Source organism: Zeus faber (assembly GCF_960531495.2).
Source record: "Zeus faber genome assembly, chromosome: 11".
Taxonomy (NCBI): domain Eukaryota; kingdom Metazoa; phylum Chordata; class Actinopteri; order Zeiformes; family Zeidae; genus Zeus; species Zeus faber.
In genome coordinates this window covers 19,315,282-19,430,678 of record NC_137205.1, presented here as the reverse complement: position 1 = coordinate 19,430,678, position 115,397 = coordinate 19,315,282, and the positions used below count along the sequence as shown (strand labels likewise).

General features: G+C 42.7%; 8 protein-coding genes across 13 annotated transcripts in view; 3 read left to right on the top strand and 5 right to left on the bottom strand.

Moving 5' to 3' along the window:
- Positions 1-4,089: 4,089 nt before the first annotated feature.
- On the bottom strand, positions 4,090-14,637 carry gtf2f1 (general transcription factor IIF, polypeptide 1). Of its 4 annotated transcripts, none has more exons than XM_080009763.1 (14): positions 14,572-14,637; positions 13,805-13,884; positions 13,650-13,696; positions 13,048-13,120; positions 12,216-12,409; positions 11,670-11,840; positions 10,202-10,407; positions 9,237-9,399; positions 8,892-8,947; positions 8,483-8,614; positions 7,906-7,979; positions 7,657-7,798; positions 6,753-6,891; positions 4,090-4,640 (listed from the first exon to the last, which is right to left on the bottom strand). In XM_080009763.1, exons 2-14 carry the CDS (start codon positions 13,814-13,816, stop codon positions 4,436-4,438), a joined length of 1,614 nt encoding a protein of 537 aa, XP_079865889.1. In that variant the 5' UTR covers positions 13,817-13,884; positions 14,572-14,637; the 3' UTR covers positions 4,090-4,435. The 4 variants fall into 4 exon arrangements, with proteins under 4 accessions (XP_079865889.1, XP_079865892.1, XP_079865891.1 ...); XM_080009766.1 differs by having other exon boundaries at positions 7,909-7,979; XM_080009765.1 differs by having other exon boundaries at positions 14,503-14,595.
- A 5,950-nt stretch (positions 14,638-20,587) lies between these two features.
- Positions 20,588-22,927, top strand: soul5 (heme-binding protein soul5). The gene is made up of 7 exons (XM_080009291.1): positions 20,588-20,628; positions 20,835-20,894; positions 21,127-21,211; positions 21,304-21,424; positions 21,584-21,720; positions 21,838-22,001; positions 22,688-22,927. Coding segments are annotated over exons 1-7 (651 nt in total). The 5' UTR covers positions 20,588-20,626; the 3' UTR covers positions 22,770-22,927.
- Positions 22,928-26,691: 3,764 nt separating this feature from the next.
- nr5a5 (nuclear receptor subfamily 5, group A, member 5) lies at positions 26,692-30,549 on the top strand (the record flags this gene model as incomplete). The annotated part of the gene is made up of 7 exons (XM_080010043.1): positions 26,692-26,839; positions 27,502-27,611; positions 27,737-27,878; positions 28,654-29,408; positions 29,531-29,650; positions 29,796-29,943; positions 30,302-30,549. 7 exons carry the CDS (start codon positions 26,692-26,694, stop codon positions 30,547-30,549), a joined length of 1,671 nt encoding a protein of 556 aa, XP_079866169.1.
- Positions 30,550-33,270: 2,721 nt separating this feature from the next.
- Positions 33,271-55,059, bottom strand: camsap3 (calmodulin regulated spectrin-associated protein family, member 3; the record flags this gene model as incomplete). Its single annotated transcript, XM_080009800.1, has 18 exons — positions 33,271-33,570; positions 33,690-33,808; positions 33,896-34,014; positions 34,284-34,377; positions 34,480-34,772; positions 35,084-35,208; positions 35,310-37,416; positions 37,961-38,033; positions 38,298-38,368; positions 38,505-38,547; positions 38,661-38,745; positions 38,882-39,021; positions 39,281-39,419; positions 40,321-40,353; positions 40,709-40,795; positions 41,276-41,416; positions 48,647-48,909; positions 54,927-55,059. The coding sequence occupies 18 exons, from the start codon at positions 55,057-55,059 to the stop codon at positions 33,271-33,273; spliced, it is 4,365 nt and encodes a 1,454-aa protein (XP_079865926.1).
- Positions 55,060-56,790: 1,731 nt separating this feature from the next.
- Positions 56,791-68,353, bottom strand: xab2 (XPA binding protein 2). The gene is made up of 19 exons (XM_080009818.1): positions 68,236-68,353; positions 67,772-67,920; positions 63,022-63,145; positions 62,696-62,893; positions 62,436-62,570; positions 62,142-62,306; positions 61,815-61,959; positions 61,578-61,729; positions 61,212-61,331; positions 60,957-61,088; positions 60,524-60,655; positions 60,038-60,151; positions 59,564-59,726; positions 59,144-59,334; positions 58,694-58,816; positions 58,411-58,582; positions 57,851-57,962; positions 57,250-57,356; positions 56,791-57,155 (listed from the first exon to the last, which is right to left on the bottom strand). The coding sequence occupies exons 1-19, from the start codon at positions 68,269-68,271 to the stop codon at positions 57,094-57,096; spliced, it is 2,532 nt and encodes an 843-aa protein (XP_079865944.1). The 5' UTR covers positions 68,272-68,353; the 3' UTR covers positions 56,791-57,093.
- Positions 68,354-80,893: 12,540 nt separating this feature from the next.
- Positions 80,894-91,345, top strand: LOC307236872 (myosin heavy chain, fast skeletal muscle-like). Of its 2 annotated transcripts, XM_080009438.1 has the most exons (40): positions 80,894-80,937; positions 81,053-81,273; positions 81,374-81,517; positions 81,622-81,778; positions 81,933-81,960; positions 82,057-82,165; positions 82,254-82,346; positions 82,456-82,519; positions 82,740-82,838; positions 82,950-83,053; positions 83,150-83,288; positions 83,378-83,496; positions 83,606-83,755; positions 83,830-84,000; positions 84,077-84,383; positions 84,539-84,621; positions 84,736-84,823; positions 84,920-85,037; positions 85,141-85,264; positions 85,345-85,481; positions 85,577-85,832; positions 85,988-86,230; positions 86,379-86,555; positions 86,652-86,797; positions 86,986-87,076; positions 87,183-87,572; positions 87,698-87,824; positions 87,940-88,058; positions 88,229-88,425; positions 88,509-88,692; positions 88,789-88,954; positions 89,043-89,167; positions 89,386-89,694; positions 89,779-89,982; positions 90,065-90,190; positions 90,306-90,476; positions 90,575-90,679; positions 90,763-90,858; positions 90,968-91,099; positions 91,195-91,345. In XM_080009438.1, exons 2-40 carry the CDS (start codon positions 81,070-81,072, stop codon positions 91,213-91,215), a joined length of 5,823 nt encoding a protein of 1,940 aa, XP_079865564.1. In that variant the 5' UTR covers positions 80,894-80,937; positions 81,053-81,069; the 3' UTR covers positions 91,216-91,345. The 2 variants fall into 2 exon arrangements, with proteins under 2 accessions (XP_079865564.1, XP_079865563.1); XM_080009437.1 differs by having other exon boundaries at positions 82,950-83,288.
- Positions 91,346-101,820: 10,475 nt separating this feature from the next.
- Positions 101,821-112,255, bottom strand: stxbp2 (syntaxin binding protein 2). 2 transcript variants are annotated; one of them, XM_080009931.1, is made up of 19 exons: positions 112,217-112,255; positions 110,567-110,616; positions 110,399-110,480; positions 109,916-109,992; positions 109,731-109,806; positions 109,502-109,605; positions 109,258-109,406; positions 109,080-109,164; positions 108,591-108,721; positions 107,603-107,710; positions 107,343-107,400; positions 107,158-107,223; positions 106,754-106,834; positions 104,803-104,944; positions 104,611-104,717; positions 104,414-104,512; positions 104,240-104,325; positions 102,726-102,895; positions 101,821-102,573 (listed from the first exon to the last, which is right to left on the bottom strand). In XM_080009931.1, the coding sequence occupies exons 1-19, from the start codon at positions 112,251-112,253 to the stop codon at positions 102,494-102,496; spliced, it is 1,788 nt and encodes a 595-aa protein (XP_079866057.1). In that variant the 5' UTR covers positions 112,254-112,255; the 3' UTR covers positions 101,821-102,493. The 2 variants fall into 2 exon arrangements, with proteins under 2 accessions (XP_079866057.1, XP_079866058.1); XM_080009932.1 differs by having other exon boundaries at positions 102,726-102,892.
- A 1,038-nt stretch (positions 112,256-113,293) lies between these two features.
- pet100 (PET100 cytochrome c oxidase chaperone) overlaps positions 113,294-115,397 on the bottom strand; it is a 2,776-nt gene continuing 672 nt past the window's right edge. The window contains exons 2-4 of the mRNA XM_080010247.1: positions 114,573-114,659; positions 114,077-114,109; positions 113,294-113,728 (exon numbers count right to left, since the gene is read on the bottom strand). Coding sequence (XP_079866373.1) covers positions 113,639-113,728; positions 114,077-114,109; positions 114,573-114,659 — 210 coding nt within the window. The 3' untranslated portion in view covers positions 113,294-113,638. The remainder of the gene's footprint in view (positions 113,729-114,076; positions 114,110-114,572; positions 114,660-115,397) is intronic.

The window sequence follows — 115,397 nt, the reverse complement described above, 5'->3', positions numbered from 1 at the left end:
TATATATATATACACTCCCCGGTATCCTTGTGGACCGGGGAGCTGATTTCGATTTGGCGCCAAGCTAAAGTCCATGTACCAAAGTTTTGATGGCGTTTTTTTATTGCCAGGCACTGGTGCAATAAAAGGCTGTTGCCGGACCCCGATCACATCTTGCGTTCTGCTTTCAGAACAAACAGAGGGTTACATAACCAAGTCCCTTTCGTTCTTGCAGACTTTCAAAAAATGAAAAACGTTGTGTTTTCCTACAAACGACAGAGTGATTGGTGGTACATTAGTGCATATGACCATCAAATGTAATGCAGAGCCGCCATTGCTATCCCTGTCTAGTTTGTGCTGAAAATTTGATAGGCTGCTGGTGACCACTTACTTTATTTGGACCAGACAACTACAGATAATAACTGAATTATTGAACAAATGGCCAAAACAACACAAGAACCAAATATAGAAAAACAAAACGTGTTCGTTTGACATGTAATTGTTTTTTTGGTACACAAACAAGGCCATCTTCAGAAAGGTGAATAAACATCTTATTGCCCGGCATCATCTGGTAGAGCTGCTGTTGCTGCTTCATCCGGGTTAATGTTGGTAATATATAGTCTTAGGGGCGAATTCACAAAAGCACTGCGGGTCTTTTTTGGCCGCTAAACCTGCACAAACAACACAAAAAGCAACCGTCTAATTCACAAAGTACCATTCATTTGGAATTTGGCTGACTGTCTAATGACTGATACAGATGTATTTTCACGGTGGTGCGTGTGGGTACGCAGCTGTTCTCACCGGAGTAGATACAGTGAATGGCATCACAGCGTCTGCGTTTTCATCCAGAACGTGATTACGCGTTGTGGACGGTGGTGTGTTCTCCTCTCTGCTCGGACCATTATTAAACTGCTCGTATTTTGGGAGTTTGTGTCTTAAATTCCCTTTTTTGAATAACTTGCTGCGAGTTGGTTCCAGATGTTCCGTGTCGCGCAATGATGACGCAGTGAAACAATGATGCAGTGACGATTCTCTGTTGCCAGTCGGTACTCTGCAGTGACCCTTTTGGTATCGCCGGTGGAGCTGAGAAAAACACAGTTTCTTACTAACTCCTTCTAAAAATGTAGACCCTTGTGGATCAAACTTAGATGACAGTGTATGTGCACTGCCCCGAATACAAATCGTATTGATTTGTGTTTGACGGTTTCTGAGCGCCGGACACTTTGACCGCCATTTTGGATCAGAGCAAAAACCCCTAATGATAATAGTAATAATAAATATAGCTGCAGGCAGCAATACAGGGAGTCCAGCTTATTTGTTTTAGGTACTGTACATATTACAGTTTTTTGTTTATGTGAAATGCATCACGATTTACTAAACGTACAAACATCAAACATTGCAGAGTTAAGGCCATAGTACTTTTGTTTTAATATTGTGGCTGACCTTCAGACTGACCTGGACCATAATATATAAATACGTGTAATTAGTAATTACTATTTTATTGTATTTTTTCTGTTAATAATGTACAATTTGAAAATTCTGTTTAATAGATTACTTGTCTATTTAATAGATGTAATAGATTGCTTGTCTATATTGTAATGCAGACAACATTCATGTAACTTTAACATAAATTTGGAATTAGAATATTGTGGAATAATTTGCCAATATCACAAACACTCTTGAGTTTTCATTAAAGTTTATTAAGTTTAGGTGTAGGAAAATGAATATACGTGATGTATAAAAAAAAAGTTCTTTATTTTTTATTTTAAACTACATCTTGTCACCGTTATAACTTACCTTTTAGCATTGAAGTATATCCGGAGTATCAGTGGTGACAAATTCTTAAGACTACTTTTTGTTGTATTTTTCATTAATCCAGCAAAGAAACGGGGACCCCAGATTTAAAACGAACAGATCTATTGACATCAACCAAGTAGGAAAACTAAATAAATATACACGTAAATCAATAGTTTGGTAAACGTCTTAAGACTATAGAGTGACCGAGTCTAGACCGCACACTGGGCACAGTCCAACTGGATATTCTCAATCGGAATCTGTACATTAATAGTAAATAATATGATGGTGTCATAAAGTGTCTTACTGTAAATCTCATCTCGTTCATTTTACTTACGAATAGTGACATGTCACTCAACCAAGACAGCCGAAAATTTTGGGTCAAAGTTCAGTTCGGTTTTTCACTAATATCTGCTCCATGTGCTGAGCGATTTGGATGAAATTTCAAACAAAAGATGTGTGTGACAACGCGGCTCAAACAAGACACAAACCGTGTTTGTAGATTTCAGTTTTATAGTTTATAGATTTAAAAAGCAAACAAAGAAAATGCATTTTATAAAAATAAAAATATTAAAAGTAAATATGTACCCAATTTCACTTTTGGGTCATTGATCTATAGACCGATACATTTAAGGATCACAAAATGATCTTGGAACATATAATTCAAGATGATTCAAATCAATAAATTCACATAATACTCTAAATAATCCTCACTATAGTTTAGGGGCTACTGTAAAGAGAAAGACTCCAGTCTTTCTCCCCAGTGCTTGTACTGTTTGAACATGAGAAATAAACTCAGATAAGTCAAACAGTCACTGGATAACTCTGTTGCCAATCCTTGGAACCAAAACCACAGACAGTAGTACACTCACCGGGTCGGAGGTCTAAACAGGAGTCTGAGCTGAAGGCGACAATTTCCCGCAAAGTGGAAAAAGTAAATCTTGTGCGTCTGGAACTCTGGAAGTGAAACTGAAAAGGCCAAGCATCACCCTGTGCTTTAATGAAGGAGGAGGAGGAGGAGGAGGAGGAGAGACCTATACACCATAAACTACCCATACCAATTATTAATCCTGTGCATAGAATCACACTTTGTAGATTATGTATATTTTAATAGATTTTACAATTTTCTATATATTTGGCTTTTTTTTTTTTTTTTTGTATTCTATTTTAATATTTATATTATTATTATTATTATTATTATTATTAATAATAATAATCATCATCATCATCATAATCATAATCATATTTGTACTGTCATAATTATTGCTGTTTTATTGTTATAATTATAACCATTATTATTATTAATAATAATAATAATCATCATCATCATAATCATAATCATATTTGTACTGTCATAATTATTGCTGTTTTATTGTTATAATTATAACCATTATTATTATTATTATTAATAATAATAATTATAATAATAATAATGATAATGATAATAATTTGTTTATTTTACATTTAAGACTGTTAAGCTTTTTTATGATAATTGTCCGTCGAGAAACGCACCAATCCTCAAGTTGCTCCCGTAATCACCGGGGGTGTCATGACATTTCACTGCATATATGTATGAACGTATGTATATGTATGTGACAAATAATCTCTTGAACTTGAACTTGAACTTGTTAATAAATCGATGCAGCTCCCTCTCAGGTGCGCGCTTCTCGGACCGGCTGCTCTTTATTACAGCCATGGGGACATGGCGCTATCTAGTGGCCACTCGAAGTAATAGCAACTATTAAAAAAAAAAACAAAAAAAAAAAACGAAATTATAAAAACATAAAGGCTAACAACAGGCTGTGATGTTCTGTATCTTAACAGATTTTTTTTTTTTCTTTCTTTTTGTTTTAGAGTGCAGTGAAGATTTTGAAGGACCGTAAATATTGAAGACAGAGAGATGCAGAAAATGACCCCTAGGTCGGATCCAACCCTGGGCTGCGACATTTTATGCAAAGCAGCTGGTTAAACCACTGTGACGGTTTTTCATAAAAGGTCATATTATGCACATTACATTAGGCCATACACTCACCATAATAAAAAATAATAATAAACCACACCATACAAGCAGTTTTGGCAGCTAATGGAATTCTGAAGGCTATATGAGCATGCTTCCAGGTCGAGTCTGCCTAAAATTTGGTTACAAATTGGTAATTTATCACTTACTGTGAGGTCAATTAGGAAAATACCCAAGTAAAGGTGGAATCGTACACAGAATCATTACATTCCCTTTAATTCAGTGTTACAATAGACTCAGAATGTTGTGCAAAAAGAGTGAGTTGTGTGTGTACAAGACAAGAGAAGGATTTTTTTCTTTTCAAATTTGTCGATTTTATTAGAAAAGACGACAACAAAAACAACACCAGCACCCCTCCGCCTAAAAATAAAAATAACAAAAACAAACAAAAAAAAAAAAACAACACCGTAGCTTTCCATTATTTCGGAAATGCTGCCCCAACTTAAACTGCCGTCATGTGGAGCTCAACTTAGGAACAAGTGTATTTTCCTCCAAGTACATGATCTCAAATTGAAAAAAAGAAAGAAAATACTGAAAACGTGTTTTATCCCATTCAAGTTCAATTCAACACCAAACCTTCATTATTATACGTCCCTTTCTACCATCTTTCCATCACCCCTCCACTCCTCCGCCTCCCTTCCTCTCTCACTCCGTGAGGTAGAAGTGCATCTTGTCGTTGACGTTCTTGCGCTCGGGGTTGAGGCGCTTGAGGATCTGCGCCAACACGTTGACCGTCTGCTCGCTGCTCAGGCCCGTGCGCTTGGTCTGGAACTTCTTCAGCAGGTCCTTGGTGGTCATGGGCTTGCGGATCAGGTAGCGCCGCACCGCCTCCTCCGTCAGCTGCACGTCACTGGTGGAGGGAGGGGGGGTGGGGGGGTGGGGCGCTGGGGGTTATTTCTGGTGACCATCAGGCGTCGCAGAAGTTAAAATATAATACTTTTTTTGGGCCAAATCTCAACAAAATTCATTCAGAATGAATCAGAGCCAGAATGATTTTATTCCGAGAAGTGCAATTCCATCTCCCTTTTTTTGTGTTTTTTCTTTTTCATCTTCAGGTTAATCTTTCTGGTTTAATGTTAGGTTTATTTAATTAATTAATAGTTCATTTTGTGGGGTCACCTGTATTTGTGACCAACCGCAGACTTATGGTACATTTGGTGGCTTTTGAATTATATATATATATATATTTAATTTTTTTCGCGTCATTTGAAAGTGAAGAATCCGAGCTTCAAAACAAGGTGTCACTTGTGCAAATCAAGCAAATATGTTTAAAGCCATGACTTGTTAATGACAAGGCTGTGGCAAACTGTGAGTCCGCATGGCTACTTGACACCCTGCTGTATGGGGCAATCTCTGATTTGTCCTTGTGTTTTGAGGGAACAGCATCTTTTGTTCTTAAAAATGCTTTTATTTAACAGTAAGAATATACATGTTTTATTAAAGTGAAATTATTAAGGAGTTTAAAGTGCAGACAACACAACAAAATGTGGAGTCTATGTAATATGAGTCTCTGCATTTCAACCTTGGTGTGTCACTTAATATTTAAATGTGCGTATGCCAAATATCTTCAAAGTTCCTGGAGTTATAATGTGGGCCAACCCCAACATCGTAGTATCGTCAGTCTCCTCCGGTGGTTCTTGAAAATATTCCGTTTCACCGTCACATTCAGGTTGAAATCCACTGTTTGAAATGTTCTCCAAGTCTGAGATAACGCCGGTATTAGATTCAGCATCGCTATCGGAGAACTGACTAACATCGCGGAAAAAGAAGTCCAGTACGTGCTGCTCACACTGACTTGGATCTATCGCACTGGTCAGATTAAGGTCTGCGATATGATTTAGATCTGCCACCCGCTTCTCGTAATCCATAACAACATGGAGATGAAAGTTTCACAGACAAGTGAAACCGAAGGATCCTCGTCTTGTTTATGGAAGTGACGTCAGCATGACTTCTTCGTTGGTTTATGCCCCCCTACACAATAATATCTGTGTGTGTGTGTGTGTGTGTGTGTAAAAGTAGTACGATTTAAAGGTTGAACGCCATCAAAAGGGTTTCACATTGTGACTTCACATCACATGGAACATGGAGGAATAATCTTCACCTGGGCGCTCGCTCACCTTAAAGGAAACCATCGATCGGCGTTGTTCAGCGCTATTCAGCGTCTCGGTAAGTGAACTGTGTTTCCCCATGTAATCTAACGGGAATATTAAACTCCACGGTTTAACACTTATCTACTATTTATAAATCAAACTCGGCTTTGAAAATATGTTGAGATAAAAAAAATTAATAAAAAACAATAAACATTTAAAAAACCACATATTTGGCTGCTCCTGGCGATTTTAGAAATGCGCGACAATGCGGGTTTTGCTGCGGTGGATCACATTTATATTCATTTTATTTATTTGTTTTATTGCTTTTCTGTTATTTTTAGGTTATATTTAGTTGTTTATAATTGGAATTTGTGTATATTGTCAGTTTATTTTTAACAGTTAACCCACATTTCCTCCATATTTTTACTCCATTTCTTTATTATTATTGCCTATTTTTTATGTAATGAGCTGTTGACACTGCAATTTCCCCCTGGGGATGATAAAGTATCTGTCTATCTATGTAGAAGGAATAAATACAAAAAAATACAAATGTACAAATGTGATTCATGACTGAAATACATAAACATAGGACTTCAGACAGGTACGTCCAAGGATTTTCCTGGATTTCTCTCCACAGGTGAGTTTGGCAGGTGAGTATAAAGTGGGTTGGGCTCACCTAGAACAGGTAAGATTGTTCAGTGGTAGGTTTAGGGTTTTGATTTTTAGGGTTTGATTTGCTGTAAATCCGTCCCAGACTAGAATATGGAGTGGGTTTGATGTTATCTAAAGTCTCAAGTCTGGGATCCCAGTGGTTTTCAATGGGCCAAGAATAATTCAAAAGCAGGAAGGTCAAGACAGAAAAAACATAAAACCTGGAGCTGGGGGTGGATTTCCCAGACGCAGGCTGAGGTGTGCTCTTCCCAGAAGGAGCCGGGCTCTGGCTGTTGGGCTCCATTTTCAGCCTCTTCGCCGCTGGGGAGTCCGGGCTGGGACCCGATGGCTGGCGTTTCCCTACAGAGAGGGGGAGGAGGAGGAGGAGAAGGAGTAGTAGTTAGGGACATTTAATTCATTTATAAAATGGATGAATCTTACAATCCTAAGCAACAACACAAAGGGAGGAAGTATATGTGTTTAGTGTCTTCCTGTGCAATTTAGCTGTGAAACCTCTGATTCTACTCAACTGGATAGGGGAGGACAGGTTGGATGGATTATGCTCCATTTTATCTCCATGATATTTTAATTAATTGTACTGCACTTACAGTATATACACATGCAAAATTTCTTTAGATAGACAATTGCTTTTACAATTAGAATGTGAGGGCACAAGACTAACTTCAGTGGTTTCCAAGTTGGCAACCACTTCAGAGGTGCATCTGTTTTTGGTTGCCAAGACTCGAAAAGACTGAGTCTTTTAGAGTCATTTTATAATTCAGTGAGGTTGACAGATAAATCTATTGCTAGCAACAGTTCGAAACAGACGACAAGGTATACTGCACTGGTTGACAACGAGGCAATCAGCGCGGACAAGATGATTGACAATGGCCCAAATATAGATGCCCAGGGGAACTGGGCAACCCTAACTGTTGAGCCCTGTGTCCATGGTCAAATTGTTATATTTGTATTATTATTGTCCATTTGTTCTTATGTGAGCTACTGTTATATCAAAATTAGCCTCAGGGATGAATTAAGTATCTCTATCTATCTATCCGTGTGTGTGTGTGTGTGTGTGTGTGTATCTGTGTGTGTGTGTGTGTGTGTGTGTGTGTGTGTGTGTACCTTGCTCCAGCTTGCTGGCGGCAGCTCGTAGCGTATTGGATGTGGCGGCGGCGTCGATGGACGGCGTTCCCGGGCGGCTCCCGGTCCTGGAGCTGCCCCCAGACCCCCGCCCCCCACCGCGCTTGGGAGGTGTCCGCTTTTTCTGTGTCAAAATAAAGAGGAAAAGAGAAAAAAAAAAAAAAAAAGATTTATGTTAAAAAGGTGAAGATTTGTGACGTGATTGAACAAAGCGAGCACACAGACATTTACCACCATGAACAAAGCTGAGGCGGCTTCTCCCTCGATGTCGCTGTCGTCGGAGCTGTCCGACTCCCCGCTGCTGTCTGAGCACAAGTGAAGAAAACAAATAAAACTTCTCACTTAAGTTCCCATTTTATTCGGAATAAGGCGATAATTCGTATAATTCAGCTGTCAAAGAATGTCCGCCCCCCTTCCTCGGCTCCAGCAACACATTTAATATTTCGACCTCAACAGCCAAATGAGCCGCGGAAACTGGGCTGCTCGAAGGCATCAAAGTAATGCGAGAGCAAGTTAACACCCGTTGTTCGAGTTGTTCACCGATTCCGATGAATGTGTGCATGTAAACACACACACACGTAAAACGATAACCTTCTCTCGGACAGAGCCATTTAGTCTCACATTCATCGTGGGAAATGATATTGAATATCTTCACAGATATCACAAGATCTGCTTCTCAATTCCAAATACCATGTTGAAAACTCCTACTTAGCTATAATTACACTCATATTGAAGACGGATGCTGTGTGTGTGTGTGTGTGTGTGTGTGTGTGTGTGTGTGTGTACTCCATCAAGTCACAGTAGATACCCTTTTTCTTCTTCTTTTCCGCCTGAACCGGCGTCTTCTTCCCCTCCTCTTCCTCCTCTTCCTCTTTGGTTTCCTCCTCGTTCGGCTTTTCCTCCTCGCTCTCCTCCTCGCTCTCAGACATCTCGTCCACTCCTGATAGAAAGGGAAGTAACGAGGAACACCGGTTTAGTTGTCGGACAAAATCACATTCAAGATGTTTTTTTGTATGACCTATGCCTGTTGCGCGCACACACACACACACACACACACACACACACACACACACACACACACACACACACACACACACACACACACACACACACACACACACACACACACACACACACACACACACACACACACACCCTCAGAAAATTGGAATATTGGAAATAATGACAATCGCACACTGAAAGAGCGAAGTTCTGACCTTTGGGAACGCCCTCTCCCTTGGCAGGCTTGCCCTTCTCTGGTTCATCCTCTGAGCTGCAGTCGAGGATAACATAACAAAAAAATGGTGATGTTTTAAATTGGGGATTGGGGCTGAAAAGCTGTTTACGGATACAAAACAGTGTCTTGTGATTTCCTATCGGTGAAAAATAGAGACGAGTAAAACATGTCTCTCGCTCTTCTAACATAACCACACTCCAAATTGTTACATGTTGTTGAAATGGGCATGTTGTTCATTTGGGCTTGATCAGGCAAATTCCCCATAACTTGTGGTAAATGACTTTTTCGCCCCAAAAGAGTCGGAAAAGGGCTTTGAGGGACAGACCTGCTCTCCTCTGACATGTAGTCAACCTCCAGGCCCTCGTAGTCCCCATCGTCACTGTCCTCCATCGCCTCGTTGTCGCTGCCCTTTCGCTTCTTCTTCTTCTTCTTCCCCCCCTTGGCTTTGCTCTCTTTCTCCTTCTTGGCCTTGGATTTGCCCTCACCATCTGAACCGGAGCGTCGACGGCACAACGGAACAATGAATGGGTGAATGATGGATAGATGAATGGGTGATGAGGTTGAAAAACACAGCAAGATCATATAATTGAAAACACAATATTTTCTGTTTGCCAACCAGAATGCTTTCAATTTGTGATTTTTACTGATGACTTTCGCTTTTTGCTGGCAGTCTATAAGCACCAAGCTGCTTTGCTCTGCCACCTTGTGGTTGTTTTCACAACTTTTCTTCTATTATGTGATGTTTCCACAAGTTTTTGTGATGAGTATCCAGTGCTGGCGCCGTCCCTCGATACACCTCTATCACCCTGTTTTGCTTTTTTCCCCCGCCATTCGCATTAAGTCTTGCCACCACTGACAATGTAGCGCTCCCCCACACATGTATTTACAACGTTATTTTTTTCAACATTAGTTTGCAACACAGATGTCACAAAAGCATTTCTGTGATATTTCAGGCTAGATGTGTTCAGACAATCTGATTCTTGTTTCATCCCTCGGATACCCAATACAGCATTCTTGTGGTTCGGGCCCGATCCAATACGGATTATTAGATCGGTGCCATCTATAACTGTAATGTCGAGGAAAGGTAGATCAAGATTGTTTTAAAAGAAAAGTCTATTTCCTACAGTATGTTCTAAGAGTCATGCAGCTCCCTGCAAAGCCAAGTTCACCCCACCACGAAGCATGAGCAGGCCTTCACGTCACAGCTAAATCAATGTCATACCTTAAGAGTTTTTAAATCATCTGCTGCTGCTTGACCCTCCTACTCCCCCCTCTCTGCCTTGGTCTCACCTTCTCCCATGCTGCTGTCGCTGTCGTCGCTGCTCATCTCCAAGTCTTCCTCCAGGTCATGGATGCGCAGGTCGCCTCCCCGCCCGCCCTTTTTCTTCTTCTTTTTGCCGCCCTTCTCCCCCTCTTCCTCCTCGTCATCACCGCGCTCCTGCTCCCGCAGACGCCTCTGGAGCATGATGCTGAAGTGGTTGACCACCTTGTTCCTCCTGCGGGCGAATGAGCTGAATTTGCTGCGACGTATGATGTGCGGCATGGAAACCTGCTGTGCTACAAGGAGGAGCCTGCCCCCAACTATGAAGTGGTTTGAGGACATTTTGACGGATTCTTTGCTCCCTGATCACTTCCCCCTAACCTGGTCCGTGCTGTGTGGAATAACAAGTTATAAAGTTAAATATTGAGTTTATGTTCCAATTCTTTAGAACGTTATATTTTCCTTGAACCTCAAGTTATACTTGAAACCTTGAATTACTCGTGTTGTAAGAGAGGGTCAAAGAGAGACATTGTTGTGGTTAACAATAATTGATCATATGGCTTGCATGACAATCCCCACAGGGCCTACATGAACCTACATGATAAAGACCCACTAACAACTATATTAAGCCACAAAACCCATTGGCTATGATCCATGCACCCTGCCCAACTCCGACCCATGTAACCAACTTAAAACCCCATATAACCAGAAAACCTAATCACATGTAGATTTAAGCCATTGGCCCACAATTTCCTTGTCGTTTGTGTTTGTATTAAAAACCTTTTTTAAAAAACCTATGCGGGAAAATCCTAAAAATACTGGTATCAAGGGAAGGGCAAGAGAGCCAATCACCCTGCAGAACAAGCCCAGAGGCAGACACCATTGTTTCAGGGTCCCCAGAGATTTCCCCGGAAAAATGGGTGTAACCCTAAGGCTGTGACTGGTTCGTTGGGAGACATCCCACAATAATGTGACTGGTTCCCTGCACTGAGAGGGCCATGGGCAAGTACCAAAAACAGAAAACATGTTGGGGATATAAGACGGTCCAACAGTGCAGTTTGCCAGTCAGGTTCCGGAGCCCTACTCACTTTTTATTGCTGTACTTGACTCTCAGATACAAATACGTTTTTTTGCATCAGACTCTGCTTGGTTACAGTGTTGTTCTTCCAAGTTTTTGAGGCCAGATAAGATAGAAGCGCCGTCCAGAGATCCAGACTTTTAAATGGACCTTCTTGGTCACGACAACATTTAATAGACAGTGGAGGTCATAGCATCAGGGTTGACTTTTAGATTCTTATTTGACCCCTGCTGTCCTTTATCTTTTCAGTTTAAGGAAATAGCCAATCATTCATTGTTTACAGGCTTAAATAGTGACTTTCCAATTAATCTTTCGAACATTTGGTTAATCTTGAACATGAAGGACATATGAAGTAACACCCGGCACCCTTCTAAGCTCGTCCCTCCTTGTTAAACCAGGCATCAAACTTCCCTCCTCACCTTCCCCACTCCTCCTCCGCCTCCTCAGCGGTCAGTGTGCGGTGCTTGGCCACCGGTGTGAAGTTGTACCAGCCGTGCACAGGGAATGCTTCGAAAGCTCCATCTGGACACTGGGTGAAGATGTAGTAGGAGGCGTTCTCTGTCACGCCACCCTTCTTTTGACCTTTAAACCTGTTACGAACATGGATACATGCACAGACTAAGCAAATCATAGCTATGACAAATAAAATCAAAAAGGTAACCACTCTAACAGCCACACTATTAAAAATAACAGGAGAACAGTAATTATCCGGATCAGACAGGCTAACTATACATTCCTCAGTCTGGTCACATTTTCTGTACCATAATAATAGCAGCATGTTAAATTCAGTATTTCGAGCTCAGGAGAAAAAGAAAAAAAAAAAAAAAAGAGACTGAACATCCCTTGGAGGGGGTATTGGATAGCAGAGGATTCACTCTCTTTTGTCATCTTCTTTGTTGTTAAGCAAAGATTGATCAGTGTCGTCTGATCTGAACTTGACAGGATGCGAGCAGAGGCGTCTTCACCTCTTGCCTGCCTTGCCGTTGACCTTGAGGACCCACGGCTGGTCCTCCACTTTAAACTCCCGGGTCACGATTCCAAACTTTTTCCGGCGTGCCTCCTCCCGCTGCTTCTTGCCAAACTCGCTCCCTGCCGCGCCCTCGGGTGTCTCCTCCTCGCCGTACATCCGCCGAGCGCTGAGGTCACGCTCCATGCGAGCCTGGGTGGGAAGGGAGTTTGATAGAAATAGAAAAAAAAATATCTAAGTGAGGCATTCACGAGGACTTTCTAAAGGGAAACATCCCATCTCACTCCAGATCAAGGAGGGAAATATCCCATATCAAAATAGCACTCATGCAAATGTGAAAATCTCCATGACTTAATTAGGCATGATATAATGCAAATCCCTCAAGACAAGTAAGTATGTATGTAACAGTGATCCTCATTGCAAACTATTTAGCAATGATCCTTATAATAATGTTATTAAATAATGTTGACTGATCAACACGGCCATATACACAATTGCTGAGAGCTAACAGAATTGTAACAGCAGAAAATGTATCCAGGTTACAGTGCAAAATGTATTCAATTATCATCTAGTTAAGTTGTGAAGCTCATTTTTCTTAAAAAATATGTAAGCAGATGTAACTGACAAAAATAAGAAAATATTGAGACAGAAGTCATTTCATTGTTCATATGCTCTTCACTCTTTAGCTTGTGCAGTCCCCGCTTCTACAGCGAGGATGTCTAGATACACATTAAAATATGGGATGTGTGTTTCATATTGTTAACATATGATGAGTGAAACATGTCAAATGGGAAACACATAAGGATCCAGATATCAGAGCATTGGTCCACCTGTGTCCAGGTAGAGCAGTTGACTTTGTCCCCTGCGTTGAACGCCATGATGCTGTATTTCTTGGTGGTGTTCCTGTGGAACAGACAGATGAGTAGGGAGGACCAATTGAAGGGGACACATAAGAACTCACCGACATGATGAGTTTATCTTGAGAACCATAGCCAATGTTACGTATAGCGGAAATACAAAAATAGCTGCCTCCAAGTTAAAAAGACTTCAATAAAACAGCCGCTCGACTTGGACAATATATTAATGTCGCCTTCCAGACACCAAAACTAGGTTTTGTGATTGTGATAAACAGTAACATGTTCTTATGGACCTTAATTATGATCAACCTTAAATATGATAGCATTGAAAGACAAACATTCATCATTGAATTATTGCCAGCCCTAAACAGTTGACACACTATAAAATAAAAAAAAAATAAAAGAAAAAAAGATAAGAGCTTAAGAGCTTACATTTCACTGCATATATGTATGAAAGTATGTATATGTATGTGACAAATAAAAAATCTTGAATCTTGAGTACATTGGCATTTTCTCACAAACAAAAGCATTGTGAACTTTCTTTGTTTGTCAATCCTGGCAAAGTAAGTACTCACTTTGGGACTCTGACTGTGTAATCAGTAGCCGAAGAACTACTGCCTCCCTGTGTTTAAGAGAAAAACACAATTTAAACCCCAAAAAAAAAGGCACGAACAAACGGTTAACTTTCATCTACAATGTGGACAAAATCGATTCTACTTAGAAGTCTTACCAGAGACGCCATGGTTGGCTCAGTTAATATATAAATCCACTCGAGATATGATCATGGAATCAGTTCAATAGCTTAGCGTCCTGTTGGGGAAAAAAAACATTGAGACAGAACTTGAGACGGCAGTAAACACATGCAACAAATAATACAAAATGCCTGTGACGTGCAAAACAAACAAATACAACTCGATGGCGCAGATGGCTAGCTCGTGCTTTCCTCCCTAGCACCCACCCACCGACCGACCGAGTAGATTAGACGGCGACGCTGATGGAGCCGGTCTCCGTCGCCTTACGTTGTACGGCGTTTTATGGCCTTTCAGGTCCAGGAGAAGAAGGCCCTCATTAAAGAATTGTTCTGGGTTAAAATGGTGGCGGTGGCAACTCAAAAAGCCAAGCGCTGTATTTTGGCAAAGCCTCATTTCCTCCATTGTGAGCCACAGATTTCCCTTTAACGACTGTACATAAGTTCGCATATCAGTGGGCTCGCACTTTATAATTAGTTTACATTACTAGTTAGTTAGTAGTTAAATTCGTTTGTATTGCTTTCTATTGAGTGCATTCATTTGTTCCGTAAATATCCACGTATATGTATATTCGAGTAGCATTTATCTTAGCTCCCGCTAGCACTTAGGTCAACAATTTTGAATCGAGAGCATTTCTTTTTTTTCTTTTTTTTTTTTTAATTGTCTTACGAACGCATACGCGGATTAACAGAGATCCCTCGCGGGGGCATCGCGTCGACGACAAGGCGCCGCGCCGCTCCACACGTACCGACGAACCGCCGCCCCGGCACGGACAGGGTGGTGACGGCGTCGGCTAGCTTTAGCCGAGCGCGGTCGCCCAGTGTTTCCGTCCGTGCGGCTTAAAAAGCTCGGCGGGAAACGGAGAACAGGGGGGAAAGGTTCCGAGCTGGAGGCGGTTCTTTGCGTTTCCACCGCCGGCGGATGTAGGAGCCACGTTTGTACCATTGTAAACTAGTGCATCATTTCCATAACAATGTTGTTGTTGTTGTTGTTGTTGTTGTCCCCCCCCTTGCAATTATTTTTGTGGGGGAGACAATTCTGAACATTCTGAACACGTTCCTCACTAATATGAACTGTTTTACGACTGGAAAATCAACGTCGTTTCTTTATTTTGTGTTCATAGTTTTGCTATTTTTATATTGCAAGTTCCAGCAAAGGCAAAAGGTCGTCCGGCACAGACAACAGGGCTGTAAACGGCAGTTTATTGTAGAGAGTGTGATGAGGGGACGGGGGTTTTACCTGTTGCTCGTTAGACAAACCCAATGAGCAACGGGCGTGCAGCCACACTGATCCGGGGTCCCAATTGCCCAGACCCAGGACAGGTGTGGCTGCTCAACACACACCATCCCCACACCATAGATAGATAGATAGATAGATAGATAGATAGATAGATAGATAGATAGATTTCTGTTAAATAAATAGTTGTGTTAGTTATGTGCTAATCCATTTGCATGGCATTTTGCATTTGTCTGAGATCTTATTAAACCAGCCTTGTTTTGGTGGGCAAATCTCCAAGATGTGTTCGCCAAGACAAGACAAATGAATGTATTGTCAATTTGGAGAGCGAAGTACGGTGATGAACGTCCGCATCGTTTCAATTCTCTTTGGTGAGTCAGCTAGTATACTGTAGCACTTGCAATGAGCTGACTTTTTATTGTGTTGTATTGTGTTGTATTTTATCATCCACCATTTTGAAAAGATGTATGGTTACAAGTTGAATGATTTTTTTCACTTCCCATAAACCTCAAATCATGAGGGAAGGGATTATCCATAAAGATGTCTGTTACAAGAATGAACTCAAATGAATTGTCTGAATGGAAATGTGCTTAATAACAAATAATGACAAAACAAATGAATGCCTTTTCATTGTCATTTTTATTGTCTTGTCTAAAAAATATATAGAGTATTGCCAACACCTTATTTCTATTTCTACTATTTATTTAAGTCTAAAATGTAAATTGTTTTAGAACTAAAAGCCAAAAGATTATAATATTTCTCAATCAAGATTTAGATGTTATTACTTTTATTTCTGGCATGGCAGAACACATATGAGACATAATAACATATACTGTATATACTGTATATTTTACAGAATATTCAGTCATGATTTTTCATTTGACTCAGAGTTCTTTTCCATCCCAACTCATTGTGCAGTCCCTCCAGGTACGATCAAAGCCTCGTTACTAGAAGACACAAATTACATACATACATAAAACTACATGTAAAATGGCCAGAGCACAAGCACTCAGACATTCTACTCAAGTAAAACTACAAATACCCTGACACAAAATGACTCCAGATAAAGTGAACATACTTACTTTGTGCTACATTGCATATTACATTATTTTTTTTTATATTTTTATTCTATTTCATGTTTCATTTTTTCATTGTTAATAAACTCATCTGTACCTTTCTTCAGCTTGTCTATTACTTTTTTTCATTTTGTATTCATATTTTCTTACGTTGATGTGCATAGTCTGTACATACGTTCACTCCCTGTACTTACTGTATCCCTGCATAATGTTCCTGTCGTATCGAGTCTTATCCTATTTTAATAATATCTCCTGGCAGACTTAGATGAGTGTATGAGAAGTAAAGGTATCTGCGGCCCTGATTCCAACTGCACCAACACTCCTGGATCGTACATTTGTTCCCGTTTGGATGGATTTTTTTGGATGGGCCACGACATGATACCAACCTTCTACACTAGAACCCATTGGGGTAAGTCATGTATACTCATCGGTGGACACCTTATACACACACACATACAGGCGCTCCCATCACACACACACACACGACCACACCTGTTTCAAATGCACCCCAGCACCCTCCTGGTTGCCTTCCTCTCCTTTCCTCCCTCATTCACTGCCATAACTATGACAGGAAGAGGCCACGTGACCAGTTGTAATTCTAGTTTTCTCTGACCTAATTAATTGTTTTTCAATACATGTTGTCGTCCAATGTTTATGTTTTTGTGTAAATGTTGTTTGGTTCTATGTTGAATAATCAGAGAAGTGTTTCTGGAGTGTGCCTGACTATGTTGAATGGTTCAAGGAATGTTTGAACCACACCTGTTCATTGGCCATGGAGGTGTTGGTCTCCTCCCAGGAGAGGATGAATAATCAGTTTGAAAAGAAAGTGGTCGTCCGCTTATTCCAGCCAGCTGATAAAGTGATGCTTTTGTTACCGATACCTGGCTCTGCTCGTTTTTCTGGTCCCTATGTTGTCAATAGGAAGCTGAGTGAGATGTATTACGTCATCCACACTCCAGACCGCCGGCGCCAGACTAGAGTTTGTCACGTCAATATTCTGAAGAGGTACCACTCCAAGGAACACTCCACAGTGTTTTCATCCTCCACGACCTCAGGGCCCCCTGTCTCCAGAGTGGCCTGATGGTAATGAGGATGGGTTGTCCGTGCGGGGGGCGGCTCATCAAGCACCACGACTGGAAAATTCTGAGGTACTGTTAGATTTGCCGCGGTACCACTTTGTCTGAGGGACAAAGACGGGATGTTGCCCACCTTATCCCTGACTTCCATTGTTTGTTCCATGACATTCCTTCCCGGACCTCCACTATGGAGCGTGATATACTGTTAATAAACCCTAAGCCATTAAAGCAACGGGCGTACAGAGTAAACCCTGGCAAGCGAGATATGATGAAAATGGAGGTTGAGTGTCTGTTGCAAAACTGATTGGCTAAACCGAGCTCCAGTCCGTGGAGTTCGCCCTGCCTGCTGGAAGTCCCCTGTTCCGCACAGACTTCCAGAAGTGGGCAGTGGGAGCTGCGGCACTTCCTTGGGGTCCCTCTCCTCGCTCACACCAGCCCAGCGGTGTCATTTTCTTGGTCCAGAGAGTGCCAATATGCTTTTGAAAATATCAAAGTCTTGGTGTGTGTGGTGCGCCTGTGTTGTCCGCACCTAAATTTGCTCGGAAGCTCAAACTGGAGGTGGACGGCAGTGATGTGTGAAGGGAGCATGGTCAAGGCCCTGACTCACAGGAGTGAGTTACTTCTCACGGAAGTTTGATAAACATCAACTTCGCTACTCCACGATTCAGAGAGAAACTTTGGCTCTGCAGCACTTTGAAGTCTATGTAAGTTTGGGTGCCTGGTCTGAAAAAGTTTATATAGACCACTAGTGTTCTTCTCACGTATGTATAACCATACATACTATACTGCCTGATGGATGGTTCTTGAATTATCATCTCGACATTCATCACAAGAAGGGCTCTGAGAACGTATAGCTGGTGCCTTATATCATGTGTAGTTTTGTTTTCCTTGTCATCACCTGTAGTCCCTTTCCTGATTCCCCCTCCAAATAAAGATACCTTTCCGCCCAGCCTCGTCTCTCTGCTCTGGTTATGGTGTGAGTTCACCGATCTCCTAGACTGCCACAAAGTGAATGTAACAGTGACTGTTAAATTGTTGACTTATTCTCAGCAAAATCTGGCGCAGTCTTGGAACTTCAATTAAGTGCTCAGTAAACTTGAATGAAACTCATCAGTCAGTGATCATTTTTTTGTTGGACTATTTGCTTTGCTTTTGATATATACAACCGTTCTGTTCCAACTTGACAATGGGAACCATTATGTAACAGCCAGTCATGCTTCAACAAATCCTACCTACAGAGCCCTGTGCCTCAAATCAGTCTCAAAATGTCTGAAATTTGTGAGCATAAAAACCCTCAATTCGACAAAAAGTAAATATTTCTAGTCAAGACATTGAATTACATGCGATTTTGGTGCAGAACTTTGAATACTGAAAATGAAAAACAAATTGCATGGAATTGCCTTTTCATGTGGTATTCTGAGGCTAGTGAAAAGAGAAATAAACCTTAACACAAATGATCCTGAACGGCAAAGAGGGAGGAGTGAAACCTGTCCCTTCACATTCTTCCTAAATGTTTGCACAAATCCAGTGTTAAAACCACCTATAGTCTCAACTTGTTCCATTGTGGCACGATGTTAAGATGTTAAGGGTAAGCCTATATTCAAGGTGTAGGATTCTGCTAAAGCCGTAAAATACAGAGCTTATACATAGCGTGCGGAACAGATGTAATTTTCTCCAAGACCTTCAACGTCAAACTATCCTGGACGATGAATGGGCTGTGTATTGTATTACACATGCATTTAATTTCTAACAGTAGTAATTATAAAATGAACCTCAACACAAAACTTTGATGAATGTTCCTGATTTATAAATATTGCTGAATTATAAGCCTGGAGTATGGGAGGCACTGCGACTTCTGGCTTGAAACTGATGCTTTGTTCTTTATGGTTCATTTGCCGTTTCTAAAATCCATCCAGAAGAAGCCAATTTGGATTCTCCGAAGCGAATTCACACATAATAAGTTGACAGCGCCGGGGTGACCACCCGGCTTTTTAACCAGATGTCAAGTTTAGGAAACTCCCCTGGATTCACAGAGTGTTAGAATTAACGCAAATAAAACAGCTGACTGTGTGTGGGGTGTTTAAATCAGTGTTTCCTGCTTTGAAAACACAGTCGCTGGTGAAACCATGTACTGTACAATGGGGCGAGTTTGGAAACGCAACTTTTTGCACTTTTGCTAAAGAAAGCCCTCTCCTGAATTGGCTTTTTTCCTGGTTTAAATACATAAAGGGATCCATCTCTCTAAATGGCAGCTTCCCAATTCTCACATCTGCAAACAGCATCAAAAATCACAGTGACGTCGCCTTATAAGAGGTTAGGGTTAGGGTTAGAGTTAGGGATAGGGTTAGGATGGCGAAAAACAGAAAGGCGTGACAAGTGAAGAACAGCGAACACGAAAAAAAAAAAACAGCGAAGACAAAAAAAAATTCAAAAGTAAAAATTTTAGGGCTACAGAGGAATAACTCGTGTTCCTGATGCCTCAATATTCCTTTTGTACAACCGGTGCGTTTGTCCCAATTTCAGCCTTGTACCCGAAACACAGAGATACTCCGCGGGGCCAGGGGTGTGGGAGTAGCCTATAATCTCTATTGTCAAGCAGATGAATAGATGTGTGAGAGAATGGCAGGAGGGCTTTTTAGGTATAATGTCACATGTGAAAACACGTGCAAACAAAGCGGGAACTCTCAAGTGACGCTTATCCTCTCACTCCGTCCAGCTCCAGGCCGGGCGCTCCGTCAGCTCAACGTGCCGCTCAGACGAGAACACAACTTGGCCTTTGACCTTCGTTATGGGAGCGACGACAAAAACACGTTTTACCAGTTAGAGAGAGACCACGAAGAAGAGAGAAAGTGGGAGCTGAGAGACCCGAAGAAAGCTGAAGTGGTGTGTGTTCCCATCCATTATATTTAGTTTTAGTTGAATAGGTGAGTGGTTGACGGAGCTCGCTCATAATGCTGCTGTAGTCATTTCGACACGTAATTAATAAGGAGCTCAACTAATAACTCAAGAGGATGGTTCAGACACCCAGGATCCCTCCAACTGGAACAACGCTGATGTTCTGCTTTTGCCTATATGTTTCATATTTCACGTCGTCTTTCATATGCATGTTTCGTGAATGACACAATCAATTTTTTCACGGCAACACATGAGGCTCAAACCGCCGCCGCCTCTGTTTCATAACTATGCTTTGTCGAAAGACATCCTCTTTCGCTTGTTCGGGTTTTCCATAAAATAATTTATTTTCCCTTTCTTTTTTCTTCCGCGCATCCAACCAATCATCTGGTTTGAATTGTGTGGTGAGAACTTGGGGGAGTGGCCTCGAAATGCCTTTCATAACCTCTGGCCGGATAAATAGTTGCTTCTCGGCAGCCTTTGTTGGAAACGAGGTCCAAACCTTTAGAGAAAGTCTGTCAAAATGTAAGTACTGTTATCTTCTCATGCAGTTTTGGGGGTGAAAGACAAAATAGTAGGGGAATGGTGTGAGACTGTCTTTCTGTTAAAAAAAAACCTGCATCATATTGTAGGCGTTATGTAGGCGAGTTTATTCAGGCTTTAATAAAGTGTGTGTGTGTGTGTGTGTGTGTGTGTGTGTGTGTGTGTGTGTGTGTGTGTGTGTTTACCAGGGTATACATTGCAGGACTACTCGGCTTTCTTCTGGTGTTGACGGTTGATGCCCGAGTGGGGTGAGCGTGGTTTCGTTCCTGTGTTCTTATTGTTAAAAACAGAAGTATATCTGTATATTTTCAACTAACTGGATGAAATACACATTTAGAATTGCAGATACACTTTTTCCGCATTTCATCATACCAATAGCGCAGGCCTTGTTCTTGCTCTTGTTTTGATTATTGGGTATGGCGCGTTGCAACTCTACATTTATGTATCTATAAATCTCAAATATATTGTGTTTATAACCAGGAGCTCCTCTGAGTCTGAGGTATGTGGCAAAGAGACCAAAGAATGCCTGCTGCATACACCTTTGTGTCAGGGTAAGGACTACGAGGTAAGTGAAAATGAGCGTTTGTAAAAAATAAAGCGCCATCTTGGAAACGAAAAAAAACGTCCATAATGTGACTCCAGACTCATGTCCCGTAGGTGCGCCTCTACGACTCTACCAAGTGGGTGTCCACAGACGAGACGTGCGTCTTCATGGGATGGGCAACGATGAAAGCCTTCAGAAGACTCTTTAAGTACATCACGGGCGCCAATGCCGACGGTGTGTGTGTGTGTCTGTGTGTGTGTGTGTGTGTGTGTGTGTGTGTCTGTGTGTGTGGCCCTGAGCGACCGACTAGAAACATTTGTTTTTTCTCACGCCGCTTCGTGCGCATGCGGTACCGTCACCCGATTCATAAAGCTCACTTCATTCCACGTGCAGGTGTAAAGATCGACATGACCGCACCAGTTGTTGTCAAGGTAGAGAACAAGCCGCTATTTGAAAAGAAGAATTTCACCATGAGTTTCCTGCTGCCGTCTCAATTTCAACTGGATCCACCTGAGCCGACCGATGACAAAGTAGGCTCCGATTTTATAAAAACAATATATATATTATTTTTTTGTTCAAATTCTCTTCTTGTGTGTTTTGAGTACCGATTTCGAGAGCTGACCGAACAAAACTGAACCGACCTGCAGCTGTACATCAACACACTGCCGGCCACGAAGGTGTACGTCCGCAGCTATGGAGGATGGATGATGTCCGGGACGGACAGCGCACACGCTCGTACTCTCCGTGGGAAACTCGACGAAGCTGCAGCGCAGTATAACAGCGACTTCCATTACGGTGTCGGTTATGACAGGTAAGAGCCGCCCAGAGCAGGAGTTCCCAAACTGGGGGCCCCGAGCATTTGCTCCATTTTTTTGTATATTTTCACAATATTTTTTTGCATACTGTATATATATTTCTTCTGATATACATTCAGAATATAGTGGAAAATATAATTTTAAAATTTGAATAAGTTAAAAAAAATAATAATAAAATTATATATACTGTGTATATATATATATATATATATATACAGTATATATATACAGTATATATATATATACAGAACATATATATAAAATTTGAATATATATATACAGTATATATATACAGTGTATATATATATACAGTATATATATTTATACAGTACATATATATAAAATTTGAATAAGTAAAAAAAAATAATAATACAATTATATATACTGTATATATATATATATATATATATACAGTATATATATACAGTATATATATATATACAGAACATATATATAAAATTTGAATATATATACAGTATATATATACAGTGTATATATATATACAGTATATATATATATACAGTACATATATATAAAATTTGAATAAGTAAAAAAAAAAGTATATATACTGTATATATATATACAGTATATATCATTTTATTTTTTTATTTTTTTACTTATTCAAATAAAAAAAATAAAAAAAAATATATATAAAATAACTGTTGTTTGTATGTTGTTACAGTCCATGGAAGATGACCAACAGACGCAACGAGGTGTGGTTTGTTGTCCAGGGTGAGCCTGTGTGCCCGCCTGCCTCTCCCTAAAAACCTTCAGCTGCAGAACACAACGCTGGCACAGAGAACAGAGAACCTGAAATGTTTCCATCACGACAGGGAGTGTGTGTGTGTGTGTGTGTGTGTGTTTAAGTCGGATGTGTCTTAAAGTTCAATCTGTTCTATTTAGTCAATAAGAGATTTTTTCATTGGTATGTTGTATTGTCAAAGGCGTTCCTGCTTGAGTATTTAGGAATGTGTTTTGTAATAAACAAACCAAGTGCTTTTTTCTTTCTGATTTGTCATAAAATCTCATTAACCGCTGGTTTCCAAATAGTGTGTCATGTGACTCTATCTATATTTTTACATCTACTGACGTTATTATTTCTGAGCTGATGTCATTCCATGAGGTGAGTGCCATTGGGCCTTTCTATTTTCATAATTTAACAAATAATCAATTTTCTTTAAATTTCAAAGTTTAATGTATGTTAAACTTCCCAGAAAACCTATTTTCTCACCTCGGGCACAAACGCCATAGTTTTTATCAGCTATTACACATGCATTACATGTGGGTGGTGGTGGTGGGGGTGGTGGAGGTGATGGGGTGGAGCATTTAATCTTGAATTAACCATATTAACAGTGTAATAGGGTTAAATTCATTAGCTAATAATTAGCAGTAAATAAAATGTAAATATAAATATCACAAATAATTAATTCTCGAAATGTTTCTCTCTATTATCAGCGGCGGGGTGGATAGGTTATGTTTGACAGACCCTGTCAAACATAATAAAACATCAATTGATCAATGGGTAATAAACAGGTTTTGAATTGAGCTCCTCTGAAGCTTAAATGTTGTCGCCTCGCTCTCGATGATTTCACTTATTTCTTATTGCTACACATTTACATTCATTCATTGAGTAGACACTTTTGTCCAAAGCGGCTTACACGAGGACTTCACTGAAAAGCAACATTTCGTTGGTTTTTGGAGGGGAAATAAGTTGGTGTGGCGGGGGCAAAAGTGAATTTAATTAAAATAATGTTTTGGTATGTGGATGGGGAAACAGATTTAAGACTGACTTGATAAAATAATAGAGATGTCACGGTTTTGCCCCTTTTCGGTTAGTTACAGTATTCGGTTCCTTGTTATGCTTCTCTCCCCGGTGTATGTAGTCTTGTGTGGCGCAGCACGGTGGCGCAGTGCATTGCACTGCTGCCTCACAGCAAGAAGGTCCTGGGTTCGATTCCCGCCTGGGGCGCTGTTGGCACCGTGCTCCGGCGGGTTATCTTCCAAAAACAGGAGCCTTTCTGTGTGGAGTTTGCATGTTCTCCCCGTGTTCACATGGGGTTTCCTCCACCTCACGTCAGTAAGGACCCCCACCAAAAACATGCACCCATCATCGTCTGACCAGCGATGGACACTTATCACCTGGTCCCCGGGCGCGTCTACGTACGCTGCCCACTGCTCCTGGCTGCGCCCCCGGAGGAAGGACAAGCCAGGATGGGTCAAAAGCAGAGGAGCCATTTCACCGGCCACCATCAAGCATGTGCATGTGTGTGTGTGCAAGCATGTGTTGTGGAGTGTCGTGTGACAAATAAAGACTGTTTCTTCTTCTTTCTTCTCCCTGTGTCCCCCCCCCCTCTCTCTCTCACTGCAAATAAAGGAACCTTAAAAGTCTCTCTCTCTCTAACTCTCTCTCGCTCTCTCTCTCGCTCGCTCGCTCTCTCTCTCTCTCTCACTCCCTCCAGGTCTTGTGTTCCCTCTCTCTCTCTCTCTCTCTCTCTCTCCTGTGTTCCCCCCTCTCTCTCTCTCGCTCTCTCTCTCGCTCTCTCTCTCGCTCTCTCTCTCTCTCTCTCTTTCCCTCCAGGTCCTGTGTCCCCCCCCCCTCTCTCTCGCTCTCTCTCTCTCTCTCTCTCTACTCTCAGCCCGCCTCAGGGTGGAGTTTGAGTTTTACAAACTGACCTGCAAATTGGACACTTTCAGGAGTGTATGGGGTGTTGGGGAGGTGCTGTGCTCAGTCCAGGATGATTCCCTCATTGTTAACCTGTGATTTTTCCTGTGATAGCTGTGATCTTTTTGTCTTTCTCTCTCTCTATCTCTCTCTCTCTCTCTCTCTCTCTCTGGGGAAAGGAGAGTGTTTTAGGAAGAGTGTTTGTAGCGTTGGTCAGGGCCAGAGTCTTGATTGATTTTAACTTTCACAGACTGACGAAGAGTCTGGACGTCTTCATCAAGCTGTGGTGTTTTAATGACGCCATCTGTTCCCTGGTGGAGGACGACCTGTGCTTCCAGTCTGTTTTTAACGTGTAGGACTCTGTTAGTGAACCAAGTGTGTTTGTTGTATTGTCTGCAACTGTGAACTAGAGGAAATGTTAAAATAAAGATGCTTTAAAAATCAAAAATCTCTCTCTCTCTCTCTCTCTCTCTCTCTCTCTCTCTCTTTCACTCTCTCCAGGTCCTGTGTTCCCCCTCTCTAGCTCTCTATCTGTCTCTGGTTTTCTGCTGTTTTTTTGGTTTCTTTGTGATCAAGTTGCTGCTGCTGTGACATGACTTACTGCAAATAAAGGAATCTTAAAAGTCAAAAAGTCTCTCTCTCTCTCTCTCTCTCTCTCTCTCTCCCTCCAGGTCCTGTGTTCCCTCGTTCGTCCAGCAGATATCCTCAGTGAGTCCCCCACGTGCGTCCCTGTGTCTTTCCCCCCTCAGCTGAGTCCCGTCCAGTCACATCCCCCCCAGTGGATTTCGTTCCCCGCATCGCATGCCCTGCGATGTACTTTCAGTCCGTTAGCGCCTGTAAGTACACAACGTAAAAACCGTGACAACATATTTATTCTGTCATATTTGTGATACAACTTCAACTTCCTATCTGCAGACATGGAAAATAAAGTCTTAGGAAAAAGTTTTAAAAACAAATTAATTATTGACTTTGAATAACATTTTCTAATATTGTATCTTAATGAACTTTTAATTAATATTTGTTTGCTCCGCAAACATGTCGGCGGATGATTGTGTTTTATTGACTTAAGTGTTGTGGAACCAAGCGGCACTCCTTTCATGGAATGACTCAGTGATCATGGTCGACTTTCTCTCCGTTTAGCGTCCTCGACGCTGCTCTTTGGACCCGATAATCCAGCGACGGGCCAGCGAAGGAACGCCACGACCACTACGACACAATGACAATAACGGGTTTCATCCATGAAAATAAAACCCACGCTCTAATCGTCAGAACTAAACATATCCTTGAGCTATATGTGATGTATTTCGCTGTTTTACGCGGAGGGATGGGCAAAAAAAAACCATCATCGATCCGTTTTGCGAGCAACTCAAGGACGTAATAACCAGCACCCTTGAACCGCGTTATCTCGTCGATGTTTCAATTGACGCAATGGGCTGATTTAGCTGCCGTCTGGCGTGATCTTATCTCCTCTCTGATCGCAGCCTTGTCTGGAATAAATGAGTGCTCTGAAATCTCAGTTTTTATTTTTTATTTTTATTTTTTTAAACTGAAGCTCTGGCACGTTTTACCTCCTAAAACTGAGCCAAATCTGCTGCTGTCTTGCATGGCAGCCCTCTAACGTACACAGGCGCCGAATGAGGCCGTGCTGCAGATATTGTACAATTACGACGCAGTCGAGTGTCAGCGGGTTCCGAAAACTGGACGAATAGTCTCCATCGGACTCTTATCTTATCAGTGTTGCCGAGCTCTTACCGCGGTGATTACACAGCCAGTCTTTTCACAAAGCATGGCAGTAGGTGGCTGCCTTCCAGGAAGAGCTGGCTGGCTGGCTGGCTGGCCGGCTGGCTGGATGACTGGCTGACTGGCTGACTGGCTAGGTGTGCCAGTCAGGAGAGGTTTTATGATACCCTCAAGGGTTCAAAGTTCAGTAGTCGGGCCTCAAACAGGCATCAGTCCGGCGGGACTGACTGGCCTGCCTGTCCCTCAAGGTCTCGCTTCCCGTCTCACGCATTCGGGCTCCTAATATGAGGATCAATCTCGGCGGACTGGTCCCCGTGTCCCCCAAGGCCGGAATGGACCTCCCTGGGCTGCACCTAGAGCAGCCGCACCCTCTGGCCCAGCATCCAGCCGAAATCCCTCAGGTGTTACTGGATTTAGAGGAGACATCAACATGTGAGTACCGGCCTGTGGCTGCGGCCTACGTAACGCTCTTTTTAAAATGGTTGTGTTGTCAGATAGTTTTTCAATGGGGCAGAGTGATAACAATGGAAGCACAGTATTGGACATCTCAACCATATCCGAAAATAATATCTGATATTTATTTTGGCATGAATCATGCTTCATTTCATTATGTGACGGAGATTTAAAACAAACCGCATAAACATACGCATACGGTTTCACGTTAATTCCAAGCAGTGAATCAGTTTCACCAAGGCCCCGAGGCTACATTTGGGGGTGGGAAGGTGGAGGATTCCTTATCCATTGTATCATCGTGGATAATTATGTAAGGGCCAGGTCTGAGATTATAGTTCATCTAATCAATCTGGGTGATAAAACCACGCACGTAACAAGGGATGATCCTGCACTGCCAACGGCTGCGTAGCCCTCCGGTGGGCTAGTGGGTTCGATCCCCACATCAGTGTCATTGTAAGAGGAACAGTTGACATACAACAGGTGTCACACTTCGTCACATTGCGTGAGGATGTTGACGCTGCGCGAACAAACCGTCGACTTTTGGGTCCGTCCTGACCGCGTCAATACAAAATTTACCTCCCATATCGAGTCTATTTCGCAGGATGCGTACGGTGTTTATTCATTGTCGAAACATTCTCCAGCTCAGGAGCCGAAGACAGAGCCGAGGGGCAGGGCCGAGGAGAGCTGCCCCATCTGCGGGGACAGGGTGTCCGGGTACCACTACGGGCTGCTCACCTGTGAGAGCTGCAAGGTAGACGCCAGCTCTGCTCCTGCAAACCATATGCTGATATCTTAGTCTATCACCGGTGCCATAAAAGCAAATCCCCCGCTCCCCTCTCTCTCTCTCTCTCGTTCTCTCTCTCTCGTGCTCTCCAGGGCTTCTTTAAACGCTCAGTGCAAAACAACAAACATTACGCCTGCGCTGAGAGACAAAGCTGCCCCATGAACCCTTCGCAGAGGAAACGCTGTCCCTACTGCCGCTTCCAGAAGTGCCTGGCAGTGGGTATGAAAAGGGAAGGTAAATCTCTTACGCACACACACACACACACGCACAGACAGACAGACACACACACGCACACACACACACACATCGAGCCATATGACGTAAAGAAGTCAAGGTGATTTTCTACAAGAGAAAATTTTTATAAGCAAAAGCCTGATAGATAAGAATAAAAAAATGACTAAATGTGATATCTGGAGAACAATTTGGTGCTGGTACTAAACTGTGCTTATTTATGTCGCGCGGCACTTCAAGAACAAACCTCGGCGCACCGGCCCCTCTGTGAATGAGGTTAGCAAACAAACACCCAGGCAGGCCCACCTCCAGCAATGCATTCCACTCCATTGCGACAGATATCGCCTTGCATGTTCTTTTTCCCTTGTGCCTCTAATCTATCACGCTGTAAACGAGCTCTAGTGGGAGCCATAATGACCCAGATAATACATGCCGGCTTTTTATTGGAGACCGAACTTGACCTCTGAGAGGTCTGCAGCGGAAATAGAAAATGCCTCACTTCTTCACAGCGACCCATTTACAACACTTTCCGGCACATTTATGACTTCAGTATTGGTTTATTTTCGTTAACTGTGTTAACGAAAATAAACCAATTCTGGGGTTTTTTATGCAGTAATTTCTTTGTTGTAGTTCATGCAACTTTTTTAATATTTATTTATATCTATAATTTTGTCTATTCTTTTTTTTTTTTTTTTACAGAGCTGTATTTTATATGTGCAGCTGGTAATTTTAGATTCTCCAGTGGATTCATGGTGTATTGTCTCTTGTTGGTCCTCAGCTGTGCGAGCAGACCGTATGAGAGGCGGAAGGAACAAGTTTGGCCCTTTCTACCGTCGGGACAGGCAGATGAAACAGCAGAGAGTTTACGACCGGAGAAGCACTGCCCCCTACAGAATAAAAATGGAAATGAAGCAAACATGCCAACCCACACCACAAAGTGACCACCTAATGACTGGTCACTCGAATGCCTTCCTGCGCTCAGATTATTTCCACCAATCCCAAATGTTTCCCTGCGGCACTGGCCAATCAGACACCACCCCTCTCCAGGACTATATGATGAGCACAGACCGGGGGCCAACGCCTCCAGCGCCACCCTATCTCGGACTGTACCCACCTAACATTCATGGAGACCCTCAGGAGAGAAGAGAGACGGTTTTCAACTACGCCTCTTCCCTTGCGAACTCTCCAGTGCCCTCATCTGCAAGCAATTTCTTTCCACCACCGAGCCCGGCATTACCATCCACCCATTCAACACCAAATTCAACCGCTCCAATGACTCCTGTTTTATTCCCGACTTCAGTTTCAACCTTACTTTGTAATCCCTCGGCCAACTTTCTGGGTCAGCTGCTGGAGGGGGAGCCGGATGAGGGCCGGCTGTGTGACAAGGTGCTGGCAAGTCTGCAAAGAGAGCAGGTCAACAGGGGCAAACACGACTGCCTCAACACCTTTAGTATCATGTGCAAAATGGCCGACCTCACTCTCTTTGGGCTGGTGGAGTGGGCCAGGAGTAGCATTTTCTTCAAGGACCTGAAGGTAATGAAAAAACAGGGACAGACTGCTACAGCTGATTTGCTGAACAGGCGGCAAACTCCACAGCTGTCTGTGAAGCGCAAACAATGTTGGGAGGCTATTAAAGTCGGCTCTCAACCCTGCAGGTGGAAGACCAGATGGTGTTGCTGCAGAGCTGCTGGAGTGAGCTGCTGGTCCTGGACCACCTCAGTAGACAGGTGACCTACGGCAAAGAGGGCTGCATCTACCTGGTCACTGGACAACAGGTGAGTCACCTGCGCTAACAATGCAGCTGCAACACGCGGGGAACATGTGATGCCTCGGTGAAAACAACATATATTCATTGCACAGGCTTGTCTAATACGCTTCCCGTTACTTGTCCATTGATCGCTGGCTGCCTCGGTGTCGCAGATTGCAGTATTCAACATACTTTCCCAGGCAGGAGTGACTCTGAGCAGCCTCGTGTCAAGGACCCAGGACTTGGTTTCCAAGTTGAAGGCACTCCAGTTGGACAAACCGGAGTTTGTCTGCCTCAAGTACTTAGTTCTGTTTAACCCTGGTAAGCCTTGAAAGCGTGAACTCGACTCACACAGACAATATTTTCCCCAATATCTGTAACATCGACAGTGTTAGAACCATGCCAGTTTCATCAGACAAATGGGCCAGCAGATGTACAGCGCACTGACTGCTTATCGCAGGCCATAATTGCCACGTGGAAAATAATTTTTCCTATTTGGAGCTCCGTAAACTGTGCTTTTCTTTCGTAGTATAGCACAAATAGTACAATCTAAAATGTTTGAGATGCAGCAATTTGTCATGTGGCATTGCAGCGAGAGCCTCCCCATGACAGGCAATGTTCTAACGGAACTTGACTTGTAAAATAACGTATCCTTTAAAGGACTGTTTCCGCTCTCTAGATGTGAAGTCGGTGCAGAGCCGCAGGCAGGTGGAGGAGACTCAGGAGAGAGTCAACAGGGCCCTGATGGAGCACACCCAACTCAGTCACCAAGGACACCCGGATAAGTTCGGCCAGCTGCTTCTCCGGCTGCCGGAGGTTCGCGGCATCAGCCTGCAGGTGGAGGAGTACCTGTACCAGCGCCACCTACTGGGAGACCTGCCCTGCAACTCGTTACTCACCGAGATGCTACACACCAAGCACATCTAGAACTCTCCTCGTGAATGGAAGAGAAAAGCAGCTCTGGGCTGATGTTTGGGCGCTTTCAGCGAGCTGCCTCAGAGCCTCCGCTCCCACCTGCATTGGTCTGAAATTGCAGAAAACCCTGTTTATAAAATGAATTCTTACTTTACCCCCTTCGCAGAGATAAGATCTGACCCTGGATCGGGAATTTTTCCGAGCTCCTATTATCGACAACATTCACAACCAAAGACTTTGTTTTATCAGTATTATGTCAGATGGATTAGGAAACTGCCAAACTGTAACTAGTATCCTTACTCCTACGACAGCAGAATGAGCAGGATGTGCCTGAATTGTTCAAATGTGAGTAGTAGTACAGTAACACAACTTTATTATCAAAATAAAGAATTCTTGTTTATAAAATGCTGTTGATTATTGAGTCATCAAATCTTTGTTATACTCAACTTAAAATAATGTTTCTGCAGCTTCCCTCTATCGTCTGAGGATGGCGGTGTAATGTGATATCAACTGAAAACAAACTTGAAAGTGAAATTAAAACATGGAATGTTAACTCAATATGGACATAAAAACGAGATGATTTAAAAAGGATTTTAATTTTGTGTTCCAGTTTCCAGGAAGAGATTTGTATTCAAACAGCCATGAAATGAACACAGACACTCTGGCGCCACAGATATGATAGCACAGCAAAAAGAAAAGTACAACAATATGATATAACATGACGTCAATGAAATGAATGAGTGAATCACCACCATTTCAAAAAAAAACAAAAACATAAATAACAAAATCTAAACATCCAATGCACCGTCTAATCCATACCCAATAAATAAACCCATGGGTGACAATGGAACTTCTAGAGGAAGAATTGCACAGAATTAAGTTATAGTGTTCAGAACTACCATATAATATTCTTTACAAACATTTATATACAAACATCGACTACTTCCAGACGGTCCCATCCACACACTTTGACCTGTTCGGTTTACCATTTTCTTTTATAAATGATTCGTCAGGCATCGTTCACATCTCGAAGGAATCTCGATCAAACACGCGCTTTTGTCTGAGGCAGTGAGTGATGTAAAACGCACCGTTGCTCTACATCAGCGGCTGCAGCGCTAGAGAAAGCAAAGGGGAGAGGAGATGGATCGAAACACCCACCGATTTGTTGGATCTGTTGGTCTGACTATCGACATTTTCAGGGTCGAGTTATTTCCTGGTAGCGTGAGGACAATGGCAGCAACAAAAAAAAAATAATTGGCCTTTTTACATTCACCCAGCAATGCATGACACCCTCTCAAAAAGGACTGTGTGGGGGCAGGAAAGGGCTGATACAGTCCTAAATAACCCTTCATCAGAGAACATACTGTTCATGTGCAAAACTACACCAACAGGGCAGTATATAAGATGACACAGCTTGGTGAACCACAGGATTTTATTCATCCTAGATTGAGGAAAGTTCAGCAAGTGTCGGCAGACAAATTCCATTCCTTCTCACTCGCTCACTCCTCTCAATCATACATCTCACTAAATGCTTAAGCAGCAGGCTAGCTTATTCATAGCATACAAATGTCAACTTACTTCATACAAATCATTGTCAAAATGAAAGGAACAAGCATTAAATTCAATTCATTATATAATAAATCAGCAATGATTATCTTTTTCACACATCCATGTAATGATTAACAGAATAAAGCCCTCCTCCATTGTTCCAGTATCTTTCCTCAAGATTTTCTCAGATTTTCATTTATCACATACTGAAAAGGGGAAACAAACAAAGTAGGAAAAAGTCAGATGAGTCCCCGTTTCAGCTCCCAAAGGCCGTAACGATTTGTCCAGCAAACTCATGTCAAAGTTAGTATTTAAAAAAAAACAAAAACAAAACAAAAAAAAAAAAAACATCCAGGCATTTACAGCTGAAGGACTGTTTAAGTGAAGAACAGTCGAATCAATGGGGGCACAGGCAGTTTGGGGGTGTCGAAGCCGCTTGACAGCCACAGCGACCACCGCCAACCGCAGCCCTCAGTGAAACCACCGGCTACAGTATTTCCTGGTCCGGGCTGACCAATGAAAAACACCCCTGAAGGGACCGAGCGCTTCGTTTGTGCCCTACATTCATAACAGAGCAGCGTTACCTGCTAATCATTCTCAGCCGAGACCTCCCATCTGAGCCGGGAGCTGAGGCACTTCTCTCAGCAGACGGGAGTGAGTAAGAGAGAAAGAGAGCCCTGCAGGTGGGAAGAAAAGGCAGCCATAGGAAAAGCAAGATGAACAGAGGGGCCGAACCACTGCCGCCCAAACCGGTAGTGTATGGGCCACTGCAGCACGTGGCTCCCTCATATTCTCACTGAGTTGCGCAAATGGCTCTGTGGGCGGGGAAAGGCAAGGAGGAGGACAGGGGGGTAAGAAAGAAAGAGAGAAAGAAGAGTTCATCTAAACAACGTCATTTGGGTTGTTGTTGTTTTTTTTTTTTATACAATCTATGTGGAACTGGCAGAGCCGAACATGAACTCCAGCGACAGAAAACTAGTGAGACTGCTTGGAGGAATGGCTCTAGTTATCAATTCATTGGCCATGTGTCTCTTGGCAACTACTGTTTAAAGGGTCCAGGCGGTTACCTCGCGATCTCGCCATGACACCCTCCACCTGCAGCCAGGGAATTTAATTGTCTGAAATTGTCCAACGGGGAGAGGAGTCGCCGACTCCGGATGTTGCTACCCGCCTCTGTGTGTGTGTCTATTTGGGTGTGCCGAGCTTCTTGGGAGTTCCCGGGCGCTTCTGCCAAAAGTGCGCGGGGATGGTGAAGGCGTCGACGCTCATCGACATGGTTTTGGACGGGATGGCGGTGAACTGCTTGCGGTCAGAGCTGTACTTGTAGATGGACTCCACCATTTCGGGAGCGATGACACGGGGCCCGACGCCAGTGAGTCGCGCCATCTCCTCGGTCTCGGGGTTCATGGTGTACACCGCCCGGAACTGGCAACTCGAGTCCCTGAACAGGATGAGGAAGTGGTTGGCCGCACTCTTCTCCATTTCCTGAAGAGGGCGGGACAGAGGAGGCGAGAATTTCAGGTGAGGTGAGTCACGCGGCAGTCACGGTGACTTATCGCCCAGTTAAGGCTGCATTTGGACTCTGTCACAGAAAGACTGCTTACCTCTACAATCTTGTTTTTCTGCGGTTCATTGACCTTGCCAGCCAGGCAGCAGCGAGAGATAGCGTTGTGGATAATGAACTTGTTGGACTTAAAGCTAGGCTCCTTGTACAGCTTTGGCCCTGAAATACACAGCAGTTCCGGATGGTCAATACCCTCTTATAACTGTTATTTAATGGTGTCATTATACCACGGTGCAAAGGACTGACCGGTGTATTCTGGGATTGAGGCGGGGGAGGAGATGGTGGAGCCATTTTCCCAGTCCCTCTCTCCGTTATGAGCGCTCATTCGACCTGGTGACATCAGCCTAGAAGGAGAGTGGGAGCGACTAAAAGGACAAACAGAGGATTACAGAGAGTGGAAGACTGTATACACTCATGACATAAATTGAGGATCTTGTAAGTCTTTCACGATGCCCACAGGTATTTGGCCAGTGATATAATGTTCAGAAATTAGTTGGATTTATTTGTTATTAATAGTTTCATGAAGTGAATTATAGTAAGCAGTAATACCAATTTTGTTTCAGTCTGACGTATTCTCCAGCACTTTGCATGCAACGACTTTGGAAAAAAAAAAAAAAAAAAAAAAAAAAGTTACCTGGGAGACTTCCTGACTGATAAATTTCCGGGGTCATTCGCCATTGTAGAAAGGTTCATGGTGGAGTGAGAGTACACCTTGTTCAACTTTGTGCCTAAAGAAACAGCGGAGAAGAAAGAGATTCAATAAAGATCACAACAATAAATGGGAACGTGTGGAGAACTAGCGACCCACACATCGAAGCAGAGTTATTTACCCATGAATCCCTTGGCGGGGCTACGGGAGAGCACCGAGTCGTCTCGGAACACGGTCTTGGGCCGCTGCTTCTTGACGCCGCGGACAGTGGTGGGTTTCTGCCTGAGGACTTTGTCGAGGTCTTCCATGATCTTCAGCTGATGCCTCCTCTCATACTCCTGCCTGGTGAAGTCCCCTCTGCGCTGGGGGGTTCCCTCTGCTGGAGGGGTGCGCGACGCTGGTGGTGTTCCTGGGGTCTGGGGTCTGTCTTCCCCTTTATCCCCCCAGCCTTCAATGATCATCCACTGGGGTTTGCTGAAGTTACACAGTGGTGAAGATTAAGAACAATAATGTTTACATGTAAAATAACGCATACATAATAGGTACACATATTTTAATTTGTTTTATATGGCCATGCCATGTAAAAGGTCAGAACTATAAACATATTAAAATAACTCACTAGTTCTTATAAACATATTTTTTATAAAATACCCAAATCAAAATAAATGAATACTTTGATTTAATTACCAAATGTCCCTGCAACACTTCCGCAATTAAGGAACTAGTATTTAAAGAATATATTTTTATATACTATAATTTAATAATATACATTTTCATGGTCTTACGTGGACTCTTTTTCTTTTTCCTGCTCTAGTTTACGTCTCTTCAACTCCTCCGTTCTCTTCTGCTGTTTTTCCAACAACGCTGCTTTGCGTTGGGCCATCTCATCTTCCGGCCTTACTTTGTCATCCTGTTCATAACGTACAAATAAAGAAAGACACGCAATGTCATGTTGAGCTTACAAGTAAATGACTTTACTTAAAGTAAACTATGCAGAATGGGGTCACCCACCTTAAAAAAGAACCCAACGCCACCCTTCACCTCCGGCTCGGTCATGTCGCTCATGGAGTCTGAGAATATATCAGGTCCTTGGTCCTCGTCGTCTCCTCTCACGGCTGACAGGGAGATCTCAATGAGACTGCTCCGTTTTCCATTAAACGACGCTGCGGGGACGTCACTCTCGAAGGAACACTCCGAAGGGGCTCCGGAGCTCCCGCCCCCGCCAGCCTGCCGCTCCTTCCTGGCCAGAGGCTGCGTGGGCACAGGCTCCAGGTCCATGCTGAATATACTGTGATCGTCGATGGAGCCTGCCTCTGAGAGGGCGTCCTCTGCTGGGGGTCGGGAGGCGGGAATGGGCGTGGGCGTGGGCGTGGGTGTGGGCGTGGGCGTGGGCGTGGGCGTAGGCACGAGCGTGGGCACAGACGAGAGCAGCTCGTCCTGGGAATCGGAGCTGATGCCGATGGAGAATGAGGAGGAAGTCTGTACCTGGCACTGCCAGGGGTTTACACGGCGCAGGTGCGGGATACGGTCAACGTTCTGATGTGGAATGAGACACCGAGACACAGCCGGAACTTTTACGTCCAATGGACGAGCGTTGTGGTGTTTGGGGCTTTTCGGGGGCACGGACTGGGTTCTGCGGTGGACAGCTTGTGGGGATTTGGGGGGAGTCGTGTGGTTCATCATCATTTTGAGTGAAGGTGACGGGGAGGAGGAGGTGGAATTTAGGTCCCGTGTGGACTCTCTTGACATGCGTGTCGGGGTGGAGGTTTTGGGGCTTGGTGGGATGACCCAGGACTTGCTTGGAGCTGTGGCCTTCTTCCTGATCAGCTGGTTCTGCTGCTCAGACAGACGGTGCATGTCGCTCTGTAAGGAGCTCAGTGCAGCAGTCAGCTTAGACACAGCGTTGTTGTAGTCGCCCAGCGGAGCGACGGCTTTCTCTCCTGGTGTGCCCGCCTTGGAGGGAGTGAGCTGCTTGTCAACCTGAGATCCTGTTTTGTCGCTACCGTCCTCATCCCTTAAGGGGCGCCGTTTGTCATGCTCTGGCTCTTCCTCTTCCATTCGAGCCAACCTCTCCTCCAATGTCAAGTGACTTAGGTCTTCCTCGGTGGAAGAGGTGCTGACCTGGCCGTTCTCTTCGGCCCCTTCACAGTCTTCATCCTGCGGTCCCTTCTTCAGCTGCAGGAACGCACTCTTGCCCAGTCTTTGTCGATGCTTCGCGAAAATGGCCTCGATGCGTTTCTTCTGGGCTTGGATGGCCTTCCGTTTCTCTTCCAGCCGATATCCGAGCTCAGACATCTCGGTGGTGAGCTGTGGACTCTTGCCGGGGCTTTCTTCAGACTTCTGGGCCCAGTTGGTCATCTGAGGAGCGAGGGGTTCGCTGGAGGTGGGGGAATCTGTAATCTGTTTCTTGTCTTTCTTGCGTTCTGCAAAGCTCGTCATCTTCACCCCACTATCTGCCAAGTCCTTGCCGTGAGTCCTGTAGGAGCGTGGAGCAGCAGCGGGCGTGGCAGGAGTGGACTGGGTCTTTGGGAGGTCTTCGGAAGCATCGGAATCAACACTGCCGTCTCTCAGGACTGAATCATCATCCCGGGAGCACTCTGAAGTGTTTCTGGTGCGTTTTGGCTCCCTAGAGTCTAACGTGGGTCGGTACATCATTCCTGAGCGTGAAGGGGCAGAGCAGCTCATGGGGCCGAGGCTGCTGTTATTTCTTGAACTGCCAGAGTCGTCGGGAGAGTGGAGGTAGAAGCCATCGGGGGCACCGTCAGGGTGCAAGCGAGGCTCCATCTTGCTCTCGTTGTGGATTATCTGTAACGCCTCCTCGATGGTGGGCAGCTCTCCCGTTTCACTCTCTCCGAGGCCATTCTCCTCTGCCAGCCGAGGAACGCCGGGGCTCTGCGTGGACCAGGAGGCTCTCTGAGGGCCACTAGGGCCCGCAGGCTTGCCAAGCAGATGGCTGAGGTCCTCAGGAGGGGTAAAGGGCACCCGGGGCGTGGATGGGCCTGCTGGGTTGAGCTGATCAGAGCTGACGGAGCGGGTGATGACCGGGTTGCCCATCACAACGTCCACATCACTGTCCAAGCCAAAGGGAATGCTGAAGGACACTGCCGACAAGGGGCGGCTAGGGAGAAGGAGACGAGTTAGGCTAAACACACTGAAACCACACTGATATCTAAGTGTAGAGCTTGGTTTGAGATTCAAGAGATTCAAGAGCAAAGACATTTCATTGCATATAAGTATGAAAGTATGTTTTGGGCAGGATCTCAAAATTCCACTTGATTTTGATACAAAGGGTCAAGAATCAATTCAATATTGATTGAATCCGATATTGATGAGATGGCTCACGATACAATTCTATATTGATATGATATATTGACATTTTATACATGATATGAGAATTGCTATCAACTTTTCATTGTACCACCTGAAGCACATTACAAAAATATTTAACAGAACAAATTCAGTCTAATAGAGAAATTAGATATTTCATTTCATATGTGACTATGGCGGTATTTAATTTAAGCGGAAAATGGGTTGCATAACTTTCAAACAGTATCAACACAATTTTTCAATTTTCAATATTCACAATTGAAACAATAGAATGTAATCGTTGAGTGGATTTCTTTTAACCCAGCCATAATACAGTTAATATGGTGGGAACCTACCTCAGGGGTTTCTTGCTCCAGGTCTTTCCCACTCCTTCTAGATGAGACATTGAGGTAGACTGAGTCAAAGATCCTGAGTACATTTGGACACGAGGACAAACAGACACGAGTAAGGGCATGCACACCACACAGGGATGTACAAGTCAGGCAAAACAATACATAAATGGGAGGAAAAAAAAACAAAAAACAAAAAAAAAAAACATACAGACAAAAAGAATAATGCAAAATTCTACATGTAACAATTCACAAATGAAGAACAAGCATTAACCACAGATGTGACCTAGGTGGTACTAGGAACACAAACTGAATTAGGTATGGTATGCGTGGTGTTTCTCACCTGACACACCTGCTGGTGAAACAGGGGAGGAGATGGGAAGAAAGGGCTTCTTAAAGATCGAAGGAGAGCCACTGCACAAAAAAAAAAAAAAAGATGCAAAGAGCGGAGAAATAGACTTCAGGTGTTATTCAGTTACAATATTCAAACAAGAAACAACCATCACAGAATAGATTCTGAGAGGGTATATAACCAAGGCAGCCTTTTCACCTGTTAAAACTGGCACTCGTTGGTGTTGTCGGTTTGGAGCCATCTAGTGGACAGGAAAATATTTGGTCAGATTTGATCTGAACTCACTACCGGACAAGTAATGAGTTTAGATTCAGGACACAAGTCACATGCACGGAGGAAAATGGTTGTGCTTACTTTCTCTGTCTATAGGTTGAACAAACTCTGGTCTTTGTACTTCAAACCAGGTCAGCAGCTCTGCCAAGAAGCTCAGCAAGTTGTTCTACATACATCAAAAACATATTGCATCAGGTATGATGCGTGCAAAATAGGAAATTAAACATTAACGTGACTTGCTCACTTGCAGAGGATTGTGTTTGCATACCCAAGTGTGTGTGTGTGCGTGCGTGCGTACATACCTGAAGCTCCAGTGGGGTATAGAGCATATCCTCCAGTGCCAACAGACAGCAGCTTTTCAAACAGCTGTCACAGAACTCACGAATGAACTGCAGATTATACAAACTGTCTGCTACAGACATGGTCTCCTTCATACAAACATCTGACAAGGAGAAAAAGGGAACACAATAATATGGATTACATACATATTAATGTGATCACTGTAAGTAAAGTTATGACCAAAACAGTCATCATTGTACATTCTCTAACGATAGTAATGTCTTGTAAATGAAATAATGGTGAGGTTTAACTACTAATAATTTGGCTGGAGACCCCTTCAATCTCTTGAATGACTCCAAGGCATCCCCGGACCCCACGTTGAGAACCATTTTACTGACACAAAACCCAACAGGATGAGATACCTTCAAGTCTTAGTAGGCCAGGGCAGTAGTAGTGTATGACAGCGACGACAGCACAGCCACTGGACAGGTCTTTGACCTCATTCACCGTTGGGAAGACGGGGTTATGTTTGGACTGCATTTTGTCCTTTCTGTAACGCAGCTGGAAAAAGAGGGGTGGGGGGGGGCATAACTTAGCTACATGAGACTCAAACCCTCGGCTGAAATGGAATCACAGGAGCAAATTTAAATCTTAGTCATGCTAATCATTGTTTGTAGTTGTTTGGGTATTTGTTGATCTCAAAACAAATGTTAATGTCAGGGCATTCCAAAGATGAGTGGTTACTTAAAAAAAGATGCATCTTACTATCAAAATAGTATAGACATGACAAAGGAAAAGTATTTATCAAAACCCTTTCGGGATGTAACAAAAAGAGAAAGGGCCGGTGAAGACCATGCTCATGTGAAAATAAATAAAAGGCAGGCAAATGGCAGGAGCCAAGGGAGTAATTTAATAAAAGCCAAAAAGCAGACAGGATCTTGTCAGTAGAAAATCGGATGACTGAGGGTCTTATGAGGCAAGAGAGAGCAAAAGAAAAAGATACTTCAGTCTCCACAACAGGTAGAACTACTGAATATAGACAAACAGCTCACCCTCAACAAGCTGATGGTGCGACTAACTCTTTTAAAAAAAACAACTATTTTCAGCCACTGTAAACCATACATATACAGACACATCTGCGTCCCACAAAGGAGCAGAAGAACAGGTTGCCCTCCTTTTAGGCCTGACAGAACCCTGACTATAATACATGTACCACCTAAGTCAACATCGATACCTCAACCTGCCCTGTCCTGCCCCATGATCCCGAGCACGGTGACATGTGCACTTCGATGCAGTCTAAGATGTGAGGTAGCGGTACACTTGCTTCCTCACACCGGCAGATGGAGGCGGAAAAAAAAAAAAACAGACCTGCTCTTCAGGCATTTGCTGGAAGAGAGAAAATGGAGAAGTCGGAGTGATGGAGGGACTGAGGGAGGTAGCAGGGGAGGAAAAAGGAACTTACAGGAACAAGTTTCCAATACCAGCGAGTAGGACACTGTCAGACAGGAGGGGGAAGCAAAGGAGACAGAGATAGAAAGGGAAATGGAGAACAGGTGGAATAGGAACGATATTAAGACTACAGCTGAGGAACTCGAAAAACAGGAGAAAGGGTTGAGAAGATGGTAGAAATTTTGAATATGACAAACCGACTCTTAACAAGGAAAACGTCGGCCCTCAATTTTGTTTTGCACCAAACAACATACACCGATTATGTTTATACTGTGTAGGATAGGTTGGCTAGATGACATTAATACAGTGCCTGTAAATATTTTATCCAACCGTTAAATGTGTGATCTGAGAAAGATCATGTGTCTGCTGTTTTAGTAGTTGGATGTGGAAAGAATACTTACAGAAGGCTGCACAGGCTGGGGCTCTGCATTGGTCAGAGAGGGATCACTTTGGGCCCCTTCTGCAAGCTGTCTCAGCTTTTGGTTTAACTGAGAGAGGACGCCAAAACAGGGTTAGCAAACATAATGCAAGGTCTAATTGTGTTAGAGCGGTATAATTATGACAGAATCGTCTGATCTCGATTATTAGAGCGGACTGCAATCATTATAGGAAATGGTTAGATTCCACAATCATGTTTCCATCCAAATTTTATGTCAATGATAGGCAATGACACAATAAATAAAATGCAAATAAGGTACATTTCCATAAGTTGGGTTGTGGCAAATTAGTGTTTTTTGTTTTGTTTTTTTACATTGTTCAATGTAGTTAATTCACACATTCAAGTTAATTCACTCTTCCTTATAGGGTTGATTTATAATTTTACACTATTATAAGCTTATACTTTGATAGGGGCATTGAATGAACAAAAAAGACAATTCAATCGTTAATGAAAATAATTTGTATGATAATTAATTGCTAACTAGTGCTTCATGATGGTGAAGACCTAGGTGATACTTGGTGCCCCTTACCATGTCAACCCAGTGAAGCAGAGCCTCCTCCCAGCTGGACCCTCCACCCAGCAGCTCTGCAGCACCACACCTTTTGACCGCTGCCACCGTCTCCATGGCGCCGATGGCCATGAGAGCATCCATCACTGCTAGGTGGGCACTCTGCACCAATCAAATAGGAGAGAAGGGGCGGATGATGAACATGAGCAGTCAGAACAAAAGGGCAGAAAGTAGAGATGGCACGTACAGCAAGCAATCAATTATGAAATGGTCTGACATTTTTTAAATGCTCTGATAAACCACTACTCAGTGCTACTGCTTTAGAGACAAGGGATCATTCAACACTGAAACAGTACGGGCTTATTTACCATCAAGTAACAGGAGGGGTCGCCAGTGGACAATTCTGAGTCAGCAGAAACAACAACAACATGGGTTTGGTGCTTGTTAATGTCAAAATAAGGTTGGATGTTGGCCAGTTCTGCTTCATGTATGGAACTGGAAATCCCAGTCCAGCTGTACAAATTTACATATGCAGGTTTGCAACATCAACCTGAAGGAGGGCGGACCTGTTAGACTAATCAAACAACATAGCTGACTAAACACTTAATCAAGCTGCAAGGTTTGAAACATCAGTCATTCAACGTCATTACAAGCACTTTATGTGCGTGTCGGTGTACTTTGAAACAAGGTTTCTCTTCAGGAGCACATGTATTTCTTTTTTGTCTCGTCTTGAGCTGAATTACCTTTTACCTCTCCCTCATCCTCCGCTCTGCAGTGAAATATGGCTGTATGACTCATGTGGCAGGCTGCAATTGAAACTCTCAAACACACTCACGAATCTGTATTTTGAGCCATAAGCTACAATATGAGCATAAAACATAATTTCTTCATGATTGTTTCACAACCAAATACACATGTTGAAAACATTAGAGCCCTTCCTTTGTCAGGCTTCACTGTGGAGTTCCATACAACAGACAGTAAAGCATCTTCTTTCACAGCCAGAGTCCATTACAGAACCTTTTCTAACATATAGAGCCCATTAAAACACACCAGCAACATTACCAGATTAGTCAGAGAGAGAGAGCTTTGAGCCAGTTAGCTCATTAGCAGTGGTGATTCAATCTGCAGACCACAACCTAGTAGGCCTACCTACAGTCTGGGCCATACTACTCTATTACTGGCCTCACCATGAATTACAATCAAATTTACAATTCTGACTTTCACAGGGGTTAAATTGAGATGTGTGTACCTGGCACTGCCAGGCATCAATGCCAAAGCAAACGTGCAAGTGCAAATTTTAACTTTATCTTGACCTTATGCTACATGACATTTGAAGCAATGTCTCAGACAAACTTCTAATACCAGCACCAAAGCTTGAGCTTATTTTATTTTGTGAGGACTTACTAATGTTCCTTCAGAATACAGTCAGAGTAATCTTAAAACAGAGTTTAACACAATCTACTTAATGCAACCATTTCAACAATATTCAGAAGGTTTACTAGACCTATTTATATATGTATATTCCCACACTGCCAAGGGTCAATAAGGTCAGCCGTTGGTCTCTGGCTTGCACCTTGCTCTGCTCCAATAAATGACAGTCTACAGTATTTGGAACAGGAGCTACAACAAACAATCTTGTAAAATGTCCTGCTTAGATTAATTAATGCGGGATAAACCGATACATAATGAGTGAATTATGACAAACGAATGTTAAATGTGAGACAGAGTCTGAAGCCACACACACACGCACACGCACGCGCACACGCACACACGTCCGGACCTGATTATCCGGACATTGTCTGGAGTTGCCCATTCAAAAAAAAAACAACCAAAAAAAACAAAAAAACTGAGATTATCCGTGTCGGATGCGTTTACACTACCTTGAACTAATTTATTTGGTTTGGACAAGGAGCGGAGCCTGGGTAGTGCGTGCAGGAGGCAGCACGTGGCGCGATGACGCTGCAGAGTTTTACAGCACACCCAAGATGGCGGACGAGGCTACCGACTTATCAGTAGTTGGCCTTTTGTTTTGCGTCTATACTATTTGGACGTATCCGCAATATAAATGAGAGAGTGGAAAGGAAAAATAAAGAAAGCAGAAAGGAGTATGCAGCAGCTACACTCCGTGCACGAAGATCCACGCAAAGGTTAATAACTGGCGTATGATAGAAACTTCATCAACATGCAACAAGCCCACTGTCCGCTCTGTTCACACATACCACTCAATCGGACATAACCCGGACTTTGTACTCGGGTGCTGGCTGTGTAAAGTCCGGGTAATGTCCAGGTCAAATGATTCAGACATTTGTGTTTACACATACAGCTCCTCCGGGGAAACCCGGATTATTTCAGGGTTGCAGTGCATTGGTGAAAGCAGCTCAATTCACCTGGTGCAAGGTCAGCGTTAGGTGACTACTACTACTACCTTTAATATAAAGACTTTCCCTGGCTGTCAAACCACGGACACAGATCCACGCACACACTTTAAAACGGCACTAACAGCGGACATGGTCCATCCCCACCCCCACTCCCATAAACTAATGCCCCTTCTGTTTATTTTGCAAACGAGCCTTTACCTGTAGCAGATATATCAACACCCTTTAAATGGCATTGAAGGCTTACAACATACTAGAACCTCCTCACTCCTCGAAATCATCCCTTGCACCAACAAATTGTCAAGGCATGTCTTTTGAGAGTAGCTGCTAATTCATGTACTTTATACCAAATGACAAATGAATGAAAAAAAAATAATTTATGATTCAGCCTCAAGTCTACAAGCTAGTCTAAGTCTAAGTCTAAGCTTGATCAACCAAACCATGGAACTGCTAAAGTAATGGCAGATGTCAATATAAACTTTAACATGAAAGGACTATGGATTTACATGTAATGTGCTGTAAACCATATTTCACAACATGACACTTTGTGACCACGAGGATATTAGATTACTCTAGCCCTTCCTCCCTACTAAGCAAGCGTAAAATCTGATGTCTCTGCAATCTGAGTCAATTTGTGTACTACATTGTGTGCACCAGTTCCCATCCCACATAGCAGTCAACATGACCACCCCCTCTCTACTATTGGCAACAATGTAGAGAGAAAACAACAACAACAAGCTCACCGGTATAATAATTAACATTTCTGAATGGAAAGTTCAATAAAAACACATTCTTGCTGAGGGGCCACTTCTATAAACCCCCTATTTTGAGATTTTGAGCTTATTCTGTGCAAACCTGTGCATGTTGCCTTTAACTGCTTTACACATTCCACCTAAAAGCCTGCTTGCAGTGGCCCACTTGGGTCTGCATGAGGCCTGTCTGCATGTCTGCCTACTCAACCTTGATGTAAAGTGCTGACCTGGGCAGGCCTGGAGCTGGGGCCAGCAGAGCAGGCCATGCCAGCAAAGGCCTGTCAGATAGCATTGGGCCTGACTCTCTCGATGACCAAAGTCAGTCACACATCGCTGTGTGGCCCAGGCCGGCCTGCCCTGAAAACACTGTTTCCAATACTGGGGCTGCTGGCTGCAGACATGGCTGTGAGGCTTGTGTGTTTAATGGGAAAGTCTCTGTCTAGTGTAGATGAAGCGCAGTATAGACAAAGAGAAGGATGCAGGGACAGTAGCTGAAGACAAAGTAGAGAGAGCACGTTAATGATGTCTACTCTTTGGTGCCTGTAGGCTGAGTCATAGTGGGACGGAAGGGGTCTCTACAAAGATGTGAGTGATTCCTGCCAAAGGCTAAGAGAGTGAAAACGGATATGAGCCAAGACTTGTGTTCAATCGACAATAGCCAAGTTGTCAAATACTATGGACATTGTTAAAAATAAGACAAACAACACAAGCCACGCTTGGGTTATCATGGTGCAAAAGCAGAAGAAAGCACCTCGTGGCATTATGAAAGCAGACATGGACATGGTTAGGCGTGAAAGAGTGGGCATGTGCAGCAGTGGCATTCCCTGTTTTCATGCCGTACAGTAATTATGCAGAGGAGGGAGCAGAGGGTTGTTCACAACAAAAGAGAGGAATGAAAGCAGAGAGGTGGGGGTTATGGATTTCCCGACGCCGGCCTGGAGAGCTTGCTAAGCCAAATCACAAGTTTCCCTAATGAGAGGGGAGAGAGGAGGAACTATGGAACACATGGCACGGTCTGCCAGATCACCATAACAACCAACCAGCTGACCCATAATGCACCTCAGCACAGGCCGGAGCACAGCGGTGCACAGTGTTCTTAGCTTGGTACGGACCCTCCGATCGGTAACTTCCAGCCAACTAGTAGAGTTGCCCCCAAACCAATGTGACGGGCAGAGGAAAAACTAATACCCTGCCAATTAATCCCGCTGGAATGTTTTTTGCAGATATGAAATCCAGAGTCAAAGGCATTTCTGCTGATCATTAGGTGTGATTATGGCAAAAGTAAAATCTGATTATGTCTGAAATATGACTTAAGCCCCCCCTCCCCAGCTTAGTGTCTGGTGCTTATTGAGGGAGTGATGAAGAAAAACATGGGGATCAGGCAGGTCTGGGAACCAGCAGGGGGGCAGGAAACCCTGTCATAATGCATGGTTCCATGATCGCTGAGATTCCTGACCCAAATGCTGGAGCACAAAAATGCAGTCTATGTTAGCATTATAATAAGCCTATTTGTATCTTATTTGTATACATTTTATAAACAATACTTTTTGGAGGCAAAAACAAAATGGTAAATGTATACTCTAAAACGCTATCAAAACATTTTTTCATTTCCACTGCACATTATTTTTTTACAAAAATGTTGCCGATGTTTATTATTTCTGATCCAAGTGCACCACTTAATATTTCAGTACACTTCTGGACTGACGCTTGCTTGACCAAAAACCTGCCCACAGAGGAGTATGATTTAAGATAATCATCCTGAACATCCTTCCCCCCCATCTTATATTATCACGGTCCGATCAAAACCAAAAAGGTGTCGAAATATGCCATTAATATCACACAGTAGCTTTATTTTTAACAATAAATGGTAGAAAATGACCAAAATCTTCAGAAATGTGGGCTGCATAATGTTCCATTGCGCTTTTCTGCGGGGTCATCCACTGCTGGATGATGACGTTTAGTCTGGATGGCAGATTATCTCTAATCTTCACAGATCTTTATCCTCAATCTGAGGAGAGATGGGGGCTGGGTGGCTGATGGGGAGTGACATGCTTCTAGCAGGAGATTCTGGGTGGAGGCTTCATGGTTGTGGTTAACTCCAGAGAGACTGTGGGGTGTGTCTACAACAACCATTTTCTTTCAGGATAATCATACATTCCTTGCTTTATTTATGTCTGAAAGAGCAAGAGATGATAGTGAGGATACAAAATGTGAACTTTTGATGTAATAGAAATCAGCCTGATTAAATGGTGTTAAAAGTGCTTAGCTGAGAGCAATAAGCATACCTCAACTTGTGTGTGCAGTGTACACTACTGTGCATATGTGTGCCATGTCATGTGATGTGATCGTTTGACACAGATATGCTAGGAATTAATATAAAGCAACGCTGCAGCAGATTGCTTCTCCAAAGCCGTTTACTGGCCGAGGCCCACGTCGCTGCTCCATCCTACTAAAGCTGTTGCTGCATGACCCACTTTTGCTGCCTGCCACACTGTTGCTACAGCAGCAGTCAGCAGCAGACAAGCTCAGAGAGCGGCCCATGGCCGCTGGCTGGCAGGCTTACACAGGACTGCAGCGGACGCGCAGTAACAGCCAAGCTGGGAGTCAAGTGTAGGCATGACAGTGGACATGCTCTGTGGTCAGCATCAAGCAGAGATAGGCCAACTCAAATAGCATCGCAAAGCATAACAAATAGACATTCAAGTAAAATGGGCTGTAATAAATGCAACGGGTATTGCAATGACAAGAGAAGTGCTGCACCATCTGCAAGGAGACGGTGCAGGGCATAGAGTTTAAAAGACGCTCCGTCATTACGAGCATTCAGATAAAACGCTCTGCAGAAAGTGCTAACATTAGCTGAGAGTCTTGAATTCCCGGAAAATAACATATCGTGGAATATTAGCACCCGAGGAGAATGGAAAGTATGCAATAAGTTGGGTCCTGTAGAGAGTGAGCATCCCTCATGGCACTAACAAAATAACAATGTTGTGTATCACTACATAAAAAGCAGCTGATTGGAAAATGCAGTTTGAGTTCTGGGAAATGCTACTGTCTCCAATAAACCCCAAATATAGTCATTGTTGTTTTAACCATATATGACCATACATTGAGTAGTTTTCTCATTTTGAGAAGAGCCAAGCCATCTTCGAGTTGTATTGATATTATACTTTTTCTTCTGGCAGTGATAATAAAAATGTCTTACATGTACAACCCGAATGCACATGTGGATACATCATGTGCACACATCACTGAGCTCATTGCCGGTGCAGTACCAGCAGGGCCACACCTGCTGCCATGACCACTAGGTGAACAGAGCGGAGCAGCAACAGTAGGAATAATATCCACACATCCCCAGGGACTCTCTACTTCGCTTTCACAGCAGCCTTTGTATATACGAAAAAAGAAGGCTGGTGATACACACTTATACTCTGTTGGTGAATAAAGCCAATTTATTGTTTTAAAGGGATGTGTTCCATTGAATGGCTCTTGAAAGGAAATTGTATGGTTCAGGCATAGATTTACTTCTACAAAAGGCAAAACAAATGCAGTAGTTTCTGCATCCAAGTGGCACACCTGGCCTCTCTTGCAGCTAGTCAGTGGAAAAAAACAACTACTTATATTCTGTTTTTGATAAAAAGGTCAGAGAACTGAAGAGCATAAGCTAGTGTGTGCACTAGAGAGCACGAGACAACCACAGAGAGACTCATTGCCCAGAGCTGAGGAGGAGACAAACCAGTTTCTCTTGATTGAGCAGAGCAAAGAGCTCTCGCAACACCGTGTATCCAGTTTCACTAGAACTGTTCTGCCATTGTCCCACACCTGATCTAGGCCGCCTATTGTTTACCTACCTCCCACACCCCTAAATTAAACCAGTACGCCCCTGTTTGTCACCCAGGCTGACCTGTCCCTCACAGCTGGATCCACTCAGAGATGAGATGGGGGGCAAAGGATGGGGATGGGGCTGGGTTTCACTTGGTTGCGGGAGTGTTTTTGATGTCCTTTCATCCCCGGAACCAAAACATAAGCAGGTCCCCACATCCAAAGCCAGTGCACCCAACCCCCAACCCTCTGGCCACATTGTTTGGAGATAGTGACAGTTCTTCTGGATCCCTGTGAGGAAAGCTGCTCAATGCCAAGCCTGACCCAGTAACAACTGGATCTCCTCAATCGAAGCGATAAGACCTCCAAGTCTGAGTTTGAGTTCACTCATCGAGTGCACCTGAACTATGGCTGTAATACTACATAAACATCACAAAGTTCTTTACCATTTTGATGGGTTTGTGCCGGAGGTCTGCTTCAGTCACCAGGGCATCCAGGTCTTTGGGGGCTAATCCTCTCTTCGTGAGGAGCTGCAGCAGGGCAGCGTTGTCTTTGGGCGGCGCCTCGACCCCTGTGCCCCCAAGAAGAAGACTGTAGGTGCGACAGTAAAGCTCTGAGGACAACAGGAGGCGCGTGAGGGGCGGCTTGAGGTGCTCCTGTTCATACTGGTCAGAGTAGAAAGGGTCACGCAGCTCCACAGGAACATTCTCTATGGAAAGACACCACACACAAATACCAAAATAAATTTCCGGAACAGTAGTGCCGCTACACAGATAACGGCAGCAAGTAACACATAATAGGTCGGCTTGTGGAAGATAAATGAGTGGAAATCTTTGGGCCCCATAAATAGGACACAGAGTGAGGCTCTATCAGCTCCTATCAGTCCCAGTTCCCAGACAAGAATAGTCGTCATTGCCTGAGAACATGTGGAAATGGTGGCGAAAACAGCAGGACTACGATTGCAAGACACTGCAACCTGTATGCTGAAAGCAGATTGAGACAACTGGTGTACACCCTGGAGTTATAATCATATGAGTGAGTGAACAGAGCAGGAGTTAAATGAAGCATGCTTATGTGGGTATGCATGTGTGTTAGAGTGAGACAGAAAGTGGATATAACGGCTGGTGTATCTAGTAAAGTGACCGAATAAGGCAGAGGGCAGTGAATTTGATATTTCACACCTATTGAAACAGCTTCCAGGTTCATCGTCCCAGGGCGATAGGAAACCCTTGGAAGCACTTCCCCAATGCAAACTTCTACAGCCCACACTAGTGTTATGCCTCAATATTACGGCCCCTTCCGTACCACTGACAGTCACATGTTGGTTCTGAGCCGCACAACAGCTAGTGAATACAATTTAGTAATCAGCGTACGTCAGGACCTGTGGGACATGATGACATTAAGGCCATACGTTAGTGTCAGAGGATTACCAGATACACATGATAACTTCATGTTTTCTTTTAAGATAAAACACATCTGAAAGTTCAGATACAAGACCTTTGCGGAACTGGCATTGCTGGGTTTTTTGTGTACCAGCGGCAATTTATACTGCGATAATAGCGGCACAGTGTTAAGCCGGTTTGTTCCCTATCAAACGGAACAAGAACAATATTATTTTTGAACAAATCCCACTGGTACCGTACATTTTTAGCCATGTGGACACATGCAACATGGCTGACAATACTAAAAACATTAAATAATCTGGTGTTACAGTAGAGATCATAACAAACATTATCAAATACACACCCTCTTGGAAACTGGTTTCACTGCATTCAGAACTGAGGAAACCAGTTAGCAAACATCAGTGCACAAATATATGGGACTAGGCATAACTTTTTTTTTTTTTTTTTTTTTAAGGCCTTACAGTCAGAAGTTGAGAAGCTGTACAACCAGCAGTGCCAGAATGCATGCGTGAAAAGAGAAAGGATAGACTCACAAGGATGTGTAAATGTTGGTGCGTGTGTCTGTCTGGGCATCTGGTGAGTGCTGAAGGTTACTGACACTGTTGTGCCGTTCGAGTCCTGTAACCAATCTACTGACATAAGGCTACATGACAGAAAATCCAGGCTCCCATGAATTGGACAATGGCCATGACTTTCCCACATCAGCCAGCTCTCACTGCTGGATGACTATAGGTGTCAAACAATAATGTGTGTCACGCCACATAGACATGCAGCCACATTTTGTTGTAAAAATGCTTTTGTCTGTCTTTCAACTCCGATGGGCATGCAGTGCAGTGTTAGAGAAAATACTATTTACACATTCCATCGGGAATCCAGGTAGTTTAGACAAAATACTGTGTGGATGATCACAACAGCGACACTAGCATGTTAAAAAAGGCTGAACCCAAAATGCAAAGTGGGATGCAAAGGACACGGAGATGGAGATGAATGTGGTCGATGGCATGATTTCCCTGTGGACAGTCTGAACATAAATGACTGCCCTGTATGTCACACTAGTGCTTCAAGGAAAAAAATAAAAGTTTGCATTCTTAGAAGTGATATAACTGCATTCAATGCAGCAATGTCTCAAAATAAATTAAATTAAATACTTTAATGGAAAGACAGAACAAAATACAGTGAGAAAGCGTAAGCATTTCTTAAAAAAATAAATAAATAGTAGCATCAGAATGTTGATACCGACACACCTCCGGGGTAATATTTAGAATGCAAACAGTGTGTGTGTGTGTGTGTGTGTGTGTGTGTGTGTGTGTGTGTGTGTGTGTGTGTATATATATAGATAAAAGGGGGTGCATGAGCCTTTCAGTCACCCTCACACAGGCCACAGGGTCAGGGACCATTTATTGGTCTGGGTGAAATGGCAAAGGTTAAATACAATACATGCACATATGCAACTCTGGAGATCCAGCTATCTGGTTAGTGTCGTGAGTAAACGATTTGACTTTGTTATCGAGCAAGACACGTCAGTATGTGCTAAAATGATAGGACACTTTGCACTTTGGTTTACCTTGTTTTATCCCTGGTTTGCAAAGTTCTGTAAAACAGACAACACTTTTTAATGTACTGAATAAATAGTACAGTACATAGAATTGCCTGCATTGCGATACCACAATTATCATGGGAAATGTACTGGGACAGTATTGTATCCTGAGTTACTTGGTGATTCCAATCCCTATTAAAGATCCATGGTTCGCTTCACAAACATCCTTGGATATCCTTAGTTTGCTCTTGAAGAGGGCAAGCCAAAAAAAATAAAAAATCCATTTTACATGAAGATAAGTATCACATTTTGATCAATGTCAAACCAATTTCTAAATGATGGGTATTCATCGCTGCACAGGTTCAAGACATACAGCCCAAATGAGAATTTTGCAGATTTTTTGTATCATAAATAATAATCACTTCATTCTATGTAGTTCTTGGTTTGGCATATAGTGAGTTCAGCAATGTAAGGTCATATCTAAAGTGTACCGACTTTGCCGTCCCGAAAGCCTGCTGATAACAGAGGCTCGTGTCCAATTAAATTGATTTAATTACCCTGCTGGTCACATCACAAACATTATGGCCACGTGTCAGAGTAAACTACTAACATAGGGAAACGCAAACACCTCCAAAAAAGGGACGGTCAGAAAACGAGAGAAATCAACCACAGTTTGAAGCCATCGAGCGCCCATGGGATTATTTTGTGTGCCTAAACCTAGTACCTCACCCCCCACTTTATAACCCAAGTGGAAGACTGACCAGCGTTGGATTTCAAATGGGTCGTCATGGCAACAGTGAACACTAAGACGCTCTTTGTATTAATTAACTGGCACAGAAGCAGGGAAAATCTGCTGGATTTGATGATCCAAGTGGTCTGGCTGTCTCAATAAAACCCTTCAAAAACATTGCAACGTCTTCAACAATTCACTGGAGCTAAGATGCAGAAGTGTAAAAGGTGAGAATAGAGATGGATGACGCCGGGTCGCAAATGTAACCACTATCATCCATCTCCTCCTTCTTCTCCATCTTGAACATCGTTCAGCCGATGGGAATTCTAAATGCCAGAGTGTGTAGTACTTTGAAAATAATTCTGATGAAAAAAAAAAAGACTATTTCAACATCATAATATTTATGGGGGCAATTTTACAGAATAAATAGTTAATGTTACCTGTGATAAGGCTATTGACTGTAGCTTCAAGAGCCCTCCTAAAACATTGAGTTATAAAAGTCTTCATCATGTGGTAGAAAGGATCAAATAGGCATGATTATACGCTCTGGTTTTAGAACAAAGCCAGGTCTTGTTTAAATGCCCCCAAATCTGGCAGTGGTGAGAGGGGCTGTGTTATTCTCTTGACTACACGTGGTTTCTAGTCTGGAGTGATATGCTAATCCAAAACACCAAACAGAGAATGAAAGAAACAAGCACTAGCCACAAGGCTGCCATATATTGCTATTAGAACCATCTACAGGACCATAATAACAGGACTATTTCATAAAGAGCTGCAATTATAGCTTTTATAGCAATACTGCTTCTACAGTGATGGATTGTGGAGCTTCACACTATGGGGTGGTACCTGTACTCAGTCACATGCACTTAAGTAGTCATTTTTCAAAAGTTTAGATTGTACAGATTTTCACTTTTTACATTTATTTAAGCATAGTTGTGCAAGTGAGTTGAATTTTGCCAGCCTCTTCTCAATACATTCTCAAAATATCTTTGTTTAAGTTTGGTCCCATTGCTCCTTCCTTGATTAGTTTAGAAAGTTTACCGTGGGCCAACTGCAATAGCTCCTTGTACCCGTTTTTAACACACTTTTTAACAACATTGCCGGACAGGTCACGTCGCTGTGAAATCCCAACATTAGGCACGTGGAGATATCACAACATATCTGACCGACTCTGCAAACTCAATCAAACTAGGCTCTTCTTTTAAAGTAATAGTATGTTTGCTTGAGTATAATCTTTGAGGGCCGCCGATGTACAATACAACAGCATGCCTACATCCTCCTCGGGGCCCTTGTCTCTGTTGACTCTCCGGGGCAACTCCAAGGGTGAGGGTATGACTAATCATTCCAACAGGCTTCACCAATTACCCTGTAGCTTTGTTACCAGGTGGAACCAAGGCGACAGTGTTCAGTAGCAGGAAACAAACATTGGTTTTACACCGTGAACAAGGAACTCCATTTTCATCTCTGGAATACGCCCAACGACGAGTGGGTAAGACGCTTTTGACATAAGGATAAATCAAGTGAAAATGATTGACGTTGCAGTTAGGTGGATAAAACGTAATGAATCGAGCTCGTTCTATGCATCCATGGTGATGAAACATTGGCTTTGTGCATTGCAGTGCCATACACGGTCCACGCCGCAAATGAGTATGTTTATTGCTCTTGATTGGTCGGGGGCAGATGTGGTCCGGCTCGTTGTGTTGTCTGTGTATGGCATTCTGGGGACAAAACAGATGATGTGATTCACCCCGTGGACGAGGGCACCCACAGCGTCGCGGGGCTGAGCCAGAGCCGGGGCGCAAGTGCACACCGGCTCGCCCGGGGGCCCCCCATCACACGGTTCTCAGTCACGCAGTCTCTCGGCGTCGGGGTTGACTTTGACCGGAGGGCGCGGTTCAAGTGCGGAGCAGGGAGCACACACGGTGGGGAGAGGCAGGCAGCAGCCCCGAGTCCCGGAACCGCGGCCTGGGATTGTGCAACGCGCCCACCAGGGCCGGGGGTTTGGCTCACACCCTCGCCTTCCCAGACCGAGTTGGCTGCGGTCTGGCCGGAGGATGTGTACACCGCGAGGAAATAACTTTACAACTAAACTATTGCATGTACGTCGACGGAAAGCCAATGGGGGCGTTTTTTTGCCGCTTCGTTTCACCCCCAACAAATGACCCATCTCGGCAGCCTGCTGGCAACCGTGCCCCGGTCGGGACGATTCAAAACTTTCAATCCAAGTGCATTTCGACCGAAACTCGTGGAACACAGCGTGGCCTGGCTGTATGCGTGGAAACCTATGGAACAATGTGTCTAAAGTGGGTGTGTGTGTGCGCATCACCAGAGCGCCTGGTGGCTTCTCCACCTGCCTCACCGAGTGCAAACGATATAGATATGGATATATATTTATATTCCAGGTGACACACAGGCCTTCTCGTTTCAAGGCCAGCAAGGCTCTCTGTGTGTGTGTGTGTGTGTGTGTGTGTTTTATTCAGGTTACAAAACAATATTTGTACTTGATTCAAATAAGTGCTAAACCTCGGATTTGAAGGCTTAATTAAAAAAAAGTAAACACACACGTATGACCCATTTCCCCCTCCATATTAAAAACAAAGCGGATTAACCATAAGCAACGGATCAATAGAAGCCTATACAATATTTGTGGCGAATGTCTAACCCGGTGAGGAGGGGGAGGCCTATTTTTTTTTTCTTTGGTTCGAATATGGCAGGAATTATAAGTAAGAGTAGATTCAGAGTATGGTACAATCATTTAGCAACAACAACGTAATTGTTCCGTACTATTAGACGCCGCCGGGTATTATTGTACGCATATGTATTCACCGGGTACATCACATTCCGTCTACATTTACGTTTATACCCGCAGCCGGTACTAGTTCCCTCTTCCATGTGCCGGTCTTTGTGCGGCCAAAAATCGCTGAGTTTGCACACGGCGCGGCTCACCTTTCGGCACCGTGGACCACACACACACACACACACACACACACACACACACAAACACACACACACACACACACACACACACACACACACACACACACACACTCCCTTACCGGCACCGCCGTAGGATTTCGCCAGGAGCCAACCGACACTGGCGCATATTTTCCCCTTCGCACAGTCGTACCGATCCAAGGGTTTTATGTCCGGGACCACGAAAGTCTTCCTCGTCGCATTGGAGTCCACCATGTCGGGTCCGCGGCGCAACTGGGAACGAGGCTTCAGAGCGGCATGAAACGCTCACGCCGTCATGTTCCCGACGGCTGGAAACGCGGATGTGGGACAAACGTTTCGGGCGGCGCGGCGCGGGGCTGGGCTGTGGGGGGGTGGTGGGGGGGGGGGGGGGGTATCCGCCCCAGGAATGACTTCCAAGTAAATATCCTCTCTCCCGCGTTCAACGGTCAATAATAATAATAATAATAATAATAATAATTAAAAAAAAAAAAAAAAAAAAAGTCGAAATGAAACCAATTGAAATTCGTTTTTTTTTTTTTTAGACCATGTCAACGAAGCCGCTCCCCCGTGTTGACTGGAGGACGACGGGACGCTGCTCGCTCGGCGCTGCCCTTCGTCCGCATTGCCGTGGCTCCGGGGGCTCGAGCTGACGGACTCCCAGGTGCCCCGCACTGGCGGCGCTGGCGGACGCGCAGGCTCGCCGTCCAATAGGGATTGAGGATGGACGGGAGGTGGGGGCGGGGCCTTCACCGTGTGAACTGGCGATGAAAGGCTCGACTTTTCATTTTTATTTATTTTTTATTTATTTATTATTTTTTTTTGACGAGTCACCCGGTAAACCCCCCCCTTTTTTTTTTTTAATGAAATGAACAGAGTCGAAATAATTTTCCGACTGCGCGCTCGTTTGACCCGGTGGGTGTAACGCGCGGGGCTTCTGGTGAACGGGGAGCGAGAGTCAGAGGCTCTTGAGTCGCGCATGGAATCCACTCTTCTGCCGGCGTGACCCGACCCATGGGGAGGAATCGTTCGCGAGTCTTGCGCCACTAGCGCGAATGCGAACAGCAGGTATACAGGTGTGTGTCAGGACAGGTGCACCTGCTGCTGCTGCTGCTGCTGCTTCCAATAAATGGGCCGGGTTTAAAGCCAACCCCGTTCCAGACGCGACAAGGAAGCTGGCTGGTGTTTATTTCCTTCCAAATGTATTCACCCACGGCTGCTGCGACATCCGAGATAAAAGGCTGTGTGTGACTTTGTGTGCCATTGTTGTGCTTTGTTCCCCCTCTCCGATTTCCTCCAGTAGTTTAGCATGCCCTTGTGTAAGAGTAACACATCCCAAAGTCTCCCGGGCGAGACCACGCGCCACTAATTTCAGTGAAAACAAAAAAAGGAGTAGTTGCGTGCCGAGATCCTTTAGCCTTTTATCAATATCATCCAAAATTACAAGCTCTGCCTCATTCTGTTTTTAAGAGATTCCGTTTGAATGATACAGAAAATGTAGACAATCACCTCGACAGTGAGCCTTTGACCAATTCTGGTTCAGTAACTTCCGTGGTCCAACTCCCAAATGAGGGCATCGGTCAACAATGGGACTACATTTGTATAGTCAATGATTAAAATATTACTGGAGAATAAACTAAACGTGTGGAAAAACATCGATGGTATATTGTTTTCAATGTGTACTTATGAATTTGTTGAAGTTTCTCCTGGGAATTAACAAAGTCCTATCTTATCTAGGTATGAGACTTTAAAGTGGACTTTAGGTATTTACTATGAGGCTCAACCTTGCAGCTCCTTATTCCCTTAACAAATGAAACTCCTCCCATTTTTCTTTCAAGGGCAGAACTTCACCCCCTCGAGCAAAAAAATAAAATAAAATCTCACGTACTGGCAGAGAGATAGATTTTCAACTGCCAAAACATTACATAGACTAAAATAAGCAAATTAACCAAAATAGAAGTCACTGCATGACTTTCATTCCGAGCTTTATTGTATAGAAGAATACTATCACTATGAGTCGTGAGCTTCAAAATTGAGAGAGTGACATCATGTGGCCCATGCTAGTACTGTCATGCAACCTACTGGGTGTTACAGTGTGAAGAAAATAACACCAGCAAACATGTGACAATCTGACTGGACCCAAATACACCATATTCTATTATAAAAAATGTAGAAAATTGACAGATTTTATGCACAGTATGACCCCCGCCGGGCTGCATCGTCATGAAAAGAAGACTCAAGAAGATGACGGCGTTTCGAATCCCCCCCTACTCAGTCATCTTTCAGTCCTCCAAAGACAGCGGTTGGGACACTCTTTTGTTCAAGCTGCACCTCTGTGGAGAGTAAAGAAAATTGCAATTAAGAGGTTTCATTTTCATGGATAAATCACATGCTGCGTTGCCACAAAGGTGATCCGACGACACTTACCCTCTGGCCCTTGGTCTTCGTCGCCATCTTCCTCATCATCAATATCAATTTCATCAGGATTGGCTTGCTTGGAGAGCTCAGCCAGCTCACTGCGAGAGGTGTCACTCCTGGAGATACACAGGGACACGAGCAATGGTGTTAACTGCAACTATTTCCACTTTCTTTACCGCATTTACCTTATTTGTACTAGCTTGACCTTGACACTGTTATGCTCCATACTTGCACTGTTTATATACTTCATACTTGCATGACAGCCACTAACTATTGTGGCGCATATACACATAAAAAAAACTCGAAGTAATTTATATTTAATGCATTTGGCCAATGTTCTGATAATGACAACCGATAAAACAAAAAAAGCTGACTTTCAACAAGTTGATCACGTCATTTAAATGCAACAGACAGGGGGGACCGGGTATTACAATGATGCATTTTCCTGTGAGTACAAACCATGTAAAAAATATATAAATTTTTAATTAGTGAAGAGTTTTTATTGAGCAAGTACAACTGTAACACTTCAAACCACCACAATGGTCTATCTCTATTATATGATTGATTGCACCAGTACAAATAAAGATGCAATGTGAAGTGGGCCACAGACCTGACAAAGAGAATCTTTTCTTTGAGCTTGGGTTTGTCCTGTTCTGCCTCAGCAGCGAGCTGCTGGGCTTTCATCTCCAGCATCTTCATCTCATCTAGACCAAGGTCTGACACTGCGTGCACATGCACGCGCAGCCACACACACACACACACACACACACACACACACACACACACACACACACACACACACACACACACACACACACACACACACACACACACACACACACACACACACACACACAGTTAGAAAACCTGGCAACTCACACACTGTTCTATATGAGCATCTAGGACAGCTGTTCCCAAAACCCCTTACAGCAGGAGCCGCCTGTAATTATGTTTTGGCCCGAGAACCACAACTATAATTGTCAACTAAAAAAGGCATGAGAATGTCAAACTGAAATATTGTGTTTCGGTTCAATTCATATTACCATCATGATGGAAATGTTACTATTATGTAAATATGTGTGCTCTTTCACAGGCCTGATAAAAATCAATGTAGAAAATGTACACATTAAAAATAGGCATCAGGGTCACAAGGGTAGGTTGATTTCTCACAAGTGCCTGTGGAGCTGGTGGTGGCCTTCATCATCTGGGACGACATGAAGTTGACCTGGGTGTTGTACGTGGCCTGGACGCTGCGTTTGATCCTCAACATCTCCCTGATGGTGTCCTCATTTCCGTGACGGATCTCAAATTCTTTCCAGCTCTGCCAGAACTGAGCAGTCACCTGGGGGGGATGCGGGGTAAAGGAAGAGGAAAAAAAAATGGGTTAACTGTACTGATGGAAAGAGGAGAAGATTTTGGGGGAAAAAGCGATAATGTGAGGTTAACGTCTCACCCTGGGGTCGCAGATCTGGGAGCAGTAGGAGTAGATGGCTCTCGCTCGGTCAATCTCTCCCAATTTACTCTCCATGTCGGCGAAACGCAGACACATGTCCCTGGAATGCTGATCTGGAAGCACCTGAGAGGAACGCACGACTCTACTCCTTTACAATCCGTTTAAATGAACTTTAAACCCTACAAACACTCTCGTTATTTTACATGTATTCTATATTGAGGAGACGCTTTTGTCCGTAGCGACTTAAATGAGAGGCGAGAATCAATCAAGCATACATCGACCATCGGCGCAACCTCCAATTTAAGTGCCTGAGAACCCATTTCTAAAAAGAATTGCGAATTAGATTAGAAAAGATTAGAATTAGAAATGTGACCACACTAAAGAGAGACAACGAATAAACCTAAAATTAAAACTATCGAGAAAACAAAATGAGATATCAAACCCAAATACCTCAATAGCCTTCTGATAAATGGCTCTGGTGTAGGTCACTCCGTAGATTTCCGCAGCTCTCTTGATGTAAATGTTGAACATGTGATGTCTCTCATCAGAGTCCACCGCTTGCGTTGCTCTTTCGTAGACAGCCATGGCATGACGAGCCAAACCATACTCCTCTTCCAACTTGGCATACAATAGATAAATGGCTGTAAAGCAAAAGAAATACATACATCATTTGGATTTAGGTGTCCCCCATTCCCAGGTAGCCCATTTATACTTCAACAGGATTTATTAAAAACAGAGGATTGTTATGTACAGACTTGAGTAGAATGGTTCTAATAGTAACAAATAAAATATTTAGCTTAACATGACCTATTGTTTAAAACAGTATGATTAAGGTGTCAAATATTTCCATCTATAGACAAAGCCACTCACTCTTTGCAAATTTTGCAGGACAGCCATCCAGTGCTTGCTCAAACAAATCCCTGGCTCTCTCCAGCTTCTTGCCCCCATAACGGTCGATGAACTTGGTTAGATAGGTGTTCCAGATGTCGTACACATTGGGCCACCTGAAAAGAGCGATGCCTCGCTCGTATGCCTGAGGAAGGTTGAAAGGCAGATGCTTAAATAGTGCAATTTTGACAGTACACAATGAAGTTCTAGTGGTGCACTGATACATAAAAGGAACACAGCAGGAAATCGGAAGAATTGTTGATAACGTTTCTCGATAATGATGGCAAGGCCGTCAACACAACACGCGCACACAATTTGTTTCCTGTAACTTTAAGGTTTTCTCTAATACTCTCCAATGTTATTCTGTCACCAGAACCAAATGCAAAACCAACATTGTTTTTTTTCCTGCATCAATACTATAACATGCGATAGTATATGAGTGAGGTATACACTTACTTTAAAGCTCTCCTCAAAGTAGTTGTGTTCCTCCAGGAACATGGCATAGTTGATGATGATTTGCGGTGTGGCAATGCGCAGGTCAATAATACGGTCATACACCGCCTTAGTAGACTGAGATAGAAAAGAGAAAAAGACATTTCACCAACTCTGCATAACCCTACACGGGTTTATGAAGCAGACTTCCGTTCATTTTACCGGGTCAAAACAAAAGTGCAAACTTATTAACGCCCACCTTCGAATCTCATAGACATGGTCAACAAATATTGGGGAAAACACTCAAGAGATGAACCAGTATTCGATATAGAAACTAATACACACATGAAACTCAGGGCAGGGCAATAAATCAAAGTATTCCGGGTTATCTTAGTGTGTAATCGTAACATGAGTAGATTGCCACATCACAACTTGGTAGCATAAATTATGAGCTGCAGTAAAATTGTATTACGCTGAGATCCTTCTATACCGCCCACGCCACTTACGTACCTGGAACGTTCCAAGACTCTCCTCCATGTCAGCCAGCATAGACCAAACCTTCAGGGACTTGTAGACCCGGTTCTGGGCTGGCTCAGATGCATCAAAGTACTCTGCTTTCTTGGCTGGGATGGCTGTAGCTTTCTAACATCCGTGGCAAAAACAAAGAAAAGAAAAAAAAAAAAAAAAATCTGATCAAAAATCTCTCAGGTTGAAATTCCCCAATGGATATTGTTGCAACAGATATAAAACACACATAATGTACATAACCGATGTGTGTGCAGCTGATAAAGATTTTAAGTAATTGTCAGGAATCTGGAAATGGCTGGAAACTGAGGACACTGCCATCTTGGCCCGCCCTCTCTTGCGAAAGAGTTTTTAAACCTCACCGGGACCAGCGCGGTTAAATAAGGGCCAAATTAAGTAAAGCTCGCTGGTGTCTTACCCTCAAGATGCGAAGTGCTTGCTCATAGTTCTCATGGCGCAGCTCCATCTCTCCATATTCGCACCACACCCCTGCCAGGTCGTCCACCTGCTTGTAATTGACCTTTGTAGCCTTCTCAAATATGGTCCTGGCCTGAGCGGAAGAGGGGGGGGGGAATAAAAAAAAAAAAAAAAAAGGAAAACAAAATGAGTCCTGGGAAGAGGAACACGTTTAGTACGAAAAGGTTTATGGAATAACAGAAGAATCGGGGCTGACATCATCCAGCTGCTCATTTTCTTCATAGAACTTGGCGAAGGAAACCCAGAGCGAGTGGGGTTTCCCAGTGGCCTTTATTGGATCTACAGTCTGCACGGCCTCGGTGTATGTGTTGATGATCTGTGGATGAGGTGTGAAACACGTATTAGAAACCCATAAAAAAAACCAAATAAACACGTCGATAAACCACGTTGAAGAAAACAAACAAAATTAGAAAACACCTAAAGCGCAAACGGGTCAGGGTTTATAAAAAAAAGCCATACACGAATAACAACCACCTTGCGACACTGGGTTGGCTTGATATTGTTCACGTTACGCTCCGTTCGTATTATCCCCCCAAACCCTCACAGATCCCTGTAAACGAACCTGCCGTGGAACGCCCTCGTACAGCTTCACCCTCTTATGCCACTCATGGACATTATGGGGGTTCTGGCGCAGCAGAACGCTGTTCAACAGGAGCGGTCGTCTGGCGATCAGCTGCTCGAAGCGGGCCAGCCTCAGCTCCATGTCTACGTCATCTGGGAGAAAAGTAGTGCACGCGTCGGGTAAAAGCATTTTTGAAATAAGGACTTTCGGCTCCTTTATGACATCATGCCCACGCACCATCTTCATCCTGTCCCATTTCCGAGGTCGTCTCCATTTTGGCAGCAATCATGTTCTCCTCAAATTGGGCGTAGCTGTCAAACACTTGGGTGAAGTCCCTCACTGTCACCACGGTCAGGATGGCCTCCTCGTACACGTCACGAGCCTTCCAAATATACATAGAAAAAACACAAATCCATTCGTTATTAAAGGCAAACCAGCTCATGAGACAGTCGTTCAGAGTAAGCGAAATCCCACACAGGGGAGTGGAGCTTCTGGACTGGACACGCATGGAAAGTGAGCCAAAAAAAATAATAATAATAAATAAAACAAAGCAAACAAGCCTACCTTCTCAAAGTGGCTACTCCGGGTATAATAATCGGCCAAGGAGCACCAAAGTTTCCCAAGTTGGTCTGTGAAGCGTGTGAGGCCTCCTCGGATGATGGCCCCGACATTCAGAGAATTCACTTTGTCAGGGTTCTGGGAGATAAGGTCGCATAGCTCGTGCCACAACTATAAAAAAAACAAACAAACAAACAAAAAGAAACATTTTGAAATGGTTACCTACATTTCCTATTCGTGTTCAGTAACCGACAAGGAATAAATGTAGAGAGTTGTTTTGAGGATATGAGAACAGTTTACCTGGTAGTTAGACTTGCCCTCCTTGGACACAAAGTTTTCATCGTTGACGACAGCTGCTAGTCGCACAGCCGCCTCGTCCAAGCGGCCAATAGAGCGCAGGTAGTCTATGTACTCCTCTGCGTTCTCTGGAGACAGCTGAAGACGACAGGGAACAAAGGTTGAAGAAAAGGATGTATTGTGGAGGACTTTGTATATCAGAACTGCCCATTTCTTTTATTTTTTCCGTCTCGGAAGGATTGACGGCGGACGCATTTCCTCACCTTCAGGTACCTGCGGTAGACCCGGATGGCGGTCTCCGGTAAGGCCAGATTTCGTACAAAGCGGAGGTACAAGGGCCAAATGCGCGGATGCTGGGTAACGGGGAGAGCTCTGAGGGCCCGGTCAAATGTTCGACGACTCCTGGTTATCTTAGTTTGAGACACCAGGAACTGGCAGTAGTCGAGCCATATTCTAGGCATCTAACATTGGGAAATAAATTCATTTTTTTAGAGTTTAGCACCAACCGCATATACAAAATAATTGGTCTTCCGACTGTTTCTTCCAAATGTACTGTTAGAAGTGGTCTCTACATTTATTGAAACATTACCTTGTGCATGAACACGAGTGCTCTTTCATGGCAGTTATTTACTTCTTCATAAACAAGCTCTGTGATGCATTTCCCCTTCACTTGTTTTCTTCTTTCTCTCAGGTAGTTGTACCACAGCTTGTAACTGTTGAAAGGTGAAGAAAATACCAACATAAGTACGCAACTCACAAACCATGTTAGAATGCCACAGAATGTGAACTAACTGCATTTCTTTCAGTTGGTTAAGGCAAATTAATTGTCAACGCTTTCATGTATGGCTTTTCTTCGTGAGGTGGATGTGTATTATTACACTACCGTAGGCTCACACAATGATAGCGGCGTAAAACAAACAAAAAAAATGTAAATTGTTAATTTCAATTATTTGTATGACAATGAATCATCAACTAAATGTCATGATCGTGACAGCTCCGGTCAATGGGCTTAATTGTATCATCCAAATATCTTAACTCCGTCATAAGCATGACAGAGCTTACGATTGGAAAGTACAAATACAATATTTGTATACCCATATAAAACTAAAGAACTGCGTTAATAGGAAAAGGCAGCATTTAGACATATGGTGTTGTTGCCAGCCTCAAAACGCACAAAAAAGGAGTTTGGTTCGTTGGCTAGGGAGGTGTTCACACTCCTGGCTGGGGAGGAGCTGCTCTTGTAGTTCGTAATAGTCTGCAGTCCTGCCACAAGCGTCTGGTGTCGCATTGCTCCATCTGTCGCTTCACTGTGTCCCTGTACATCCATTTAGCATCCTCTGCAGATTGTACAACGCCGCTTTGTAATTGTCCATATTTCCGGATACAAGACCGTCGTTGTAAGCGATCGTGCGGGCAGAGCGGTCGCAGATGGATTTATCAACCCACAGTTTCTGGTTCAGAAATAGCCGAACTTCCTCCGTGGTAACGATGATGTCCACTAACGTAGCTATGAAGCTCATGGCTACTTCCATAAAGTCGCTGACGTCACTGGAACATGTCCCAGTCGACGTCAGTAAGAGTGTCCTGAAGCGCGGCCTCTGATTGGTCCGGCCACTGCTTTATGGCCCTCGTCACTACCTTTCCACGCGCGATACACAGCTTATAACCCGGGACCAGAGCGATGGCTGCGATTTCCTGAAAGCAGGGCGCGAGACAGTCTTGTATCTGTTCTTGTACGGTGTGTAACAGTGGTCCAAAGTTCTTTCTCCCCTGGTGGCACACATGATGTGTTGATCGAAATTAGGCATAACTATTTTAAGGTACTCTGTTAAAGCCCCCAGTCACCACCACAGCCCCGCCGGGATGTTTGTTCTGAGGCCCGCAGAACACATCATATGGGTCCAATAGTGCTACGTCAGTGTCCGCTTGTGGTGGAATATAAACGACTGTGATGGACGGCATGAGGTGGTCAGCTGTTCCAGGTTCGGCGAGCAGGAGAGTCTTGATGTTGTTGTTGTTGGGTTCTTGACTCCTCCTCTCCCCCTCAATTCTTGTCTGCTGTCACTGGCTGTAGCTCATTGCATCACTCTCGAGCCGAGCCCGACGCCACCAGATATTAAACCTGCTTGATATATCGCCGGCATCTGCAAGCCATCGGCGAGCGCTGGGCGAGCACTTGTATCGCGTTGTGAGCAGTTCACACCACACACACACACGAGAGCGTGCTATCTGGGCCTTTGCTCGGCAATCTCCAAAAACCTGCCGGCGAGTGGTAAATCAGGCTTAATCTAGTAGTCTGAACTCTGCATTACAGAAAGCTAATGAACTGAACGACTTCTACCTCAGGTTTCATACCCATGATTCCTCTTATCAACGCACTACTGTTTTAGACTCGCACATAAGTCCCGAGGTGGATAGCTATAAGCTGCAGTCACTGCTCAGTCAGCCATGCACCAAGAAATCCAGTGGACCGGACAGGATTTCTGCCTGCCTCTTAAAAACCTGCGCTGAAGAGCTTACTCCAGTTTGGGGTCCACTCTTTCAGTGCTTACTGGACTCGCACACTTTCCCTGCACTGTGGGAAGAAAATGTTATCACTGCAGTGCCAAAGAAGTCTTGCACAGTTGAGAACAATGGTTATAGGCCTGTAGCACTGACCTCAATTGTGATGACCCCCCAAAACTACATTCTAAAAATTCTCAGATGACACCGCCATTCTTGGCTCATTACACAGAAATAAAGACACATCACTTTAAGACTCCGAAATCAGTTTGTGGATTATTTGGTGGATATTCGATCCAAAGTTAATTGTTCAACAAAGACCAGCAACCATTCACAATGTACCCATAATTCAGGTTCTTCGATATGAATATCTTGGCGTCCACTCTGACAGCTCGTTCACATGGCATGTACACGTCAAAAACTTTTGTTCTAGGCTACAACAGGGGATGCATTTTTTGAGAAGTCTTGGACTCTATAGTGTAAATAGTAAACTCATGTTTCTGTTTCATCAAACAACTTTAGAGTGTCATTTGACATGGCATAAAAGTATAGTATGGTAACCTGTGAGCACAGCATGCCTTTTTAAAATGGCCATGAAGATCATAGTGGGGGGAAAAGAAAAAAAAAAAAAAAAAAAAAAGAGAAACATCACCATCTTCAGTCTTATTATGAAAATCTCAAAAAAAAGAAAATAAATCTATGGAAGCTCTGTGCTCAGGGAGGCTGAGATTCTGAAGCACCCAACACACATCTGAAAGCAGAATTTTGAGGTGTCGCCTTCAGGCCGACGGCTCCGAACGCCAAGTTGCAGACTGAACCGGTACAAGAATGAATTCATTCATTCCACCCTCCCTCAAGTCAAATAGCAACAAGCAGTAGAACTGTATACGGACTGAGATATTGTGATTTGATTATTTATCATCTGGTTTGATTATATCCGCTTTTATCACTTGAACCTATCGTCTTTTTATTACCTTTTATTATTTGAAATAACTACTGTTTCACACTCAACATGTGATTAAGCATGTTTATGCGTGAGTGTATGTATGTATGATCTACAGGTACAGCTCATAAAATTAGAATATCATGAAAAAGTTCAATATTTTGTGTCACTCAATTCAGAAAGTGAAACCCATATATTATATAGATTCATTACAGAGTGAAATATTTCAAGCCTTTATTTCTTGAAATTTTGATGATTGTGGCTATAGATAATGAAAACCAAAAATTCAGTGTCTCTAAAATTAGAATATTACATAAGATCAATAAAAAAAAAAAAGGATATTTTAAACAGAAATGTCAGGCTTCTGAAAAGTATGTTCATTTCTATGTACTCAATACTTGGTTGGGCCTCCTTTTGCATGAATTACTGCATCAATGTGGCGTGGCATGGAGGCGATCAGCCTGTGGCACTGCTCAGGTGTAATGGAAGCCCAGTTAGCTTTGATAGCAGCCTTCAGGTCATCTGCATTGTTGGGTCTGGTGTCTCTCATCTTCCTCTTGACAATACCGCATAGATTCTCTATGGGGTTCAGATCAGGCGAGTTTGCTGGCAAATCAAGTACAGTAAAAGCATGGTCATTGAACCAGCTTTTGGTACCTTTGGCAGTGTGGGCAGGTGCCAAGTCCTGCTGGAAAATGAAATCAGCATCTCCATAAAGCTTGTCAGCAGAAGGAAGCATGAAGTGCTCTAAAATTTCCTGGTAGGTGGCTGTGTTAACTGTGGACTTAAGAAAACACAGTGGACCAACACCAGCAGATGACACGGCAGCTTAAATCATCACTGACTGTGGAAACTTCACACTGGACTTCAAGCAATGTGGATTCTGTGCCTCTCCACTTTTCCTCCAGACTCTGGGACCTTGATTTCCAAACGACTTGCAAAATTTACTTTCATCTGAAAAGAGGACTTTGGACCACCGAGCAACAGTCCAGTTTTTTTTCTCCACAGCCCGGGTAAAGACGCTTCTGACGCTGTCACTGGTTCAGGAGTGGCTTGCCACGAGGAATGCCACATTTGTAGCCCATGCCTAGGATTCGTCTGTGCGTAGTGGCTCTTGATGCGCTGACTCCAGCCTCAGTCCACTCCTTGTGAAGCTCCACCAAATTCTTGGATGGATTTTGCTTGACAATCCTCTCAAGGCTGCGGTTTTCCCTTTTGCGGGTGCACCTTTTCCCTTCCACTCAACTTTCTATGAATATGCTTGGATACAGCACTCTGTGAACAAGCAGCTTCTTTAGCAATGACCTTTTGTGGTTTACCCTCCTTGTGGAGCGTGTCAATGACTGTCTTCTGGACACCTGTCACGTCAGGAGTCTTCCCCATGATTGTGGAGCCTACTGACCCAGACTGAGAGACCATTTCAAGGCTCAGGAAACCTTTGCAGGTATTTGGAGTTAATTAGCTGATGAGGGTGCGACACCATGACTTTCCAATATTGTACTTTTTCACAATATTCTAATTTTCTGAGACACTGAATTTGGGGTTTTCATTATCTATAGCCACAATCATCAACGATTCAAGAAGTGAAGGCTTGAAATATTTCACTCTACGCGTAATGAATCTATATAATATATGGGTTTCACTTTCTGAAATGAGTGACAAAAAATATTGAACTTTTTCCACGATATTCTAATTTTATGAGATGTACATGTATATGCTGTGCATGTGCAGTATGTGCATTGTCGCGTTGTTGGCAAGTGTGTTGTGTGGTGCAGCGGCTCGGCGCCCAAGACAAGTTTCCCTGCGGGACAGAGTACGTCTCGTCTTACTTTGTCACCGTACTTATTGAGTATATTCGGTCCTCACATTTCTGATGGATAGGAACTCTCCTTACCTGCCAGGTAACTCCTTAAGAGCTCGCTCGTAGATCATATTCAGTGTGGATCTGGCTCCATTCTGCTTAAACTCAATATATCGCATCCAACACTTGACCGAATAGGGATTCCTGATGATCTCCTCCTCGTAGGGCAGATCATCTTCCTCCTGTTAGTCCAAAACAAAGGGATATATCAATGGCAGGAAACAAATCAAAAGCTTTTACTTACAGTCCTCGCCACCCGTGACGCCAGCCACGTTAGCGTGCGAGCTCTGGGTCTGAATTGACCCCATCTCGGTGGGAGACAACCGTTTCTATGTCGCAGCGGACGAAAATCCCTTTCGCTCAACATTTCGTTTACCGAGTTGAACAATGTCTGACAGACTCTGCCTCGTTCGTAGCCGATGCTAAACAAAGCTCCAAAGTAAACGTTAATCTCTACATGCGTTGGGGGGGGGGCGCACTGTATAACGCCAACTTACAAAGAGGACATCGGTTTTTCCATTTTTAGCGGGCATTCCGACTTTTGTAGCAGATCCGCTCCAAAATGCGGCTAACGATGCTAATGCTAACTCTAGCGCCAACCGCTCTAAGGGAACGACGTTCGGCACGTTTAGTCAACGTGTGTGGGACGGAATTCAAGTTCCGTAGCGGTGATAGCCTGAGTATTCAGTGCCACCACCCGCTGGTGTGGAGTGTGTACTGCAGCAGGACGCTGCTGCAGAATAATTTGTATTGTTCATTTACTACCACTACTACTACTACTACTACTACTACTACTACTACTACTACTACTACAACCACTTCTACTAATACTACTACTAATACTACTACAATCACTACAACTAGTACTACTACCACTACTACTACTACTACTACTACAACTACTATTACTACTACTACTTATATATCTACTACTTTTACTACTACTACAACTACTATTAGTACTACTACCACCACTACTACTTCTACTACCACTACTATTACAACCGCTACTACTAATACTACTACAACTACTGCTATACTACTACTTCTATTACACTGCTACTACTAAAACTACTGAAACTACTGCTACTACTACTACTACTTATATTACTACTACTATTACGACTACTATTACTACTACTAGAACTACTACTAATAGTACTACAACTACAAGTACTACTACTATTACTACTATTACTACTACTACTACTACTACTACTACTACTACTACTACAACCACTTCTACTACTACTACTACTAATACTACTACAATCACTACAACTAGTACTACTACTACTACTACAACTACTATTACTACTACTACTTATATATCTACTACTTTTACTACTACTACAACTACTATTAGTACTACTACCACCACTACTACTTCTTCCACCACTACTATTACAACCACTACTACTAATACTACTACAACTACTGCTATACTACTACTTCTATTACACTGCTACTACTAAAACTACTGAAACTACTACTGCTACTACTACTACTACTACTACTACTACTACTACTTATATTACTACTACTATTACTACTACTACTATTACTACTACTAGAACTACTACTAATAGTACTACAACTACAAGTACTACTACTATTACTACTATTACTACTACTACTACTACTACTACTACTACTACTAATACCACTACTACCACCACTACTACTACTACTACTACTATGACTACTACTACTACTTCTACTACTATTACTACTAATATTAGCACTATTACCATGACTACTACTATTACCACCACTACAACTACTACTACTAGTCAAGAGTCAAGAGGTTTATTTCTCACATTATTTGTACATATACATACGGTCATACATATTGTATATGCAGTGAAATGTCACGACACCCGGTGATTACGCACAATAAGCCCTAAAAATACTAAAAATACTAAAGTAGTAATGTTTTTTATAAATCTATGAATAAATAAACAAACTAAGGAAAGTTATTTCACTGACTTCAATTAGAGGACATATAATGAAATGAATTGTTTGTAGTGGGCTACACATAAGTTTTGTAATTGTAACAAATCTTATCAAAATATTTCAAAACACATACACAATAAACACATGTCCATTGTATTATTAAATTGCTTATGGTTAAAGTTACCAGTAATTATAAGTGTAAGTGTGAATACATTGGTATCGCTGGAATTTCTTTAAATTCTGACAGTGATGTTAATGGGTTTTTATTTTGTTGAACCTACTCTGGTGCGTGCCAGTTTGTTTTTTTTATTATTGTAAGAATGTACAAACAATCAGTCATACCAGTTCAAAACAGGCAATCATAATAACAATGACTACAGTGCATCAGAGAAGGATTAAAATAAAATAATAAAACATTGTTTTTATATTTATAAACAAATAAGATTAATTTTGGTGACAGACTTCTTCGGATAAAGATTACGGAATACATTTTAACTACTGATGTGCATTTCTATGAGTTACAAATTTATGAGACCTTGTATTAGTTTCAATTTCGATTAGAAACAACTTAAAAGATAGGGTTGAATTAAGAAATGTAGCTGTCTGGATATGACATTTCTCTAATAAAATGGGTTAACAATAGTGCATAAATTGTTATATTCACATTCAAAATAAGTGACAACATAGTTCCCTTCAATGAAACTAATAATAATAATTGCATGCGTTGTTTTGCACAATATATATTTCTCCAAGTTTTTCCGATATGTATTACTATCGGCAACCATAGAACATACAACACTTTCTTGCTCAGCTTTGCAGAAAGTATTTATTATCAACCTCTGAAAATCTTAAAATGTACATTTGGAGTTTTGGTTGGATATGTTATGTAATATATTCAGATGTATGTCCGATTTTGTTTGTGATAAAGAATCTGAAAGGAACAAGCCAGGCGTTGCACCAGTTAATGTCTGTAAAATGAGAGCTCCAAAAAGACTTTGCACATGGTGTTATTTTCCCAGTACTGTAGGGACACTGTAATATGACTGTTGGAGCATTTGTAATTATGTGGGGATTCTGGATTCCTGATTCTGGTACACATTATAGACAGGAGGGAGATACAAACCATAAGTCAGTCCTGGATTGTAAAGGTCTATTGGCATTGCGTCAAGTCGACTTTCTTATCAGAATTTAAGAACCGCCAAACATCCATGACTGAAAGTTGTTTACAAATTGCATGTAAATATGTTGTGATGTATGTAAAATGCAGTACTTTTGAAACTGAAGCGCCGGGCTGTTCTTGCAGGTAGTCAGGTACTAACTATAAGATCATCATTAGAAACTCCTCCGATGACCAAGTGTGCCTCCTTATATTTGTTTTCAAGTGTTTCTAGTTTCACACAAAGTTATGTAAACATAACCCGTGCATTGCACTGCTGCCTCACAGCAAGAAGGTCCTGGGTTCGATTCCTGCCTGGGGGGCGCTGTTGGCACCGTGCTCTGGCGGGTCATCTCCCGAATAGGAGCTTTTCTATGTGGAGTTTGCATGTTCACATGGGGTTTCCTCCACCTAACATCAGTAAGGACCCCCACCAAAAAACATGCGCACATCACCATCGTCTGACCAGCGACGGTACCAGGTCCCCGGGCGCCTCGACGAATGCTGCCCACTGCTCCTGGCTGCCCCCCCCCCCCGGAGGAAGGACAAGCCGGGATGGAGAAAAGGCAGAGGCCTCATTTCACCGGCCACCACCCCAAAAAAAGCATGTGCATGTGTGTGTGTATATATGCATGTGTCGTTGTTGTGCGGTGTGTCATGTGACGTATAAAGATTCTTCTTCTTCTTCTTCTTCTTCTTCTTCTTCTTCTTCTTCTTCAAACGTGTCCAGGAGGATGGCGACACCTGCTGATCGCTGGGAGGAATGAGGGAAATTATGTCGGTCACCCCGTTGTGCGTTCCAGAGCTTTCATATCGCCATCACCCGGAGATGGGAACGCGAGTCAAGTCACTGTTTGGATGACCTGTGACGTCACTTGACAGAAGATTAATGACTTGGGACCAGAGTTTCCGGTGGGACAAAATTGGCGCCGGTCAACGTGTCCTGGGAGGCAAATGGGAGAGATTCCGGTGAAATATTATCTGTATTGATCTTAAAAACAATTGATTGGAAGGCTATATAGAGAATGACATCATCGAGGCATGTAGATGTATACATTTTTTTTATTGAATCTTAAGAATAAAATAAGTCCCGTCAGTTAACGCTATTTGAAAAAAAAAAAAAATATCCTTGAAATCAAATAATTTCTGTTCGTGAAAAAAAAAACTAACAAGTGCAGCCGCTTTAATTACCATCTCACTCAAATAAAAATTTGATCAAACCAAAAACAAAATAAATATGGCAAGTAGGTCTGAATAAATAATAAAGTTTGTGGTGTCAACATATTTTATACAATCAATATATACCGTCTGCTTTAGGTGGGAACTTAAATTTCCCCCAAAATACACCAAACTATGGATATATAATTATTATTGTATAATAAGCAATGCTGCGAAGGAAAATTCAGATGATGCATTCACTGAAAATCGGAAAAAAATTATTTAAAAATACAAATTTGATTGAATATTGACTTTTGCATTTTTTCAATCAAAAAGTTATTTGGGTGTTTGTTTGAAATTGATTTGTTTGGTTATAAGTTGAATGTTTTCAAATATAGAAACTTTATTAAAATAAAACGTTTTTTTCTATCATCTTACAATACATATCATCATATCGCACAGCCCTAATATTAAATATAAAATATTAAAATGTTCAACGTTGACAATGTTCACATTACAAGTGTCTGTTTTTATTTACATTCTACACAACGCTCCAACTTCAGTGGAATTGGGGTTTGTAATTCCAACCTCATACACCAGAAGTAATTGGGACAAGTCCCATGCACTCACCGGTGGACACAACACACATACACACACACACACACACACACACACACACACACGGACACACATTCAGGCAGACTCATCACAGGCAGACACACAACACCAGCACCTGCATTGTACATCCCCCCGAACATCCTCTTGATTACATCTCTCTCCTTTTCTCCCTCATTTACGGCCTTAGCTATCACAAGAAGAGGCCACCTGCCAAATTGCTGTTCCAATTCTCCTGGACATAGTTCTGTTTTTGTCAATACTGTTTTGTCAGTAATGTTGTCGTCTGATGTTTCTATGTTTACGTTTTCCATGTACATGTTGTTTGTTTCTATGTTGATTTGTTGTTTCTATGTTTATTTGTTGTTCCTATGTCTATTTATCTCACCCGTAGTGATTCACCCCCTCTTGGAGAAGTGATAAGTTTAAAGACCAAAACATGGTAAGATCGTTCTCCAAAGTGGGGATTGGTGGCTGTCTTGTGTAACAAAAAAGCTGTGCTCAGGGCAGAGTTGTTGCAGCAGTTCTTGATGATTAAAGAATGAATGGAGTGTGGCATTGCAGGATGAGAAGTTGAACTCCACTTGCAGACTTACTATGTCCGAGGTGCAATGGCACAAATACTCTGTTTTGTATGCCAAGCATGCTGGCAGCACAGGTTAAAAAAAAAAACCTAAAATGCCAGCTAAAAACTGTATCAAATATGGGACTTTTAAACAAAATGATCTCACAGATAACCACTTTAACAAATAATTTTCCGTGAAAACAACCACTTACGATCAACAGAGTTCTACGCCCTTAACAGGAAGAGCAGGTCAACTCCCACCTGTAGGAATCAGGAGCAAGCTGACATCACTCAGAGTCTCAAAAAGCTCAGTCAACAAGCAGCAAGCCAAGAGCCGTGACATTGGAAAGGTATCTCTCTGAAGTGTTTGTGTGAAGAGCCTCTATACAGTAGTTATGTTGTCATTAGAGGTCATTAATGTCATTTGATATAACGCACTTTGTTCTCAGCTGCCAGGCTAAATTAAAACCGGGGCTTGAATACCCTCCAAAACAATTCCATACACCCTTGAAATCCCATAAAGGAAACTGGAGCACTTTATATTTTATATATGTATGGAGCAGTGTTGATCATCTCAGAGGTGACTTGATTCCATATTCAAAAATAGAGCTGCAGCTATTAGTCAATTCATCGATTAGTTGCTAATTGTTAAATTAATCGCCAACAATTTTGATAATTGATTAGTCGTTTTGAGTCATTTTTAAGGAACAACATTTCCAAATACTCTGACTCCAGCTTCTTAACTGTGAATATTTTCTGGTTTCTTTAATCCTGTATGACAGTAAACGGAATATCTTTGGGTTCTGGACAAAACAAGAAATTTGAGGACGTTGCCTTGGGCTTTTGGGTAACAGTGATTGACATTTTTCAGCATTTTCTGACATTTTATGGACAAAACAACTAAAAGATTGATCGAGAAAATACTGTTGTTCTTCAAGAAAGTTCATAAAATATGGACTTAGTGTCCAGATCAGTTCAATAAACATAACTTCTTCATTACCCTGTATTACCCCTGCATTTACTGTATCTTGTAACTACATTCAGTGGTATAATTGTATGATGTATCATCTTCTTCATCTGTCAATACACTTAAATGGATTTTGTAAAAAACATTGGATTTGCATTTTTATCATATTTATTTGTAAAAACATGACAGAAAACTCAAATCTGTTGGGAAACTGTATTATTAAAAAATGTATATATTATAATTATGAATTCTCAGAATTTTGAAATCGAAAACTATTTGAAACAGAAGAACAGCAGAATCTACAAACATGGGTACGTCTTGTTTGAACCCTATGTCACAAACACCACGTGGTTGAAGTTTCATCCAAAGGGATCCACATACGGAACAGAAATTAGAAAAAAATAATGACCAAATTTGACCAAAATTACAAACGCGGTCCAATGCATTCAACGCCAAAATATGTCCAACCCGGCTAAAAGTACCAGTTTACATTTATTATCTCAATCATTTTAGATCACTGCTATTTGACATAACTATGTACTAATAAACAAACTGTAGATCCTTTGCCACAGTCACACGCTGTGGAACATGTGGTTTAGGAAAAGGAGTGGGCTGGATAAATCAATTAAACAGATCAGATCAAGTTCTGTAGACTCGGAGTACAAATGGGATTAATGCCTAATGACATACAGTATATGATTCTACATTTGCAAAATGTCTTTCCAAATATGATGCTGTATCAATCACACCTTAGCATATTTGTCCAGATTACAATGGGGGGGGGGTACTTAAAGTTAGTATGATTGAGGGAGCACAAGTCTCATGAAAACAAACCACAATGCCAAGTCATGGTCTAACCTGAGACCTCCCCAACTTCTAGACGACCTCCCATTTAGATTCAGATTTTACCCTTTTACACATTTATTCATATAAATTATAAACATAAGTGACAAGAATAATATGCTCAACTGTCTACCTGTTCCTATGAGAAGAATATTTTCTGTGTATGTGTCACTACAATCTATGAAAACATTTAACAAAGATTTTAAAAAAATAAGCCAACATTGGATCAGACATCAGATTCATCAAAATGTCACCTGTCAGCTGAGCATCAATTCAGGTGTATCAACAAGGCCAAGGGCCCAGACAACAACCAACCCCCGGATACTTAAAGCGTGTGACGGGCTTGTGTTCCAGCTCCTCTTCAAACTCTCCCTGAAGCTGAAGAACGTGCCACAGCTCTGGAATACCTCCTGCATTGTTCCGGTCCCAAAGAGGGGAACAATGCAGCAATAAATCAGAAAAGAATATGAAATAGCAATCGGTGTTCAGAGAGAATAGTTAACACTTATTCAAAGTATTGAGGGGTGACATTTGAGCAGTTGACGAGTTGGGCTAATTTGCTTGATGCCATTTCACTACTGTTGTTGGAATCCAAATGCTCCGCTGCCTGTTGACATGCTGAATAATCAAATGGGAATTCTGACAGTCTCAATTTAATGGCCCAACTTGGTGCCAAAGCCGAGTCTGGCACGTTTGTGAGCATTCACATAGAAAATGTAGAGACTTAGCAGTGGCACATGAGGTTGCAAGCACACATTGGCCACTGTTTTCAAATGAAGGATTCCCTATTGAGGCCTTCACCTCCAGGCCACCATTAGTCATGCATTTTCTCTAACCTGTAAAGGTTATTCCCAAGTCTATGAGGGTCAGCCCTGACACAGCGAGTACCCTAAAGGCTCATGCCCATTTTTGAGGACAAAGTGCATGGGGATCAAAGAGTACCTCATTAGTACCTCAAAGCTCCTCATAAGTTTGAGGACCGGGGCACTTTGTGACATCATTGTGCCAGTTCCGCCTGCCACACCCAAGTGGCGTTTTCAGGGCCCTCCGACACAGGGACACAGGCGAAGGGATTGAAAACAGTTTTATTGCAGAGAGTGGGCAAGGTGGAACAAGCCCGGAGCGGATGTAGGAGGGCCGCCGCGGTGAGCACGGAAGCCTAGGGCGCGGGCCCGGGTGGAGCCGCCGCGGGTGCAGATCTTGGTGGTAGTAGCAAATATTCAAACGAGAACTTTGAAGGCCCAAGTGGAGAAGGGTTCCATGTGAACAGCAGTTGAACATGGGTCAGTCGGTCCTAAGAGACACAGGGCTCCTCCCCTGTGTGTGTGTGGGGATGGGGGTTTTATCTGTTGGTAGAAGGCATAAAGCCACCCTGGTCCTGGGCCCAGTTACCTAGACAATCATCATCCGAAGTTATATAAGTCCAAGCTTCGTCTCTCGGAAGTCACAAACCACGGGGTGTCACAAACACCCCGTGGTTGAAGTTTCATTCAAATCGATCCACATACGGACCAGATATTAGTGAAAAACTGACCAAATTTGATTGATATCACAGACACGGTCCAATGCGTTTCACACCAAAATATATCCAACACTATCGGCAACAGACTCTTCGGAAACCTACGAGCAAGGTTGAGGTGTCATTTAAACCAGTATTTCACAAGAATCTCGTGGTTTGTATTTAATCCAAATTGATCGTCATACTGAGCATATATTATAGAAAAACCAAACAACTTTGACCCAAAAAATTCCGCAGTCTTGGTTAACTGACGTGCCACAATTCGTAAACAAAACGAACAAGATGAGATTTACAGAAAGACGTTTTGTTGCGTCAACTTGATACTATTTACTATAAATGTACAGATTCCGATTGAGAATGTCCAGTTGGACCGTGTCCAGTGTGTGGTGTAGACTCAGTCACTCTGTAATGGTTTGACGTTACCAATTATCGATTAACGTGTGCATTTATATAGCTTCTTACCTGGTAGATGTCAGTAGATCTCTTTGATCTTTATTTTATCCTCGTGGTCCCTATTACTTTGCCGGATTTATGATAAATACAATTAAAAGTAGTCCACAAAAACTTGTCACCGCGTCCAGTCGAAACCACTGAAATGTGCAACTGAGTGATGCGTCCAAGATCCAGCGGGCTGTCGGAAAACTAGAAGCCCTGCAATGGTGATTACTCACAGAAATACCACACCGTTTTTCGTATTTCATGGAAACGTAACTTACTGAAAATGTAATTCGAGGAAAAAAGTCAACAATATGTATGGCATTACGTATGAAGCGTATGGAAATGCATCATACCAAATGCCATGAAACTTGGATTCGTGAAATTAGATGGACGTAACTCCATTATGTTTGTAAGTTCAGTATAATTCGCTTCATTACACAAAAGCCCCAAAATCCAATATGTGCCTAAAACAAATAAACTGGACCCTGTGTATTGGTTATTTTGTCCAGCTGTTTTGGACAACTGTTTAATAAAACAATTATCTGACTTGTCATTTCTTGTCCTTCCTTCCTGTTCTTCTAAACTACTGTACTTTACAACTTACAAACACAATTAGGACTGTTAGCTCAGCTATTTAGAACTTTTATTTAGAACTGAACTAACTCATATGACACAAATTGTGTCACTTTAGAAATTAAAATCAATAATTAACGTCTGGTTGAAATCGCAATGCTTCATACGTAATGTTATGACAGTTTGAATCGTGGAATTACATGGATGTTTTTGTTTTTTGATGCATTTCACAAAAAAAAATTGTAACACGGACCAAAAACAAATTCCTTAATTGCTTGTTCTTACTCCAGACCCACTCGCTCTTTTTCTCCTTTTTGTCAACAAATATCTTTATTGGTGATCTATTGATTGGTATATTTATTGATACAATGATATAAGTTAAGATAAGATATGATAAGATAAGATAAGATAAGATGAGATAAGATAAGATAAAAAGATACTATGAGATAATGATGAGAGCGATGAAATAAGGCTTTATCAATCGCATTCAGCAGCCTATGTGAATACTTCATTGTCCATTTTTCCTGTTAATACCTGCACCACGCGACAATGCAGTTAAAATGTTATCTTGCTTTCAAGAGTGGTGTGTGGTTTTTTTTTTATCATACTAACAGTCAATATCATCCAATATCAATAAAATGGGTTCAAAATTTAACAAAATACTGCAAAATAGAAACAGAGCTGTCAATGTTGAAAATGAACAAATAATAGGATGTCTTATGTCATGACATTTCAAGCAAAGGTTGAATTAATGCCTCCAATGCCTCTTTGGTTTAGCTGATGAAGAAAACACTTAATTGCACAAACTGTTTATCTCTTACATTTTGTAACCTATCCGAAGTTGACATAATTTTAAGCGCTGGTTCACTACAAGCAGATCTCTTTATTTCCTCTATAAACCCTATTTACTGATATGAGCTATTGTCACACTCGTCTCAAACGTCATAGTGTTCTACCATTGTTATCAGACCAAATCAGGCTAAAAATAGAAACATTTCCACAGACCTATATGTATAAGACTCATGGGTGCAAGTGAGGTAAGCACTGAGCATTTGCAAGAGATTACCAGATGCTGCCCTTCATTAGAAGACAAATGTCCAAGACTGTCATTGAAATATCCATTTTTAAAATGACCGTTTTGTGTTAAAGCATCCCAAACGCCAACCCTAACCCGTAAAACCCTGTTTGCATATGATCCAGTCTAAGATATCAAATCTTATCTAACGTTCCTCACATGACCTGAATGTACTTGACCCGAATGCCGGGTGGCACCTCCAGACAGCTGACTGGAAAACATAAGACCTTGTCAACAGATCATCTACATTCTAAGAAATATTAAGTCATGTCTTCATCCTCAACAAGAAATGTTATAGCAGGCAAACCTACAATGGAAAGAATGCTGGGGAACATTTGGAGTTAATGATAAAATGCAACACAGCCATCAGTCTTGCTGCTTGCCCTTGCCGTTTTATTTACAGTATATGCTCATTGTTGTTGTGAGGGATGGGTCATCCCAGCTCAAGATTGCCCTTCTTGATTGAACAAGATTGCCCTTGTAATCTGATGTGATGTCATCATTACTACATAGGATGCAGACGTTCTGGCGTTGAATCACTTTTCCTTTGAAAATGTTACACAGATTTAAAAAAAAAAATTGAACAATGAGGCAAGTTCGTCAAACGATCTGAACCAGTGCCATCGATGCTAAGTCGACGTCACTCAAGAGTTGGGGTTTTTTTGCCGTGCATTTGAATTGTAAGTCTTCCTTCGCTAATCTGACAATCAAATTCATTTATACTGTACCTCCATCAGAGCGCTGGCATCCCCGACATGTTGTTTATTGGTGTTGGACTTATTTTGAGTCTTAACCCAGACGGTATGGCAACTGTTCATCCAGTCCATTCCAAGGTGATATCTGATACATCTTATATGGAATAGCACTCAGCCTCAATTGTATATCAGAAATCGGAGATGTGCTGTTTCCTTGCAACTGTACACCAGTGACATTTAGGGGCTCCTCCAAAACCTCAGTCTATGTCTGCACTTTGCACACTCTGGTAAAGATTTGTACGACTTTTTCAAGTGAACTGCCCTCTTTGTTAACGCAATTATTTCACATATCTGTGTGTAAATAGCCAACAATTCAAGTTATGTTTTACACACACTTTAGAATTAAACCAGCGTTATACTTGAATATAGACTTTGATATATTGTTGAGGATCTAACTATACAAATTATTTTTATATCGGTCACACAGAACAGAATGACAGCGACCCTCAATGTGTTAATGCTATGAAACTATACACCAGTGACATTTGTGTGCTTCTCCAAAACCCAGCGCCATGAAAGGAAATATTAAACTCATTGTCAGCACTCAGCCCAATGTCATTAAAGAGACCATTTATATTCAATAGCTCTCTCTATTAAAATATGTGGCTAAAAAAAAGACAGTGCCCTTATTAATTATTTAAAAAAATTCCGATCCCATTGCTGGCGTATCACGACTTTTACAAGGAGCATACGATTAAATTGTTTCCGATTAACATATTGTGGCATGCATTTATAGAGCGATGCCTATACAATATTATAAATGTATTTATAATGATGTATAATGTATTTCAGCATAAAGGTTATCACGGTAAGATTGTGAGGTAGCTTAATTGCTTATTTTACTTTATTCTGTGCATTTTGGGTGTCATGACAGTAAAATCCACGACTCCATTGAAACAGCAAATCATTTGCTGAGCGATACGCTTAGTTTTACCCTATTTTTAATTGATTTAATTATGTTATTATTCTACTTTGTAAAAATGTATTTTGTCACTATGTTGTTAGGTGGTAGGTTGGTAGGTGCTATACAAATTAAGCTGATTAACATTAAAGCAGCTCAACTACATACACGTTGGCTTATGTGAATGGATACTTCCTTAACGTCATTGAACAATCAACTAACCGTTAATCCATTGACAGTTGAGGAAGGGGCCAAAGATATACCTTGAGAAACATGCTTAGCAGACAACATCAACACTTTGATGTCCCTGTCACAAGATTAGCGACAACATGACTAGAATACATGACCAAACTAAGCGGGCTGCTCCTCCTCAGAGGGCAGTCTGCACTCCTCCACATCCTCTATAAAAGAGTCCGAGGGGACTTCACCAGCAACTGAAAGGCTTCCAACACAGGTGAGTGCATTCATATAATAATGATCATACTAAGAATAGCGTTAGTGACTGCTGTGCACCAACAGAAGCAATAACTATATAAGCGCTCCATCTCTTTCGTCGGCGTATTCATTATATGTTAAATATCTGAATAAAAACGAGTGTTGTGTCAGCTAATGTTTGACCTTTACAACCTTTCAGAGAGTCGAGTCGACTGCATCCTTTTTCTGCTGGGACCAACTGAAGTAAATATTTCTTATTTGAAAATGAAATTAACTCAAAAAAAAAAAGATCTATTGAACTTTGATCAAAACATGTTGACAGACGGTTATGACTTTAATGTTTCTCTTGGGCTCATAGTCTCCTCTAGTGCCACCATGAGCACGGACGCGGAGATGGAGGCCTACGGCCCCGCAGCCATCTACCTCCGGAAGACGGAGAAGGAGAGGATCGAGGCTCAGACCACGCCGTTCGATGCTAAAACCGCCTTCTTTGTTGCTGAGGCCGAGGAGATGTACCTCAAGGGTAAACTCATCAAGAGGGACGGCGGCAAAGCCACCGTGGAGACGATCACCGGGAAGGCAAATACAATTTTTGGATTCTCTTTTAAAATTTGAAACGGGTCTTTGTTTTCAAAGCGTTGTTTGATTCATCCGAGAACTATCCCCAATTGATTTGCAGACCTTGACAGTGAAGGAGGACGACATCCATCCCATGAATCCTCCGAAGTTCGACAAGATTGAGGACATGGCCATGATGACCCACCTCAACGAGCCCGCAGTGCTGTACAACCTCAAAGAGCGTTTTGCATCCTGGATGATCTACGTGAGCTCCCTTCCTGTCATTCAGTTCGCCCCGCGAGTCCATAATAAAGCTACGAAAATATTCACGGTGAAAAATGAAAGTAATTCCGTCTCGACTCTTTGCAGACCTACTCGGGGCTGTTCTGCGTCGTGGTGAACCCCTACAAGTGGCTCCCCGTGTACGACGCTCAGGTTGTGGGCGCATACAGAGGCAAGAAGAGGATTGAGGCTCCACCGCACATCTTCTCCATCTCTGACAACGCATATCAGTTCATGCTCACTGGTAAATGATCTCAGAGTTGTTTCAAATTGTCTCAAATTGCACCAACAAAATGTGTTTATTTCAACATTTCCTTATTACAATGTAAGGATTTCGCCTAAAGCATTTTATGTGCGTGCGTGTGTGTGTGTGTGTGTGTGTGTGTGTGTGTGTTTAGATCGTGAGAACCAGTCTGTCCTCATCACGTGAGTATGATAAAAAATTTCCATGTGGTCCATCAAGACCTGGCCAAATCGGTGCAACGAAGCAGAATAGACAAATCAAAACTTCCAATCCCACAGCGGAGAATCTGGTGCCGGAAAGACTGTCAACACCAAGCGTGTCATCCAGTACTTTGCAACAATTGCGGTGGCTGGAGGCAAAAAGATAGAGACTTCTGGCAAGATACAGGCAAGAGTGTTTATACATTAAAGAAAAAATAATGCATTTGAAAAATTCATTTAAATTTGATCCTGCTAAATAAAACACATCTTTGTAGGGCTCACTGGAGGACCAAATCATCGCAGCCAACCCTCTGCTGGAGGCCTACGGCAATGCCAAGACGTTGAGGAACGACAACTCCTCTCGTTTTGTAAGTGAATGAAATTGTGAAAAACAACTTTACTGCAAAGATGATTCCGGAGATTTCCCTTACACTGAGTGGTTTTTTTTCACTGACAATGTTTGGTCTGACTTTTTAGGGTAAATTTATTAGAATCCACTTTGGGGCCTCTGGTAAACTGTCTTCAGCTGATATTGAAACGTGTAAGTAATATTTTCATGACTTGGATTTGCTGTGAATAAATATCCCAGTGATTTAGGTGTGAATATATTTCTATACTTCATCATTGATATTATGATATAATACTGTATATAATGTTCAGTGTTTAAAGAAGACATACGTCCTGTATATGTACAGTATGTTGGTCTTGATGATCAATAATCAATGTTTTCTTTAGTGAAGAAATATATTGTAAACTTACAGACCTGCTGGAGAAGTCCAGAGTCACCTTCCAACTAACGGCTGAGAGGAGCTACCACATCTTCTATCAACTGATGACCGACCACAAGCCAGGGCTTATTGGTACTTAACTGCACAATTATTTATTTATTTATTTTACATTTTTCTGCACGTGACTATGTTTTAATATGAAATGACATATGTCAAAGTCAAATGCATTTCCTCTACTTTCAGAGGCTCTTCTGATCACCACCAACCCCTATGACTACCCGATGATCAGTCAGGGGGAAATCACTGTCAAAAGCATCAATGATGTGGAGGAGTTCATCGCAACTGATGTAAACAAATCATTATCAAATGTATACCGTATGTTTCCATTGGTGATTTCAAACAATATGCTCCGATTTAAAACACTTGATGTGAATGCGTTGCAGACTGCGGTCGACATCTTGGGTTTCACTGCCGACGAAAAGATTGCCATCTACAAGCTGACTGGTAGTGTGATGCAACACGGAAACATGAAGTTCAAGCAGAAGCAGCGTGAGGAGCAGGCCGAGCCCGATGGCAATGAGGGTGAGGTGGATAATAGTGTTTCGGTGAGAAATATGAAGTGGATATTTATTACAACCATCCTTTGCAGCTGAGGGCTGTCTTCATTACAGAGGCAGATAAGATCGCATACCTCATGGGTCTGAACTCAGCGGACATGCTCAAGGCTCTATGTTACCCGAGGGTCAAAGTCGGAAATGAGATGGTGACAAAGAGTCAAACTGTGCCACAGGTAACCTTAATAAGCACAAAGTAAAACTACGGTAAACCTAAAATAATAATTAAAATATAAATATATTTCTCTAACAAATATTGATAAAACCGGATGCCGTTATTTTTAGGTGAACAATGCTGTCAGCGCTCTCTGTAAGTCTGTCTATGAGAAAATGTTCTTGTGGATGGTCCTCCGTATCAACGAGATGTTGGACACCAAGCAGCCCAGACAGTCCTTCATCGGTGTGCTGGATATTGCTGGATTTGAGATCTTCAATGTAAGTCAGTTTAAAAAAGTTAATCACAATGCATCAAAACGATTTAGCTTTTCCACTAATGTCACTTCCAACAGTTCAACAGCTTGGAGCAGCTGTGCATCAACTTCACCAATGAGAAACTGCAACAGTTTTTCAACCACCACATGTTTGTCCTGGAGCAAGAGGAATATAAGAAAGAAGGCATTGAATGGGAGTTCATTGACTTTGGTATGGACCTGGCTGCCTGCATTGAGCTTATTGAGAAGGTGAGTGGTCTCTGCCAAAGAGGTTATTGGTGGCCGGTTTTCCATCAATGAAAAACACGTTATTTTTCTCCACCAGCCAATGGGCATCTTCTCCATCCTTGAAGAGGAGTGCATGTTCCCAAAGGCTTCAGACACGTCTTTCAAGAACAAGCTGCATGATCAGCATCTTGGTAAGACGAAGGCCTTTGAGAAGCCCAAGCCTGCGAAGGGCAAGGCAGAGGCTCACTTCTCGCTGGTTCACTACGCTGGAACAGTGGACTACAACATCAATGGCTGGCTGGACAAGAACAAGGACCCCCTGAACGACTCTGTGATTCAGCTCTACCAGAAGTCTGCAAACAAACTACTTGCCTTCCTTTATGTCTCCCATGCCTTAGCTGATGGTAAGATCTATAAGATACGTACACTGAAAATTAAAGACTTCTTTAGTTTGTTGATTAAAGTAATGCAATGTATACGAGATCAACATGAACTAAGCAATAAATTGCATTGATAAAGCAATTCATGCACTTGTAAAACATTGTGTTTTGTAATACAGACGCATCTTCAGGTGGTGGCGGAAAGAAAGGTGGTGGAAAGAAGAAGGGTGGTTCCTTCCAGACTGTGTCTGCTCTTTTCAGAGTATGTTGCTATACACTCAATATGCACATTTTATTCTTTATGGTAATTGACCCATTTACAAAATAAGCAGCACTCCTTCTCTTTTTTCCTTAATGATCAAATATCACCTCACAGGAGAACTTGGGCAAGTTGATGACCAATTTGAGGAGCACTCACCCGCACTTTGTGCGTTGCCTAATTCCCAATGAAACAAAGACACCAGGTTTTGCTTTGTTTCTTTGTTCCTGGATTTGACGATTTTTGCTTTTCAGGAATCAATACAATTCTCATGCAATGAATGCTCTTGTGAAATGCCCAGGTCTTATGGAGAACTTCCTGGTCATCCACCAGCTGAGGTGTAATGGTGTGCTGGAGGGCATCAGAATCTGCAGAAAGGGCTTCCCCAGCAGAATTCTCTACGGTGACTTCAAGCAGAGGTACACAGGATATTGAACACATCAATTATGAATTCATGAAATGTATGAAGATAAAAATGTTTCTACATATTTCTAAATCTATTGTTAAACATTGTCTTTGCAGATACAAAGTATTGAATGCCAGTGTCATCCCTGAGGGACAGTTCATTGACAACAAGAAGGCTGCGGAAAAGCTCTTGGGCTCCATTGATGTGGACCACACTCAGTACAAGTTTGGACACACTAAGGTCATTTTCTGATGGGAGATATTAACGGGTTCTAGTTGCATATGATCCTTAATGCATTTGATCATTATTTGACAACACAGGTGTTCTTCAAAGCTGGTCTGCTGGGTACTCTGGAGGAGATGAGAGATGACAAGCTGGCTGCTCTGGTCACCCTGACTCAGGCTCTCTGTAGGGGTTTCCTCATGAGGAGAGAATTTGTCAAGATGATGCAGAGGAGGTTTGATTATGATACAAAAAGAGGCTTTCTGGGAATGTTTTTATACAGATGCCAAACAAATACATACATTAAAATAATGGAATCTTATTTCCCAGAGATGCAATCTTCACCATCCAGTACAACATGCGTTCATTCATGAATGTCAAAAACTGGCCATGGATGCACCTGTACTTCAAGATCAAGCCTCTGCTGAAGAGTGCAGAGACTGAAAAGGAACTGGCTCAGATGAAGGAGAATTATGGGAAAATGACATCAGACCTGGCTACTGCTCTGGCCAAGAAGAAGGAACTGGAGGAGAAGATGGTTTCCCTGCTGCAAGAGAAAAATGACCTTCAACTGCAAGTAGCATCAGTAAGTTATACAAAAAAGACTTAACTTAATTAATTTTGCAATGAATACCATTTCGCATCAAATAACTTTTTGAAATGTTATTGATTGACTGCCTGTATATCCTACAAATGATTAATCAGTGACATCAAATATTGTCGGATTAATCTTAACTACAGGAAAGTGAGAATCTTTCGGATTCGGAGGAAAGGTGCGAGGGGCTCATTAAGAGTAAGATCCAGCTCGAGGCCAAGCTCAAAGAGACGACCGAGAGACTGGAGGATGAGGAGGAAATGAATGCTGAGCTGACTGCCAAGAAGAGGAAGCTGGAGGACGAATGTTCTGAGCTGAAGAAAGACATTGATGACCTGGAGCTCACCTTGGCCAAAGTGGAGAAGGAGAAACACGCCACTGAAAACAAGGTTAAATTCTTTGGAGAAAAGCATCTATTTAACCATGTTAAATAGTGAGACATTCAAAAAACTAAATGGAAATAGAGAAATATCCTTTCGAATTGCTTACTTTAAATTGTTCTGCCTTTTTAAAATGTGTGATCCATGTCAAATTCAGGTGAAAAACCTGACGGAGGAGATGGCATCTCAAGATGAGTCTATTGCCAAGTTAACCAAGGAGAAGAAAGCCCTCCAAGAGGCCCACCAGCAGACACTGGATGATCTTCAAGCAGAGGAAGACAAAGTCAACACTCTGACCAAGTCCAAGACCAAGCTGGAACAGCAAGTGGACGATGTGAGGAACCACTGATGGACGGTGTGATTTTATTGTGTATTTGGAATGCCTCAAATGCCCTCAAAATGTAGCTTTTGCGTTTCCTTTTTGCCGTAGCTTGAGGGTTCACTGGAGCAAGAGAAGAAGCTCCGCATGGACCTTGAGAGAGCCAAGAGGAAGCTTGAGGGAGATCTGAAACTCGCCCAGGAATCCATAATGGATCTGGAGAATGACAAACAGCAATCTGAGGAGAAAATCAAGAAGTAAGTAAAAAAAAATGTCTTGTACATAACTAATACCAAAAACTCTTTCTGTGTTAACCTTCAGTAATTATCGCAAATATATGTATGACCGTATGTATATGTATGTGACAAATAATCTCTTGAACTTGAACTTGAACTTGAAAGTGTTTGTTCATTATCATGAATATTATGTGTTCTCCACATTAAAGGAAGGAATTTGAGACCAGTCAGCTCCTCAGTAAGATTGAGGATGAACAATCTCTTGCTTCTCAGCTTCAGAAGAAGATTAAGGAACTCCAGGTAAAATTAACATCAGTAAATTCAAATAAAGAAATGGTCAGTGATAAGCTGGTATCTAGTCTTTGGTCTAATAACCTAACTGTTTATACCTTTGCTTCCATTCTAGGCTCGTATTGAGGAGCTGGAGGAGGAGATCGAGGCTGAGCGGGCTGCTCGGGCCAAGGTGGAGAAGCAGAGAGCCGACCTCTCCAGGGAGCTGGAGGAGATCAGTGAGAGGCTTGAAGAGGCTGGCGGAGCCACGGCTGCCCAGATTGAGATGAACAAGAAGCGCGAAGCTGAGTTCCAGAAGCTGCGGCGTGACCTGGAGGAGTCCACCCTGCAGCACGAAGCCACGGCCGCAGCCCTGCGCAAGAAGCAGGCGGACAGTGTGGCAGAGCTGGGAGAGCAGATCGACAATCTGCAGCGAATTAAACAGAAGCTGGAGAAGGAGAAAAGCGAGTTAAAGATGGAGATTGACGACCTCTCTAGCAACATGGAAGCTGTGGCCAAATCAAAGGTTCGCACTTTGTCCGAAGGGAAATCATTCCATGCGAGCTTAAATTCTTCATCAATGAGTTGCATAATTCCTTTAGCATTGAGTATAATTTTGTCAGAAATCACAATATTTATTTATCATCACAGAGTAATCTGGAAAAAATGTGTAGAACTCTGGAGGACCAGCTGAGTGAACTGAAGTCCAAAAATGACGAGAACATACGTCAACTGAATGACATTAGTGCACAAAGGGCAAGATTTGCAACTGAGAATGGTATGTGACATGCAATGTTGAATCATGTACTAAAACGTATGTATTACATGTATTATTTTGTTATTATTCACTTTTATGAGTTCAGGCATAACCACGGACACATTTTGTCTTTCAGGTGAGTTTTCCCGCCAGATTGAGGAGAAAGAATCTCTTGTTTCCCAGTTGACAAGAGGGAAGCAGGCCTACACTCAGCAGATTGAGGAGCTCAAGAGACACATTGAGGAAGAAGTGAAGGTATGTTGAAGGTTGAACTTTGTCAGGTATCCTTGGGGATTGCCTTCAAACATTAGATGTGTCCATTCAATCATCTGCCACTGCCTTGAGTTTGAGATTGGATCCCTGATAATAAACCGAGTAATTGTTTGATGTTTTGATGAATAGATGTCCGTTCTGTCGTCTCACAGGCCAAGAACTCCCTGGCCCACTGTGTCCAATCAGCTCGCCATGACTGTGACCTGCTCAGAGAGCAGTTTGAGGAGGAGCAGGAGGCCAAGGCTGAGCTGCAGCGGGGAATGTCCAAGGCCAACAGTGAGGTGGCTCAGTGGAGGAGCAAATACGAGACTGATGCCATCCAGCGTACTGAGGAGCTGGAGGAGGCCAAGTAACTCATCCTCTCTTCTTTTATATCACGGCAAATAGATTCATTATGCAAAGCTTGAGAAAAAACAAAACTTTTCTCTATAGGAAAAAGCTTGCCCAGCGTCTACAAGAGGCGGAGGAATCCATTGAGGCTGTGAACTCAAAGTGCGCCTCTCTGGAGAAGACCAAGCAGCGACTGCAGGGTGAGGTGGAGGATCTCATGATAGATGTGGAGAGAGCTAATGCCCTGGCTGCCAACCTGGACAAGAAACAGAGGAACTTTGATAAGGTAAACAGCTGAATAAGGATCCAAAACCTGAGGTAGTAAATCAAATGTCATTCAAAAATTAACAGTGCGCACTATGTACTTATTGATTAAAATCAGGTCCTGGCTGAATGGAAGCAGAAATATGAGGAGGGTCAGTCCGAGCTTGAAGGAGCCCAGAAAGAGGCTCGCTCTCTCAGCACCGAACTGTTCAAGATGAAGAACTCTTATGAGGAGGCTCTAGATCAGCTGGAGACCATGAAGAGGGAGAACAAGAACCTGCAGCGTAATGTCAAATACGGATGAGACAAAATTGAACTATTAGATCCAAGAACTGTAAAACATTTCAGAACAATACACCTTTTTCTTTACAGAGGAGATATCAGACCTGACTGAACAAATTGGTGAAACCGGAAAAAGCATCCACGAGCTGGAAAAATCAAAGAAAGCAGTTGAGTCAGAAAAGGCTGAAATTCAAACTGCTCTGGAGGAAGCTGAGGTAAGGCATTCATTTATTTGTTCAATCATCATAAACCACTTGGTTTTTTGTTTTTTTTTGGTTCATTCCTTATTTTTCTATTCATACACAGATTGAATTTGAATATGTAATTGAAATCAACTGGGCCAATACAATGTAGTGTTCTTCACTTGTTACACAAAATATTGCTGTTGTTCTTCAGAACTGTGTTTTTAAATAGTATTTGAACTTGCTTCAAGGGTACACTGGAGCATGAGGAGTCTAAGATTCTCCGTGTCCAGCTGGAGCTCAATCAGATTAAGGGTGAGGTTGACCGGAAGCTGGCCGAGAAGGACGAGGAGATGGAGCAGATCAAGAGGAACAGCCAGAGGGTGATCGACTCCATGCAGAGCAATCTGGACTCTGAGGTCAGGAGCAGGAACGATGCCCTGAGAATCAAGAAGAAGATGGAGGGAGATCTGAATGAGATGGAGATCCAGCTGAGTCATGCCAACAGGCAGGCTGCTGAGGCCCAGAAACAGCTGAGGAACATCCAGGGACAGCTCAAGGTAATACATCCTCATGTACCACGAACGCAAAGAGCTGATAAGTCAATACAGGATCCTGTTAAGAAACATCTTGTTTGCTTTCAGGACGCCCAACTGCACCTTGATGATTCTCTCAGGGGACAGGAGGACATGAAGGAGCAGGTTGCCATAGTGGAACGTAGGAATGGCCTGATGTTGGCTGAGATTGAGGAACTGAGAGCTTCTCTGGAACAGACTGAGAGAGGCCGTAAAGTGGCAGAGCAGGAGCTGGTTGATGCTAGTGAGCGTGTGGGACTGCTTCACTCTCAGGTTTGTGGAAAGCAATTTACATGTACTACAATCGTACTTTGTGTGACCATCAAATCTTCATTTTTTTTTTTTCAATACTCAGAACACCAGTCTGCTGAACACCAAGAAGAAGCTGGAGACTGATCTCTCCCAGATCCAAGGTGAAGTTGATGACACTGTTCAAGAAGCGAGAAATGCTGAGGAAAAAGCTAAGAAGGCCATCACTGATGTGAGGTTATATTAGAGTCACAAAGCCTTTCTATTGTAGATATACAATTAGTGAGAGTGATGAGCATCTTCATTTCAAAATGTAATTGGAACAAAAATGACCGTCTTTAATACAGGCGGCCATGATGGCCGAGGAGCTGAAGAAAGAGCAGGACACCAGTGGTCACCTGGAGAGGATGAAGAAGAACCTGGAGGTGACGGTCAAGGACCTGCAGCATCGCCTGGATGAGGCTGAGAACCTGGCCATGAAGGGTGGCAAGAAGCAGCTCCAGAAGCTGGAGTCCAGGGTACAGGAAATCAATGCACCATTTGGATTAGAGTATGATCATCCTATCGACAATTCTCCCAGAATTTTGAATCTCGCCTGTACTGACTTGTATGACAGGTGCGTGAGCTGGAAACCGAAGTTGAGGGTGAACAGAGACGTGGAGCTGATGCCGTTAAAGGAGTCCGCAAATATGAGAGGAAAGTGAAGGAACTCACCTACCAGGTACTTCCCACCAGCTCAGAAAACCCTTGTGATGTCTCCTTGTTTGTTTTCATGCCTTCTCTCAATAATTCTTATCTCTCCAGACTGAGGAGGACAAGAAGAATGTGACCAGACTTCAGGATCTGGTCAACAAGCTGCAGCTTAAAGTCAAGGCCTACAAGAGACAGGCTGAGGAGGCTGTAAGTGAAACCTCGAAAATATTGGATGATGAAAGTGTCTTTGCAAACCCAGTGACTGTATCAGAGCAGTGTACAAGAATTATTCACTAAATTTGAGTGACTTCTCCAGGAGGAGCAGGCCAACACGCACCTCTCCAGGTACAGGAAGGTGCAGCACGAGCTGGAGGAAGCGCAGGAGCGTGCTGACATCGCTGAGTCTCAGGTCAACAAGCTGCGAGCCAAGAGCCGTGACTCTGGAAAGGTATTACTCCCGTTTTTGCATGTGTCAACAATGTTATTATTGTCTTATCTCAATGTCTTAACCATAATGATTTCCTTCTCATTTATCCTCCTCAGGGATCTGACTCTGCTGAATAAGGACAAGAACCCTGTTAGGATCCAAAGGGACTCATAGAATATGAATCCTTGGTGCAATAAACAAAATTTAAAAATAAACAAAATAAATGTGTGCTAAATGTATAATAAATGTTGTTATAAATGTAACAAATGCTCCAAATGTTTGTGTTCATTCGTAATATTCCTTAGAAAATAAATAAATATGGCTGCAAAATGATTGTGTATGAGAAAAGTAACATGGGTATGCTATTTATATCTAAACCTATCATTACCTATTTTTTTACACCTATTTCAATACCAATTTGTTCACATTCAAAATGAAAATGCAATGTACTTCTTTATTTGGGACATACCAAAAACTGAGATTGAATTCATTTTTCCACAAATAACATTTTGTCTTGTTATCTAGCCACACAGTGTTCATGTTTAACCCTGTGGTTCCTGGAGTCCATAGTGAATAAATACAGATTTTGAATTGTGTCAGGCATTACAATATAAGCCGCCCACCATTAAATTAGAATTTTCTGTCTAATCCAGTCTAGGACTGACATTAAATGGGGAGTATATTACATTATGTATACGAGTACTTTCATAACGTAAGGCTCACTATGACATTTTAATGGCACACTGTGGTGTGGGGATGGTGTGGTTTGAGCAGTTGCACCTGACCTGGATCTAGGTAATTAGGGACCCAGGATCAGAGTGGCTGCATACCTGTTCGTTGGTTGGTCTAACGAGCAACAGGTTAAAACCCCCATCCACACACACGCTCAAGAGAGAGGAGCCCTGTCATGACCTGTGTCTATCGGCTCCGGGGCTTGTTCTATCAAGCCCCCTCTACAATAAACGTGTGTGTTTTCCACAACCCTGTCTGTGTCTCTGTTCCGGAGGTCCCTGAACACGCCACTTGGATGGCGCGCGGTAGGCGAAACTGCCACACTTCCACACTGGCACCTGAACAGGGACTCTCCAGCACGGGGAAGGGACACAGAAGGGCCGTCCGAAGACACCCTGGAGCCACCAGCAGGTCAACGGGCGGCCCCAGCACCAACCCTCTCCCAACTGGCAGCAACAGCACCCAGGGGGTCCAGCAGAGGACCGGGGGAGAGGCTTTGGCCAGGTATTCTCCTTGGCCTCAGCTTGGTGTCGGGGGTATGTGGTGTGGGGGTGGTGCTGTTTGAGCAGCCACACCTGACCTGGATCTAGGTAATTAGGGACCCAGGATCAGAGTGGCTGCATACCTGTTGCTCGTTGGTTGGTCTAATAAACAACATGTTAAAACCCCCATCCCCACACACACTCAAGAGGGAGGAGCCCTGTCATGGCCTGTGTCCATCTGCTCCATGGCTTGTTCTATCAAGTTCCCTCTCAACAATAAACTTATGTGTTTTCTACAACCCGTCTTCTGTGTCTCTGTGCCGGAGGTCCCTGAACATGCCACTTGGGTGGCGGGTGGTAGGTGAAAATGCCACATACACTTTAACAAAATGTCAATGATTCAGTTCTGTGTTCCACAGTATAAGGTGAAACTGCCAGTTGAAGTCATAAACTGGGGAAAGACGCTCTTTGTGACTCAGTCGCAGAGCCCTGAGCAGGCTGACTGATCAGCCACAACATTAAAACCACTGACATGTGCATCTCGTTCCAATGGCACCTGTTAAGGGTGGGATATATTAGGCAGCAGGTGAAAAGTCAGTTCTTGAAGTTGATGTGTTGGAAGCAGGAAAACTGGGCAATCGTAAGGATCTGAGCGACTTCGACAAGGGCCAAATTGTGATGACTAGACGAATGGGTCAGAGGGTCATCTCCCCAAGACAGGTCTTGTGGGGTGTTCCCGCTATGCAGTGGTTAGTACCTACCAAAAGTGGTCCAAAGAAGGACAACCAGTGAACCGGCAACAAGGTCATGGGTGCCCAAGGCTCATTGATGCATGTGGGTAGTAAAGGCTAGCCCTTCTGGTCTGATCCCACAGAAGAGCTACTGTAGCACAAATTACTGAAAAAGTTAATGCTGGCTATGATTGGTATCAGAACACACAGTGCATCCCAGCTTGCTGTGTATGGGGCTGCGTAAACGCAGACCGGTCAAAGTGCCCATGCTGACCCCTGTCCACCGCCAGAAGCACCTACTACGGGCACGTGAGCGTCAGAACTGGAATATGGAGCAATGGAAGGATGGAAAATAAAACTTGATTTATCAGACCAGGCCACCGTGGTGTGGCCGGGTGTGTGTGTGTTGTTTACCTGGGGAAATGATGGCACCAGGATGAACTGTGGGAAGAATACGAGCCAGCAGAGGCAGCGTGATACTCTGGGCATGGTTCGGCTGGGAAACCTTGGGTCCTGGCATTCATGTGGATGTTACTTTGACATGTAGCACCTACCTAAACATTGTTGCGGACCAAGTTCACCCCTACATGGCAACAGTATACTCTGATGCCCCTGCCACACAGCAAAACGTGTTCAGGAATGGTTTGAGGAACAGGACTCAGTGCTCAATTTGATGCAGTCAGGTCACTCGAAACGTGCAAAATTAATGAACTTTCAATAAACAGCGAACAGTGAGCCAGCAGGGGCTCTGCGACGGCGTCACAAAGAGTGTCTTGAACAGCCATGCTAAGGACAAAGACGTTTGATGTCAATGAGGTCTGAGAAGGTCATACATTTTGAACGGGCATGCACTATAATTTTAATGAGCTAAAAATTTGAAAAGGTTATACAGAAGTAAAATGTTACAGACAACAACAATTCATCCTGAGCTTAAAAAGAAAAGATAACTATTACTATTCTAAATTACAATATCTTCTAACTAAATGAGCGACAAGTGAACTTGAGATACAATTTAATTTAAAAAATGCCAAATGGACTATATGTATTTACAGCAATAGATCTCTGGCGGATCAATTTATAGAGACTTCACAGGACGATCTGTTGATCCTTTGTAACTCTATCTCCTCCTGCCACAATCCTTCTTGTCTTTCCTCCCAGCCCCCTTGCATTGTCCCTTTTCTTGCTCTGCCCTTCCCCTCGCCTTCCCTGGATCCTCTTGTTCCATCCCCCTTTGCAGCTGGGCTGTGTGGACGCGCTCGATCAGGTTGAAGCAGTCCTCGGCGGGGCTGATGAGGTTGCCTGTCGGCTTCCCGTGGTCTCCTTGATGAGAGCACGCCGGCAGAAGACGAGGCGTGTTGCACGGCTCTGGGTTCGGAGAGGAGGGTCGTGAACGGGGGCCCGTGTGGTTTGGGGAGCAGAGTTTAGACTTGCCGTCCTCTTTTGGGACCAGGTTTAGGTTGAGGGACAGCTGTCTGCCTGGGGACGGGCTCAGGGGGACGACGATTCTTTCTCCTGGGGCTCCGACAGTGAGGAAGACTTCTGGGTAGGTGCAAGGCTGGTCCTCAAATTTGTGGCCCTGTGGAAGATTAAAAATCAAGTCAAGGTTGCAGGAGATGTTTGTTATTGCATTAATTTGATTATCTTCTGTATGCAAAGATGATCATCTGTTGATCATCAGTACATAACCAAATCAAGTTGTCAACAATGGTGTCGACATACCTGGTGTGTAGTGAAGGTCATGGAAAGTCTTACTGTCACCTGAAAAGAAAGATAAGTAAAGACATGAAAACTGTCAGAGGAGATCAGCAAAAGACCTGAAATTATCATATTTTAGGAAGACAATTTACCTGAGCTTGGGAATTTAGCATTGTCTGATGTTCTGAATCTGGACTGAAAGTGGCAGATTTGGGAAGGACGTTAGGTGGACCAGGTTGTGCACAAACTGCTGGAGAAGTAGGTCTGGAATTTGCCTTCCTTGGTGTTACTGGTAACCCCTCTGCAAGAATGGTGTGTGGTGTGTAACCCTGTATGGAGAAAAAAAACCCCGAAATAAAAGATAAAGAACATTTTTGTTGGCAATTTGATTTATTTCAATTAAACAAATTTTGATTGTGTGACCTACCTGAACTTCAGCTTTTGCGCAGCCGCCATTCTTTTTCCTCTCAGGAGTTCCACCAATGCCTGGCAAGGTAGAAAGTGAAACACGCTGATCGTCCAGCCTCCGTGCCTGACTTTTGGCAAGAACCCCAAAGAAAGCATCTGCTTCCGGACCTGTTATGGAGAGTGTGAGGTTATAAGTGATTCAGGTAAGCCAAAATAAATGCATAAAATATTCATTCCTGCCGTCCCACTCTGACCTGTGGGAATGGTTCTTCCAGAACGTTGTTTGCCTTGAAGCATATTAAGTGATAAACTGCTCGGCCCCAAAGAACAACGCTGTTCATCTATGCGTCCACGTTGGACTTGATGCATTATATCTAGGAACGAGTCCTGATCGGCAACAGACATTTTCTGAGAAGGACAGAAAATCAAAAAGGATACAAACGTGAGAATAAATGATCGGCATAGAAACTTCCTCCTGGTCTAGATACATCAACAGCAAAAATAAATGAATAATAGTAAGAAAAAAATATTAACCCGCTCAGTTCCAGTTAGACTGAAGGACCTCTGAGGTTTATCTGCGGCGGCTGTCGGCCTCAAACCAGCCGAGCCTGACTGGGTTTTCCGCTGCACCGCCGGGGAACCCAGATTCTGGAGGATGTGGGGCGCGGAACATCTCTGCTCGTCCATTGTGGATCCCTGCAACATATGACAGGAAAAAGAGAATTGAAATCCGTTACAGCTGTGTATTTAGAGTCTAGTATCTGAATTTCCGAACGTATTGGACCAACCTGGACTTTGGAAACCATGTAACATAGGTAGCTTGCATCCTTCCCCTCATTCGCTGAGTTGGTCCCTCCATTCCGTGTCCCCGGTAAGGTAGGGAGAGACACCCGCTGGTCGTCCAACCTTTTGCCCTGAGTGTTGGCCAAGAGGCTGAAGAACTTTTCAGAGTCTGCACCTGGGAAGCAGAGAACGAAAGAATAAGTAGGATATCTCCGTTGTAATTTGGTCATAGCTGGAGCTCAGGAACCACAAGATCTCAAGAGCCACTCTCAGGATGCATTCTCTCTCAAAGAACAAGGGAAAGGCATGCAATTACTATAGGAAATGAACAGCCTTCCTTAAAATGAAACAGTTATTTCTTATGAATGGGCATTATGCTTACATTTATATATTAAAAACTGGCAATAAAGTAGAGAACACAACAGACTTGTGGAAATTCCACTGCGCGGTCGGTGACATGAACCCTTGCTATCGTAAACAAACTGCAGACCCGCATTAGATAGTTAATTTAGAGCAGACTTTATTTTGCAAAATAGGAGAGTAATACAGTGATACACTTTGTAACAGTGATACAGCAGTCTCTCTCCGTACATTTGTTCTTATACAAGTTCTTATACATAGAAAGAGTTGGGGCGTCGTGTTGTGACCACACCCTTAGTTTCATGATTTGTCCTTCATAGAATAAAACATGATGTGCATTCATTAAAAATAAGCAGTGATACTTTGGGAGCATTCGGGCGCGTTAACAGTTCGCAATCTTTTCGTGCACGGGCAAGATAACTATAGCAGGGGAGACCTACGTGGCCGGCCGTTGTTTTCCACTACCTTGACTGTCTCGTTGTTACAGAGGAACAGAGGAACGGTGTCTGGGGGTAGATAAGCAGAAACTGGGAATGGAAAGGAGAGTTCAGGATGTCTAAAAACGTATTCACCTGGCTTTTTACTTTCGCGACCAAATTGACTGGTGTGTGCGAAACATCCTATTGTCTTATCTCTACACACAAACTGGAGAAGAAGGGGGTATGGTGCGGCCTCCGCGAGCCGGAGAACAACAAGGCACAGGCGTAACTCAAAGGGCAGCGTGATCCTCCTAGTTATGTCAGCATAGGTTATATGAACAGGGCATCAATTATTGCATTCTTCTATAGCACGGGGCTAACCGTTGGCCATATTTTCATTGTGTTTGGGTGTGGAGTTGGCACCCCGGCCGGGGTCCAAGACGCAGCGTTGTTCGTCTATCCGTCCGCGCTGGGCGTGGTACATCAAGGTGAGAAACTTATCCTGGTCCGCCTCACTCAACTGGTGGACAGAAAATAAAGCAGGTGGCATTAGGATGATTCACCCTGCCCGTAATTGCTTTCTCAGTTCAGCAAAGACATACATATTTTCCCTTTTTCATAAATAACCCTTCATAAAATAATTGAAAGACTCGGCTGGTTAGAATTTAGTCAAATGCAGATACTTAAGCGACCCAAACTTTTCCAAAAGGACAAATTTAATTGATCGGTAGACTAAAAGGTAGGTAGTTATCTAGGTCGTGAAACAGGTAAATAGGTATGTAGCTTGGTCAGTAGGAATGCAGATTGGAATGGCCACTGTAACTATTAGAACATAACAGATTTTGGTGCATTTTGTCTTTGACCTTGGGTTGCTCAATTTCTGCGCTGGAGCTGAAGGAGGCTGAGCGCGGAGGACCTGCCGCAGACTCCGAATTATCCCTGGGTGTTGAAGGCTGCAACTCTGGGCTCAGAAGTTGGGGCAAGGAGCACCTTTGTTCTTCCATTCTGGAGCCCTGAAAATAATAAATTGAGTCAACAATTTATAACATTCTTTATCAAAAAGCACGTTTTAGAGCTAACCAGGATCTAATAAGGGATGACGCTGATGTCAAAGTGACGTAAGCCCGCCCGGTGGATGGTAAACTGGGATGGGGGAGCCCACCAACTGTGTCACACTTGGAATACCATCTTTAAAAAGCAGCCATGGAGAACACCAGGTGCCGCATTCATCTAATAGGCAAATTATCACCTGTCAGGTCACATCAGACTGATATCTGAAGACAATACGCTAAAAACCATTGCCAATACAAAAGGTTATCAAATCTTTCTATAATAACCTGATAGTAAGTAACCATACAGAAGATTCGCTAGATTACCCTGTTCCAAAGAAGCAATGTCCATTATGTCAGTAAACCTTTTGAAACAGCCAGGATGCAAAGTTTAAAGTAAATGATCTGGGGGGAAAAAAAACAGACAAAGGACTGACTTGGACTTTAGAGACCATGTAGCACAAGTAGCTTGAATCTGCTCCATCTGATGAATTTTGCTTTTCATTCTGTATCCCCGGAAGCGCGGGAAGAGTCATGCGCTGGTCGTCGAGCCGGCTGCCCTGAGTGTTTGCCAAGAGGCTGAAGAACTTCTCGGAATCGGCGCCTGTGAGGATGGAAGGGTCATCGCCGAACGTAAGAAAGAACAACCTCCCAGGGCACTGTTTACGGATGAAAACATTGCTGCGCTTGTCTAACCTGTGAGTGATACAGGTTCGCGTGGCCTTCTCTTGGTGTGTGTTGGTGTGGAAGAAGCGCTCTTAGAAGGCTCGAAGGAACAACGCTGCTCATCCATGCGTCCACGTTGGCTGTTGCTGATCATGTTCATGAACGCGTCCTGCTCAGCATCACTTATGACCTAATATCACCCAAAAGATTCAGTTTATGGCATTAATATTGCATATAGCCGTCTCCTATAGTGACAAGAGCCGACGGGACATAACAAACCTTCATTGAACTGGAAGGCTTGTCTTTGGCGGAAACCTGCAAGGGGCTGTTTGGCACAGACAGCAGCCTCCTGTATGTGTTCGGGGTGCTCTCGGTCAGGAAGATCTGAGGTGCGGACCCGCTTTGCTTAAGGGCGTCAGGCGTCTAGATGAAGATCAAAAGTTGAATATATTAAAGGAGGCTTCTGTTGGAACGTCAGCACACTCCTTCTGTGGATCCTTCTGAATTCTGTTTCCTTGCTTCCTGGTGGTTGAACCCAGGCAATGAGGCAAGTGAAACATTGTGTTGACACCGAGGTGTTGACCCTGGATGTCGGCCAGGACATGAAGAAAACTGGCCAGTGTTTTGCCCTGTGCAGAGAAGGGATTAGTCAGGAGGGAAATCCGGAACGGACGGGAGCCCTTGGAGAACGATGCATGCAGCACGCTGCAGAGTTTGTGTCTTTATCTCTGACTGAGTACAATCCCAACTTGTAATATTTGTGTTTATTTGCACCGGTGTGGCGGGAGCACTCTGAGAAAGATTCAAGGAGCAACAATGAGAGTCATTCATTATGGTGAGCGATGTGAACAAGGGCTCTGCTCCTGCTCAGGGCTTTGCTGTTTGATATGGGATAAAGGTTTGAGTGATTGATCAAACCTATATTTAATCAGGGAGGACCAATTGAAGACGTTACAATGGCGCTCTGAGAACAGAGACATATACATACTGTACATCACATGACAAAGCATACACAGAGCAATAAAATATCCAGAATAAAACAAATTGAAACATATTAAAAAAACAAAACAAAGGCAGCAGCTAAAAAAAAAAAAAAAAGCATAAAAAATGTGGTCCCATAGAATAAATGATCACAATCCAACAAAAAGCTTGTGCCCCAAATTTACAATTACTTAGGACTTCTACTTTACTTTGGAAGTTGTAATAATTACCACTGACATATATTTGGGTTTAAAAAATATATATAGCTGATATAATCGCTTCCACCTTGTAATTAATCTCTGAAACCTGAGTGATATTTAAACATTTACATGCAGATAAAAATAATAAACTCAAGCATACTAGCGCACATAGCCTACTTTGTATAATACCTTTGGATTCTAGGCAACACAAAATCAATCAATGAATCAAAAATCTACAATTTTATCAATAAACCTAAAGTTATAAAAACTCTTGCATAACAAGTCTTCATGTCATACCAGAGGGATGCAGTTTGCTTCCATTTTCGTCTCCACTTCTGCAGCAGTCATCGGGCAAAAACAAAGGAGTCCACCAAGGGTTTACCCAAGTCCTTCAAATCCTTCAATTTGAGTTATATTTAATTGTTCTTAAATAACAAAAGAAAATTTAAAAAGACTCAGCAAGTCTAGTAGACTGAAGAATCTGGGTTGGTATTGCATCAAATGTATTCTGGTTGTGGCTTGGGGAAAGGCTTTTAAATAGTCTTAAGCCCTAAGGTTTAACACATTGCCATTACGACCTTCGGCATTGCCCCGCTCTTAATATTTCAATCTGTAATCCCAGATGAAAACATAATCCTCATGGAGAGGGATGATGTTTTCTCTGTTGACTCTGTGTCTTCTGTTTACTGCAGAAATACTGTATTTAAAGTGTATTTAAATACATGTTAAAATTTTGGGCACTTGGAAACGTCTTTATGAGAGTGAAAGAAGCACATTAGGCCAGATTTAAAGCAATTTAGAGGCACAAACCAATGGTCCAAATGTCTCACAATTTGGGCGGATCAATGTGAAGGCATGGGGGTGTACTAAATCAAACTTTCCGGGTCAATTTTAAAAGACAAAAAATATATACATCTGGCTTTCCGATTTCAGCCTGTGGACTTCATGAATATTCACATTGAAAACCCAATGATGTCCAATGCCAAGAACAAACTCTGGAACTTGAACTCCTGGCTCTGGGAAGGCCTCCTGGAGCCAGTGCCTCCAAGCACAAGGCACAATGTTGAGTGAATACTTTTTCTCTTGGCTGCTCCCGTTAGGGGTTGCCACAGCGGATCATCTGCCTCCAATACCTTCTGTTCTGCGCATCTTCCTCCCTTACACCAACCGCCTGCACGTCCTCCCTCACCACATCCATAAACCTTCTCTTCGGCCTCCCTCTTTTCCTCTTGCCTGGCAGCTCCATCCACAGCATCCGTCTCCCAATGTAACTCTCATCTCTCCTACACACGTGTCCAAACCATCTCAATCTGGCCTCTTTTTCACCAAACTGTCCAACCTGAGCTGTCGCTCTAATGTTCTCATTCTTAATCCTGTCCATCCTTGTCACTCCCAATGAAAATCTCAACATCCTCAACTCTGCCACCTCCAGTTCAGCCACCTGCCTTTTTGTCAGTGCCACCGCCTCTAAACTGTACAACATAGCTGGTCTCACTACCGTCCTGTAGACCTTCCCCTTCACTCTTGCTGGAACCCTTCAGTCACAGATCACTCCGGACACTTTTCTCTACCCACTCCACCCTGCCTGTACTCTCTTCACCTCTCTCCCGCACTCTCCACTGCTTTGGATGATCAACCCCAAGTACTTGAACTCATCCGCCTTCTCCACCTCCACTCCTTGCATTCTCATCTTTTCACCGCCCTCCCTCCCATTCAGGCACATGTATTCTGTCTTACTCCTTCTGACTTTCTCTCTTCTCTCTAATGCATGCCTCCACTTCTCCAGGCTCTCCTCAACCTGCTCCCTACTCTTGCTACAGATCACAATGTCATCCGCGAACATCATAGTCCACGGAGGCTCCTGCCAGATTTCATCTGTTAACCTGTCCATCACCATTGCAAACAAGAAAGGACTGAGAGCTGATTCTTGATGCAATCCCACCTCCACTTTGAATGCCTCCGTCACGCCTACTGCACACCTTACTACTGTCTGACTGCCCTCATACATATCCTGTACCACTCTTACGTACTTCTCTGCCACCCCCGACTTCCTCATGCAATACCACACTCCCTACCTCGGAACCCTATCATACACTTTCTCTAAATCCACAAAGACGCAGTGAAACTCCCTCTGGCCTTCCCTGTACTTTTCCATCAGCATTATTAAAGCAAACATTGCATCTGTAGTACTGTTTCCTGGCATGAAACCATAGTGCTGCTCGCTGATCCGCTCTCGTTGAGTGAATACAGGTTTCTTTTATTAAGCAATTTGACTGAGAAAAGCAAAGAAACAAAATTCCCACCACACTCACTCCAAACTTTTCTATATAAAAGTACATAGTAAAAGTGCAATAATTCAGAAGACAGCAGTGTAGACATCCCAGTGAGAGCAGAAGTGATAGATGATAATACAGTGGATACTATCAGACACTGGATAGCAGCAGACCTTTCGTAACTATAAACAAAAATAAACAATATTCCAGCATCCACGACAGCCTAGAAATTGATACAACTTTGCATTTATATTAAAAACTTCATACTATCCAGTTCTGAGTGCAATATAAGACAAATTCAATATGACAAAATAATCATTTGTGAATCTTGAATTAATTACAGCAAAATCTATGCTAATCAAGTAATGTTCATGAAGAGATCTAGGTTTATTAAATTAAATATTATGAGTACATTATTAATCACAACAGTCGTATATACAATCTATTTCAGAAGCACTGCACTAAAAAGAGTTGTAAAAGGGAGGGGGCGGGGGATATATTTTCTTTTGACTATTAAATATAAAATTTGACTTCATGCAGTGCTTGAGATGCCTCAAACCCTGAGAGAATAGACGAGCACACAGTCATCTCAAGCGATAAACTCTGAATCTTTTTCTTTTCTGCTTGGAATCATGTCTAACATTCAGGAACGAGCACTTGGTCCAGACTCTTCAGGTCATTGAGGAAGCTGGATGGAGTCACAATGTGAGATGAGCCTGACAAGGGAAACAGGAAAATGTTCCTCGTTAGAATGTCAACAGCCCTGCATGTAGTCCATTTAAAAGCAACCCCCCCCCTCCCAAAAAAAACCCAACAAAACAAAACAAAACATGGCTATCAAGTCCAAACTGCTTTCCCAGATACCTACCAATCAGCACTTCCCATTTCCCGCCCTCCTTCTCCGTGGCTCGAGTGACCTCGTAGGCGGAGCGCATCTCTGAGTGCGACACGCCGCCGATCACAAAGATGATGAGCCGAGGGCCAGAGCGGTATTCTGCTGGAGACTTGTTTTTGTGCCATTGTCCGAAACGTGCGCTGCTATTTAAAAGAAGATACAGATTTCAGTTTTTAAGAAAGACACGTATTATAAAAATAAATAAATAAAAAAAATTGAGATAAGTATGAAGAACATTATCATTTCTACATAATCCAGTCGGCGCTTCCTCCATTCTTTAATGAAAGTAGCCGATGAGATACTCAAATCCACGTGAAAAGCGAACTACTATACAATGCGGAATATACACACTTTGACTAGTAATGTCAGCTTTGAACATACAACAAGAAAATTCCTGATTACGTCTCAATCTGTTATCTATAGGCCTCAATGTGAATTGAAATGCATAGCATTTGTGGTATTGGCTCCAAAATAATAATAACAGGACACTAGAATTACCGTAACCCGGTTGTATGCCTCCGCCAACCAAGTTTCAAGATGGGCACCCAAGATTAGTGCCACCAATTCAGTATCCGACAAAATGTGACAAAAGAGGTCACAATCTCTCCTTCTGTACCTGCGTTATGGCGTTGAATAACGGCCAGAAAAGTGTTTTTTGCAAGACATTATGATGTCACAGTGAAAACCTTACGCTTTTGGAAATAAAACGTCATCGCTTCCATTATTTGTTGTCATAATTAGCACATTCATGATTGAGTTATGGCCAAAAACGTGTTTTGTGAAGTCACAGTGACCTGGACCAAAGTCGTATCAGTTCATCCTCGAGTTCAATTGGAACGTTTGTGGCAAAATTGAAGAAATTCCCAGGAGGAGTTTCTGAGATATCGCACTCGCGAGAATGGGACAGGAGGACTTACAGACAGATGGGTAACCCAAAAACCTAATGCCTCGGTCGCGACGCAGAGGCAAAAAAAAAAAAGCTGAAAATTTGTCACACTCTCTAATTGCTGTTGTCGTGAGAATTTGGGACTAAAAATGGGGTAATGGGTTGAGGTTGAGAACCCCTGCTCTATTAAATATTCTATATATAATGCAGCTAACAACAGCTGGCGTTGTAATGAAACGTCACATTAATGACTACTCAGATGGTGAATAAAGTGCTTTGCCGTACAGCACAGAGAGGAAGAGCTTCCATTAGCAGACGCAGATTACGGCTGAAACAAGTTTTCCGAAAAGCGGTCGGTATAAGCGCCCGTACGGATGTCCGAGACCCCCCCGGATTATTGGGACTGAAAGCAAAACTGGCTCAATTTCACCTCTTCACCCTCACCGTAGCTGCATTTGTGGTATTCCCCCCCCCCCCCCCCCCCCTATCTCTTTAATTGAATCTCTCTTTATTTTTGTTGTTTCACTTCATCCTCTTCACCAGTGAGGTAACAGAGCATCACCTCAGTATTAAAATCACAAACTTTCTCTCGCGCACCGACCTGACTGCCGTTTGGGTCGTGTTGATGGGAGCCGGGTCGGAGATGAAAGGCCACTGCTTCCTGTCCAGCTTGTCCTCGATGGCGTTCTGGAAAACATGGTCAAATAGAGGTGAAACAAACAAAGAGGAAAAAGGAAAAACATCCAGCGGCCTATATTTACCAGACTTTAAATACCTCCATGATGTCTTTAATGATGGGCGTCCATCTTGAGAGCTGGTAGGTGGGCTCTGTGCGCTCTTTCCTCTCGGGCAGTGTGTTTCCAGCATTGGGGCCCTGACGGAGCAGCAATTCATCAGACCGACAAGATGGCATTATGGTATTTGACGGTTGGGAAGCGGGATGTGAGGAGCAAAATGTTAGTCGACATTTACCCCGGATATAATGTTACATCCCAGACTCTGTAGGTTGGTGATTATGTTGCTGTCTGACTGGATGTTGGCATGCTGGATAAGCTTGGTGAGGTTCTCCTCTCCAATACCTGCGGAGAGACACATGAACATCATCTAGAGCAGGGGTTCCCCAAACTCCTCCGCCCCCACCCCCTAAATGCATCAAGGACTCACCCTTTTTCTTGTGGAAAATGTACAGCAATATGATGCGGATCTTGTCGTAGGCCCCAATCTCGTTGTTGAGCAGCACGGGCACGATGCTCTTCATGGCGTCTTTCAGGGCTTCCCCCTCTGCGTTGGACCCCATGGCCAGGTCCTGTGGAACACACCGGTAGATCAGCGTCGAAGAGGATAATATGTAACACAACTGTACCTTAAAGAAGACCTTGATATTTTATAACCTTGTGTTTGGCACCTCGGGGCTGAATCGTAACTAAGAATCTTCTAAAGTGATCCATTAATGAGAGCAGCTGACCGCCGCGCACCGAGCTGCAATACGCGATTGCCGTCTCTGTGGTCTTGATTGCATCATTGTACTATGTTCTGGCTGAAACATGCCTGAAATGTACTGTTTGTCATATTATACATGCAGGTTGCTCTCGAAGAGTTGGGCATCCAAGCAATGCCATGGAACTCCTTTTCAAACCTGTTTGTGCAAGATCATTGTATTTATATGTCAGCATCTTGATATCATTCAAAGGCTTATCGAAGCTTACAAACTCGCAGCCAAAAATGTTTTTTTTTTTAAATTTATTTATATATATATATATATATATATATATATATATATAATTAAAAAAAATGTCTTCGAATGGCTGAAATATGTGTTTGCGAATAACAATGAATTAAGCTAAAATAAGTAGTAATTCATTATTTCTTACATCTTCCATATAATGGACTGTTTGCCATATTTGCCATATATCGGACGACTGCTCAAGGTCACAAAAACTTAGCATCAAACTATCTGCTATATCGGCAGCACTGAGCAAAACAGGTTTCTTCATGTAACGCTTTTATACTTACAACTAGTTGTAGGAACCTTCTGGCATACAAATCTGGGGAGTTGGGACCTTCCTAAAAATCTCTGGCTCAAATGACACTTAATCCAGATTCTCCGTCGGGTTTATCCGAGGAATCAGGTTAGCTATTGTGTTCGGTTTAGTAACTATTGTGCATAATCTGTATATGTATGTGACGAATAAACCTCTTGAATCTTGAAAAACAAACCTTCTTGTTAGCATTTGAAATTAAGAGAGTGGTTAGAAATGCACATTGAAATGCCCTACGAGTACTTTTAATCATCTACGATACAGTTACAGAAGCCCATTCAAACCGAGTTGCGTAAAACATCGTAGAACATTTACGGACAGATGACAGGAGAAAGTGGCGACGGGCTGGCTTAGGTTGTCCATTTTAGAGCCAACGCATGCCCGTAGGATTAGAGAGACAGCTTCTGAGAATTCAGACGGTGCATTAGCGCTACAGAGTGAACCACTACTACAAGCGCTCGATTAACACTTTGATCAAATAATGCCAGCGCCTCATTCGATACAGGGCTAAATGCAGTAGCAAAGACATTCTTTGCAGGACAAAGCAAAGGCTTCAGCATCCAGACAATGTGTTTTGGCTCAGAACCACTGTGGGCGAGGCCTTATCCCGCGGGGGGTTTGAGTGGAGAGGTCAAGGCGTTACATATGTTTGGTGACGCTTAAGGCCTTTAGTCACTACTTTTAGCAGTGACATAACGACTTCCTGTGCATTACCGTATACATAAAATGGAGGTCAACGCCCCACATCAAGCTCCTTGTGTAATGTTACCATTAAACAACGGCACAGAGTGTCGGTGGCTAGCAGACGCATCACAGAGCAGCTATAAATAGAAACGTTATCTGGAAAGGTTGTCTCCCACGTTGAACCGGGGGCAGATGTAATTCCACGTCAGACACTCTTATCGTGGCTTCCCACCGCGGATAACATGTTTGGCACAAAGGTGTTTCTGTCGTAAACTAAACTAAATCTTGATATCTTATTAGAGGACAAAAGTAAACCTAAGGCAGAGACAAACGTGTCTCCTTAAAATGGGGATCTTTGCAATTTAATTTCAAAGCTTTACATAAATACTGACCTGTTCCACCTCACAAAGCTTGTCCAGGGTCGCCTTGAATCTCTTCATGCATGCATCCGCTAAGTGCAAGTGGGTGGAGTACTGGAAAGGTAAAGGAGGCAAACAGATACACAAATAAGGAGTGTGGGGAATATCTGATGGAATACTGTTAGTTATTTACAATTCTCTAAATCTTAGATCGGTGGACAAGCCATGAATTACTATCAGAAATTAATAAACACAATAACACTATTAGGGCTTGCACCACTCCACAAATAAGCTTGTCAATCAACAGAAAAAAAAAACAACATTTGCGCTAGATTTGACTGTGATGATCTTTTGACAGGTCCCTAAATAGCGGTAAAAATGGTTCAAGGTAAAGTATCGTCTCTTCCTGATACAACCCTCCCAAAATATAGACTCACCAGGCTCAACTCTTTTTGATACTGTGGCATCTTCTTTAACATCTGAGAAAGATCTTTGATGTTGGCCTGGGAAGAACACCACGTTTTTAATAACGCAGGGCACAGATAGTTCACTGTACATTATACATCATATAAGAAATATGTATTAATTACTATAGCATATAATACACACAAAAAAAACTCACATTATCAGTGGACATCCTCTTACTCTCACAGAAAGTGCGGAGAAGTTCTGTCACTTTCCTGGAAAAATGAATTCAGCATTTTAGAAAGTTGACTTGACTGGATTACAAGCGATAAAATGTACTAATCTCCCCAACAAAATGGACTTGTACTATAAGCAAAGACTGATTTGTTACTAAAATGTAGTTAATTCACGAAAATAAAGGGGGTGTGGGAGTAACAGGGGGGCTCAAATATTGTGATGATGGATTGTCAAACCTACTTGGTGACGTCTGCTATGTGCATGTGTCTCAGCTGAACCCAGAGCTCATCATCTTCATCTAACAGAACCTCTCTCTCCTTGGATTCTCCAATGCCAGTTGTCTGATACCTAAAAAAAACAAAACAGAATGTATTAAATACAACTGAATATGGACATTTGAAAAAGGAATGGAATCCAGGAATCCCTCTGCCGCAGAGGGACACCAGCAGAGGATGCACTCGTGGTACAGAGCAGGTCACTGCAGCATCACTGACACAGAATCATGATTTTGGACAATTGAAGAAGAAAGGAAATGTATCCATTTTAAATAAATTCAACTCGGTAAATATTGTGAAGTTGTGGTGAGACAAAGGATGAAATTAAGGATGTAATTAAAAAATAAAACAACACCACAATTTTCTGATGGACGGGAACCCTAGCTCAGGATACAGAAAGATGTAACCTTAGGCTGCTGTTCACATGTGTTGTAGAGGAGGAGTAAGGACGACTGCTGCTCTTCAATGGAAGTGAATAGAATTTGAATTGAATTATAATTATTTATTTTTTTTAATTGAAAGTGAATTTTCAAGGGTCCAATGAAACAAACAGGGTTGAAAGAGCAGTTTTTGTTTAATTGGCTCAATTAGTAACTAATTACTTACTACTATTTAAAAAAAAAAATATATATATATATATATATGTTTTTTGATTACTTTTTTTTTTTTTTTTTTTTAACACAAACTGCCTCACACTGGTGGGATATCGATGTTTTTGAAACGTTCTGCCCAATCTGTTTAAGTGGGCTTATGCCTCTTTTTTTAGCAAACGCTAAAAGGAATGGGTAAAACCAACAAAAATGTTTACTGGCCCGTTGTCTGCAAATACTGAATGGGTCAAAAAACGTTCGTCATCCCTTGTATTACATCTTACCAACTGAGTGCATTTGTGGGTAAACAGTGATGCTGTTTTTGGATATGCACGTCGCTACAGTGAACATTTATTGACACACCTGTAGATGTCTTGTTTGATGTCTAGCAAATCGTAGGCCATGGCCTGGAAGGTCAACTCATGCAGAACAGGTGAGATGGGGTCAAAGCCGCGATCAATGATCAACAACTGGGATCGTGCCTTATCCGCACCCTGAAAACATGTTAAAAAGAATGACAAGCTATATTGTACATGTAATATTAATAGTTCCTGAAGCCAGTATTTGACAAAGGTGCTTTCTGTAGAAATATATAAGGAGAGGAAGTAGTAGATTTATTTCAGTGGTGTACATGCCTTTTAAAGACTTGTCTCAGACGCAAGGAAAGGTCAGCTAAGAAAGACAGAAAACAAGGGAGGAACAAAGAGCAAGAGTCCAGCAAAGAGTGAGAAAAATAATTAACAGGAAATAAGACCCGGAAGGCACACAAACTGGGAGATGTTTGGCACTGTCGTTAAGCTGGGAATGCACTGTAGCGCTTGAAGATTTGCGATGGCTCTGTTCGTTCCTCACCTCTCCCATGCTCGGGTTGTCTGCTTTATGGGCGTTGAGGCGCTGATACACCTCCTCAGCCAGTCGAGCGTTCTCCTCTGGACCCCTGGCAACAGTGTGGTATTTGACTATTCAACTTTGAACAAAGCAAGTGAATCCAATGGCACACAAACACAACTTTTAAATGAGACTTGCGTACCTGCGGTAGCGGATGGCGGGGTACTCCTTCAGTGTATCGCAGAGGGTGGCAATCTGCTCGGCTAGATTCTCCATCATTTTGCCTTTGTCTATATTTGAGACGCGACTGTAAAAGCAGTGCGTGGAGGTGGAGTCATCGAGCGAGAATACCTGTAGTGGCGCGAGGGATTAAGGTTTGACTTCACTCTTGCCACAGCATGTTTGGGGAAAAATCAGTCCTTGAGAAAATTCGAATGAATCCCCACCTGCGATTCGTACGGCAGGAAGGCAACATTGATCTCTTTCAAAGTCTTGGCAACCTTGGCAACTCGGGATCTTCCGATTTGAGCAAAGAGACCATCTGGACAAGCTACAGAGGAGCACAAAAAAGTTGTTACCTTCCACTCGTATTTCCATCCAACTTGCAAGTATTGACAGCTAAAATGCTGCGGGGAATTATTATTTTTTTTCTCCATGAGAAGCTTATGATCTTACTGTCGGTGAAGAAAATATGCGCCGCTTTGTAGGTCAGAGCAGTCTCTTTGAAATCATTGATCAGAGCATGAACTGACTGCAATTAAAAACACAAAAGGAGTGGAATCGAGGCCTTTAAAATATCAATATAACACAACCAAGATGAGATCATGAGGTCTCGATTGGGGTTAAGGTGCACGTCTCACCTTCTCCACTGGTGAAATCAGATAAATGGCCTCCAGTCTAGAAATAGGTTCTCTGCGTTTGTTGATATCCTCCACAACTGTAAAGGGGGGAAAAAAACTACAGTATGAGCTTAATATTCTGGCTTAGTTCCTTATATTACATTGTAAAATGTAATATAGTTCCTATTATTACATTTCACTGCATATATGTATGGAAGTATGTATATGTATGTGACAAATAAAAATCTTGAATCTTGAATCTTGAATTATATGTTCTTCTTTCAACAAAGCATTGCTAAACAGTTCCGTATATATTCTTCTTTCAACAAAATTGCTAAATTCAAGGTATTATTTGAAAACATTATTTCATTAGTTGTATTTATTATATTACATAATTAGTTGCCATCCTATGCCATCCTAAAAAAGAAATTGAGCACAAGTAATGAGTGTACAAGGCTTAACACGCCATCCCTCCAACGCCGTGGCCTTTCATTGCATACTTACTAGTTACTCCCTCTGCCAAAATATCGGACATCTTGCAACAAGATGATAATATTCGCATGCTGATGTGATCCACGATGAGGACCTGAGGAGTCATAGACACAGTTTGGATGATAAATCGAAACCAAGCCATGTCAAGTACGTTTGACGATTTGTGGGGGCAAATTTTACCTTCCATTCTCCATCCTTCTTGACACTCTTGATGACTCCGTTGAGGATTTCTGCCGAGAAATGTCAAACACAGTTTTGGGTCGGCGATAGAAAGCCCAAGTTTTGCAGCGTTTCTTGAGCACTTGTTAGAACTTTTCCTATTAACGTAAGGGGTTAGTCATAAATCTCAATACCTGAAGCCTCGCATTTTGTAAAAGACCTACATTTACTGTTCCCATCATTTGTATTTGATACTTGCGTAGACATTTTGAGAAATTTGCTTGTGGCTATTACACAAGAACTTTCAGTCCATTTAGTTCAAGATGAACTCGTAGTGAACACTAAACTCTGGTCAAATGTACTACACATTGGGATTACAATCAATATCTTCATGCACAAAAATGTGTGGAAGATGTGTAATAATGTGCAAAGAGAGAAGTAAAATGTTTGGTAGGCCTCTATCACATAATGACAAATGAGGAAGTGCCATATATTATGTGACTTCATGCCTCCTGTGGAATTTGACTGATAGAAATCATTTGCCACCCGGTAGTGACTGCTCTTTTGCAGTGACGTTTTCTTATGCACTCTTTCTTTCTTATCACAATTTATTCACTGTGTAATAACTATACTACTTAAAAGGAGTTGTGGCTGACCTGTGAAGTGATGACTCATTTACTTAATTTCCCAAAGTACCAAAATTATAAACTCAAAAACAATAATACAATTTGGAATCATCTTTGTAAAGACGTCTAGGCCAGATTTAGAGATTAACAGGTCTGAAAGAGAGGACATGGGGTGTGCATTTCGTTTTACAGTTTTCAAACAAATGTTAACTAATGTAGTGCAGCTCAAATGTGGAGGCACTCACGAGATAAGTAATGTGAAGGTGGAATCACAGGTTATCGCAAGACCAAACTGCTTATCGCAGTGTGAACACACACATAATGGCTTTCATAAGCGTGGCAGTCGCAACAAAATGGGGTGACAAATCCTTTTTGTGCTGCCAGGCTCGTCGACATTTGAACAAAATCACTTCGATCGAAACAAGTTTTACTGTGAGGTAAAAAACACTCGCGACGCCTTCGACACCTGACTTGAACGACAACAACTGATACGACACATTACTTGACGAAACCTTCAACCGACCAAAGAAAACCTCAAGAGTTTTTTTTTGGTTTTTTTTTTATCAATTCGCTCTGGCGGCTTCCTCTTTCGACCCGTGTCATTTTGGACATTTTAGAGATCAGCAAAACCAGAATCCCTGAATTCTACCTCGACGTACATCGGCTCCCTTTAGCGTTTCCACCCTGCGATATAAAAAAAAAAAAGCCACCGTTCGCGTATGTATTGTTTGCCTCCGCTAACGTTGCCAGAAACTCTAATTGAACAATCACCCGTTGGCTGGCGAGGACCGCCCGACACGACAGCGTGGAGCAGCTTCTCTGGCGCTGTTTGACTAAGTTGACTTTAGCATGTTAGGCTAAAAAAAAAAAAAAAAAAAACAACCCCAAAAAACCGGAGGAGGAAGAGAATTCACCCGGGCAACGGACAGCTAGCACGAGCGGTTCTGGCGATTCGGCAGCCGAAGCAGCCGAAGCGGCCAGGAACCACACACTTGGCCGTCTCCTCACGTCCGAGCGAGCGCGAAGTCAGGGGGCTACAACTTACTTTCTCCCACTACAGCCTTCAGACCGCTCGGAGCCATCTTCGCCCGTCGCTGACCTGCCACTTCCGCGTTGCTCGTTTTCCTCGTTCGGCCGAGCGGCTTTTCAGAGCGGAACGCCGCCGCCCAGAGGCTCGTTTAGGCACCGCACCGTGCACCGTGCACCGTCGAGGCGCTCGAACGCTGTACTTACTTCGTTTTGTCGTCGTTTCCCTCTTCATGAACTCCATAATAATAGTTCAATTCAAACGAGGGATATTATTTTATTACATAGTATATATTAGGGATATAGGGATATGATTAGGGAGAATTGCAACCTGACTGCATTGACTTTTTTCTTTAACTTATTGGAGGAAAAGAAGGAAAACGGAAAAAGAAAAGAATAATGAATTGTATTTTTACTACCTCTGCACTGTGCCCCCCCCCATCATATAACTTCAGGTAGTCCTAGTAATAATAACAATAATAAATTTCCAATAAAAAAAAATAAACATCTCAGGCTCAAATTAAAAAACAACAACAAGTGGATACTATTGAACCCCCGGAGAAAACGTATCCGTGAAGACCCTTTCACAGAAGAGGAAAATACATTTTCTTGCAGCATTTCCAAGTAATTCAGGCCCGCCGGTTTGCATGAGACATAATCACGAACACAACAACACTGTTATCAGCCTACAATCATCACATAGTGAAATAACGTGACGCAGCACCATGAATTCCCTATAAAAGTGTTGCAACAACACATACTTGCTTGTGTTGCTTCAACACTACAGAGAAAGTGTTCCAATTGTTGTATCAGCTAGACTGCCGTATCATAAAAGGCTAGCTTTGGTAAAAAAAAATAAAAAAAGACTGAAAAACATAAAATAAAAAAAATGTGCATGTAGGTATGATGTATGCATAAGAAATGTTAAGACCTTCAGTGACAAATGAATGCGGCATGTGACAGTTTCTCAGTCACTCCATGTGAGTCCACAGAATATAACCACTGATCGGGCATGAGCCTCTGAACAATGACCAGTTCAAATCTTCAGTGGATTACTTCGCCAAATTGTGAAAATGACAACGCACAACTCAATCAATTACACTTCAAATAAATCTCGTTTATTTTGATCAAAGACAAAACATGAAAAGAAAGAGATAGAAATACAAAATCAAAAAATAAATATTATTGAAATCTGATCAAAACTTGGCGGAAATTGTCTCATGAAAACAGCTCAGACAAGAAATATTCAAATGACTGTTATTCTAGGGAGCACAACAGGACAGCGTAATGGGATTTGTTTGCAATATCGTCCTTGATTTCCAAATGATCACAGCCGGTCTTGGGTAGCCAACTTATCCCTTGCAGCACAACTGCCTTTTAATCAGGGGGTCTTTCCAGGTTTTTGCTCATGGGATGTCCCTTGTGCCAAGCTCGAAGGTCTTCAATTTTCTGAGTCTACACGCATCTCTTTCAGTAATCGCTGCTCCTTGCGTCTTCGCATTCGCTCCTTGAAGTCCTCCAACTCTTTCCTCTGACAAAAGAAAACAAACCCAATTATTGACATTCCAACCGACAAACCACTGCTTAGGTCCCAGTATTCATTTACGGTTCAAATAGTTTATTTTTGGCAAATCTTGTTGTGAGTTAAGTCAACAACAATGAAATATAGAGTTGTCTAAAGAATGGTAATGCCACAGCAAAGTCGACATTCGATCTCAATAAAATAAAAAGTGACAACGGGGAAAATAAATTAAATTAATGTTAAGTCTGAGTTTAACAATTATTGTAAATGGCCACTGTTGTTTCCGTCCTAAAATCAAAAATGTAATATTGCTTTACAGATTTACATTTCAAACATTTCCGGAAGACTATTACTTACATGAATTTGCTCATCAGCAGGGAAGATCTCCCTCTGGACGTCATCCATGTGTAACCAAAAGAGAAAAAATTAAAAATAAATAAAAATGTGTCAAGACGAATAACCCATAACCAAAGGTTATGTTACCAGAACTACGCCAGAGTCACAATTGGTTAGAACCATAAAATCAAACACTACTTGGCATATCCAGTGCCCAGATACAAACACAGCCTATGATATGGGACTATGGCAATCTGATTCGTTCAGTGGATTCCTCCTCCTTTGGCTTTAGGTTTGATATGTACTCACGATTTATTTTTTTTACCTAAGTGACTTAATGCAGGAGCGTAAAAAATATATTTGCTTTGAAATTTAGTGGAGTAAAAGCCAAAAGTCTCAAAAACTGAATATTACCTAATTGATATAGATACTTGATGTAATTAAGTAAAATAACATTGTGCTTGTACTGTTTCCACTCCTGCCTATTGTAGCCTATTATAAAGATTCTAACACTGACCTTTCTTTTCACTATATATTCTTCAAAATATTCAGCCTGGTTTGATATCCAGAACATGGTGACGGGAAAGGAAAGATACAGCATCATCTGTTTAACAGAAAAACAAGAGGTGGTGAAGGATGAAACACTGTCCCCGATGAAAGCCCATTTCTGCCGATATGAAAAAAAAGAAAAGAAAAAAACCCAATCCTGTAAGTCATTATTTTCTTGAAATAATGACTGAGTATCTCAAAATAATGATGGAACTCTGGATTGGTTACAGACCAATGAAGAGTTTTGTTCCAAAATGCGAGAAACACCACATTTTAATAATTTCTTTTTGTCATCAGAAATGGCTGTTTGCCTATGTACTTTCTGTGTAAAAAAAAAATCTTTCTGGCGTCATATTCTGAAAATAAAGCCTACATTTTATGCATGCTTAAAAATGCATCTCTCTGCAAAACGCCGTAGGATCTCCCACAAATGTATTTTCCCTGAAAACGCCACGCATCCATTATAGAACTAGAAAAAAATAAAATAAGGGTTGAAATAAAACACATTCATAATGCTAGTGGATACCGTCCATGCCTTGTGATAATGAGGGTGATCCATTTTCGATACTGGCTCTTGCCAGCATCAATGTCTTGTCACCAGTCAGTCGCCCTAATCTGCGACAAACACTGCCTGTATTTATTTGCACATACAAAGCATAGCAATATAACGTAAATGTTGTTTTTTTTGTGGCACTTTCACCTATATTTCGTTCATTTATTTGGGTTTGTGAAAAAGGCAGCACAATGCAGGAGGGGCTATTCATTCACAGTTAACATGGAGGGATACTTTTTA

Excerpts from the sequence above, each read along its gene's own strand:
- gtf2f1 (XM_080009763.1), bottom strand. Across the intron at positions 7,799-7,905 it reads CCTCAGCTTTGTTCATGGTG|AAAAAGCGGACACCTCCCAA; the intron begins GTAAATGTCTGT and ends ATTTTGACACAG. Across the intron at positions 4,641-6,752 it reads AAATCCACCCCCAGCTCCAG|TGACGTGCAGCTGACGGAGG; the intron begins GTTTTATGTTTT and ends TCCCTCCACCAG.
- soul5 (XM_080009291.1), top strand. Across the intron at positions 21,212-21,303 it reads GTCAGGGTAAGGACTACGAG|GTGCGCCTCTACGACTCTAC; the intron begins GTAAGTGAAAAT and ends CATGTCCCGTAG. Across the intron at positions 21,425-21,583 it reads CACGGGCGCCAATGCCGACG|GTGTAAAGATCGACATGACC; the intron begins GTGTGTGTGTGT and ends TTCCACGTGCAG.
- xab2 (XM_080009818.1), bottom strand. The coding sequence starts at position 68,271 with ATGCCCGCTAAAAATGGAAAAACCGATGTCCTCTTT. Across the intron at positions 67,921-68,235 it reads GAAAAACCGATGTCCTCTTT|GAGGAAGATGATCTGCCCTA; the intron begins GTAAGTTGGCGT and ends TTGGACTAACAG. Across the intron at positions 61,730-61,814 it reads AATGGGACAGGATGAAGATG|ATGACGTAGACATGGAGCTG; the intron begins GTGCGTGGGCAT and ends CTTTTCTCCCAG.
- LOC307236872 (XM_080009437.1), top strand. The coding sequence starts at position 81,070 with ATGAGCACGGACGCGGAGATGGAGGCCTACGGCCCCGCAGCCATCTAC. Across the intron at positions 82,166-82,253 it reads AGACTTCTGGCAAGATACAG|GGCTCACTGGAGGACCAAAT; the intron begins GCAAGAGTGTTT and ends ACATCTTTGTAG. Across the intron at positions 86,798-86,985 it reads TCTGAGGAGAAAATCAAGAA|GAAGGAATTTGAGACCAGTC; the intron begins GTAAGTAAAAAA and ends TCCACATTAAAG.
- stxbp2 (XM_080009931.1), bottom strand. The coding sequence starts at position 112,253 with ATGGCTCCGAGCGGTCTGAAGGCTGTAGTGGGAGAAA. Across the intron at positions 109,165-109,257 it reads CCCGCCATCCGCTACCGCAG|GGGTCCAGAGGAGAACGCTC; the intron begins GTACGCAAGTCT and ends CACTGTTGCCAG. Across the intron at positions 108,722-109,079 it reads ACAACCCGAGCATGGGAGAG|GGTGCGGATAAGGCACGATC; the intron begins GTGAGGAACGAA and ends ACATGTTTTCAG.